Source organism: Ovis aries, chromosome 1, assembly GCF_016772045.2.
Source record: "Ovis aries strain OAR_USU_Benz2616 breed Rambouillet chromosome 1, ARS-UI_Ramb_v3.0, whole genome shotgun sequence".
Taxonomy (NCBI): domain Eukaryota; kingdom Metazoa; phylum Chordata; class Mammalia; order Artiodactyla; family Bovidae; genus Ovis; species Ovis aries.
In genome coordinates this window covers 132,107,776-132,251,954 of record NC_056054.1, presented here as the reverse complement: position 1 = coordinate 132,251,954, position 144,179 = coordinate 132,107,776, and the positions used below count along the sequence as shown (strand labels likewise).

Below are 144,179 nucleotides of genomic sequence, written 5' to 3'. Positions count from 1 at the left end.
TCCCTTGCAAACAAAGGAGCATTCCTTTCTTGTGATAAAGAAGAAATAGAGGGCTTTGTACAGACTCTGCAGTAGACTAGGATTTTACTCCCCTTTGCTATATGATAACATGTATGCACCTGCGCTGTGCTGAAAAGGCTTATTCATGCAGTCTGGAATTCTGCTTAGGGGGCTTTTATAATAAACGGCAATTAATTTTTTGTCCAGTTCTGTTCCTCCGGCCAGAGTGTGCGTGTCGTCTGTCTCTTGTGTGTGTCTTGTTCTGTGTCATTTCACTCGTAATTTCCAACATCTGGCGCCCAACGTGGGGCTCGAGTGAAACCAAAAGGGTGAGTAACCCTGGGGGGATTTTAAATCCATAGCAGGGGAACTTTCGGGAAAATTATGGGGAATTCCTCACCCTAGCAGAGGGGAGCTTTCAAAAAAAATCATGGGAATTCCTCATCATTATTACGGGCACAATACATGAAGTTAGTCCAAGGACTTCTCCACTCCATAGGCGTTAAAGCCTCGACTCGTTGGTTGAGTGGGCTCTTTCGCTTGGTGGAGCAATATTGTCATTGGTTTCAATATCAAACTAAGTTACAGTTAAACTTGAAGGAATGGAAAATAATTCAAAAGGAATTGAGAAAGCAACATCAGAAGGGTAATGTGATCCCTTTGAAGTTATGGACTTTGTGTAGTGCTCTAACACAGGCTTTGACCTTGCTCTCTACTAATAATGAAACTAAATCTAATGCTTCAGGGAGGGGAGAAATAATTTATGAGGATGTGTCAGATGTTGGTGGGGCTTCTGCATCACCTGAAGGCAGGGATACAAATGAGCCTCCTCCTGTAAATGGTGAAACATCTGATAGTTCAGAATCAGATTTGGAGGCTTCTTCAGTTTTGTCAGAGGAGGGCAAAGAGATTAAAGAAATGACCCATCTATTCCAGGAATGGTGGAAATCACGTAAGGAGGAGAAAAAATCTACACCTTCTGCTCCTCCTTGTGCTTCTCTTTTCCCCACTGTGGTTAATCGGCCCGATGTGGGCAGGGAACATTGTCGGTTCTCCTTTCCTTTGTCTATGCTTCATGATGATGACTTGTCTGCTCCCCCTGGTGGGTTTATCGATCCTCCACAATTGTTTCCCATCCAGAGACAGCAGGATGGCAATGCGATAAATGTTCAATATGCTCCTTTGGAATATAAATTTTTTAAAGATCTTAAAGCTGCAGTAGCACAGTACGGTCCTCAATCTCCCTTTGTTTTGGCTATGCTGGAATCATTGGGAAAAGGCAAATTAATCATTCAGTTAGATTGGGAATCTATTGCCCAAGCTGTCTTGGAGGGCTCTCAATGGTTGCAACTTCGTAGCTGGTGGGAAGAAGAAGCTAGAAAGCAGGCTCGGATTAATGAGGGACAGAATCCCCCTGGTCCTCTTGAGGACAAGCTAATGGGAGAGGGCCAATATCAGCTTTAAGAGAACAGGCTCAATACTCTGATCAGGACTTACAACAAGTCTGCCAGGTCTTTTTATGAGCATGGCGCCGTGTGGTGCCTACTGGCCACGCCCAGCCCTCCTTCGTTAAAACGATGCAAGGCCCCAATGAGCCGTATACTGATTTTTTTAGCAAGATTGAGGGTAGCTGTGGAATGGGCTATAGGGAGGGATGAGATTTCAGAGATATTATTACAAACTTTAGCATTTGAAAATGCAAATCCTGAATGCAAGCATATACTGGGACCTTTAAAGGGACAGGGTGCACCTATAGCTGAATATATCAGAGCCTGCTCAGGAATAGGAGGGACTGAGCATCAGGCTAATGTCTTTGCTACAGCCTTGGCCAAAATTATGAGACCACCAAAGGTAGGTAACTGCTTTCATTGTGGAAAACCTGGTCGTATGAAAAGAGAGTGTTGGAAATTAAAAGCTGATCAAGGTGTATTTCCTAAAGACAGATCTCTTGCTGGGAAGAATAAGACTCCTCCTGGACTTTGCCATTGGTGAGGGAAGGGGTTTCATTGGACTAATGAATGCAGATGTAAAACAGACAAAATGGGCAACCTGATACCGGGAAACTATCCTGCGGGCCTAAGTCCTTGGGGCCCAGGAACAATACCGGGGACTTCTCCTCCTTGCCCTCCTCCCATCCCATCTGCCTCAACCCTATTCCCTTCCAACAACCGTTACGAGTCGATGCCCCGTTAAAAGGACCTCAGATGATGATTTCAGGCTTACAGTCTGCTACTTCAGGGAGTGCTGCTGATGATTTGCCACTAGCTGATAATGTTCTTTTGTCACCAGGGGGAGGCATTTATAAATTAAAAACAAATGTATTTTGACCACTGCTTAAAGGCACTTTTGGCGTGATATTAGTCCTTAGCAGCGCGGCTTTGAGAGATTTAACCATAATTCCTGGGGTAATAGACTCTTATTATGTTGGGGAAATTTTAATTATGGTCTCTACTTCTACCACACTTTCATTGTTAGCTGGGGAATGTATTGCTCAAATACTTCTCCTACCTTATCACCCCTTTTTGGCTCTTCCTAATGAACGAACAGGAGGATTTGGAAGTACTGGGCGACATATATTTTGGGAAATGCTTATCAAAGATTCCCACCCTGTTCTCTCCTTGATTATACAGGGAAACAACTTTGAAGGACTAGTAGACACAGGGGCGGATGTTTCAGTCATTTCTTCTCAACAATGGCCCTGAGATTGGGAAAAAGGAAAAAGCCCTTTAATGCTGATGGGATTGGGCTCCATTGCAGATGTCTGGAAGAGTACCCATCCCTTACAATGTCAATTCCATAATGGAAGATCAGTGTTTGTTACCTTTTATATTGTAAATATACCTATTAATATATGGGGAAGAGATCTTCTCTCTCCTTTGGGGGCTTCTGTAACCATTCCATCGGAAAACTAGTAGCCACTGCTCAAATTCCTCAAGCACTCCCATTAAAATGGTTAACTAATACTCCAAAATGGGTTGAGCAGTGGCCATTACCACAAATGAAGCTCGAGGCATTAGAACAATTAGTACAAGAACAACTCCAACTTGGTCATATAGAGCCCTCTACCTCACCCTGGAATTCTCCTGTTTTTGTTATAAAAAGAAATCTGGAAAATGGAGAATGTTAACTGATTTACAAGGAGTTAATAAATGTATTGAACCTATGGGAGCCTTGCAGTTTGGGACTCCCCTCTCCAGCTCTTATTCCTCAGAATTGGTCCTTAATGGTGTTAGATCTTAAAGACTGGTTTGTTTGTTTTGTTTTGTTTCGTTTTTTTTACCATTCCCCTACAATTGCAAGATAGAGATAAATTTGCTTTTACAGTTCCTGTTCTTAATCATGCTCAGCCTGTTAAGTATTATCAATGGACAGTCTTACCACAAGGAATGATAAATAGTCCTACCTTATGCCAAGAGTTTGTAGCTTGCTCTTTACAATCCCTCCGTCAAGAATACTCCAATTATATTCTATATCATTATATGGATGATCTCCTATTGGCAGCTCCTAGTATTGCTGAACGTGACGAATTCTTTTTAAAAGTACAGGAGGCTTTAAGACTATACAATTTGCAAATAGCCCTGGAAAAAAATCAAAAGGACTTTCTTATTTCGTATTTAGGGACAATATTGGAACAACATAGAATTAGGCCCCAAAAGTTGCAAATTAGAAGAGACCATCTCAAAATCTTAAGTGATTTTCAAAAGTTATTGGGAGATATTAATTGGCTATGCCCGGTACTTGGGATTCCTACTTATCAATTGTGACATTTGTTTTCTACTTTAGAAGGAGATATAGCTCTGGATAGCCCCCAGACCTTAACCCCATTGGCTTTACAGGAACTTCAATTTGTTGAGCAATGACTAAATGACGGCTTTTTGACTGACTTACATGCATCTCAACTTATTTCTTTTATAATATTTCATACCCTTTATTTCCCATCTGGTGTAATTGCTCAAGAAAGAGGATTAATAGAATGGGTTTTCTTACCTAACAGTTTTTCCAAAAAATTGACTATATATATGGATAAATTAGTCTTCCTTATACAGAAGGGTCACCATCGTATTTTACAATTATCAGGATGTGAACCACAGAAGATTGTTACTCAGTTAACAACTGCTCAAATATCTCGATGTTTACAATTTAATGAAAACTGGCAAATTTCTCTTGCCTCATATCCTGGTTCGCTTTCTAATCATTATCCATCATCTAAATTGATTGATTTTCTCCGGACTAACACTATGATATCTCATTCCCCAATTTCAGATGTTCCAGCTAAGGGAACCACTATTTTTACAGATCCAAATAAAAATACTGCTGGATATTGGACCCCCCAAAATTCCAAGGTTCTCCCCCACTCATTTTCTTCTGTACAGCCTGCTGAATTGTGGGCTATCTATTTAGTTTTGCAAGATTTTCCCCAACTTCCTATTAACATTTTTTCAGATTCTTGATATGCTGTTCTTTCTTGCCTACAGCTTCCCCGTGTCTCCCTTCCATTGACTCTTAAAACAGCTTTTGATAAATTGTTTTACCAAGTACAACAATTGCTCTTGCAGCGTTCAGAGTTAATTTTCTTTACTCACATCCGTGCACATTCTGCCCTTCCTGGACCCTTATCATCCGGAAATGCTACAATTGATGCCTTACTTTATCCTATAGGAGCAGCAAAACAAGAACATCTCTTACAACATACTAACTCCAAAGGGTTACAAAACTCTCATGCTATGACTTGAAAACAAGCTCAAAATATTGTTCATTCTTGTTCCATATGTGCACCCTTTGCTTTGCCATTTACCCCACCAGGTGTCAACATAAGAGGACTACAAGCAAATCAGATATGGCAAACGGATGTAATTTACATTTCTTCCTTCGGACAACAAAAATGTGTGCATCATACTATAGATACTTGCACACATTTTCAATGGGCCACTGCATTACATTCTGAAAAGGCTGACGCTGTTATTACTCATTTGTTATCTTGTTTTGCAGTTATGGGATTACCAATTGAATTGAAAACTGATAATGCACCTGCTTACCAATCCGCAAAATTAGCTCACTTTTTATCTCAATACCATATAACTCATATTTTTGGTATTCCTTATAATAGTCAAGGGCAAGCTATCATTGAAAGAGCTAATTGTACCTTGCATGATTATCTTGAAAAAATAAAAAAGGGAGAACAAGAGAGATTTATGGAATTTAGGGAATAGAGCAACTGTCTCATCATAAACCACAATATAATATTAGTAATTTGACCATTGCAGTGGAAGGTATTCCTTTATGTAAAGGGGGACACCCCTTTTGTCTGTCCACCAAGGAACATTCTCATCATTCTTACAATACATGGGGGGTAAAATATAATAATTACCATTTTGCTACTTTTACTGTGCTTGTTTCCACCAGGGGGCTTAGCACCTCGACAGAACTGATAGATATTCATAATGGAAAACACATGTCACTATGTCCTGTTAGATTTTTTGTTCCTTGTCTAGAATATTTGGAGTGGGAACGTTGCCGAGGTCATCGACCCTTTAAAGTCATGAATTATTCTGGGGCCATCATTGTAGATTGGAGTCCAGATCATGGGCAATTCTTAGAAAAATGGTCAAGTAAATCTTTTAGGTGGCATTGTGCAAATAGCACTTTGAATGGCAATGGTAATGAAACAGTTAAATGGCAGCAATTTGCACTTGTCCCTCCTCAATTACAATTGCAAGGATATCCGCACATTCAAGGAGATATTTGGAAACTATGCGCAGTTTCTGGTAATCTCACTATCTGGTCAGGAAACTATGCTTTGGACAGTGGTGACTCTTCGGGTCCATTCCATGTTAATTCACATGTTAATAAATCTTATTCTGCAATAGCATGTGTAAAATATCCTTTTGCATTGTTATATGGGAATTGGACCTGGAAGGATACTGTGGGGTCTGTGTCATGTGACTATTATAATCTAACTCAATGTGTAAATCAGTCTTGGTGGGAAGAATTTGAAAGACAAGCCTATAATTCCAATTTCTCGCTAGTAATTGTTAAGGCTTGGACAGAAGTATGGTTACCTATAAATGTGACTCAGCCGTGCTCAGATTCTTTTGCTGTTTCTCATCTAGTAACCGCTGTACAGACTTTGCTACACCGATCTCGACGTATGCTTGGTGCGGTCATTGCTTCGATTCTAGCAGTTGCGTCAGTAACTGCAACAGCAGCAGTGGCAGGTCTTGCATTACACCAAGGAATTCAAACAGCTGATTTTATTTGGGACTGGCATAAAGACTCTCATTTGTTATGGCGACAACAGCGAGATTTGGATGCCCAACCTGCTACCAACATGCTCAATCTTCAACACACCGTTTTCTGGCTTGGAGATCAATTGGCTGTTTTATCTACACGAAGTGTGTTGAAATGTGATTGGAATTCTTCTCAGTTTTGTATAACACCTGTACCATTTAACATGAGTGAAGGATGGGATAAAGTAAAACGATCCTTGACTGGGCATCAAAATCTCACTACGGAGATTATGGACCTGGAACGACAAATTTTGTCTACTTTTAGCAGGACTTTACCTGACATTACAGAGTCTGATTTGCTGAAAAGTCTTCAAGAGGGAATGAATAACTTAAATCCATTAGGGCATGTATCCTCACTAATTGGGACTACTTTTGGGAACACTGTGTTTATATTACTTTTATGTTGTGTTGCTTTTCTAGTCTTCCGGCGATGGCGGAAAGGGAAACAACTAAAGCACGAAGCAGAGAAGATCCAGACCATGCTACAATTTATAAAAGCAAATGAAAAAGGGGGAGATGAAGGGTTAATAGGGTAGCAGAGATGTGCCTGCAAACGGGCCTCTCTGCTAGGGCTGGACGTCCTTGCAAACGAGGCGTTCTGCCAAAGAGTCTGGACACAGCCTTGAGTTTGATGGTCCCTTGCAAACAAGGGAGCATTCCCTTCTTGCGATAAAGAAGGAATAGAGGGCTTTGTACAGACTCTGCAGTAGACTAGGATTTTACTCCCCTTTACTATACGATAATATGTATGCACCTGCACTGTGCTGAAAAGGCTTATTCATGCAGTCTGGAATTCTGCTTAGAGGGCTTTTATAATAAACAGCAATTAGTTTTTTGTCCAGTTCTGTTCCTCTGGCCAGAGTGTGCGTGTCGTCTGTCTCTTGTGTGTGTCTTGTTCTGTGTCATTTCACTCGTAATCTCCAACAGTTGACAGTGGTTATCAGGTGATTTTCTTCAAGGGAATAGAGAGTATTAGCAATCTTGCCCAATTCCTACTCAGTTTCAAGTAGGGATATTTTTATGATGAAAAGTCAGTTTTGTGCTCTGACTAGTGAATGAAATAAAAAAGATCTATACATAATCTATGGGAGGTGAGAGGAAAGTGAGAAAGAAAAGAAATTACTGTCTCCTATTGATAGGCAGGAATACTGTCCCACTGGAGACCATGTTAACCACACAGTACAAAATAGAACTTATTAATAGCATGTTTGGATAATGCAGGAAGAAATTTGTTTGAAATTTAATTTTACTGGTCAGCAGGAAGAGATTAAGTTTGAGGGCTGACCAACTACTTACAGGGTCTTCTTATCCATCATCACTGCCACAGTGAAATTCAAGTAAGAAGTGGGTTGCTGGTCATGTTTCTAATGATTAAAAGAAATTAATATTATAAAATTTTCTAATATTTAGAGCATAGATCCAGGATGGTAGATCTTGGCACTTGACAACAAATTAATAGATAGCAGACCATAAGGCTTTTCCAATGAAGATTTAGTGATGTTTGTAGTTGAAAGTCCTTAATAAGAATAAGATTTCCAGACATTTACCATGACACTGTCTGTCCAAGTCAACCTTTGAAAAGAATTCTCTTGACTCATTCTGATACTTTTTAGACATAGTGGCAATGATATCAAACCAAGATGACAGTGGAATGCTGTGGACAAAAAGCAAATTGGCATGTTTAGAGTAATGAATAGAGATAGATTTCCTGATAGGGATATGGAAAGAATGATGCGAATTTCATTGGTATTTAGGATGTAAATTGGATCAGAGTTTATAATGGACTCTATAAAAAAAGGAAAAATATAAAATGAGTTATGACTGTGCGTATTCTGATTTGAAGGTATTTACCAAAACTAGACACACTGTAAAAAAGACCAGGGGTGGCCATTTTATTTGTTCACTCTTTTTCTCCCTTGGAATGAAATTAATGAAGTTGTGAATTTCAATTTGGGCATGTTGAGCCTGAAATGACTTGGACATATCCAAGCCAACATCTTATAAAATCTGTTGAATATTCTGACCTGAAGTTCAAAAAGGTGAATAGAAAGGAGAATGTGGGTGGCAGAAATATAGCATGGTGGAAGAGTTTTTTTTTTTTTTTTTTTTTAAGGCAATAAGAAAGGCTCACTTGAGAAGAAGGTAAATATCAAACAAGAACATGAATAATTATTAGGTGAGAAGATAGGATGTGATGGGAAAAAAGGCCTGTACTCAGAAAACTGTAAGATGCTGATGAAAGAAATTAAAGATGACACCAACAGATGGGAAGATATATACTGTGCTCTTAGATTGGAAAAATAAGCATTGTTAAAATGATCATACTACATAAGGCAATCTATATATTAAATGCAATCACTATCAAATTATCCAAGGCATTTTTCATAGAATTGGAACAAAATTTGTATGGAAACATAAAGACCCATAATTGTTCATAACAATCTTGAGAAGGAAGAGTGGAATTGGAGAAATCATGCTATCAGACAGCTCTTTACTGAAAATCTACATTAATCACAATATGGTCCTGGCACAGGAACAGACACATATATTGATGGAATAGGATACAGAACCCAGAAATACACCCACATGCTTATGGTCACTAATCTATGGCAAAGGAAACATGAATATACAATGGAGAAGAGACAGTCTCTTCAATAAGTGGTGCTGAAAACTGGACAGTTTCATGGAAAAGAATGAAATTAGGATATGCTCTAACACTATGTTAAAAAATAAACTCAAAATAGATGAAAAACCTAAATGTAAGATTGGAGGCTATAAAATTCCTAGAGTAAAACATAGGTGTTTGTGCACACACACACACACACGTGTGTGTGTGTGTGTGTGTGTGTGTGTGCTGAGTCATGTCCAACTCTTTGTAGCCTCCTGGACTGTAGCCCACCAGGCTCCTATGTACATGGAATTTTCCAGATAAGAATACTGGAATGGGTTGCCATTTCCTACCCCACGGGATCTTCACCACTCAGGGATCAAATCCATATCTCCTGCTTGGCAGGGAGTTTCTTTACCACCAAGACAGCTGGGAAGTCCAAAAACATACATGGGATACTCTTTGATATAAATGCAGCAATATTTTTTTAGATTCCTCTCCTGACTTGCTGCTGCTGCTGCTAAGTCACGTCAGTTGTGTCCAACTCTGTGCGACCCCATAGACGGAAGCCCACCAGACTCCTCTGTCCCTGGGATTCTCCAGGCAAGAACACTGGAGTGGGTTGCCATTTCCTTCTCCAATGCATGGAAGTGACAAGTGAAAGTGAAGTCGCTCAGTCGTGTCTGACTCTTAGCGACCCAATGGACTGTAGCCTATGACGCTCCTCCATCCATGGGCTTTCCAAGGCAAGAGTTACTGGAGTGGGGTGCCATTGCCTTCTCTGTCCCCTGGCTTAGGGTAATGGAAATAAAAATAGACAAATGGGACTTAATACAACTTAAGAGTTTTTGCACAACAAAGAAAACTGTAAACAAAATTAAAAAACAACTTAAGGACCAGGAGAAAATATTTGAAAATGATGTCACCAACAAAGGATTAATTTCCAAAGAATAAAAATAACTCATACAGCTCAATATCAAAAAGCCAAACAACCCAATTAAGATATGTACAAAATAGCTAAATAGAAATTTCTCCAAAGACATACAGAGGGCTAATAAGCACATGGAAAGATGCTCAATAAAACTAATAATTAGAGCAATGTAAATTAAAACTGCAATGGGGTATCACCTTCAACAGTTAGAATTTCATCATTAAAATGTCTACCAATAATAAATATTGGAGATGGTGTGGAGAGAAATGAACCCTCCTACAGCATTAGTAGGAATGTAAATTCATGAAGCCCCTATGGAATAGAATATGGAAATGACTTTTGCAAATTTAAGATAGAACTACCAAATGATCCAGAAATCCTACTCCTGGGCGAATATATGGAGAAAGCTCTAAGAAGGTAAGTACACCCCACTATTTGTAGCAACACTATTACAAAAGTCAGGACACAGAGGCAATCTAAATGTCCATCAACAGAAGACTGGATAAAGAAGATGTGATATATGCATACAATGGAAAGTCAACTCAGCAAAAAAATGAAATAATGCCGTTTGTAGCAACATGAATGGATCTAGAATCATCATATTAAGTGAAATAAGTCAGACAAAGACAAATATCATATAACATTACTTATATGTGGGAATTATAAAAATAACACAAGTGAACTTATTTGCAAGGTCAAGAAAGATTCACAAACACAGAAAACAAACCTGTGGTTATGATTTTGGATAGTGGAGGTGGTGTTCAAGATAAATTAGGAGTTCATAACTAACAAACACATTGTACTATATATAAAATAGATACGCAATCCCACTGCTGGGCATACACACCAAGGAAACCAGAATTGAAAGAGACACATGTACCCCAATGTTCATCGCAGCACTGTTTATAATAGCCAGGACATGGAAACAACCTAGATGTCCATCAGCAGATGAATGGATAAGAAAGCTGTGGTACATATACACAATGGAGTATTACTCAGCCATTAAAAAGAATTCATTTGAATCAGTTCTGATGAGATGGATGAAACTGGAGCCGATTATACAGAGTGAAGTAAGCCAGAAAGAAAAACACCAATACAGTATACTAACACATATATATGGAATTTAGAAAGATGGCAATGACGACCCTGTATGCAAGACAGCAAAAAAGATGCAGATGTGTATAATGGACTTTTGGCCTCCGAGGGAGAGGGAGAGGATGGGATGATTTGGGAGAATGGCATTCTAACATGTATACTATCATGTAAGAATCGAATCGCCAGTCTATGTCTGACGCAGGATACAGCATGCTTGGGGCTGGTGCATGGGGATGACCCACAGAGATGTTATGGGGAGGGAGGTGGAAGGGGGGGTTCATGTTTGGGAACACATGTAAGAATTAAAGATTTTAAAATTAAAAAAAAATAGATAAACAACAGGGAACTATGTTCATTATCTTTTAATAACCTAAAAATGAAAAAGATCTGAAAAAGAATAGATATATAAATGAATCACTTTATTGTACATCTGAAACCAACACAACATTGTAAATTAACTACACTTAAACTTAGTTGAAAAAGATAAAGAGGATGAAAAAGCTGGCTTTTGATGGAACCAGTATATAACAGCCTTAAAAGCAGGCATTGAATTTTGATTAGCTATGATTGTTACAGTCAGTTTAAAAAATCTTGAGTCCTTGAATGCAGGGACTTGATGTTGTTCAAGTTGATTCCAGTGAAAAATTCGCATAGGAGAAATTGGAAAAAAATTGAAGACATGGAAGTTGGGAGTCATGCAGAATATGTAGAAGTGTCTATTATAAAATTTCATGTAAAAAGTAACAAAATCGTGAAATAGAATGCAAAAGGTTAAGCAGGAGATACATAGCAACAGTTGTAACTGGACATGGAACAACGGACTGGTTCCAAATTGATAAAGTAATACATCAAGGCTGTATATTGCCACCCTGCTTATTTAATTTATATGCAGAGTACATCATGAGGAATGCTGGACTGGAGGAAACACAAGCTGGAATCAAGATTGCCAGGAGAAATATCAATAACCTCAGATATGCAGATGACACCACCCTTATGGCAGAAAGTGAAGAGGAACTAAAAAGCCTCTTGATGAAGGTGAAAGAGGAGAGTGAAAAACCTGACTTTAAGCTCAAATTCAAAAAATGAAGATTATGGCATCTAGTCCCATCAGTTCATGGCAAATAGATGGGGAAACAATGGAAACACTGAGACACTTTATTTTCTTGGGCTCCAAAATCACTGCACATGGTGACTACAGTCATGAAATTAAAAGACACTTGCTCCTTGGAAGAAAAGCTATGACAAACCCAGACAGCACATTAAAAAGCAGAGATACCACTTTGCTGACAAAGCTCTGTATAGTCAAAGCTATAGTTTTTCCAGTAGTCATGTATGGATGTGAGAGTTGAACTAAAAAGAAACTGAGCACTGAGGAATTGATGCTTTTGAAGTGTGGTGTTGGAGAAGACTCTTAGGAGTACCTTGAACTGCAAGGAGATGAAACCAGTCAATCTTAAAGGAAATTGATCCTGAATATTCATTGGAAGGACTAATGCTGAAGCTGAAACTCCAATACTTTGGCCACCTGATGAGAAGAACTGACTGAAAGATTGAAGACAGGAGGGGAAGGGGGATGACAAGGGATGAGATGGTAATCACCGACTCAATGAACATGAGTTTGAGCAAGCTCCAGGAGTTGGTGATGGATAGGGAGGCCTGGTGTGCTGCAGTCCTTGGGGTCTCAAGAGTCTGACAGGACTGAATGACTTAACTGAACTGAACTGAGGCAGGAGATGGTTATGAACTTCATTCTTCTGTTGTTTTTGCATAATTTATTTAAAAATTTTCTATTCAGGTTTTTGGAATCAGATATCCTAGGGTTATTGTTTTGTTTTCCTGTTGAGTCTGCCTGCAGAGGGATCCAGATGGGAAGATACTCTCATTAAGAAGCTTGTTGAACCATTTGTCTAACTAGAAGGCTATTTTCTGTGTCTCTAAGTAATGGTAATTACTTTGAACTTTATTTCTGAAAGAAGGAGTGAAAAAATTTATGCTACAGTCTGAAAGAAAAATATTTGCAGTGGTAGGATAGCTTTGCTTTGCTTCATTTTGGGTCTCTCTCCATCAATTGAGTAACACTAACCAATTGAAAAAAAATTAAGGTGTTTTTCTTACAAAAATGAAAATAGTGGGAGTGTTCATCAACATTCCCTCCTTCTAGCTAAACGTGTTTTTTTGTTTGCTTTTAATCCATTCAGTTTTTTCTCATGCATTATGTATTATAAACAAATTGGAACAGAAAAACAATACTATTTTAAAACAACTTACATTTTGAAAATTAATCTAAAAAACAATTTTTATTCTACTTTGTGCCATGTTGAGCTTTCTTTTTGTTTATCTCTTAAATATTTGGTTTTAGAACTTTCATACAAGAAAATTAGAATATACTATACTATGTTTACTTGCAATTATACTCACAATTTTTCACAGCTGTGGAAAATTCTTCAAGAGATGTGAATACCAGACCACCTTACCTGCCTCCTGAGAAATCTGTATGCAGGTCAAGAAGCAACAGTTAGAACTGGACACGGAACAACAGACTGGTTCCAAATAGGAAAAGGAGTACTTCAAGGCTGTGTATTGTCACCCTGCTTATTTAACTTATAAACAGGGTTACTACTGTTCAGTCGCTCAGTCATATCCAACTCTGTGACTCCATGGACTGCAGCACACCAGGCTTCCCTATTCTTCTGTTGACTCAGATGATAAAGAATCTGCCTGAAATTCAAGAGACCTGGGTTCAGTCCCTGAGTTGGGAAGATCCCCTGGAGAAGGAAATGGAAACCCACTTCAGTATTCTTGCCAAGAGAATTTCATGGACTGAGGAGCCTGGGGGGCTACAGTCCCTGGGGTCATCGAGAGTTGGGCACAATTAACACTTTCACTTTTTTCAAAGCAGAATTTGCAAGATTAAATGATAAATTTAAATTCATTTTTTCTCATATCATTTAAACAAAGTCAATTAAATGAAATATTAAAAACCAATGAATCAAAGAGTGGCATAAAATAGTAAATAGAAAATAATTAGCTAATAAAGTAAGATGGCAATGGAGAAGTCATAAAATGACAGTATCAGAACCAGAACATTAATGAGAACTGACATTGAATGATAGACATGCCAAATACAACAGCAGCTATGACTGAATGCATATTCCAAAGACTGATTCCAATGACAATATCTCCAGAGTTCAAGGAATTTTCCCAGTGCTGACTTAGTATCATTGAGAAAAATAAGTATCTTTAAAATTATGCTACTCTAGTAAATAAGCTTATATATATATAGACAATGATAAATTTGAGCTTCTTCAATTTTAGTTATCTGTTGTTTAAAAATGATCATGATTTAATTTTCTAAAGAGAAATGATTAAAATGCATACACACCATGCATTAGGAGTTCCATGTGCCTCTTCACACCTTAAAGCAAGAGAAAAATCTAGCATGTTGTGAAGGTTAGGTCAAATATGAGATGGAAAGAGTAAAATAAATAGCTAATATGATTCCTGTATCTATCAAACAAACACAGAATTGGTAGAATGTGTGTGTGTGTGGTGTGCATAAAGACATTTATTTCAAGGACTGATCTTGGCTTACACAAATGTAGAGTCTGGTTAAGGAAGTCTGAAATCCACAGGGCAGGTTGGCAGACTGTTTACCCTCAGATAAGATTTTATGTTGGGGTCCACAGGTACGGTTTCTTCTTCCTCAGGGAAAAGCTATTTTTCTAAGTTCTTTTGATTGATTATATAAAGTGCACTCAAAGTATGGAGGCTAATCTCCTTTAATGGAAATAAACTAATGATAGATATCAGTCACATCTACAAAATACCTTCACAGCAACACCTAGGTTAACAACAATTTTGTTAGTGTTGAATAATTAAATGCTTCAGTCCTAGCCAAGTGGACACATAATAATTACAATTTCCAACACTCACCTGTTTCCAGAAGCATTTCTTCTTAATAGTGGTAAGTTTTTAAATCAAACCTTTTGGGGAAGTATTGTCTAAGTCTTAGCAGTTAGTTCCTCTTCTTTGAATAGTCCTTGTGCAAACATAAATATGAAAAGAAATAGAGTGAAAAAGAAGAAAACATTAGACTACTTCTATTTGACTTCTAGACTTGCTATAAATAAAGACAGTGTGGTACTGGTGCAAGAATATACAACTACATCAATGCTACTGAATAGAGAGTCCAGAAATAGACCTCTATAAATACAGTCAACTAATCTTTGACAAGAAGCAAAGACAATAAAATGAAACAAAGATAATCTCTTTAATAAATAGTGCAGAAACAACTGGGCATCCACCTGCAGAAAAATGAATGACTTTACATGCTTCAAAAAATGAATGCAAAATGAATCCTATATATAAATGTAAAAATGCAAAACTATAAACTCCTAGAAGACAGCACTGGAGAAATTGCAGATGACCTTGAGCATGACAATGTCTTTTTAAATACCAAAGATGGGAACAAAGAAAGAAATAATTGATAAGCTGAAATTTATTAATATTAAAATTTCTTCTTTGCAAAGCTCAATGTCACAGACTGGGAGAAAAATATTTGCAAAAATCACACTGATGATGGACTGTTATCCAAAATAAAGAAACATTAAAACTCAAAAATAAGAAAAAAAAAAACTGATTGAAAAATGATCCAAAGACCTTAACAAATATGTTAAGAAAAAGATATACAGATGGCAAACAAGCATGTGAAAAAATGTTCCACATCATAAGTTCTCAGGAAAATGAAAATTAAAACCCCAATAAGATACAACTGTGTAACTGCTAGAATGGCACAAATCTGAACATTGACACCATCAGATGTGGGGAGAATAGAGAGCAGGAGATGCTCACAGTTATTGCTGGTGGGAAAGTAAAATAGCATGGTCACGTTGGAGAATATCCTGATGTTTTATTACAGAACTAAATGTACCCTTACTGTATGATCTAGCAATCATACTCTGGTATTTATGTAAAACGTTAGAAACTTAAGTCCCCATATTGATTTTTATAGCAGTTTTATTCATGACTGCCAAAACTTGAAAGCAACTAAGTTGTCCTTCAGTTAGGTGAATGGTAAACTCGACTGTGGAATATCCAAACAATGGAACATTATTCATTACAAAAAATAAGCTATCAAGCCATGGAAATATATGAAAGAAACTTCAATGTGTTAATATGTTGCTGAGTGAAAGAAGCTAATCTGAAATGTCTACATATTGTATGATTCCAACTATGTATCATTCTGGAAATGGAAAAACAAATTATGAACACAATGAAAAGTTCAGTGGTTGCCAAAAGTGATTTTGGCAGGCAGCAGGGAGGAAGAATGAATAGACAGAGCATAAAGGATTTTGAGGGCAGTGAAAATACTCTATATGATATTACAATGATGGATATAAGTCATTATACATTTTTCCAACTTCAAGGTTTGAACCCTAAGGTTAACTGTGGACTGGTTGATTATGATTCGTTTATACAGTTTCATCTTTAAGGCAAATGCGCCATTCTGGTGAGTGATTTTTTTTTTCAATTGATAAATAATTGACATAAACATTATGTAAATTTAAGATGTACCTCATGTTAATTTGGTATATTTACATACTGCAGTATAATTGCCACCATAGAGTTAGCTAACATCTCTGCTGCTGCTGCTAAGTCACTTCAATCATGTCTGACTGTGTGCAACCTCATAGATGGCAGCCTGCCAGGCTCCTCTGTCCCTAGGATTCTCCAGACAAGAATACTGGAGTAGGTTGCCATTTCCTTCTCCAACCTAATACCTCTAGTATGTCACATAATTATCTTTTTTCTGTGTGGTGAGAACAATTAGAATCTAGTCTCTTAGCAACTTGGAAAATTATAATACTGTATTGTTGGCTATAATTGCTATGCTGTACATAGGTTTGCACTGTAAACATTTCCCCAATTTCCCTATTTTTGTGCCCTGAAACCATCATTTTAATTTTTCTCTATATATACATATACACACACACACACACACACACACACACACACACAATAATATATGTATCTATAGGTTCACAACATATATATATATATATATATTTGTTGTTGTTGTTGTTGTTGTTGTTAACAACAAAACTAAGAGGAAAGTACAATTTCCCATAAACCTCCTATGCCTTGTATAGGGGCTTTAACCCCTATACAATATATAGGGGTTATACATGTTATAACCTTCAATTAAGTTTATAACATGTATAACTTTCCTGTATTATCCCCTTCAATTTCATAGTAACAAATATTTTCATTATGTAACATCGTGCTGTTGTCCAATCACTAAGTTGTGTCTGATTCTTTGCAAGCCCATGGACTTCAGCATGCCAGGCTTCCCTGTCCTTCACTGTCGCCTGGAGCCTGCTTAAGTTCCTGTCCATTGAGTCAGTGATGCCATCATGTAACATCATGAAATCACCAAGTGTTATGATTTTTTATGGTATATATCTCTTTCAGTTCTTCTTCTTCTTATTATTATTATTCCACACTATGGTATGGAGGTAAGGTCTGTAATCTGTGTTCTATGAAGTCTTGAAATTTCCTGCTGCCTCTGCATTCTGCCCAGGTGGCAGAACCAGCAGCTGTATTGGAGAATGTACACTCACATATTAAAAAGCATCAGCTAGCATCCTTCTCGTGATGCCCTTGGGTACCTCTTGGCTGAGAAAAATTGTGAAAGTAATGAGCCTTTTTTTTTAACTTCTGAAAAGTTAAACTTTTAATGGTACTTATGTTACCTTCTACTCAGTCTGTTAAAAAAATACTTTTTTTTCCCTGCCTAATAACATAGCTAAAGCTGTGGTCATTCCCCATTCTCAGACTACTTTCACACTCTACTTCACCAGCAGAGTAGTTTCCCTTGATAACTCTTTCAGGTATTGCCCTTTTATAAATTAATTAAAAACAAATAAACAAAAGAGGGAAGGAAAGACAAAGAAACTTTGATGTGAAGACATTCAGCATTTTTTTTTAATTTTTAACACAGATCATCACTGATGCTTCCCAGATATCAGTCAAAGTATAAAAGTATTTATTCCTCATTTCCAGAATGACACCCTGCCAGGGTCCAGCCCCGGTGGATCCAGGGAATTCAAAGGGTGGACGGCGTTGGCATGGAAAGACTTGTTTATTTATTAATATAAGATTAGATTAAGAAACTATAGTGTAGTAGGAAGATTAATTGGAGGAAGAGGGCTGAATAGCTTGGTTTACGCGGAAGACCAATAAAATTCCAGATAAGGAATTTGCACCATCTACGTTGGGCCACCGGCGCCCGCTTGAATATCTAAGGGTGCCTCACCTTAAGCTCCCTTTCGCATGGGTCTTAACAGCCAGGGCAAGTAACTAGACTTGGCGGGCCTCTGCGCCCCAAATTAAAGTAAAGACCAGAGGGAGGGAAAGGGAGAGAAGAAGAGAGACAGAGACATGACACGGGGGGAGCCAGATTCCCAAGAAACCAGGCCAAGAGAGACTAGTCCGAGAAACTGGTCCCCTCGTTTATTGTTCAGAAGGCCTTTTATACTTTTGATAAAATATGGAGAAAAAATTATGTAGCGTTCGCAGCCCAGACTCTTTCTATACATCATTTTGTATACAAAAGGTCTCAGGTGATTTACATTATCTTCTGGCCAAGAGGCTTGTTAATACTTTTTGGCTCTCTTCCTTAATGAATGTTAATTTTGTTTCCCCTGAAGTGTTTTTCTTTAATCTACATCTCCTTAAAGCGTTAAAGTTACATCTCTATAGAACAAAGGCACAGTGGGTTATAACAAACAAGGTACTTAACTCAAAGATCTAATATTGCTAATACAAGGTCTACTACTTGTTTTTCTATATACCAACTATATCTAAAAATAAAGGATATGAAAATTCAGCAGCAAGCATTGACTCAACAAATGAAACTTTTAATCAGTCTTATTCTAAAGATTTTGACTCCTCGGAAGCTCCTACATTCCTAGGATGTTTAAGCTTCCTGTGCCTCCTGCGGTCAGGAGGCCTCAAACAATCACATGCGCAGCTGTAAGAGTCCTGCAGGCAGGCTAGAAAGCCATCAGAGGGGTTTTTGGATTGAAACACTCTTTCAAATGCATAAGACTAGAGCCCTGAATTGACTTTTTCCAGAAAATGTCAGAAGAGTGGAAAAGCAGAGCACAAAAACGGGCAGATTTTTGTTGGGGTACATGCTTAGGAATTTCCAGAGGGGCCCCTGAAGTCTGAGCACGCCTTGCGTATGTCAACTTCCTTCCTCATGACCTTGTCACGGGCAAGATTCCTCACACTGGCTTCCGGCAACACCCCTTCCCTGGCACATGTTTAAAACAGGCAAATTTGGCCTTGGAATATGGAATGAAGCAGGGCATAGGCTAACAGAGTTTTGCCAACAGAACACACTGGTCATAGCAAACACCCTCTTCCAACAACGCAAGAGAAGACTCTACACATGGACATCACCAGATGGTCAACAGTGAAATCAGATGGATTATATTCTTTGCAGCCAAAAATGGAGAAGCTCTATACAGTCAGCAAAAACAAGACCAAGAGCTGACTGTGGCTCAAATCATGAGCTCCTTATTGCCAAATTCAGACTTAAATTGAAGAAAGCAGGGAAAACCATGAGAACATTCAGGTATGACCTAAACCAAATCCCTTATGATTACACAGTAGAAGTAAGAAATAGATTTAAGGGACTCGATCTGATAGATAAACTGCCTGATGAACTATGGATTGAGGTTCGTGACATTGTACAGGAGACAGGGAGCAAGACCATCCCCATGGGAAAAAAAATGCAAAAAAGCAAAATGGCTGTCTGCGGAGGCCTTACAAACAGCTGTGAAAACAAGAGAAGTCAAAAGCAAAGGAGAAAAGGAAAGAAATAAGTATCTGAATGCAGAGCTCCAAAGAATAGCAAGAAGAGGTAAGAAAGCCTTCTTCAGTGATCAATGCAAAGAAATAGAGGAAAACAACAGAATGGGAAAGACTAGAGATCTCTTCAAGAAAATTAGAGATACCAAGGGAACATTTCATGCAAAGATGGGCTCAATAAAGGACAGAAGTGGTATGGACCTAACAGAAGCAGAAGCTATAAAAAAGAGGTGGCAAGAATACACAGAAAAACTGTAAAAAAAAAAAAAAAAAAAAAGATCTTCATGACCAAGATAATCACAATGGTGTGATCACTCACCTAGAGCCAGACATCCTGGAATGTGAAGTCAAATGGGCCTTAGGAAGCATCATTATGAACAAAGCTAGTGGAGGTGATGGAATTCCAGTTGAGCTATTTCAAATCTTGGGAGATGATGCTGTGAAAGAAAGATGATGCTGCACTCAATAAGCCAGCAAATTTGGAAAACTCAGCAGCGGCCACAGGACAGGAAAAGGTCAGTTTTCATTCCAATCCCAAAGAAACGCAATGCCAAAGAAAACTCAGACTACCCCACAATTGCACTCATCTCACACGCTAGTAAAGTGATGCTTAAAATTCTCCAAGCCAGGCTTCAGCAATACGTGAACCATGAACTTCCAGATGATCAAGCTGGTTTTAGAAAAGGCAGAGGAACCAGAGATCAAATTGCCAACATCCGCTGGATCATCGAAAAAGCAAGAGAGTTCCAGAAAAACATCTATTTGTGCTTTATTGACTATGCCAAAGCCTTTGACTATGTGGATCACAATAAACTGTGGAAAATTCTGAAAGAGATGGGAATACCAAACCACCTGACCTGCCTCTGGAGAAACCTATATGCAGGTCAGGAAGCAACAGTCAGAACTGGGCATGGATAAACAGACTGCTTCCAAATAGGAAAAGGAGTACGTCAAGGTTGTGTATCGTCACTGTTTATTTAATTTATATGCAGAGTACATCATGAGAAATTCTGGACTGGAAGAAACAAGCTGGAATCAAAGGTTGCCGGGAGAAATATCAATAACCTCAGATATGCAGATGACACCACCCTTAAGGCAGAAAGTGAAAGTGAAGAGGAACTAACTAGCCTCTTAATGAAAGTGAGAGAGGAGAGTGAAAAAATTGGCTTAAAGCTCAACATTCAGAAAACGAAGATCATGGCATCCAGCCCCATCACTTCATGGGAAATAGATGGGGAAATAGCGGAAACAGTGTCAAACTTTATATTGGGGGGCTCCAAAATCACTGCAGATGGTGATCACAGCCATGAAATTAAAATATGCTTGCTCTTTGGAAGGAAAGTTATGACCAATTTAGCATATTGAAAAGCAGAGACATTACCAACAAAGATCTGTCTAGTCAAGGCTATGGTTTTTCCAGTGGTCCTGTTGGATGTGAGAGTTGGACTGTGAAGAAAGCTAAGTGCTGAAGAATTGATGCTTTTGAACTGTGGTGTTGGAGAAGACTCTTGAGATTTGCAAGTAGATTCAACCAGTCCTTTCTGAAGGAGATCAGTCCTGGGTGTTCTTTGGAAGGAATTATGCTAAAGCTGAAACTCCAGTACTTTGTCCACCTCATGCGAAGAGTTGACTCATTGGAAAAGACTCTGATGCTGGAAGGGATTGGGGGCAGGAGGAAAAGGGGACGATAGATGATGGACGGATGGATGGCATCACCGACTCGATGGACGTGAGTTTGGGTGAACTGCGAAAGTTGATGATTGTCAGGGAGGCTTGGCGTGCTGCGATTCATGGGGTCGCAGAGAGTCGGACACAACTGAGCGACTGAACTGAACTGATGATAAGAAGAACTGAAAATGGTTGATACATTCAAAGTTTCTACAGCATGACTCTAGTAATGTAAGAACTGTTTTATTGTCAACTATACAAACTGTTTAAGGGGTGGGCACTCAAGACAAATAAAGTGGCTCACTTCCCTCCTCCCCACCTTTTGGAGATCATATGGAGACCATAGGATCCGGATCCATTAGTCACCTGAAAAATCTTGAGAGTTTTTTTGATATTCAGAATGTTTAAAGTACAAGCGTGAGCAAAACTGTGAGTGACCGTTGGCAAGACTCTTCTAAAATATTTTGAAGTATCTATCAGTTTAGTCGAGTTGAGTCATTCAGTCGTTTCTGACTCTTTGCAACCCCATGGACTTCAGCACACCACATCTCCCTGTCCATCACCAACTCCCAGAGTCTACTCAAATTTATGTCCATTGAGTCGATGGTGCCATCCAACCATCTCATCCTTTGTAGTCCCCTTCTCCTCCTGTCTTTAATCTTTCCCAGCATCAGGATCTTTTCAAATGAGTCAGTTCTTTGCATCAGGTGGCCAAAGGATTGGAGTTTCAGCTTCAGCATCAGTGCTTCCAATGAATATTCAGGAATGATTTCCTTTCTTCTCCAACACCACAGTTCAAAAGCATCAGTTCTTTAGCACTCAGCCTTTATGGTCCAAAAATCACATCCATACATGACTACTGGAAAAATGGTAGCTTTGACTGTACTGACCTTTGTGGGCAAAGTGATGTCTCTGCTTTTTAATATTATGCTATCTAGGTTTGTCATAGCTTTTCTTCCAAGGACAGAGCATTTTTTTGTTTGTTTGTTTCATGGCTGCATTCACCATTCATAGTGATTTTGGAGCTCAGGAAAATACAGTATTTCACTGTTTACATGGTTTTCCCATCTATTTGTCATGAAGTGAAGGGACGGGAGGCCGTGATCTTAGGGTTTAGAATACTGAGTTTCAAGCCAGCTTTTTCACTCTCCTCTTTCACCTTCATCAAGAGGCTCTTTAGTTCTTCTTCACTTTCTGCCATTAGGGTGGTGTCATTTGCATATCTGAGATTATTGATATATCTCCTGGAAATCTTGATTCCAGCTTGAGCTTCATTCAGCCTGGTATTTCACATAATATAATCTGCATATAATTTAAATAAGCAAGGTGACAATATACAGCCTTGATGTAGTCCTTCCCCAATTTTGAACCAGTCCATTGTTCCATGTCTAGTTCTATTGATTCTTGTCCTGCATCAGATTTCCTAGGAGGCAGGTAAGACGGTCTGGTATTCACATCTCTTTAAGCATTTCCCACAGTTTGTTGTGATCCACACAGGCAAAGGCTCTAGCATAGTCAAGGAAGAAAAAGTAGGTGTTTTTCTGGAATTCTCTTGCTTTTTCTATGATCCAACAAATGTTGGCAATTTGGTCTCTGATTCCTCTGCCTTTTCTAATTCCAGCCTGTAAATCTGGAAGTTCTTGGTTCATGTACTGTTGAAGTCTAGCTTGGAGGATTTTGAGCATGACCTTGCTAGCACATGAAATGAGTGCAATTGTGTAGTAGTTTGAACATTCTTTGTCATTGCCTTTCTTTGGGATTGGAATGAAAACTGACCTTTCCCAGTCTTTTGGCTGCTTCTGAGTTTTCCAGTTTTGCTGGCATATTGAGTGCAGCACTTTAATAGCATCATCTTATAGGATTTGAAATTGCTCAGCTGGAATTCATCACCTCCACTAGCTTTGTTTGTAGTAATGCTTCTTAAGATTCACTGGACTTCACACTCCAGGATAAAGTACAGTAAAAATGTTACTTTCTAGTTTTAACAAAATTCAGTTGTCAATTTGTGAAAATTAAGTGCTATGGATGAAAATGAAGAGAAAAGACCTGAGAATATAATTACCAGCCAGAAGCAATTTTCTAAAATGAGAAAGGCATCAATTAATTTTCCCACTACCTATTAGTTAAGGTGTCTAAATTCTCAGGGCTGTAGTTTTTCTGTATATAAAGGGGAATATTCTCTTACAGCAATTCTGCAAGTATTAGGATCAATATATGTGAAATGCTTGGCATATAATTCTTAGGCTCTCTGGCATGAATGTTAAAGGTTCTTTTTAATATTTTTAATAATTTTTTGCTCTTGGGCAGAATTAATTTCTCTCTTGGGTAAGCTACTGTTATAGAAAATCTAATAGAAAAAAGCAATAACCTATAAAGCACTTATGAGACTGAAGCTCTTGATGTAAAATAGAGAGGTTTAAGCTCTATATTTTAACATGGTTTTCATATTATTTCAAATTCTTGAGCGATTATGTAGGTGCAAAAGTAATTGCAGTCTTGCATTGTTGAAATTTACCTTTCCATATTGGGATATATTCTTAAACGTGGTCACCACTCTAATGCACATTTCTCACTTTATGTTTTTTGCTAATGATTTGTTGTTTACTGTATCGGGTTTTGTTGTTGTTGTTGTTGTTGTTGTTGTTGTTAATTTTCAGTTCAGTTCAGTTCAGTCACTCAATTGTGTCTGACTCTTTGTGACCCCATGGACTGCAGCATGCCAGGCCTCCCATCACCAACTTCTCTATGACAACACCAGACCGCAGGTCACAAAACAAATGCTTCAAAGTTGAGTGAACTGGACTCTAAACTTTTGTCTCATTTTAGACTAGGGAAATACTGTTAGACACAAAGCCAGTTTGAGAGATTTTCTTATTTGAGTTCAAAATGGGTCATGAAGCAGTAGAGACAACTCCCAACTGCACAACAAATTTGGCCCAGAAACTGCTAATGAATGTACAGTACTGTGTTGGTTCAAGAAGTTTTGCAAAGGAGGCAAGAGGCTTGAAGAAGAGGATCATAGTGGTCAGCCATCAGAAGTGGCAACGACAGATTGAGAGCCATCATCGAAGCTGAGCCTCTTAAAACTACATAAGAAGGTGCCAAAGAACTCAGTGTTGACCATTCTATGGTCATTCAGAATTTGAAGTAAATTGGAAAGGTGAAAAAGCTCAATAAATAGGTGCCTCATGAGCTAAATGAATTTTTTTAATCATCATTTTAAAGTGTCATCTTCTCTTATTCTATGCCACAACAATGAACCATTTCTTGATCAGATTGTGATGAAAAGTGAATTTTATATGACCCACAACTGGTGATGATCAGCTCAGTGGTTGGACTGAGAAGAGTCTCCAAAGCACTTCCCCAAATCAAACTTGCACCAAAAAAGGTCATGGTCACTAGTGGTCTGCTGCCAGTCTGATCCACTATAGCTTTCTGAATCATTGTAAAATCATAACATCTGAGAAGCCTGCTCAGCAAATCTATGAGAGGCACTGAAAACTGCAATGCCTGCAGCTGGCATTGGTCAACAGAAAGGACCCAGTTCCTCTCAATGACAGCATCAGACTGCAGGTCAAACAACAAATGCTTCAAAATTGAATGAATTGGGCTACAAACTTTTGTCTCATTTGCCACACTCACCTGGCCTCTAGCCAACTAACTGCCACTTCAAACATCTGGGCAACTTTTGCAGGCAAAACGATTCCATAACCAGCAGGAGGCAGAGGCTGCTTTCCAAGAGTTCATAAAATCCTGAAACATGGATTTTTATGTTATAGGAATAAATAAACATGTTTCTTATTGGCAAAAATGTGTTGATTGCAAAGGTTCCTATTTTGATTAGCAAGGCTGTGGTTAAGCCTAGTTATAATGATTTAAAATTCACAGTTTGAAACTTCAATATTATGTGTGATAATGTTGAAGTTTTCTAAGAATATTTAAAGCAACTTGTGCAAAACAATTTTTGTGAATGGTATAGCAAAGAATAAGTTTAATGATATAATTCCATACAATTATTACTATTTTAAAAAATAAGCTGGAATTATTTTAAAGGAGAAAAATACCATATTAATTTACACACATATATAGATAGATATTTAGGTAGATGATAGATAGATGGATAGATCAATAACAAACTGTTCATCTGTGTGTGTTCCATAGTGGTAAGTATAAGATACGCAGAATATGCAAACTAGGCCAGATTGGATTAGTGAAGTTAATGAGGGAAATCAGTGAGTTAAACAACTTTACAGTTTTTCATGATGCTACATTTTATAGCTTTGCTAGGTACAAGCTATTCTTCCCTACTTACATGGTTGCAAACCTTTTTATATGACCAAATTTTAACCTGTGGTTTTAAATTAGACATTGCTATGAATTATACAAATTTCCCAGTCAAATGTCTAAGAGTTACAGATGTAATGAAAACAACGTTTAAAAATTAAGAATGGTGGTTTTTGTGTTGTTTTATCAGTTTGCAACAAACACTTAGGATTTATCTGGATTCAAATTTTAGTTATATTAATAACCTTTCTTCTTGTTATATGGAGTCATAATATTACAGGGTGTTTGGGGATTTAAGAAAATAAAAATTCCAACAAATAATACATGGCCATTATAGTAAGTATGCATTTTATAATTATGTTAATTTCAAGACCAATACATTTTATATTTTAGTTGAGGATAAAATAAGATTTGGAGTCTCTTTAAATGCAATGCAAGAGTCCCAGGTTCAATTCCTGGGTTGGGAAGATCCCTTGAAGAAGGGAATTGATACCCACTCAAATATTCTTACCTGAAGAAGTCCAGGGACAGAGAAGCCTGGCAGGCCACAGTCCCTGGGTTTGCAAAGAGTCAGATATGACTGAGCAACTAACACTTTCACTAACAATTCACTAACAAGAAATGAAACACTTAGGGGTTCTCAAGTCAATAAAATAATGTCATGGAAAAAGTTATAAAATGACATCATTAGGTAAAACTTCTAAAACCAATCATCATAAAATGGCATTTTATTTTTCTGTTCAGTTTAATTCAACAATTATTTATTGAGAGAGTAATGTGTACCTAGCTTTGCTCTATAGTATCCCACAAGTGCAGAGTAAGAAGACGGAAAAATTTTGCCTCTGTTAACTATAGAGTTAGTAGAAATGCAATATTTGAACATTGAATCAGTAATCTTGCAGCAATGTCTATACATATTAAGTTATAGTCTCACCTCTAGCTATATATATACATATACATATATATAAACAAAAGCTGAGAAGGGCCTTTCATAATACTTGACTCCAAATATATGTGCCCTGAGTAGTCATCAAGATGAAAGAATAATATCTATTACAAACATCTGAATAGGGCTTATGATGAAGCTGGAACTCATCCTAATTTTGAAGAGTGGTCAACTTAGGAAAAACAAAGAGGACATCATCTGAAGAACAAACACAAAACCATGAGAAAATCTAGAGATGCACAAATGGAAACTGTGTACAGATTAATATAAAGAAATAGACAACTGAATAAGAGAAAACAGGCTTTCAAAAATACTGTCATAGGAGATGAGATAAGGTTATGCAACTGTGAATGATCACATGTACTGTGAATATTATTTGTAGAAGGAAATGGCAGCCCACTCCCGTATTCTTGCCGGGAAAATCCCATGAACGGCAGAGCCTGGTAGGCTACCGTCCATGGGGTCACAAAGAGTCGGACACGATTGAGTAACTTCACTTTTTCACTTCTGAAGAAAATGTAAATCTTTATGAGTTTTTGAGGAAAGGTGTATCTGTTTCTGCACTATACTGTAAGTTTGAGTCAAATATGCAATAAACATGTCACTTCACATTGGCTAATATACTGAAACATTGCATGCCTTAAATTCATTATACAGTTATGAAGATAAGGGGAGTCTCTGTATTCCCACTAGGCTACTGTCCACCAGATGACTGTCTAAGGACACATGGGACAGTAGCTGGCAGTGAGTCACCTGTATTCTGCCTCACTAAAATAATGGTCTGTAGAAAATGTTTAAAAGACTATCATAAAGATTTGGCCATTTTCCTAGTCATGCTTCTATTAACCTGAAATCAGCCCATGTTTATTTTGTGGGTTTAATTATAAAAGCCTATGGTTAACACAGACTTTTTACTATATTTTTTTTTTCTTTAAAGTCTAGGGTAACATGTGTTGGCTAAATTAGGCTAATATTTTAAAGAGCAATTTCTCTAACTCAATTATCTCAAAAGCACAAGTATTGATGAATGACTTATAATACAAGGAACATTTTTTGAACTTTCATGTATTATCATCCCTAAATTTATTTTACACTAATTAGAACCCAACCTCTCTTGTTATTGTATTAATTGAAAATCAATTTGCTAATCACTAAACATCACAAGAGCATAGCAGGAATAATACAGATCACCTCTGCCTTCTACCGTCAGACTTGGTTTATATCTTAGACTCTGTCAGGACTTTTACATTGAGACTCAAGGACAAGAATGCAGTAGACCTCTTCAACATGGCAAGAAAGCTGCCATCAGGAAAGACAGAACGGTGAGCATCATTTGCTGTCACATGAAGTCGCTTCTTGAGAAGTAACACCAGACCCTTTAGCTTGCTTTTGATTTTTTTTTCTTCCATGAGAAATCTCTGTACCGCAGGTGGTAGGACTCACACATCTCCTACTTTCTGTTAAATGTGTGTGTTTTCTTTTTTCTTTTTTTTTCCTCTATGCTGACTTAGGAAAGGAAGACATGTTGCATGAATGTTTACTCCAGAAATCAATTTATCTTTGAAAAAGTGCAGCAATACAAAATTCTCATAATATTTCCAAAATACTGAAGCTACAGCAAGAAAGTAAAAATCCCAATAAAATATCCATGTGAATGTCATGAGCTAAACTTATTCCTGCTCATGAAAACAATATCTCAAGTGAATACAGTAGCATTTGTTTGTTAATATTGTTACTATCTCAATATCAAACAAAAGTTCAAGGATTTTTAACTTCATGATATATCCACCCACATTTTTAGATCATTAAGTCAAATATGTTATTCATTTATTCTTAATACAGATGAACAAAATAAGGCACAGAGGACATATGTATCATCTCTATAAGTGATAAATTCCTTCAATGCCTATTTCATATTAAGTAGATTTACTAAGAACAATTTATTTCAAAATAATTCTGACCTGAAACTATTCAGTCCATTAAATCTATCTTATTCACTTATGAAATATTCATGCCCTTTCAGTGTGCTATTTTCTAAAATTATTTTAGTTAAAGTTTCTCAAGACTGATACAGTTGTTTTTCCTGAATATAACCTACAAGGATTTTTTCTTGGAGAAACAGTTTATGAAAATAGAGTTGTAGAAAAAAATAAGGTTTAAGGGAATGTTGATAAGTTAATTTTCTCAAACTACTATTAAGTGTGGTAAGAGACATGGTTTTAAAGGATTATAATAGTCATTTATGAGGACTGGAAATATTGCTCTTTAGAACTTTATTGACAGCATATACATTAAAAGGTAAAAAAAATAAATATGTGAAGTGATTGCTGTGTTAATTAATTGATGGTGGGAATTACTTGATGGTGGGAGTTCATTAAATGTGTGCTTAGTCACTCACACATGTTCTGACTCTTTGCAGTCCCATGGACTGAAGCCCTCTAAGCTCCTCTGTCCATGGCATTTTCCAGGCAAGAATATTGAAGTTGGGTTGTCATTTCCAACTCTAGGGGTCTTCCGGACCCAGGAATTGAACTGTGTCTCTTGGATCTCCTGTATTGGCAGTAGACTGATTACCACTAGAGTCACCTGGGAAGTCCTCTTACAATAAAAATGTGCATAAATTATCACATTGTCTGCTTTACATTTATTTAAATTTTATTTGTCAATAATACTTTAGCAGAAGGAAACATTGAAATTTAAAGGAACAAGACAACAAAATGAGCAAATGTAGGAAGCCTCTCATACTGTCTGCTTTCTCAATGATTCTATATCTTCAATTCTGTGTGGCATTTTTTGATTACATAAGTGGAAAAATTTGGGAGTATATTAGTCACATTTATCCAGAAAAACAGTGCCAGTGGAGGAGATAAAGAGACAGTGAAAGAGATAGATTATGGAAACTGAGAATTCCCTCCATCTCCTGTCTGCAGACTAGAGATCTAGGAAAGCCAGTTGTTGTTCAGTGGCTCAGTCATGTCTGACTCTTTGTGACCCCATGGACTGCAGCATGCCAGGCTTCCCTGTTCTTCACCATTTCCTGGACTTTGCTCAAACTCAAATCCAGTGAGTTAGTGATGCCATCCAACCATCTTGTTGTCTGTCATCCCCTTTTCCCTCTGCCTTCAATCTTTCTCAGCATCAGAGTCTTTTCTATTGAGTCCACTCTTCACAACAGGTGGTCAAAGTATTGGAACTTCAGCTTCAGCATCAGTCCTTCCAATGAATATTCAAGGACTGATTTCCTTTATAATCAACTGATTTGATCTCCCTGCTGTCCAAGGGACTCTCAACAATCTTCTCCAACACCACAGTTCAAAACCATCAATTTTTGGGTGCCCAGATATCTTTATGGTCCAACTCTCACCTCCATCCATGACTAATGGAAAAAAAAAAAAAAGAAACATAGCTTTGACTAGACAGATCTTTGTTGGCAAAGTAATGTCTCTGCTTTTTAATACACTGTCTGGGCTTGTCATAGTTTTTCTTCCAAGGAGCAAGCATCTTTAAATCTCATGGCTGCAGTCACCATCTGCAGTGATTTTGGAGCCCAAGAAAATAAAATCTCTTACTGTTTCCATTGTTTTCCCATCTATTTGTCATGAAGTGATGGGACTAGATGCATGATCTTAGTTTTTTTTAATGTTGGGGTTTTTTTAATTTTAATTTTTACTTTATTTTACTTTACAATACTGTATTGGTTTTGCCATACATTGACATGAATCCACCACGGGTGTACATGCGTTCCCAAACATGAACCCCCCCCCCACCTCCCTCCCCACAACATCCCTCTGGGTCATCCCCGTGCACCAGCCCCAAGTATGCTGTATCCTGCATCGGACGTAGACTGGCGATTCAATTCTTACATGATAGTATACATGTTTCCATGCCATTCTCCCAAATCATCCCACCCTCTCCCTCTCCCTCTGAGGCCAAAAGTCCACTATACACATCTGTGTCTTTTTTGCTGTCTTGCATACAGGGTCATCATTGCCATCTTTCTAAATTCCATATATATATATGTGTGTTAGTACACTGTATTGGTGTTTTTTCTTTCTGGCTCACTTCACTCTGTATAATTGGCTCCAGTTTCATCCATCTCATCAGAACTGATTCAAATGTTTTCTTTTTAATGGCTGAGTAATACTCCATTGTGTATACGTACCACAGCTTTCTTATCCATTCATCTGCTGATGGACATCTAGGTTGTTTCCATGTCCTGGCTATTATAAACAGTGCTGCAATGAACACTGGGGTACAGGTGTCTCTTTCAGTTCTGGTTTCCTCGGTGTATATGCCCAGCAGTGAGATTGCTGGGTCATATGGCAGTTCTATTTGCAATTTTTTAAGGAATCTCCACACTGTTTTCCATAGTGGTTGTACTAGTTTGCATTCCCACCAACAGTGTAGGAGAGTTCCCTTTTTTCCACACTCTCTCCAGCATTTATTGCTTTCAGATTTTTGGATCACAGGCATTCTGACTGGTGGTGAAGTGGTACCTCATTGTGGTTTTGATTTGTATTTCTCTAATAATGAGTGATGTTGAGCATCTTTTCTTGTGTTTGTTAGCCATCCATATGTCTTCTTTGGAGAAATGTCTATTTAGTTCTTTGGCCCATTTTTTGATTGGGTCATTTATTTTTCTGGAATTGAGTTGCATAAGTTGCTTGTATATTTTTGAGATTAGTTGTTTGTCAGTTGTTTCATTTGCTATTATTTTCTCCCATTCAGAAGGCTGTCTTTAAGCCAACATTTTAGTAGTGTAATTGAAAACATCAAACAGCCAGAGATCTAATGGTTTAAATTCCAGCCAGAGTGTGAGGTCCTAAGACTCAAGAGAACCACAGCCAACTGAACACTGATATTCCAGCTCAATAATCAATCAGAAAACAAATTTAACCTTCACCTGCCTTTTTGTTTGATTCAGGCCCTCAACTGGATTGGATGATGCAATCCATTAAGGGAGTGCAATCTGCTTTACTCATTCTATACATCCAAATTCTAATCTCTTCTAAAAACGTACTCAAGACTCACCTGGAAATAATGTTTCATCAGCTGTTTGGGCATTTTGTGGCTCAGTCAAGTTGATACATAAAATAAACCATCACAAAGAGAGACTGGAAAAATAATGCAACCATCAGCAGAAGCTTATCTGTATTAATTTGAGGAAGTGTTTCTTCTCAGTATCAAATTCTGCATTGCTCTCTGTGTAGTATTACATTATATCTATGTCACTTGCCCTCTTACTTGGTTTTATTTTTCCATTAGTTCATATCACTCACTGACAAATCATGAATGTATATGTTAATGTCTTTCCCTTTCCCCACTCATAAGAGAATGTAAAACCTGAAAGCAGAGAGTTTCCTTTTTCACCAGTGTCTCGAGAATCTGAAATAGCCATGGTGCACAGTACAGGCTCAGTTAATATCTATTGAATGAGTGAATGTTCATTTATCAAATGAATTAATAAATTATTATAAAATTATCATTTGTATCATATTCTTCCATTATTGAAATTTCAGTTTCCTATTTTTTCCTAGAAAATAAATATGCTTATGTATTGGCACTGTTCTGATTTTTGTGTCTACACATTAAATGGAAAATTTCAAGAACAAAGAATAAAGTGACTCAGTAGAGGCTTACAGCCAAACATTAGTGGAGAATGTAACAAAATTAAAATCTGTAGCATAAAATTGTGTGAGATTATCTAGGTGTTTGGCAACTTCTATCTTACTATTTACATATCAAGTATCCTCTAGATCAGGATGTAATTTGCTTGTGGCAGCTCAAGGTTGCACTTTCTGAAGGCATAAACTCTTTTGCTCTCCCTCTCTGACTTAAACAAAAAAGCACAAAGTGAGAGTTGCAAATTAAATTTTATCTGGGGCAAAATGAGGACTGCAGCCCAGGAGACAGCATTTCAGATAGCTCTAAAATACTGCTCAAAAGAGCTGATGGGTATACCCGGATACATAAGAGTTTTCCAACAAAGGGCATGTAGTTGAAACATAAAAAAATTGCTGTTAATTAAAGAAAACCAAATATCTCAAGCTAAGGAATTAGTGCCTTTCTATATATGGGAATATGCAAGAGTATGAGCTCACTGAAACCATTTCTTTGATATGGACCTCAATTGTCTGAGGCTAGTATCCTGTGTTTTCACACCCTGAGTTTCCTCAGGGCTCACCATAGGGAGTTTCTGCAGTCTGATGGTTGCTAGATGGCTTTTCCTTTCTAAGTTTCCTCAGGGTTCACTGGCTCATATGGAGGGCTGTAATTGCTGATAACTGTGACATTCTTATTTATTTATATGGAAGGACATAGTTCATTCCTCATCTTTTTGCACTTGATGTTGTGTGCAAAAGATACAGGGGAGAAAAGTATTATTGTTGCCTCATAACTTGAGTCATCCAGCACATCCTCTGTGGAATTTTGAAGACAAGAGGGAAAAGGGAAATTCAACTCTTTTTTATCTTCATTAGTTGTACAAAGCAGTAGCGATCAGAAGGAAGACATGTCCTGATTCAGAATTAAACAGAGTATACACACATAATGAGAAGAGCTGACTCACTGGAAAAGATCCTGATGCTGGGAAAGACTGAAGAAAAAAGAAGAAGGTGACAGAGGATGACATGGTTGGATACCATCACAGACAAAGGACATGAATTTGAGCAAACTCCAGGAGATAGTGAATGGTAGGGAAGCCTGGCATGCTGCAGTCCAAGGGGTTGCAAAGAGTTGGACACAACTTAGTGACTCAACAACAACAACAATACACTGGTGGTCCATGGGGTAGCAAAGAGTCAAACATGATGAAGCAGCAGATCATGCATGCACACACTATCCTAAATGGGCACTAGGTTTCTATAGCATGAGCTGAGCAATTAAGGGCGATATAAAATGTAAGAACTGAAAGTCTTACAAAGGCAAACTAATTTTAGAACACATCTTCTAAAGTTATTAGGTTCATTCTCCACATGTGCTACACGTCAGCAAAGTCTGTAATTGCTAAATATCTCTCTATGGATGCTTAATTTCAGCTTGCTGAAAGACAATAGACTGTGTCCAGAGGTATATACAAACTAGTTGTGAAAGTCAAGGTGGTGAGATCAGATGAATAGAGTGGGTGGGCAAAGACAACATTCTTTCAGTCCAAATGCTGAAAAGAGTTATTTCTGTCTAAGCCCCCTTTGTTTGGAAAGGATTGAAAAGCTGTGCTCCTACTTTATTATTATTGCAGCCTTTGCCTCTGCTTCCAGAGTTGGCAGATTCTGCTGGTTTCAAGTGTGATTCAGCCAAAGTTGCTTCTATTCCTTTTATTGTGCTTTGGCTTACTGAAAACTCTATGGGCAACAGCCCAAAAGTACACATAGACCTTACCAGTGGTGCCAAGTTCCCTTAAATGCCTATCCCTGAATGTTTTTACCCTGCTCTAGTATGAATAACTGAGCTTTAAGGTACAGTTCCAAGAAAACCTAGTTCCAATCTAAAAGGCTGGTTCATTTAATGGATGATGAGTATCCTTATCTTAACTTTTTGTTTGCAATGTTTCATTGGAGTTTTATTTCTCCTATCATGTTCTCTATATATAATATAGATATGCACTTAGAAGTTGCTGGATAACTGACTCCAAAATTACATAATGATAGACCACAGAAGTAGATAGTGTTGACAAGCAAAAAGCCTAATTCTACCTCCTAGACTTTATACAAGGCTCCACAGATATATTTACCTTATGTTTGCTTTATTGAAATATCTTGTTTCAGTAGAAAATGGTTTAATGTGATTCTAATTTCCACTATCTTTCAAAGTCTCTGCTGTTTGGAAAGTCATCTACATCTTTCCAGTGACCTGATCATTAGCTTCATGTTTAAACCCCTAACCCCACTGTAAGATTTCTGCAATTTTCTTTTGTCTATTCTCTCTCTAAATATGACCTACCAAAATAACATTTCCTCAGTTGCAAAATGTGCCCTAAGCTTTTTTTACTATTAAAAATTTCTTGTTTTTGTGATTTCCATGATTTCAAATATAAGCTAAAATAGCTTATATTTAGCTATTTTATTATATTTATTAAGCTATTTATAAGCTATAAATAGCTTATTTTTACAGAATAGTCATTTCTGTCACAGAAGTACTCCTATGCATTCTTAATTGTGAGGCAAAGGATTTTATTTGCAGCTGGAATGTAAACAAATTGGATTTCATCATCTCTGTTGGAGCTTCCAGTTGGTTCTCAATGCTTATAAGTTTTTACCTCTTATAATTTATTGCCTTCTCAGGTACAGTTGTTGTTCAGTCCCTAAGTCAGGTCACTCATGGTTTCCCCATGAACTGCAACTTACAGGATCTTCTGTCCACCAGTATATCATGGAGTTTGCTTAAATTCATATTTAGTGAGTCAGTGACGCTATCTAAACATTTTATCCTCTGAAACTTCTTTTTTCTTTTGCCTTCAATCTTTCAGGTCCCCCTCCCCAATAAGTCAGCTCTTCACATCAGGTGGCAAAAGTATTGGAGCTTCAGTAGCAGTCCATCCAACGAATATTTTGGGTTGATTTCCTTTAGGACTGACTGGCTTGATCTCCTTGCAGACTCTCAAGAGTCTTCTCTAGCACCACAATTCAAAGGCATTAATTCTTCAGGGATCAGCCTTCTTTATGGTACAACTCTCACATCCATACATGATGACTGGAAAAACCATAACTTTGACTATATGAACCTGTGTCAGCAAACTGTTGCCTCTACACTGTCTAGTTTTGTCATATCTTTCCTTCAAAGGAGCAAGCATCTTTTAATTTTATGGCTGCTAGTCACCATCCACAGTGATTTGGCAGCCCAATAAAATAAAATCTGTCACTGTTTCCACTTTTTCTCCTTCTTCTTGCCATAAAGTGATGGGACCAGATGCCAGAACTTAGTTGTTTTAATGCTGAGTTTCAACCCACCTTTTTCACTCTCCTCTTTCACCCTCATCAAGAGGCTTTTTAGTTCCTTTTCACTTTCTGATACTAAAATACTATCATTTTCCTATATGAGGTTGTTTACATTTCTCCAACCAATCTTGATTCCAGCTTATGCTTCACCCAACCTGGCATTTCACATGATGTACACTGCACCAAAATTAAATAAGCAGGGTGACATTAAACAGCCTTGACATACTCCTTCCCCAATTTTGAAACAGTCAGTTGTTCCATGTCCAGTTCGAACTGTTACATTTTTACTTACATACAGGTTTCTCAAGAGGCAGGTCAAGTGGTTTGGTATTCCCATCTCTTTAAGAATATTCCACAGTTTGTCATGATCCATGCTGTCAAAGGCTTTAGCATAGTCAATGAAGCAGAAGTAGATGTTTTCCTAGAATTTCCTTGCTTTTTCTTTGATCCAATGAATGTTGCAATTTCATCTCTGGTTGCTCTGCCTTTTCTAAATACAGCCCATACATCTGGAAGTTCTCAGTTCATATGCTGCTGAAGCCTAGCTTGAAGGATTTTGAACATTACATTGCTAGAATGTGAAATGAGTGCAATTGTGCAGTAGTTAATATATTCTTTGGCATTGCCTTTCTTTTGGATTGGAATGAAAACTGACATTTTACAGTCCTGTGGTCACTGATGAGTTTTCCAAATTTGCTGACATATTGAGTGCAGCACTTTCACAGCATCATCTTTTAGGATTTTAAATAGCTCAGTTGGAATTCCATCTCCTCCAGTAGTTTTGATCATAGTAGTGGTTACTGTGCAATATTATTCTTTACAGCATCAGACTTTATTTTCACTATTAGACACATCCACAAGTGAGCCCACTTCCCCTCTGGCCCAGCCACTTCATTCATTCTGAAGCTATTAGTAATTGCCCTCCACATTTTCCCAGTAGCACAATGAACACCTTCCAACCTGGAGGTGGGGGTTATCTTTCAGTGTCATATCTTTTTGCCTTTTCACACTGTCCATGGGGTTCTCTAGGCAAGAATACTGGAGTGGATTGACTTGACTTCACACTCCAGGATGTCTGTCTAGGTCTATATCTTTCTTGTATAGTTTTGTGTATTATTACCCCCTCTTCACAATCTCATCTGTTTCTCTTATGTCCTTACCATTTCTGGCTTTATTGTGCCCACATTTGCATGAAATGGTCCCTTGATATATCCAATTTTCTTGAACAGATCTCTAGTCTTTCCCATTCTATCGTTTTCCTCTATTTCTTTGCATTGTTCGTTTAAGAAGTGTTTCTTACTTTTCCTATCTATTCTCTCAGTTCGGTATACATTTCCCTTTCTCCCCTGCCTTTCACTTCATGTTTTCCTTCAGCTATTTGTAAAACCTCCTCAGACAACTACTTTGTCTTCTTTCATTTTCTTTTTCTTTGAGATGATTTTGGTCACTGTCTCCTGTGCAATGTTATGAACATCCATCCATAGTTCTTCAGGCACTCTTTCTATCAGGTCTAATCCCTTGAATATATTTATCACATCCACCATATACTCATAAGAGATTTGAGTTATGTCATACTTGAATGGCCTAGTGGTTTTTCCTACTTTCTTCAATTTAAGTATGAATTTAACAATAATGTAAGCATGATCTGAGCCACAGTCATCTCCAGGGCTTTTTTATGCTGTTTCTATAGAGTTTCTCCATCTTTGGCTGCAAAGAACATAAATAATCTGATTTCGGTGTTGATCATCTGATGATATTCACATGCGAAGTCTCTTGTATTTTGGAAGAGGGTGTTTTCTCTGAGCAGTGTTATTTTCACAAAACTCTGTTAACCTTTGCCCTGCTTCCTTTTGCACACCAATACAAATTTGCCTGTTAGTTTGGGGATCTCTTGACCTCCTAATTTGGCATTCCAAATCCCTATGATGAAAATGACATCCTCTTTGCTATTAGTTCTAGAAGGTGTTGTAGATCTTCATAGAACCATTTAACTTCAGCTTCTTCAGCATCAGTATTTGCGGCTTAGACTTGTATTACTCTGGTGTCGAATAGTTTACCTCGGAAAAGTGAAGTCAGTCAGTCATGTCTGACTTTTTGAGACCCCATGGACTGTGGCTACCAGGCTTCTCCATCCATGGGATTTTCCAGACAAGAGTATCAGAATGGGTTGCCATTTCCTTCTCCAGGGGATCTTCCTGACCCAGGGATCACACCCAGGTCTCCTGCATTGCAGCCAGAAGCTTTACCCTCTGAGCCACAGCTCAGAAACAAACACACATTATTCTGAGATTTTTGAGACTGCACCCAAGTACTGAATTTTGGATTCTTTTGTTGACTGTGAGAGCTACTTCATTTCTTCCCAGGAAATCTTGCCTACAGTAGTAGATATAATGCTCATCTGAATTAAATTTGCCCATTCCCATCCCATTAGTTCACTGATTCCCAAGATGTAGATGTTCATCTTGCCATGTCCTGTTTGACCACATGCAATTTACCTTGATTCATGGACCTAACATTCCAGGTTCCCATGCAATATTATTCTTTACAGCATCAGACTTTATTTTCACCATTAGACACATCCACAAGTGAGCCCATTTCCACTCTGGCCCAGCCACTTCATTCATTCTGAAGCTATTAGTAATTGCCCTCCACATTTCCCCAGTAACACATTGGACACCTTCCAATCTGGAGGTGGGGGTTATTTTTCAGTGTCAGTTATTTTTGCCTTTTCAAACTGTCCATAGGGTTCTCTAGGCAAGAATACTGCAGTGGATTGACATTTCCTCTTCCAGAGGACCACATTTTGTCAGAATTCTTCACTGTGACCTGTCCATTTTGGGCGGCCCTGCATAGCATGGCTCATAGATTCACCAAATTATGCAAACCCTTTTGCCATGACAAGGCTGTGATCCACAAAGGCAGTCAAACTCATATCTTCTGCATTGGTAGGCAAATTCTTTACCATTGAGCCACCTGGGAAGCCCTCTTCCTAGTATGCAATTGGATAAATATATTTATTTCTCTCCATTTAAAATAAATCACCTAACCCCCATTTTGTCTCAGTACTTGCTCTAGGCATTAAGAGAAACAAATAAATAAAATATACTAGTGCACTTCATGGAACCTAAAATCTAATGGGAAAATATAAAAACAGAACAAGAGAGATCCAGGGCTTGGAAAGAGTAAGAGTGAAATCTTGAAGTAGGAATTAACATGGAATTCTCAAGGAATATTGAAATCAACATCAGTGACTTTGATGGAGAGAAAAGTAAATTTTTATACTTTTCTTTACTAGTTAACATTATATTTATGTTGAGTGCATCAGTTACTGAATTATTTTTCTCAGGGAATTTTTTTTCTAAATTAATATTTCAGCCTTACAACTTATGTAAGGCTTACCCTTTAAATGAACAAGTTTGGGGGGAAAATAGTATCAAATGTGAAAATTGTTGTGGAAGGATTTTAACACCATGTTGTGATATGAAAATAATTAAAAGTAGGATTTCCTAAAAACTACTATACTCACTTCCATTCTCTCTCAAATATAAATACTTATTTCAAAATTCATTTCAGTAAGATTTCATTCTTGAACTTTGTTCAGCTTTACCAAATATGTCCGATTAACATTCCTGGAAGTTCACAAGTAGAGTGCAGTTGTTAGGGTTGCATTTAGAAGAATCTAACAATCTCTGGGAGTCCCAGACAGTTACACTACTGGCTTTCTCTCACTCATGCTACATGGGCACTCAGTCTTCATTTCCACAATGTTAGCAACTACAACTGCATACAGATTTCTCAGGAGTCAGTTCAGGTGGTCGGATATTCCCATCTCGTTAAGAATTTTCCACATTTGTTGCAATCCACACAGTCAAAGGCTTTGGCATAGTCAATAAAGCAGAGGTAGATGTTTTTCTGGAACTCTCTTGCTTTTCTGATGATCCAGCAGATGTTGGCAATTTGACCTCTGGTTCCTCTGCCTGTTCTAAATCCAGCTTGAACATCTGGAAGTTCATGGTTCACCTATTGTTGAAGCCTGGCTTGGAAAATTTTTAGCATTACTTTCCTAGCATGTGAGATGAGGGCAATTATGCAGTAGTTTGAACATTCTTTGGCATTGCCTTTCTTTGGAATTGAAATGAAAATTCATCTTTTACAGTCCTGTGGCCACTGCTGAGTTTTTCAAATTTGCTGGCATATTGAGTGCAGCATTTTCACAGCATCATCATTCAGGATTTGAAACAACTCAACTGAAATCCCATCACCTTCATTAGCTTTGTTCATAGTGATGTTTCCTAAGGCCCACTTGACTTCACATTCCAGGATGTCTACCTCTAGATGAGTGATCACACCATTGTGATTATCTGGGTTGTGAAGATTTTTTTTTATATAGTTCTTCTGTGTATTCTTGCCACCTCTTCATAATGTCTTCTGCTTCTGTTAGGTCCATAGCATTTCTGTCCTTTATTGTGTCCATCTTTGCATGAACTGTTCCCTTGGTATCTCAATTTTTCTTGAAGAGATCTCTAGTCTTTTCCATTCTATTGTTTTCCTCTATTTCTTTGCATTGATCACTGATGAAGGCTTTCTTATCTGTGGCAAATAGATGAGGAAACAATGAAAGACTTTATTTTGGGGGCTCAAAATCACTGCAGATGGTGACTGCAGCTTTAAAATTAAAAGACCCTTTCTCCTAGGAAGAAAAGTTATGATCAACCTAGACAGCTTATTGAAAAACATAGACATTACTTTGCCAACAAAGTTCCACCTAATCACAGTTATGGTTTTTCCAGTAGTCATGTATCGATATGAGAGTTGGACTATAAAGAAAGCTGAATGCCAAAAATTGATGCTTTTGAACTGTGATGTTGGAGAAGCCTCTTGAGAGTTCCTTGGACTGCAAGGATATCCAACCAGTCCATCCTAAAGGAGATCAGTCCTGAATACTCATTGGAAGGACTGATGCTGAAGCTGAAACTTCAATACTTTGGCCACCTGATGTGAAGAACTGACTCACTGGAAAAGACCCTGATGCTGGGAAAGATTGAGAGCAGGGGATGACAGAGGATGAGATGGTTGGATGGCATCACCAACTCAATGGACATTTGTTTGACTAAACTCCAGGGGTTGGTTCTGGACAGGGGTCTCAAAGAGTCAGACACAACTAAGCGATTGAAGTGGAATGAGCAACTACACCTCAAAAATTTCACGTAGAATTATACTTAAACAGCTTCAGATATTCATAGGTACTTTTATATTATAGACCAATGATTATACAGTTCTATTAATACCCTGTAATTTATTTCCAAGAGAAGCTCATGGCTCAATGGTAAAGAATCTGCCTACCAATGAAGGCTAACCACTCTAGTATTCTGGCCTGGAGAATTCCATGGACTGTTTATTCCATGGGGTTGCAAAGAGTTGGACACTACTGAGTGACTTTTACACACACACACACACACACACACACACACACCCCAATGCAGGAGATGTGGGTTTGATTCCTGGGTCAGGAAGATCCCCTGGAGAAGGAAACAGCAACCCACTCCAGTATTCTTGCCTGGAAAATCCTATGGACAGAGGAGCCTGAAAGGTTCACAGGGTTGCAAAAGAGTCAGACACCACTGAGCAGCTAAACAACACAATTACTTCCAATTTATTTTTATTCATTTATTTCAGTCATATAAAAATATTATAATATTCTCTTCTTTAAAAAAAAAGTTTCATTACTTATTTTGATCTTACCCATATGGCAAAAAGTTTTTCAGAAATTTTCGACAATTTTTGCTATATTTTCAAATGATCTGTCAAAATGATAAGAGTTTTGATAGCACTTTTATAAATAGCACTATGACATATTAAAGTTGAGGTTGTAGTTTCATTTAAAATAAATGGTGTGCTTTAAAAGCCATACTTTCTCTTTTAAAGCAATTCATTTTTACATTCAATCTGGGATCTTTTCAGTTAATAATTCTTCTGTATTTAAACTTTTTTTAGTTTTAAAGTATTTTTATTTGTAATTTGAGAAATAATAAATTTGAAGCTTGATATTTTTATTTGAGTCAATGTCACTGGTATTGCTTAGCTTTCTAGGTTATTTTAATAGTAGAGAATTCATACATAGGAGCTATGCGTGATCATTAATTAAATCCAAAATTCTCATTAAGAAATTCTAGTTCACAATAACTTTATTAAATGTTTATCAGATTAGTTTTCTACATATATTCATTTGTATATTTATTATAATTTATTGTTAGGCATTTCTTTAGCCACCTCCACATATTTAAAATTTTTACCCAGATTTTAAAAGTCAGCTTTATTGAGACATAATTTTAATACACTATAAATTTTTGGTAAGTTTTGACTGTAAATGTCAGTATATGCATATATTTGTTAGCAACTAGCAGAAAATTTCCATCACTCTCCAAATCTCACTTCCTTCCCTTTTAACTGACAATCCTTATAATTTTTACTCCATTTTAAAATAAGTTATTTTAATATAAAAAAATCTTTTGCTTCTTTTCTTTTTAATTCATCATGTACATAACCCTTAAGCTATTAATAAATAATATATACATGCAACTTCAATGAATCTCTAAGACAAGCCTATGAGATAAATACTGTAGATAGTTACACTCTGCAAAAGTAGAGACTGAGGTTTAAAAATGTTAAATTTCCCCAAGGCCCTAGAGCTGTTTTACAAATAGTGGGATACAAACACTGTTCTCTGTGATTCTAAAAACTGATCTGGTAGCAGCTACATGATATTACCTTTATTAAAAGTAATATAAGTAGAGTAAACATAAGTCCAGTTTTGCTTCATATCTGTTATTGTGGATTAATTTTTACAGTGCCCATTTATGGATACTTGCAAAAAAATCCTGCTTGTTTGGTAAATTGTGTGATCACCCTATTTATAATAGGCATTATTGACTGACATGATTTATACTGCGTATGTGAAACCTAGGGAGACATTTATAGAGTTGAAGGAGATGAAGTCTGTAATGTCATTTACTGATGCTTCACTGATTTTTATAACTTTGACTTTTAGAGAAAAATGACATATTGCTGACACTTACCAGAGATTTGTTAGTATTCAGCAATTTGTTACCTAGCAATTCCAATTCTTCTGCTTGGTGCCAGATGAGACAGATGCTTAAGGACAGAGATTAAATGAAGGAGTGAACATTGTTGACCATTCAACACTTTGCTTCCTCAGCTTTGACTGAGAAATACAATCATTAAAAATTTTAACAGGAACCTATAATAGAGCGGCTTTGGGGGAGATGGAAATGTGAATCAAAAAGTATGATGAGAGCAGAAGAAGATAAATAGAAATAGTATAAAAGAGAGGTGAATAGCCAACTAAGTTTTAATCATGCCAGATCTATACTTCAAAAGAGAGAGATAAAGAGTATTGGACATAAAAACAATCCATTCCTTCATTTCAGTCATTCTGAACAGATATAATGGAATATTTAGTATTATTCTATGCAAATGTGAACAGGATGGTGAAAATAATGTAGAAAATATTCCCAGCATAAAGGTCACTGTGTTATCAAAAGATGTCCAAATTATTTTATCTGTGATGTGCAGAAAAACACTGGAGTTTTAACTGAAGGAAGTATGGAATGACATGCTAGTAACTGATAAATAGTTCAGAGACAGTCATGGAGTAAATCAGATAAAACTGCCTATTTTGAGGTCTCTGTAATGCTGTTTCTTTTGCTTGGGAGTCTTCCTCCAGTTATACATACGGTTTTCTTTATCTCAGTCACTGAAAAGTCACCTGCTTAGTGAGGACTTCCACAGTTACCCTACTTAAGTCGCTCAATCCTGTATGCATACGCATACACACACAACACTTTCTAGCCTCCTCTCTGTATTTGCCACTTACACCACCATTCCACCTGTTACAATATATATTTTTCTCATTTTTTATCTTCATGATCTTGATTCTACTAAAACCTGAAGGTCATGAAAGGGAGGATTTATATTTATTTTGTTCACTACTAACCACAAAAACACAGATCAGTACCTGGTAGGGTTTAGTAGATTTCAGTCTCATGCATAAAGAATGAAAGAAGAAATAGTTCTACTTCAGTCCAGATAGTTTTACAAAGTCATGGGGAAAAAACTGGAGGGTAGCATGTTAGTTCAGTTCAGATCAGTCTCTCAGTCATGTCCAACACTTTGCGACCCCATGAACCACAGCATGTAAGGCCTCCCTGTCCACTACCAACTCCCAGACCCTACCCAAACTCATGTCCATTGAGTCAGTGATGCCATCCAACCATCTCATCCTCTGTCGTCCCCTTCTCCCCCTGCCCTCAATCTTTCCCAGCATCAGGATCTTTTCCAATGAGTCAGCTCCTAACATCAGATGGCCAAAGTACTAGAGTTTCAGCTTCAATATCAGTCCTTCCTATGAACACCCAGGACTGATCTTCTTTAGGATGGACTGGTTGGATGTCCTTGCTGTTCAAGGGACTCTCAAGAGTCTTCTCCAACACCACAGTTCAAAAGCATCAATTCTTTGGCATTCAGCTTTCTTTATAGTCCAACTCTCACATCCATACATGACTACTAGAAAAACCATAGCCTTGACTAGAGGGACCTTTGTTGGCAAATAGCATCTTAGGATCATCACATAAAACATTGGTACTGAAATCTGTCTTTTTATGAGTTAGTAGTTGCTCAGACTATGACTACAACATTCCTGAAGTGACTAGATGAACTGATCATAATGCCTTTAAGACTCACAGATTGGATGAGAGGTTGAATTTCAATTTGGTTTTCTTTAATATAGAGAAACTCTGATGACATAGGGAAGGTATAAAAAGCACTACAAATTATGATAATAAAATAAAGAATGTCTGTCCCATTTTATCTTGGAGCTTGCTAGTTTTCTGCTATTGTATCTAACCCTAAAGGCTTGCTTGTATGAAATCTGAAAGAAAATGATTGAACCAACAGGAAGGGTGAAGAATGTCTGGACTCTGGGAATGAGGGTGGAGGACACTAATTATGCAGGAGGAGCAGTAGTGCATGGAGCTTGTTGTGCATTTTTTAGTAAAACAGGTACAGTTTGGAACACAAACATTTGTACTAGATGGGGGAAAAAAGTATTGTTTTATATGTCTTTATTTCTTTAACAGTTTTATATACACAAAATCATTTTTTTTAAAATATGACTCTAAAATGTAACTGACTCCGTGAAATAGTTTGAGAAAATGAAATAATTGAAGCTCAACAGCACAACTTGAAACAGCAAAGACCTGCCCATTTTGTTGTGTCAAATTCTCTTGATAAAATCAGTCAGTTCAATCTCTCAGTCATGTCCAACTCTTTGCAACCCTATGGACTGCAGCATCCCAGGCTTCTCTGTCCATCACCATCTCCCAGAGCTTGCTCAAACACATGCCCATTGAGTCTACAATGCCATCCAGCCAAATCATCCTCTGTCGTCCCCTTCTTTTCCTGCCTTCAAAATTTCCCCGTGTCAGGGTCTTTTTCAGTGATTCAGTTCTTCTCATCAGGTGGCCAAAATATTGGAGTTTCAGCATCAGCCCTTCCAATGACTATTCAGGACTGATTTCCTTTCAGTTTGATCTATTTGTAGTCCAAGGGACTCTCAAGAGTCTTCTTCACACTACAGCACAAAAGCATCAAGTCTATGGTGCTCATTTTTCTTTATATTCCAACTTTTACATCCATACATGACTACTGGAAAAACCATAGCTTTGAAAAGACAGATCTTTGTTGGCAAAAACATGCCTCTTCTTTTTAATATATTGTCTAGGTTGGTCATGGCTTTTCTTCCAAAAAGCAAGCGTCTTTTAATTTCCTGGCTACATTCACCATCTGCAGTGATGTTGGAGTCCAAGAAAATAAAGTCTTGATTGTTTTCATTGCTTCCCCATCTATTTGCCATGAAGTGATGGGATTGGATGCCATGATCTTAGTTTTTTCAATGTTGAGTTTTAACTCAACATTTTTCACTCTGATCTTTCACTTTCTTCTGGAGGTTCTTCAGTTCCTTTTAAATTTCTGCCATACAGATCTGTGTATCTGAGGTTACTGACATTTCTCCTGGCAATCTTGATTTCAGCTTGTGTTTCAACCAGCCTAGCACTTCATATGATGTACTCAGCATGTACGTTAAATAAACAGGGTGACAATAGACAGCCTTGACATACTCCTTTCCCAATTTAGAACCAGTCCATGTTCCATGTCTGGTTCTAATTGTTGCTTCTTGAACTGCATACAGATTTCTCAGGAAGCAGGTCAGGTGGTCTGGTATTCCCATCTCTTGAATTTTCCTCGTGATTCATGAAAGGCTTTGGTGTAATCAACAAAGCAGAGGTAGATGTTTTTCTGGAATTCTCTTGAGTTTTCTATGATCAAACGGATGTTAGAAATTTGATCTCTGGTTCTTCTGCCTTTTCTATATCCAGCTTGAACATCTGAAAGTTCATGGTTCACTTACCGTTGAAGCCTGGCTTGGAAAATTTTTAACATTACTTTGCTAGTGTGTGAGATGAGTGCAATTGTGGGGCAGTTTGAACATTCTGTGACATTGCCTTTCTTCGGGATTGGAATGAAAACTGACCTTTTCCAGTCTTGTGACCACTGCTGAGTTTTCATATTTGCTGGCATATTGACTGCAGCATTTTCACAGCATCATCGTTTAGGATTTGAAATAGCTCAACTGGATTTCCATCACCTCCACTAGCTTTGCTTGTAGTGATTCTTCCTAAGGCCCACTTGACTTCACATTCAAGGATACTTGATTCTAGGTTAGTGATCACACCATCATGATTATCTAGGTCATGAGGACATTTTTTTGTATAGTTCTTCTGTATATTCTTGCTATCTCTTCTTAATATCTTCTGCTTCTGTCAGGTCCATACCATTTCTGTCCTTTATTGTGCCCATCTTTGCATGAAATGTTCCCTTGGTATCTTTAATTTTCTTGAATAGGTCTCTACTCTTTCCCATTCTATTTTTTCCTCTTTTTTTTTTTTTGCATTGATCACTAAGGAAGACTTTCTTATCTGTCCTTCCTATGCTTAAGAACTCTGCAATCAAATGGGTATATCTTTCCTTTTTTCCTTTGTCTTTTGCTTCTCTTCATTTCCCAGCTATTTGTAAAGCCTCCTCAGACAGCCATTTTGCCTTTTTGCATTTCTTTTTCTTGGAAATAGTCTTTATCACTGCCTCTTATGCAATGTCATGAATCTACATTCATAGTTTTTTCAGGCTGTCTGTCAGATATAACCCCTTGAATCTATTTGTCACTTTCATTGTATAAGCGTAAGGGATTTGATTTAGGTCATGCCTAAATGGTTTAGTTTTCCCTACTTTCTTCAATTTCAGCCTGAAATTTTCAACAATGAGTTCATGATCTGAGCCACAGTCAGCTCCCGGTCTTGTTTTTGCTGACTGTATAGAACTTCTCCATCTTTGGCTGCAAAGAATATAATCAATCTGACCATCTGGTGATGTCCATGTGTAGAGTCTTCTCTTGTGTTGTTGGAAGAAGGTGTTTGCTATGACCAGTGTGTTCTCTTGGCAAAACCCTGTTAGCCTTTGACCTGCTTTGTTTTGTACTCCAAGGCTAAATTTGTGTGTCACTTCAGGTATCTCTTGACTTCCTACTTTTGCATTCCAGTCCTCTATGATGAAAAGTACATCTTTTCTGAGTGTTAGTTCTAGAAGGCCTTGTAGAATAGCTTGATACAATTGCTTTGCCAATTTACTTGGAATATGTGTAGGGGTTCATTTCCAGTCCATCTTAAGAGAGAACTTTGGGATGTAGCATCTTACAAATCTTCCAGACCATTATTTCTCCTACTTCTGCTTCACCTATACAGATGTTTTGCTCTATGCTTTTCTAAAACACACAGAAGCAAAATGAGTTATATGTCCAACATCTTGAACACGCAGGAAAATAAAACATTAATTGGTTTTTCCATAGCACTATATTATGTTAGGCTCCATTCTTTTTTCATCTAACAGATTATAGGTTTGTCTATGGTTTCCATCCTGGCCAAGAGCAAAACATTCAGTGATTCCTTATAGGAATGTGGGTCTCCTACTCTACATATTTTTGGGGAAGAACAGCCCTTTTGGCAATAAAACAACATTTGTCATTACCCCAAGTTGAATTTTGCTTCCATTCTATTAAATTGAACAAGGAAAGATTGTACATCAGACATGGTAGGTTCTTTAAGAGGAAAACACATTTAATTTTAAGATGAACTTCTTCACTTGAACTTTAATTTCTGACATTTAATAGTCTTGGAGGATAACACTTTGATGATATTTAATAAAATGTACATGTTCAATAATGTGTTGTCACTGCCCTTCATTTAATTTCTAACTACATGGCATGTACTGTGGAGAGTGAAACTTGCATACATAATTTTTAATTCTCACAGCAACTCAGCCAAATAGATATTACAATCTGTTTTATGCAATAAGGTTAATTTGGAGGAGATCAGATAATTAAAGGAAGAAAGATCAGCACTCAAATTGTGTCTTGCTAATTTCATCAGTTAAAACATTTTTATAAGTAGTGCTCTTATATCATATTTAGAGTGAAAATTAGAGACAGCAAAGAAAGAAAAAGTATTATAATAAAGAAACTAGAAGTATAAACATATGTATATGTATACATTTAAATAATTGTTATGTCATGGTTATTAATTAAATGCATAAATTAAAATCTATATTTTTAAATTATGTAGAAATTAAAGGGGAAATTTTCCTAGAAAGAAAATAACTCTTCTGATAAAAGCCACTCATAAAGCCATAAATATTTTACAATTCAGCTCAAATATTTAATTTTGTTTCCAAGTTGAGGTTGCTAGCTGAAATTTCTCTAAATGTCTAAATTAGGGGGAAAAGAATGAACATTACCGGGAATATATTGAAATAGTTTACTAATTTATACTACATTTAAAATGTCAACTGATAAGTATAAATCAAAAATATATCTGAGAACTGCCATAGGCATATAGACACAAATAATTTTATTGTAAATAACTTAAAGGTGAAGAAGAGATGGTATCTGCTGCCACATGTACAGAGATTTGAAGCCATCACTTCTGTTCTCACTTCAGATAAAGACTCAAAAAATTGAAAATCTACAACCCTTCTTAGATCCATTAGAATGTTGAGGTTATGGGTAAACTGCCAACATGAAAAACTGAAGCAAGAGCCAAATACAGAGAATCACAGCGTAGTGTAAGCAGAGGGCTCTGGAACTAACTGACTGGAAGATTTACATAGTAATTAACAAATTGATGGAGGTTCAGTGCGAACTAGAGTTAAAACAATTGAAGCCCTTTTGTGAATTTTACCTCCAGGAGCAGTATCAGATTATCACAGATAAAACCAGAAAAATATGGCTTATGCTCAGGCTGGCAAATGTGAAAAGTAGTCATTTTTTTTTTTTTAACAAGGGGGAAAGTAACCATTTTATTATAAGCTTAGAGTGTTCTGTTTTCCTTAGAAAAAGCTCACGCACCTAACTGTCTGTATCCTGAGAGATAGTCCCATTAGTAGAATTCCTGTTTTTCAGTTTAAAAAGCCAAAATAACTTTATCTACTTATTTATCTAGGTGTGTTTTCAAATCCCTTGGGAAAAAAAGTCATATCTTGAATCACATTTTTTTCTTGTTTTCTAAAACATGATTCTGATGTTTAATGTAAATGCTATGTAATCTGTTGTTTAAGTAAGAAGTGAAAGATATTTGTGAGCAAAAAGTGCAGTCAAATTGCCTTCTTCCTTCCAAATCAAATTCCTCCTTTCCCTAGTTGTATGACCTTGGTCAATCTACTTGACTTGTCTGTGTTGTATTTTCCTCATCTGTACAATATGATGTACAGTGTACATCAGTTTAGTTCAGTGCAGTCACTCAGGCGTGTCCGACTCTTTGCGACCCCATGAATTGTGGCACACCAGCCCTCCCTGTCCATCACCAACTCCCGGAGTCCACCCAAACCCATGTCCATCGAGTCAGTGATGCCATCCAACCATCTCATCCTCTGTCCTCCCCTTCTTCTCCTGCCCTCAATCTTTCCCAGCATCAGGGTCTTTTCAAATGAGTCAGCTCTCCTCATGAAGTGGCCAAAGTATTGGAGTTTCAGCTTCAACATCAGTCCCTCCAATGGACACCCAGGACTGATCTCCTTTAGGATGGACTGGTTGGATCCCCTTGCAGTCCAAGGGACTCTCAGGAGTCTTGTCCAACACCACAGTTCAAAAGCATGAATTCTTCGGCACTCAGCTTTCCTTATAGTCCAACTCTCACATCCATACATGACCACTGGAAAAATCATAGCCTTGACTAGACGGACCTTTGTTGGCAAAGTAATGTCTCTACTTTTTAATGTGCTGTCTAGGTTGGTCATAACTTTCCTTCCAAAGAGCAAATGTCTTTTAATTTCATGGCTGCAATCACCATCCACATTCATTTTGGAGCCCAGAAAAATAAAGTCAGCCACTGTTTCCACTGTTTCCCCATCTATTTCCCATGAAGTGATGGGACCCGATGCCATGATCTTGATTTTCTGACTGTTGAGCTTTAAGCCAACTTTTTCACTCTCCTCTTTCACTTTCATCAAGAGACTCTTTAGTTCCTCTTCACTTTCTGCCATAAGGGTGGTGTCATCTGCATACCTGAGGTTGTTGATATTTCTCCTGGAAATCTTGATTCCAGCTTGTGCTTCCTCCAGCCCAGAGTTTCTCATGATGCACTCTGCATATAAGTTAAATAAGCAGGGTGGCAATATACAGCCTTGACGTACTTACTCATTTTCCTTTTCCCACTTGGAACCGGTGTACATAGCACAGTATAATAGCCTCTACCTTGTAGGGCGTCTGTGAGGATTTGAATGAGCTTTGTATAAGTAGGGTTTCATGCTGCCCCTATTGTTGCCATTGTTGTTTATAATGGGTAACAAGTTGACTCATATTCACATAACCAACAGGAAACTGTCCTCTCCATCCCATGTTAACTACTGGAAATGTTGATTACTTAGTAGCAACATTTGTACAGGAAGTGCTTCAATAGTTTATATCTATTAACATATAATATCTTGCTTTGGGGACATAGACCCACATTGTTTCATGACATTACTACTATCTCATCAAGCAACCAGTTTTGAAGTTATCTTTCTCAGCTAGAGACATTTGCAAATATTATGTATGCTGCTGCTGCTGCTGCTGCTAAGTCACTTCAGTCATGTCCAACTCTGTGCGACCCCATAGACGGCAGCCCACCAGGCTCCTCCGTCCCTGGGATTCTCCAGGCAAGAACACTGAAGTGGGTCACCATTTCCTTCTCCAATGCATTAAAGTGAAAAGTGAAAGGGAAGTTGCTCAGTCGGGTCTGACTCTTTGCGACCCCATGGACCGCAGCCCACCAGGCTCCTCCATTCATGGGATTTTCCAGGCAAGAGTACTGGAGTGAGGTGCCATTGCCTTCTCCAACATATTATGTATACTCATACTCAATTAAACCCCAAATGACTAACACGACCCGTCAGCTTGTCATATTTTTCCACTTAGTATAGCATAGGTGTCCTGTCAGCTTTATGACAAGTTTGTGGCAGAGTTATGCATCCTCTGGGAAGTTTGCTATAACTGCTTAAATCCCTTACACATAAAATCCTAAGAAGTTCTCCAGAAGAAAAAGAAAAACGAAAACAAAATCTTTCACCATTCTGCCTTCTATTCTCTGCTTTATCTTCACGTTTCTGTGAACCTTGATTTAGTATAAATCTGTCATTAATTTTAACATATCAACTCAAGAACACAATTAAAGTCAAATAGAATAATGAGTGTCATTAAAGGAATACAGAGGAGCACATGCAAGAATGCATTCAACCACTCCATATGCTGCGCAGTTACACATACAACACACCCACTAATTTGCACAGATCCAGAACTTGTTATAAAGCAAGGTTTGGTAAATCTTTTCTGCAACAGGCCATAACGTAAACAGGTTATGCTTTATGGGCACTGTAATCTCTGTTATAACTACCCAAATTGTGACATGGAAGTAAACACAGATAGTACTAGAGTGAATAAGAATGAATTTTCTAATAAAATTTTATTCACAGATGCTGAATCTTCATTACATATAATTTTCATATGTACCACATATTATTCTTCCTAAAAATTTTGTGAACTAATTAAAAATACAAAAGCAATTCATAGCTCACAGGCCATACAAAATGTGTGACAAGCTCAATTTGGCCCATAGGTAATTTCCTGATGCTTGATACACAGGAGTCAGAATGTTTTAAGATGAATTATTTAATCTAATGGGGAAGGAAATGGAAACCCACTACAGTGTTCTTGCCTGGAAAATCTCATGAGCAGAGGAGCCTGGTGAGCTACAGTCCATGGGGTCTCAAGAGTCAGACACGACTTAGTGACTAAACAACAACATTTAATCTAAATATTGCAACCACGACCTAAATCAACTAGCAATATAAATATCTCAAGGCATGGATTATAATATCAGCTTTATTTTCATGATTTATTTTGTCAGGTTTCACACTTTGACATCAGAAACAACATATTATAATTTCACAACTGACACTAGTTTGAAAGCCTTGAATGAAGACATAACCTCTGGGAATCTCTGTTTCCAAATATTCAGAGTAGGGCAGATTAATTATATTAGTAGTGCCAAACTATCACCAATGATCAGAATCATCTATGGAGAAACCAAGGCCTACCACTGAGAGATGTGCTTTCACAGAGTGATTTCAACCTACAGACAGGGTTGAAAACTATTGGTTATGATATCCAGATCTCTTCTTGCTCCATAAGTTCAAGTATTTACCTGCTGTATATTTTACATTAGCATAGTACTCAACAGTGATATAGTATGACTTCAGAGAATATAGATGCAAATAATGAGTAGAAAGCCTCTGCAAAACATCTATAACTATTTAATTCCTCTTTCTTTATGGTGACATAAAAGAAAAACATATTTCACTTCTGTTAACTTATTAGTGAAATGAATAGGAAAGAAAGACTGAATAGATTCAATCAGTACAGTTCAGTTCAGTCACTCAGTTATGTCCGAGTCTTTGTGAGCCCATGGACTACAGCACGCCAGGCCTCTCTGTCCATCAACAATTTCTGGAGCTTACTCAAACTCATGTCACTTGAGTCGCTGATGCTATCCAACAGTCTCATCCTCTGTCATCCCCTTTTCCTTCTGCCTTCAATCATTCCCAGCCTCAGGGTCTTTTCTAATGAGTCAGTTTTTCGCATCAGGTGGCCAAAGTATTGCAGTTTCAGCTTCAACATCAGTCCTTCCAATGAATATTCAGGACTGATTTCCTTTAGGATAGACTGGTTGGATCTCCTTGCTGTCCAAGGGACTCTCAAGAGTCTTCTCCGATACCACAGTTCAAAAGCATCAATTCTTCGGTGCTCAGCTTTCTTTATAGTCCATACATGACTACTGGAAAAACCATACCTTTGACTAGATGGACCATTGTTAGCAAACTAATGTCTCTTTTTTTAAATATGGTGTCAGTTTTGTCATAACTTTTCTTCCAAGGAAGAAGCATCTTTTAATTTCATGGCTGCAGTCACCATCTGCAGTGATTTTGGAGCCCCCCAAAAATAACGTCTGTCACTATTTCTACTGTTTCCCCATCTATTTGTCATGAAATAATGGGACCAGATGCCATGGTCTTTAGTTTCAATAGAGACATTGAATATTCTAAGAATAGATTCAATAGAAAATGAATAAGCAAAGCAAAGCAACAACCATACATATTTTAATCTCAATAAGTAAACCATAGAAATCTTGGAGGAGAAAAAAGCAACAACCATCAAAAAAATCTGTGTTTTTCTTAACATTTCTCTGAAACCCTAATTCCTGCACTTTAGAGTTCTTTGTAACTGAATGATTGCAACAACATTTTCTGCTTCCATTATCCCTATTCTAAAGATAGTTTATTCTAAAGATATGCCAAAATGTAATGTACAACATCACAGTATGGATTGCTTCCTTTTAACTTTCTAGCTGTCCACTGTAAATATCTTGTCTCTACTTACCTTCTTGATTCATTGTCAATTGTCAAATTAAAAAAAAATGATCATCAGGAAAATCAGATAATAAAGCAAAGCTTAGCATTTAGACTTCTTATAATAATGGAGAAAAACAGGCACACAAAACACCCACATGCACATACACACACTCCTTAACAGAGCTTCAGTAACGTCACAAGTTTTGGATATTTGGAAAACAAATGTTCAGGACTTTTATGGCAGGAACTGAGTGACCTTAAGATGGATTTTTCAAAGCAGGAAACTTGTTGAATTAGGGGAGAGGTTATAAATTAATGGCTTTGGACAGTGAGAAACTAGTCTTGAAAGGAGTTTTAATAAACATGATATCACTCTTGACTAGTTACTGAATTTGGTTCACAGTCTTGTCTTAAAAATAAACAGGAATAAATGCCTAAAGTTGGTTTGCTTGCTTCCCATATTTTTTTTTTAAACACAGGAATACTCTTAGCACCTGTATTACACTAAGACAGAAAAGTATGCCTGGTTTGACACAATAAGAGAATATATGCTCATATTAATTCTCATTGACTGTGTTTAGGCTAAACCAGAATATAAATCATTATATTCTGGGGATATAGTTAATAGTGTCCAATACCACTGTTTGTTATGACTCTGCAGTAGGTAGAAACACTCCTCATTCCCCCAAAGATGTCTACTTCTTAAATCCCAAAACCTGAGATTATGTTACGTTACATAGAAACATGTAATTTAAAGTTACATATAAATTTAAATTTGTTAATTAGTTGATCTTAAAAATAGGATGTATTCTGGATTATCTAAGTGGGCACAATATAATCTTCAAAATAGAAGCAGAGAGAAGACTTCTAGGATGACAGTGTGAGGAGCTCCAGAACCCTTGCCTGAATGAAACGAGTGACAATTATTTAAAGAAAAAGCCTTCCTGATGAATAACACCATAGATATAGCAACGTTGAGTGAGGGATATAGACATCATTAATATAATTCAGCCCTGAAGTGGGGGAGACCAGTAGTATCCAAAGTTCTTATAATATATTATTTATAATGTCCACTTTGCAAGAACGAAGTATAAAGCATGCAAAAAATCTGGGAAGTAGAGTACATACATTGGAACAAAAGCAGGCTGTGTGTATGAGCATCCAGATGTCACATTTAACAGGAAAAGACTTCAAGGTGATCACTACAAATATGTTCTCATAAATGAAGGGAATCATGAAATAAAAAGTAAAGGAAGATATGATGACAATGTCACATCAAAAATAGAATATCAATAAAGAGATAGAAATTATATAAAAGGAAAAAATTGAAATTTTGAAGCTGATAAGTGTCATAGCTGAAGTGAAGTATACATCAGATGAGCTCAATTATTTATACTTGAGTTGACAGAAGAAATAATCAACAAATTTGAAGATAGACTGATATGGATCGTGCTATCTGAAGAAGAAAGAGAAAAAGAAAGAGAGAGAGAGAAGAAAAATGAACCACCCCCCACCTTAGGGAAATGTGGCACACCCATTAAGTGTATCAACATACCTGTTATGGCAACCATAGAAAACTAATACAGACCAACTGTGATGGTCATTTAGTATGCCAACGTGGATAAGCTATAGTCTCAAGTTAAATTAGGTGTTGCTGTGAAGATATTTTTTAGAAGTAATTATAGCTAATAATCAAGGGACTTTAAGGACAGAAGATTATTCTGGATCATCTGAGTGGGACTGGTTCATTTCATTGCAAACAGAGCTGGGTCTTCTCTGAAGAAGACTTCCAGTCTATGCACGAAAGTTTCAGTCTATCCTTTGTGGAAATCTGACTACAGATTTAGGATTTGCCTAATCAACTCCCACAAACACAATAGCCAATTTCCTATGATCCAGCTCTCAATATACATCTACTGATTCTACTTTTCTTAATCAACTATAATAAATATAGCGACATGTGAAGTGTTCATGGCAGCTCTTTCAACATTTATTTGGGAAAAAAAAATGTTGACTAATCATTTGTTAGAAATCCTCATGGGATAACAACTGCATAACATTTTTGACAATGACTGAGAAATGCCAGTTGACTACAGTGGCCAACTTGTCCTTAATGATAGTGAAAGATTTCATTATTTTTTTCTTAAATTTGAGATTCTCTGGTGCCAACAACTGACCATCCTGAAAGTGCCAAGAATTATTCTCTTTTAATTTGTGAAGATTCTTTTTCCAGTATCCCTTTATCTATCTTAGTGATAGATAGTGAACAGTGAAATCTGACCTGGGCAGATTTTACTTGGTAAGAAGTAAGTATACTAATCAAGTATAAATAATCGAGCTCATCTGATGCATACTTCACTTCAGCTATGACACTTATCAGGGGTAAGTGTCTTCTAGGGGTAAGTCAAGATCTGTTGGGGTATATCTGACCTGATATTCTCCTTTATCAATCTTAAACTATGATCCATCAACAAGTGATATTAAATCTGGATTTCTTTTTATGAGAGTTTCTAATAAATCTGTTCAGAGCAGGCAGTTTTTCAGATAAATGCTGGAAAGTTATGAGTTTTTCATTGTTTAGGAAATGGGAAAAGACTTGAAGATTTAAAGTATTATGAATGAAATTAATGAAGAGAAAAATAATAGGATTTTATAGGATGTGTGTCATATTTTTGAGGGAAAAAAAAGTGTATTTTCAGTGACTAAAAAAGATTATAAAGCACTAAGAGCCATGTAGTTTAGTGAAAGCTTTAAAAAAAGACAGCATTGGGTTTTTACTAATTTAGATTTAGCTGCTATTTCATGGAGGCAAAATGGGGAAATTTCTGGCACTAGTTCAAATGAAAAGCTGTAGTAAGTTATTGATCATTGATAATTTCCATAAAGCCATCATTCTATCAAGTGCTTCTCCAGACAACTCTACCAAAAGGCAGATAGATCTGAAATTATAAGGCAGATTTGAATTTGAGAGTTGTTGGAAGTGCTAATTTTAAGTTGCATAATCTTTAATGCTCTTTTAGTTCCTAAGGAAGAATGTTTACTTTACTATATTTGACTGTGCTAAGTCACTTCAGTCAAATATAGTTTGAGGAGCCCTCCAGGTTCCTTTGTCCATCAGATTATCCAGGCAAGAATACTAGAGTAGGTTGCCATGTCCTCCTCCAGGGGATCTTCTCAACCCACATCTCTTACATCTCCTACCTTGGCAAACAGATTCTTTACCACCAGCACCACCTAAGTCAAATATTGCCATTATAATTGCAGAAAAGTTGGGAATCCATTTTCTACAGGAACCAGTGGGATTCATAAATTGTCTTAATTATCTTTAAGAGTTCAGGAGTGTTTGAATTGTTTTTAATCTGTCAGAAGTGAGATGACGATCTCCTCTGGCTATACCAAGTCCTTCATATAAAAATGTAAAGTTTCCTTTGAAAATTTTAAATCTTTCTGAAGCTCAAACAATAAGACAATAAATATAATCAATGTGCTCATTTAGCCATTCAGTTCAGTTCAGTTCAGTTGCTCAGTTGTGTCCGACTCTTTGCGACACCATGAATCACAGCACGCCAGGCCTCCCTGTCCATCACCAACATAGCAATCAGACATTCACATAAGTATACTTAAGTTCTTGAATAACTTTTTATCTTGGATAAAGAATTGTGTGCAAGGAAATGCCTGAGTAATCCAGATATGTTGATGTTTCCTTGAAAAGGCAAACAAGTATTATGTATTTACCTGAAGGACACTAAAAAAGGTAGAACATAGGTTGACAATTATAATGCAGCCCAAGGGATAAAGAACTATTTACATTTAATACCACAAGAAAGTGTAGTATGACTATTTCAATATGGCCCTGGGATGATTACTATTTCAGCAAGCCCCTTCAGATGAGTTTCTTTGCTGAGACAATATAATTACATAGAAAGGTGCAAGGGATAACCTTCAATTCTGCAAGGCTTTCAAATATTGATTTTCAGTTCAGTCAGTTCAGTCGCTGAGTCGTGTCCGACTCTTTGCAACCCCATGGACTATAGCATGCCAGGCCTCCATGTCCACCACCAACTCCCAGTTTACTCAAACTCGTGTCCACTGAGTAACTGATGCCATCCAACCATCTCATCCTATGTCGTCTCCTTCTCCTTCTGCCTTCAATCTTTCCCAGCATCAGGCTCTTTTCAAATGAGTCAGTTCTTCACATCAGGTTGCCATAGTATTGGAGTTTCAGCTTCAGTCCCTCCAACGAATATTCAGGACTGATTTTCTTTAGGATGGACTTGTTGGATCTCCTTGCAGTCCAAAGGACTCTCAAGAGTCTACTCCAACACCACAGTTCAAAAGCATCAGTTCTTTGGTGCTCAGCTTTCCTTATAGACCAATTCTCATATCTACACATGACTACCAGAAAAACCATACCTTTGATTAAATGGACCTTTGTTGGCAAATTGATGTCTCTGTTTTTTAATATGCTGTCTAGGTTGGTCATAACTTTTCTTCCAAAGAGCAAGTGTCTTTTAATTTCCTATCTGCACTCATCATCTGCAGTGATTTTGGAGCCCCCCGCCAAAAAAAAAAAAAAAAAAAAAGTCTGCCGCTGTTTCCACTGTTTCCCCATCTATTTCCCATGAAGTGATGGGACCGGATGCCATGATCTTCGTTTTCTGAATGTTGAGCTTTAAGTCAACTTTTTCACTCTCCTCTTTCACGTTCATCAAGATGCTTTTTAGTTCTTCACTTTCTGCCATAAGGGTGGTGTCATCTGCGTATCTGAGGTTATTGATGTTTCTCCCAGCAATCTTGATTCCAGCTTGTGCTTCTTCCAGACCAGCATCTCTCATGATGTACTCTGCATATAAGTTAGATAAGCAAGGTGACAATACAGAGCCTTGATGTACTCCTTTCCCTATTTGGAACTAGTCTTCTTTTAGTTTTTCTTTAATTTCTAGTTTTAAGGAGTGCTGTGCAAGCCTGCTTCTACAGTTATTGATGTATCAATTGGTACCTTTGTGGGTTTAGCCCCAATAATTATGTGATTCAGTAGAAATTTGGCTTGCAAAGAGAGATCTTCAGTTTGGGCTTGAAATACACAATGGATATTGTTAAGGCTATGTTCAAAATAGCTATGGCCTGATTATAAATTGAGCTGTCCTTGGAGTTAAAAAAAAAACAAAACAAAACAGTACATTAGAGAGCATTTGATCTGAGAATTCTATTTGCATAGGAAACCTCTTATTAATTAGCAGATGTGATATCACAACATAAAAAAGACTATCCTTCAATTTTAAGGTCTGAAGATAATGATTATAGGATGAGAGGTGAGGGAAACCTGAGAAGTATGAGAGATACCTGTCCTGTAATTAGTTTTTGACCCTGAGGAAGAAGCTGTGCTCAGTTAAAGAGTGCACATAAAATATTGTGGCACCCAAGTCAATCACGCATTTTCAAGTGTTCTGTTTAAATATTTGCATGGAAATTCTCATTGTGAATTTAAGTGTAAAATAGACACTTGGCCGTCCCTTGAACAGTGTTATTAATCTTCAACCTTTCTTTTTTCTTTTTCATTCAGTGTCTTAAATAGTATAAGGCAATTATTTTTCCAATTTCACTCTATCACATCTACACTTCTCTTTATCAAAATCTCCCTCATCTTGATGATTAATAACAGATGTTGAAGCATCTAAGGCCACCAACTCATTCTGTATCTTTTTATGCTTTGGTTCCTAGGCTCTTCAAAATATCTATAGAGGTATTGGAGTTTGGGTAACAGGGCTAATTCTCACTGCTATATATTTTTCACATTATATTCTCATTTTTGGCTTATATTGTTCTCAAAAAGAAGAGTTTAGCTCACATATACTTCAGGATCAACTGCTTAATGGTACCTAAACGTGTTAGAAAATCTATTCCTGAAATTTCAAATGGACTAATTTCTTCTTTACCTGCAAGTACAGATTAGAGTCCAATCTACTTTCTTAGTAAAGACATTGAAGATAGTCTTCGAAATATCTTAAAGAACCTGTGAAGCTTCTAAGAACTTCTCTGATTTTCAATGTAATGAATGGACTGAAGTAGGGAGAAAGATTTTCTCACAACACTGAGATTTTTCTGCCTTGCATTTTGATCCAATTGTTTAAAATTAATATGGACAGGAACTCTGTATCTTCCTAGATCTGCTCTGAATCCTGATGAGAATTTTGTTCTTTGATGTCTAGGCTTTGGAAAGCTCTTTACAAGAATGAAGCTGAGGCTTAAAATTGGTCACAAAGAGCTTGCTCTCATCCAAGAAGGTTTAACTTTAAAAGGTAATTAAAATATGAAGGTTTGCTGTTCAGCAGGGGGAAGAGGAAGTGGGTCAGAAGAAGGGGTCAGAGCAAAGCATAATGGAGGATTATAAGGGTGAAAAAAGGAATAGCGGAATAAGGTCTCTTAGGTCTGAGGTATGATTTCAGGATATAAAAAAGAAAAAAAGTTTTACAATTTTCACTTGAATTGGCTAAAAATCTTTTCAGAGATGATTTTAGAATGTGAATTTCTTTTGTAAGCTTTCCCTTAGCAGCCAAAGAACTCTGAATGTTGGATGTTTGGAAATGCATTCTTCCTTTTGTTCTAATTTTTTTGCAATTGTAATTTACCCTTTAGAATTTAGGTGATTTAGAATATAAATGCATAATTAAGTTATAGAGTTGTTGAACAAATATATTGTCAGGTATTTCTATAGCAAAGATGAGTTTATTCAGGGTCAGCCAACTGCAGTTTAGTGTCTGCAAACATGGAGGGGCCACATGCAAGTCCCTAAAGTGCAAGGGAAGATGATGCTTTCATAGAGGGGAAAAGGAAGTTCTTAGATGAAAACTATCTCAGCGTTCTCCCTCCTACCCATCTTGTTATGTAAATGTGGCTTCAGCAGGCCTTCTTCAGAAGTCATCAGTTTCAGTTCTGAGAAATGTTTGCTTTCTGGTCTCCAGCTAATGTGTAGGTCCAGCTAGCATTCAGCATTTTCTTTAGGTGTGTCACTCAACATTATTCCTTGAAGTTGGGGGCATAAGGGCTTCCCAGGTTGCACTAGTGGTAAATAACCCGCCTGCCAATGCAGAAGAAAAAAGAGACATGGGTTTGATCCCTGGGTTGGGAAGATACCCTGGAGGAGGGCATGGAACCCAATCCTGTATTCTTGCCTGCAGAATTTCATGGTCAGAGGAGTCTGGCGAGCTACAGTTCATGGGCTTTCAAAGAGTCAGACATGACTGAGTGACTAAGCACGTACACATGCTGCAGATATACTGCAAATATTTGTTATTGAATTACTTGTAATGATAGAAGCCTGGAAACATCACTTAAAGTCTATACACAAAGGAAAAATTCAATAAACTCAATGGTAGATGCAGGAAGCTGGTACTTAAATATGGGGAACAGGGGAGAGGGTTTTGGGAGGAGATTTAAGGTGAGATGTAGCTTATTGTCAGTGAAGCTTTTGTTTTTGGAGGTGGATAAATGGGTGCTTTTTACATTACTAAAAATAAATGCAACTGATACATGAAACATGCCTTCCATTCATGTACCAATAGTGAATTTTTGCCATGGACTTACAATGTGATTTATCCAATTCAGAACAATGGAAACTCAAACAAATGAGATAGATGGTAGATAGAGAAATCGATAGTCAAATAGAGATAACTGTGCATATAGATACAACCTCAATTACACATACACATATACTTGTTGTTTGTGTGTGTGTGGATGGGTGTGTGTGTGTGCACTGTGTGTTCAGTCTCCCAGTCATGCCTGACCCTGTAACACTTTGCACTGTAGCATGCTAGGCTCCTATGGAATTTTTCAGGCAAGAATACTAGAGTGGGTAGGAAATACTATAATGGAGCTGGAATAGAAAAATTTTTTAGTATATTTAGAATAGAATCCAAATCATGAAATGCTTAGAGATAAGTTTAACAAAATGCATGTAGGACCACTATAGTAAAAATTATAGAACAAACAGGGAAATACAAAGAAACCTTAAATAAATGGAAATTTGACAGTGTTCAATGACTGGAAGATAACATCATTATGATGTCAGTTGTTCCCAAATTTATCAATAGATGCAACACAATCCCAGCTCAAAAAACAAAAAAAAATTTAAAAATAAAAACTGACAAACTGGTCTTAAAGTTTATATGGGGATTCAAAGTTCTTAGAAAAGTCAACACAATTTTGAAAAGACTACATTTGGAGAAATTACAATAACTGACTTTGATAGTTAAAAGAAAGATAGAGTGATCAAGTCAACACTGTACTGGTTAAAGAATAGACAAAAATAGATCAAAGGTACCAAACAGAGTTTCCAGAAATAAACAAGGCTTATTGGTTTCATAGTTTGTTTGTTTTTCTCAGAGATGTCAAAGCAAATGTACCTTTTAAAAATGATATGAAACAAGTGGACATGGAGAAAAAGAACTTCAACCCTCACCTTATGCCATTGTTGTTTTTCAGTTGTGTCTGACTCAGTTGTGTCTGACTCTTTGAGACTCCATGGACTGTGGCATGCCAGGCTTCCCTGCCCTTCACTATCTCTGGGAGTTTACTCAAACTCATGTCCATTGAGTCAGTGATGCCATCCAACCGTCTCATCCTCTGTCATCCTCTTCTCCTCCTGAGTCCATCTTTTCCAGCATCAATGTCTTTTCCAATGAGTCAGTTATTTGCATCAGGTGGCCAAAGTACAGGAGCCTCAGCTTCAGCATCAGTCCTTCCAATGAATATTCAGGACTGATTTCCTTTAGGATGGACTAGTTGGATATCCTTGCAGTCCAACGGACTCTCAAGACTCTTCACCAACACCACACTTCCAAAGCATCAATTCTTTGGTGCTCAGCCTTCTTAAAGGTCCAACTCTCACATCCATACTTGACTACTGGAAAAACCATAACTTTGACTATATGGACCTTTGTAAGCAAAGTAATGTCTCTGCGATATGGTTGTCTAGGTTTGTCATAGATTTTCTTCCAAGGAGCAAGCGTCTTTTAATATCATGGTTGCAGTCATCATCTGCAGTTATTTTGGAGCCCAAGAAAATGAAGTCTTGACTGTTTTCATTGTTTCCCCATCTATTTGCCATGAAGTGATGGGACCAGATGCCATGATCTTAGTGTTTTGAATGCTGAGTTTTAAGCCAGCTTTTTCCACTCTCCTCTTTCACCTTCAACAAGAGGCTCTTTAGTACTTCACTTTCTGCCATAAGGGTGGTGTCATCTGCATATCTGAGGTTATTGATATTTCTCCCAGAAATCTTGATTCTAGCTTGTGCTTCATCCAGCCCAGCATGTCACATGATGTACTCTGCATGTACGTTAAATAAGCAAGGTGAAAATATACAGCCTTGATATACTCTTTTTCCAATTTGGAAACAGACTGTTGTTCCATGTCCAGTTCTAATTATTGCTTCTTGACCTGCATACAGATTTCTCAGGAGGCAGGTAAGGTGGTCTGGTATTTGCAAATGATACATGCAATAAGGGGTTAGTTAATATCCAAAACGGGGTTTCCCAAGAGGCTCAGTGGTGAAGAATTTGCTTGTCAATGCAGGAAACACAGAAGACGTTGGTTGGATTCTTGGGTTGGAACGTTCCCCTGGTGATGGAAATGGCAATTCGCTTCAATATTCTTGCCTGGGAAATTCCATGGACAGTGTAGTCTGGCAGGCTACAACCCATGGGATCCCAAAGAGTTGGACACAACTCAGAGACTGAGCAGAGTACTCGAAATAGTTTTTGCCTTGACTGACCATCCAGCTAGAAATGCACATGAGGGTAGACTGTGGTTTTGAAAGATAAAATTGTCCAAAGTTCTTGTTGGGAAGAGTGCCCTCAAAGTACTAAGATGGCTGGGATCCCATTTCCTAGAGATTTTTCCTCTAAAGTAAAGAACAATTGTAAAGCAGCTCAAACAGCTTACAGTACAGACAGCTCAATTCCAACAGCTTGCAAGCCAATCCTAGCCAATTCAAACAAAAACGTAAATAAACCTCTTCCCGGAGGAACCAGGTCAAAGGCTTTTTAAGCCAGTTTCCAGGGAATAGCCCTTCAAAGGACTATACCAAAGACTGAACTGGCACAGTTTCATTTGAAGCAATCCATTCCTGAAAGAACTGGGCCAAAGACATTTTCAGCTAGTTTTGGTTGGAACTTGTTGTCTTAATATCAGACAAAGGTGTCAAACAACTACTCATATACAAAACAAGACCTTAGCCAGAAAGACAAAACCTTTAAATAGATCCCAGGCTTCCCTGGTGGTCTATAGATCCCTTGCCAGTGCAAGGGATGCAGGTTCAATCCCCGGTCCAGGAAGACCCCACATGCCACAGAGCAACTAAGCCCATGTGTCACAGCTATTGAAATGCTCTGCAATAAGAGAAGCCACCATAATGAGAAGCCTGCACTGCCACTAGAGAATGGTCCCCACTTGCCACAACTAGAGAAAGCCCATGTGCAGCAACAAAGACCAAGCACAGCCAAAAGTAAAAAAAATAAATAAATCTTTAAAAATATAAATAAATCCCAAATAAATCCTGGAGATCTTCAGATACAAAGAGGTCATGAGTTTGGAACCAGGAGAAAGACATGCCTTCAAATTCAGGGTCAGGGAGCAAAGTGAACCCAAAGGACTCAACTGCCTATACTGCACTCGTCTGTTCCCCAGTCTGAGGGCTTCAGGAGTCTTCTCTGATCTCAGTACAAGCCACCAAAATGCAGACCTGAAACAAATAAACTACCAGGTATTTATCCCAAAAAAATGGGTTTATTTGGAATCAGCAGAGAATTGCAATTTACAGTCCACAACAGTGCTAAGCCAAATGAAATCACTTCACAGCATGGGAAGAATAATACTTTTACAGAGGAGAAAGGAATTTGGGAGGATTATGGTAAATAAAGGGTTCATAAATTTATTGGCCTAGTCCTTTGTTAGCAAAGGAGTCTCCTTTCTGTTGGGCTCTACTATCTTCACAGAGCATGAAAGCACCTCCTTCTGATCTCCTGATTCTATGTAACTGAGATTTCTGTTTACTGTCTATATCTCTAAATGATTGCAGCCATGAAATTAAAAAATTCTTGCTCTTTGGAAGGAAAACTATGACAAATCTGACATCATATTAAAAAGCAAAGACATAACTTTGCTGACAAAGGTCCATATAGTCAAAGCTATGGTTTTTCTAGTAGTCATGTATGGATATGAGAGTTGGACCATAAAGAAGGCTGAATGCCAAAGAATTGATGGTTTTGAACTGTGGTGTTGGAGAAGACTCTTGAGAGTCCCTTGGACTGCCGAAAGATCAAACTAGTCAATCCTAAAGGAAATCAACACTGAATACTCATTGGCAGGGCTGATGTAGAGTCTGAAGCCACAATATTTTGGCCACTTGATGAGAAGTGCCAGCTCATTGGAAAAGAGCCTAATTCTGGGAAAGACTGAAGGCAGGAGAAGCAGCAGACAACAGAGGATGATATGGTTGAGTGCCATCATCAATGCAATGGACATGAGTTTGAGCAAACTGGGAGAAAGAGGACAGGGAAACCTGCTGTATTGCAATCCATGGGGTCACAAAGTGTTGGACATGGCTTAGTAACTGAACAACAATAGCTCTAAATATAATCAATCCTAAAAAGGCAATGGCACCCCACTCCAGTACTCTTGCCTGGAAATTCCCATGGATGGAGGAGCCTGGAAGGCTGCAGTCCATGGGGTCGCTGAGGGTCAGACACAACTGAAGTGACTTAGTAGCAGCAACCTTAAAACAGGGAGGCAGGAGGGTCACAGTAAGAGGAGATGTGATCACAGATGCAGAAGAGAGCCAGAGAGAGCAAGAGATGAAGACAGTATACTGCTGGTTTTGAGGATGAAGGAAGAGACCATAAGTCAAGGTATGTAGACAACCTATGAAAGATGGAAAAGGCAGCAGAAGCTTTCAGAAGAAACTCATCCTGCCAACACCTTGACTTTAACCCAGGGTGACTCATTTTGGACTTTTGACCTCTGCATATGTAAAGTAACAATCATATATCATTACTGTGAAGGCTCAAATGGGACAATCTTAGAGTTAAAAACTTCAAATAGACCCAATGGAGTAGTATTCACCCTAAAACAATGGGTTATCAAACCATGAAAAGATATGATTAAACTCAAATGCACATTGCTATTTGAAAATGCCCAACTGAAAAGACTATATATTTTATGATTCCAACTTTACAGCATTCTGGAAAAGATTAATCTATGGAAATGGTATAATGATCAGCAGTTTCCAGGGGTTGGGAGGAGAGAAATTAACAGGCAGAACAAGGAGGAATTTTAGAACATATAAAATACTCGGTTTGATACTATAATAATGAATGCATGTATTTATGTTTGTCAAAGCCTTCAGAATGTGCAACATCAAGAGTGAACCCTTATGTAAACTGTGGACCACAGTTTATGTTAATGTGTCAATGCAGATATGTCAATCATAACAAATGTCCACTTTGATGGGGAAGATGAGTGAAAAGATGCAGAGTATACTTTGGAATTCTCTGTATTCTGATCTCTTCAACTTATGTCTGGATTTAATATCCTCCTGCAGGAGTTCCCCGTCATTTATATGCATCAGAATCTTGGGAGGAGCTTGGAAAAAATATTCAATACGAATATGAAGGAAGGTCCTACCCAAGAGCAATTGAATCAGAGCCTCCCAGGGAAGGGCCGCAGAGAATTCATGTTGGCTACTGCAGTGTCTTCCTAGTTGTTTTGTCTTTCTTGGAGAACTTTTCTAGGCACAGTAACTTTATATCTTAACATTGCACCTTGAGACTCAGTGCCTTACTTTACCTCAAAATTCCCCTGAATCAGATTCAGACAAATATTTTGTCTACAATCCACATGAATATTGCATACTATGAAGGTTACGTTAGACAGATTCTGTTGAAAAGATTTTCAAGAAGTGGTTTTGCTTATTCCATGGTAAATTAGAAGGGCTTTGAATTGAATCCAAGCAAATTGTATCTTGTGTTTATTCCATATATCTCTGTTTTCATTGGGACCTTCAAAAAACTAAGATGGCCTCTACTTCCCCTTCACAAATGTAGAATAATCTTAAACAAAAATGTGATATCCCCACATGAAAAAATGATTGTGTTTATTTAACTGTCCCTGCAAGTTGACTCACATTGTCCATATCATTAGACTATATGTTTTGTGTATGTTTCAATTTGTAGTTCTCTCTGGTAATATTTGAATACAAATGACCTATATAGGAGGCTTCCCAGATGGCTCAGTGGTAAAGAATCTGCCTGCCAACCTGGACCAGGAAGATCCCCTGCAGGAGGAAATGGCAACCCATTTCAGTATTCCTGCAAGGATAATCCCATGGACAGAGGAGATTAGCAGGCTACAGTCGATGGGATTGCAAAGAGTCAGATACAACTGAGTGATGGAGAACATATACACACACACAATGTATGTGGGAAAAAAATTTTTTTAAAGAGTGGATATGTATATATATGAATACCTGATTCACTTTGCTGTATAGCAAAAAATAATACTATATTGCGAATCAACTATACTCCAATAATTTTTAAATGAAATAATCTGAATTAAGTCTGAAATTAGACAAAATTTGCTACAGGAAAATTATCATATCTCCCTTAATAAGAAGCTACTGATAGATTTTAGAAAGAAAGAAGATAAAAAGCAGGAGCAATTTCAGTCTTAACAGATGTTTTTCAGGTCAGTTGCATATTCAAGTGAACCACTAATTTTGTGACTATATATTCTCCTAACTGACTAATTTTATGAATGAAAAGGGAGCAGACAGTACCAAGCACACTCAGAATTGTCCAAGGTGCACTGGAATGATGGTAACCCTTGCTGTTTGTGACCCAGAGTTAAGAGACAGGGGGCTGAAGGCAGAGGTCAGCTGTACTTTTGTCCTCAACATGTCAAGGTAGAGCTTCCTTCTTCCCTTGCTCAGGTCATAGAATAAAGAGTCCATTCTGGATGCTGGAAGAGGATGGGCAGAAGGAAGCACATAAAGTGGGTCCCAGTAGGAGGGACAGTTATTAGCATGAATCAGGGAATAGAGAATAGTGGTTTTCACTGGAGAACAGTACCTGAGACTAAGAGCAAACAGGGAGTTTGAAGGAATAACCTATGAACTACATGATGGACTGTATGCAGGTGTGAGGCACAAAGGACAGGTCAGGAGGAGTCTTCAAGTGTCTGGTCTGAGCAAGTGAGGGGACATGAGACTATCTACTGACACAGGAGATTCTACATATGATTAATAGTCTAAGACTGGCTCACCCAAGGAGGACTGAAGTCTGTGATTCACTGTGCTTATCCTCAGGACAAGATTCCTCCATGGCAGATAAGAGCTTCGGAGAATCATATCACAAAGAACTCACCTGTATAAATTGTACATCAGTTCTGACAGGCCATTCATGCTTCTGCTTGGGATGCCTTTATCTCCCCAGTCTACTTTATCTCCCCAAAACTCCTACCCCATAACCATCTAAAAATCCTTGCTATTCCATGCCTGATCTCAATAAGAGTATCATTTGGGACCAATACAGAGGTCATACCCACATAGACCTGATGAATCATGATTTGCTTTGTAATAAGACCTCTAAGGGCTTCATATGCCCATTAAAGTGTGAAAAGTACTGTAGATAAATCCCACTTATTCTCAGTACTCAACACAGGGGTTATCTCCTTCAGAGAGCCCCCTATTACCTCCCACCCCACACCCAGTCTACTGCAGGGAGAGTTAGGGTCAGGCATGGTGGCAACAATGAGTAAAAGGTCACATTCATGGGTACTTCTAGTCCATAGGTCCTTCTCTTCCACTGGCTGTGTACTCTGTGGATACATTTGTTATTCATCTTATTCTCCCCATGAGTAGGGTTATGTCAGCTCAACTCAAGTAGGAAATTCATCACAATGGAGTCATCCCTCTGCACTCAAACCCCACTGCACCACCTGCTTTTGGAGTCTCTGTTATGTAGGCCCCAGAAAGGTAGAGCCCTTGATCATGGAGGTCTTCAGGAATGGAAGAAACCCCATGGTGTCCAAATGGATGGACACACCTTCTCCACACTCTTTTGCTATGAAAACCATGCTTTTACTGGTTGTAATACATCTATGCATTGATGACCTTTCTCAGGGTGTCCTTCATTTTATTAGGATTTACTTAGTCCCTAATGACACAAAGTGCTATTAGAAAAGCTCTACGAGCCCTTCTTCATCTGTTTTTTCTGACCTTAAAACCTCCCAAACACAGCCTCATCTGTCTTTCTCCTGCATCTCTGTGACTAACACCCCAGTGCCATTCCCTACAGCTCCATATAGATCCCTATGCAGCCCATCCCTAAGTCCTGCCCTGCATCTCTCCCTCCCCACATTACAATCTCTCTGAAATCAAGTCACATTGTGTCCATATCCTTCAACACTCTCTCTCCAGGTCTACTCTTCCCTATAGTGTCACTAGCTGCAGTAGAGCCCCTAACCTCTGCAGTGGACTTTGTTTCCTACCCACTCCCCACTGTCATTTTTGCCACCTTCCCCTGTGCCAGAAGCCCAGTACTAAGGCCTTTATAGTTCCTGAGCTCTCTGCCAAAAATATCCTGCCTCCCAACCTCCCAGTGTAACTCCTCCTACCTAATAGATGGCAGCATAAACATCACCTCCTGGTGTTACCCTGTGACACCCATCCCCCGCCCCATAGCCCAAGCAAAGCAGATCACAACATCCTTTGTTTCTCTGTTCTTTATTATCTGACCTAGTCCTCACTAAAATGTAGCCTCTGGAATACACAGGTCTCAAACCTGATGATTTTTTTTTTTTTCATGGCTACATCCCAAACACCCAAAAGAGTGCTTGAAAGTGTTAGTCACTCAGTCATATCTGACTCTTTGTGACCCCACGGACTCTGGCCTGCCAGGCTTCTCTGCTCATGGAATTCTCCAGACAAGAACACTGAAGCAGCTTACCAGAGGATCTTCCTGACCCAGGGACTGAACCCAGGTCTATTGCATTGCAGGCAGATTCTCTAACATCTGAGCCACCAGGGAAGTCCATAAAATAGTACTGAAGACGTCTTATAAGCTTCATAGATATTTACTAAATAAATAGATGTGAATGAAGACAAAGCACATATACACATATGCACATGCACATATACTTACACAAGTTTTAGGTGTAAGTGTCTGGTCATTCACCACAATCTTTCAGATTTTTATTTGATCCACTGTGTGCCCAGGGCTGAATCTTCTGCCCTTTGCTACAATAGTAAACCAGAAGGCAGGAGGACAGAAGTTGGGAGCAGTTTTTCCTGTTCTAGTGACAGCTGCCACTGGGCTCAGATGACACCACTTTCCTCTCCTCTTCCAGGATCATGACAGCAAACAGCTTCCATATTGAGAGTACCTGCAGGACTTTCAAGTTCCCGTTATCCACATGGTCTCCAAAGAGGTCAAGCAATCAGATCATCTTCAGTGGGTGTTCAGCCACTGGTGTTAGCTAGTTGACTTTATCATTCAGGATTTGCTCCATTTGTGTGACTGCTCCAGCCTTTCTTTCTCCCTCTCCTTTTCCTGGACTCTCTGCTTCCATTTCACAATTTCTTGGTTGAGCATTTCTGGACTTTCTGGAAAATGAGTATTTTCATTCACATCATTCATTATTTTCTTCTGAAGTTGTTCTCCATTTTTTCCTGCATTTATGGTGGGTTTTCCATCACTCACTTGGGAAAGTTAAGGAATCTGGCTCTTCTGTGCCTTTTCCAGAAAGTCCACAGTGCTCAGAAGAGATGACCTGTTCAGGTTTGTATTCAGTGCCAACAAATGCAAGGTTTGTACCACGAGAGGACTCACATCCATCCTAGGGGGTCCTGAGGGCTTCTTCGGCTTTTGTCATTGGTCTGATATTCTCACTGCATTCTCCACAGACTTCAGTGTGCACAAAATACTTCTTGCCTAGCAACTTAAAATGTGAAGTCTCTTTACTAACAAAACTAGCATCACAATGCATACCAGGATACCCCAGGAAAATGAAGGGAGATTTGGCATTTTTCTCAGGCCTTTGGCAGTCACTAGCAGAGTACCCTCCAGGTGCTCCAAGGATAAGGAAAGTGGATCAGTTGGCAGGTAGTTAGCCCTCCATGGCTGTGTAGGACTCCACAACTCTGCCCCAAAGGGCCCTGGCTCTATGGGTCACAGCTAACCTCTTAGAACCCTGAAGAGTATTCTGTCTCTAAGGTAAACAGGTGCCTGACAACCTGACAGATCACTTCAGCTAGGAGAGTCCAACCAAGTCCTAGAAACAAATTTTCCCTAACTTTCATCTGAAAGTAGAAAGTGATCTCACCAGTTGCTGTTGTTTAGTTGCTAAGTTGATTCCTTGGTGGCTCAGATGGTAAAATGTCTGCCCACAATGAGGAGACCCAGGTTCGACCCCTGGGTTGAGAAGATCCCCTGGAGAAGGAAATGACAACCCACTCCAGTATTCTTGCCTAGAAAATCCCATGGGTGAAGGAGCCTGGTGGGCTACAGTCCATTGTGTTGCAAAGAGTTGCTAAGTCATGACCTACTCTTTTGCAACCCTATGGACTATATGTAGCTCACCAGGCTCCTTTGCTCAAGGAATTTCCCAGGCAAGAATACTGGAGTGGGTTGTCATTTCCTTCTCCAGGGGATCTTCCTCACCCAGTGATCAAATACACATCTCCTGTGTCTCCTGCATTGCAGTCGAATTCTTTACCACTAAGTCATCAGGGAAGCCTTATTTTATACATAGTATCAATGGTGTCTATGTGTCAATCCCAGTCTCCCAATTCATCCCACCCCACTTTTTTCCCCCTTGTGGGAAAGAAATCCAAAAAAGAGGGGATGTATATGTATATGTATATAAAGCTGATTCACTTTGCTGTGCAGCAGAAACTAACAACATTGTAAAGCAACTGTATTCCAATAAAAACTTCTTTAGAAAAATAAAGAGTACAAGCATTGTCAGGTAAACCACATTTAATATCAAAATTTAAGTGGATCCCTAGACTCAGTATTTGGTATACTTGCCCTTATGCCACCAAAGCTACCGGATGAAAGAGCCAAGGGGGGCCCACTGGTCCTCACGATCATGTTGTCATCCCACTTCTGCTCCACAGACTTACCTTTCCCATGTCTTCTCAACAGGGTGTGAGCAGACACAGGAGGCAGAGTGGTGCTTGTGGTTCTTGAGCTGCCTCTTTTTTTTTTACATCGTTAGGGCCTATTTGGAATCGGAATTCACTAAATGCTCCTGGAATGGATGTGTAAACACACAGCACCTCAGGGGTCTGAAAGTTCTACCCAGTCTTCCTCCTAAATGCAAAGTTTGCCAGGTGCTACAGTGGTCATTTCCCACATTCTCACCTTTGGTCCATAAGAAGTCTTTCCACATATCTACAAAAATAGAGAAAGAAAATGAGGAATTATAGGAAGTCAACATACACCTAAATAAACTGAATTCAAATTGGTTTCTATTTTGAGATTATTCAGTTTTCCTATATTTTTTCTGCTTAAAATTTCTTTTATAAAATAATAGCAATAATGAAGGCAGTTTGTAGCTTTCAATTTCTAGTTTGGCAATATGGCAGGTTGAGAACCCAACTTGTAAGACTTCTAGATTTTGGTCATTTGTGGAAATTTTAAGGGTCTATGAAATTCAGTCTGGAAACTTCTAATCAGAGGCTGGCTCTTGAAATCCAGGGCACTTTCTCCATTCTTCCTGGGGTCCTGCTTCTATCTGTTTCTTTGCTATTTTGGTGTGGGGGAGGAGCGTGTAGGTTGTGGAATTTTAGTTTCACTGGCCAGGCATCAAACCCATGTCCCCTGAAGTGGAAGCATGGAGTCTTAACCACTGGACCACCATGGAAGTCTAATAAACATTTTTTTCACTATGTTTCCATGTTCTGAAGTCACAGGTCCACTGATCAGTTCTCCTCTATATTTGAGGACAATGACTTTTCTTGGGGTACCTTGTTCAGCAATTATTTGATGTATAAATTGAGTGAGTAAATGTTTCCAAGTTGAGATGAAAAATCAGTTTGAATGGTGTTTTAAGACTCAAATCCTCATTGCTTGTAATATATAATTATCTAGCCCAGGAACATAGCAAAACCTTCATTTTATGACTGGATCCTGTCTTGTGGATGAGGAATTTGGGAAGAGGGCATGTTCAAGGGTCACAGTCTGACCATAAGGAGATGAGGGGCATAAACAAGATGATGCTGGAGAGTGAGGATGTTGAGACAAAGAAGCCAAGGAAGAGGAGGCTTCAGGAGTTATTTTATCTTTCTTTAATTGTTTGTTTGTCTCAGTCTTAAATCTTGTTTTGTGGAGTGGCAATTTTAGAATTGCCTTGGGAAGCCTCAAGGCACCAGTTGAAATAAGTACTCCATTCAATTCTGAGCAATTTTGAGCAATTTTAGCCAGATTCTTTTTTAAGTAAACTAATTTTGAAATTTCAAAAGGTCTCAATAATGATCATTGATATTCTAAACTGCCTCAATGATATTCTAAATAAGCCCATTTATAAGAAATGAGTATGAGAAAGAACTACAGGTTTTTCTTTTTTCTTCTTTTTTTTAAATAAAATCATGGGAAGTTCCTTAAGAGGATAACCCTCTTAAGGGGATAATGGGGAACCCATTTTATTGGTTTTTTCCTTAAGATTAAAGAACAGTTTTCAAATCCCTAATAGCACAAATGACTCATTGAAAACAGCTTGCAAGCCAAGTCCAGAAAATTCAAAGGAAATTGATTGGTGCCTGAACAGCCTTCAGGGAGTTCAGTCACTCAGTCCTATCTGATTCTTTGCAACCCCATGCACTGTAGCACACGAGGCCTCCCTATCCATCACCAACTCCCAGAGACTACTCAAACTCATGTCCATCGCCTTAGAGACGCCATCCAACCATCTCACCCTCTGTCGTCCCCTTCTCCTGCCCTCAATCTTTCCCAATGAGTCTTCTCCAATGAGTCAGTTCTTCACATCAGGTGGCCAAAGTATTGGAGTTTCGGTTTCAGCATCAGTCCTTCCAATGAATATTCAGGGCTGATTTCCTTTAGGATTAATTGGTTGGATCTCCAAGGGACTCTCAAGAGTCTTTTCCAACACCATAGTTCAAAAGCATCAATTCTTTGGCCCTCAACTTTCTTTATATCCATATGTGACAACTGGAAACACCAGATGGACCTTTGTTGGCAAAGTAATGTCTCTACTTTTTAATATGCTGTCTAGTTTGGTCATATCTTTTCTTCCAAGGAGCAATCATCTTTTAATTTCATGGCTGCAATCACCATCTGCAGTGATTTTGGAGCCCCCCAAAATAAAGCCAGCCACTGTTTCCAGTGTTTCCGCATCTATTTGCCACGAAGTAATGGGACTAGATGCCATGATCTTAGTTTTCTGAATGTTGAGTTTTAAAACAGCTTTTTCACTCTCCTCTTTCACTTTCATCAAGAGGCTCTTTAGTTCTTCTTCCCTTTCTGCCATAAGGGTGCTGTCATCTGCGTATCTGAGTTTATTGATATTTCTCATGGCAATCTTGATTCCAGCTTGCAAGCCAACTCCAGAAAATTAAAAGTGAATAGCCTCACCAAAAGCCTTTTCAGCCAGTTGCCAGATAATAGTCCTTCAAAGACTAGACCAAAGGCAGAACTGACAGTTTCATTTGAAGTAGACTCTTCATAGAGGAACTTGGCCAAATGGCCAGCTTTGGTTGAAACAATCTCAAGATCATGATGAAGTACCAAATGAGTGCTGATATTCAGATTAAGACTTAAACTAGAAATAAGAAAATTTTAAATAGATCCTGAATAAAGCCTGGAGAGCCTCAAATGTAAATAGAGTATGAAATCAGAACTGGAAGAAAGAAGGACCTTCAAACTCCAGGATCAGCAGGGAAATCAATCAAGGACCATGTGCTCAGTTGTGGGACTGCACCTGTTGGCTCACTAGACCTGGAGCCATTAAGACTCACTTCTGGTCCTCTTAGAGGCCCACCAAAATGTTGACCTAAAACAAATAGACTTCTGGATAACTACCCAACGATACTGGATTTATTTAGAATCAGCAGAGAGTTAGAATTTAGGGTCTGCAAACATGGTGAGCCACATGCAAGTTCCAGCATGGCAAGGCAAGGAGAGCTCTTTTATAGAGAGGAAACGGAAGTTTACAGGGAAGGTTGCAGTAACAAAGTCTGTGGCTTTTCATTGACTGAGTCCTTGCCAATAAAAAATAGAATTTTTCTTCTTCCTGCTGGGTTGTCATTGTCACAGGGCATGATAGTGCCCCCTTCTAGTCTCCCAACTCTATTTTTTCCCAAACTTTTTATTTTGTACTGGGATATAGTCCCTCCCCACTCTATCTAATTGAGGTTTTTGTTTATTAATCTTTCACAGCAGAACAGAATCTACCATTAAGAGGAAATGAATAAAAATTTTCCCATTGGGAATTTGGTGCTGATTTCAGTTATTAATTATACAGTAAAATATTACAAAAATGGATAAACAAGGTCTTACTGTATAGCACAAAAATTATGTTCAATATCCTGTAATAAATCTCTATGGAAAAGAATATGAATATATATATATATATATATATATATATATATATTTGAATCACTATGCTGTGCACCAAAAATTAGCATAACATTGTAAATTAGCTATGAAATTGAAAGTGTTAGTTGCTCAGTCATATCAGACTCTATGCAACTCCATGGACTGTAGTCCACCAGGCTCATCAGTCCATGGTATTCTCCAGGCAAGAATACTAGAGTAGGTTGCAATGTCCTCCTCTGGGGGATCTTTCCAACCCAGGGATCTAAACCAGGTCTCCTGTATTGCAGATGGATTCTTTGGTAACCAGGGAAGCAATACTTCAATTTAAAAAGTCTTCTGATATTAGGGTAGTTATTAAACCAAATTCTTTCAATGCCTATCATGTTTAATCTTTCTTAGTTACTATACAGCATTTTATAAAGTTGCTCTGTTTTTTCCTACTATTTCAGAAAAACTATATTTTTGTACATAAATTATAGTTCCACATTGATTTAAAGTGTTTCCCTGGTGGCTCACATGATAAAGACTCTCGCCTGCAGTGTAGGAGAGCTGGGTTTGATACCTGGGTCAGGAGGATCCCCTGGAGGAGGAAATGCCAACCTACTCCCATATCCCCGCCTGGGAAATCCCCTGAAGAAAGGAGCCTGGTGAGCCACAGCCCATGGGGTTGGAAAGTGGGACACAACTGAATGTCCAGTACTAATGATTTTAAAAATATTTGTGCAAAGATTTTTTTTTATGTTATAGATTCCCTTTTTTAAAAATTTAGACCATTTATAATGCTGTGTTTCTAATTTATAACAATGTGAATCATATATTCATATATATACATATATCCCCTCTTGTTTGGATTTCCTTCCAATTTAGGTCACCACAGAAACTGAAGAGAGTTCCCTATGCTATGGGATACCCAGGTGGCACTAGTGGTAAAGGATTTGCCTGCCAATGCTAGAGACATAAGATACACCCTGGGTTGGGAAGCTCCCCTGGAGAATGGCATGGCAACCCACTCCAGTATTCTTGCCTGGAGAATCCCACGGACAGAGGGGCCTGGCAGACTACAGTCCATAGGGCTTCAAAGGGTCAGGCACGACTGAAGCAACTTAATATGCATGCACACCCAGTACTATACAGTAGGTTATCATTGGTTATCTATTCTATCCAAGCACTGTATAGGTGTCAATTGCAGTCTCCCCCTTTCTCCCTTGATAGCCATATGCTTGTTCTCTATAGCTATGTCTCTATTTTTGCTTTGTAAATAAGATCACCTATACCAGTTTTTTTTTTTAAGATTCCACATATATACGGTAATATACAGTATTTGTTTTTCTCTTTCTGACTTAAGTAAGTGCACGTACATATGTAGTCTATGTGCTTAACCTAAAAAACTAAACATTTTAAACCTTCTTTCTCCTCCCCATTTTTAATCCAGTCGGTCACATAATCATCTCTTTGGAAATGACCATCAGATATGTCTTCCCCTCTTTAATCCTGTAAGTCCTTCTCACCCTGAAACTCTCAACGTTATGCTGATCATCATTTATTCTCCATTCCATCCAACCTATTCATAAGGCTACTGCCAGACAAATTTGACTGAACACTCTTTTTGATTAAAATTACTTGCTCAGAAATTTATAAACATTGCTCATTTCCTGTCACACTGTGCAAACATTGTTTTGCATTCTTAACCTTAGTCTTTGCTTCAGAAAAAAAGGATTCCCTGAGCAAACCTTCATACCTATATCTGTACCTTTCAGAGCTGTTCTACTACCTGAAATGTCTTCCTCTTCTAAAATCACTAAATGCTCCTCTTTGTGTGTGTATGAGAGTCTTTACACATATACACTTACATGTTAAATCTATAACTAATACATAAAGTTTCAGAGCCAAAATTTTCGCTATTTTTCTGTTTCAGGGAAAAGTCAGTTCTGACTCCATGTTGGAATTATTTATTAGATTTGCTTTCTGCTGCTTCTGTAATCATAATCATATATAATGGCCTGACTCAGAGAATCCTGTCCTCCTCTTGACCGTTAAGCTGAAGTGACTTTCTTCAGATCTCTATCCACTTGTAGATGGCAGTAAGGAAGACAATAACACATCTCCCTGCTTGAGACTTGCCATTCTAGGAGATATTTACAAGATATCTCCTTTTTACTTTGTTTCCTCCCCTCCTTTCCCTTATCTGATCTGGACAAGAATCTGGCATCCAGACCCCAATAAGATGGCCATTTTGAGATGTTACTCTGCCATCCGCCATAGCTCAGTTGGTAAAGTATCTGCCTGCAATGCAGGAGACCTGGGTTTGCCCCCTGGGTCAGGAAGATCCCAAGGAGAAGTAAATGGCAACCCACTCCAGTATTATTGCCTGGAGAATCCCATGGACAGAAGAGCCTGGCAGGCTACAGTCTATGAGGTCACAAGAGTCAGACGTGACTTAGTCACTAAACAACCACCACGGCAGTCTGCCATTTTTTCAGTCAGCTGGCTCTCTGAAAAAAGTCATATTCCTTGCCTCAACACCTTGTGTCTCGGATTCATTGGCCTGTTGTGCAAGCAAAGCAAACTTGGACTAGGTAACATTTCCATAACAAGTGTGTCTCTTCTATCTCATAAAGTCAAAGGATACAGTTCTTTTTCTGCACTGAAGTTTACTATTATGTCACTGATCAGCCAGGCATCTGAAACTTAGAGGAGGCTTCTGTTTTATTAAAACTGTTTAAATCACCAGCTTATTCCCTAGTTTCTATTATTTTCAACAGCAACTACCAGATCATGACTCCATTTCTATTACAACAGGTTATAAATGTACCACATTAAACTTTGCTTAACAGTTCCCTGATATTTGATTTCATCATGCCCAAAAGGTTTAAGACTGGAGACTTGATTATCATTGTCTTCATTTTCTAGATTAGGAAACAGAAAATCAAGAGGCTGTGGCTTCTTCAAGATCACAGGGCAGATAAGTATTAAAATTAGATCTTGTCAACTCAGATTTATACTTTTTTCCCCCATTAAACAAATCTGACTTCTGCTACTTCATAAACCAACAAATCTGGTTGGTCTGTGTTTATTTTACCTATATTTTGTTAACCTCCTTTAGATGGCTGTCAGTATCTATACTGTATTTCAAATAGGCAAAAAATAGTTCAGTTTTAAAGTGTTTCTATGACAGTGTGTGAGTTCAAATTTTAGCTACTAGAATTACTACTTTGCACACACAGACATACACAAAAGAAAATTATGTGCATGCTAAAACCAAATACAATTTTATTTCCTAATGGGCTGAATAAAGCATGAATATGATAAAGCGTGCCCTGAGGAATAATTATCAGCCTTTCCTCTTTAACAATATCAGGTTCTGCAGCACCAATTGGAATATAGATGAAATTATGTTGACAAGAACACATTTAGAGAAAAGCAATAGTAGCTAGTAAAGCAGACTATTAGATTATATTTTAATAACTTTATAATAGCAATATGATACTGTGAAAAAGCCTAAAATCTCTAATAAAAATAATACATGTCTGATTTAGCAAAGATAAATATAATTTAAATAAAATCAAATGTTATAAAGAGTGCTATAATGTGAATTTATTCTGCTAAAATATATCCTAGAAAGAGGAAACCATGTGAACAATTAAGAAGTTCTTCCAAATTTCAAGTTTAAGAACTGCAATGAGCATGAAAATACACCTATAATACATATATGTAGAAGGTAGGAGCCATCTTAGTTATTATTATCTGTCTTCTATATTGATGTTTGACTTAGGATGTTAATTTGATGTTATAAATTTCAAAATGTAGCTCAAATTGGAAAGGGTGCATGTATGTGTATTTTACTACCTATGATTTTAATATTTAAATTATTTGCTACCTTGGAACTATAGGATCTATAATACTGAGAACTGATAACTCTAAATAAACTGAAAGTTTTAAAATTAAAAAAATTTGTTCAAGTTCATCATACGATTAATTTTGTTTTTAATATATATTAATATATTTTGTGTCTTCATGATCTTGTGTATACATCCAACTGTCTCACTTTGGAGCATACTACTCTAGGGAAGTGACAGTAGTAAGTTGCAAGATTATCCCAGTTTGTCTCTCTCTCCTTTGCCATGTACTTTGCATCATCCTACATGGGATGGTGATATGTATAATTTCCTGACCCCGGGCTTGGCCAAATAGCTTGTTTTGGCCAGTGAAATACTAGCATATGTGAGGTAAGTAGAAGTGTGCAAGAGGCTTAGAATGTCAAGCTTGCTCACTCTTGCCCTTCTGCTATTGCCATTAGGTAGACATACTCTGATCTGCTTGTTGGTCTCAGAAAAAAACATGAAGGACCCACAAAGCAGAGCCCAGCTTGTATCATTCATCCCCTGAGTATGACTGAGGACATCATATATCAGCCAAACCCCAATCTCAAAACTTGAGAGCTATTATAAAAAATGACTGTTGTTTCTAGTGCTGCATTTGGCAGTGGTTTGGCTACATCAGTTCAGTTCAGTTCAGTCGCTCAGTTGTGTCTGACTCTTAGCGACCCCATGAATCGCAGCATGCAAGGCCTCCTTGTCCATCACCATCTCCCAGAGTTCACTCAAACTCACGTCCATTGAGTCGGTGATGCCATACAGCCATCTCATCCTCTGTCGTCCCCTTTTCCCCCTGCCCCCAATCCCTCCCAGCATCAGAATCTTTTCCAATGAGTCAACTCTTCGCATGAGGTGGCCAAAGTACTGGAGTTTCAGCTTTAGCATCATTCCTTTCAAAGAACACCCAGGGCTGATCTCCTTCAGAATGGACTGGTTGGATCTCTTTGCAGTCCAAGGGACTCTCAAGAGTCTTCTCCAACACCACACTTCAAAAGCATCAATTCTTCGGTGCTCAGCTTTCTTCACAGTCCAACTTTCACATCCATACATGACCACTGGAAAATCCATAGCCTTGACTAGACAGACTTTTGTTGGCAAGTGTTGGGCCTGAATATCATATGTAAATTATGTGTGCATGCTCAGTTGCTCAGTCGTGTCCAACTCTTTGCAACCCCATGGACTGCAGGCTGACATACTCCTATGTCCATGGAATTCTCCAGGCAAGAACACAGGAGTGGGTTGCATTTCGTTCTCCAGGGAAATCATAGCTATAGCCAAAGAACACAGTGACAGCATGACCTCCCAGATCAAAATTTCATTATGTAGAAATGAAGAGGAAATGGAGTAGTTGTCTCTGAAAAACAATAACAAAGCTGCTTTGAGAATGTTTTTTGAGTTTCTGCCTCTCAAAAGATTGCAGACCAAAAAAAAAAAAAAAATCATAGTCCAAATGCTAGATTAGTTTTGCCACCGCTCTTTAAATTGCATTACACATTCATATGATTTCTCTCATATGACTGTCCAAAAACATAATATATGATAGGGCAGATATCTTCTACTTTTTCTGAAATATCTGTCCTCTGGTAAGTTATGACCAACCTAGACAGCATATTAAAAAGCAGAGACATCACTTTGTCAACAAAGGTCCATCTAGTCAAGGCTGGTTTTTCCAGTGGTCATGTATGAATGTGAGAGTTGGACTGTAAAGAAAGCTGAGCACCTAAGAATTGATGCTTTTGAACTGTGGTGTTGGAGAAGACTCTTGAGAGTCCCCTGGACTGCAAGAAGATCTAACCAGTCCATCCTAAAGGAGATCAGTCCTGGGTGTTCATTGGTAAGACTGATTTTGAAGCTAAAACTCCACTACTTTGGCCACCTGATGCGAAAAGCTGACTCATTTGAAAAGACTCATGCTGGGAAAGATTGAGGGCAGGAGGAGAAGGGGACGACAGAGGATGAGATGGTTGGATGGCATCACCGACTCAATGGACATGGGTTTGGGTGGACTCAAGGAGTTGGTGACGGACAGGGAGGCCTGGCGTGCCATGGTTCATGGGGTCGCAAAGAGTCAGACACAACTGAGAGACTGAACTAAACTGGTAGAGTCAAAATTTAACCAAGGCTTCTCACCCCTGGTTCCTTCCCCCATTCTTGACCTGCCTCATTATATTTTCACACAATAGAATGTAACTAAGAAAAGCAGAGCAGGAAGTCCAAATGAGACTGACAAATACAAACAACCCTATCACACAGTAGCAGTAGAAAAAAGTTGCATTTCTGAAGATTGGACAAAGTCATCTCATCTGAGACATCAAAAGAATGGGCAAAAGGCAAGTTTCAAGAGCCACTTGGAGTTCATTTTGCAACACAAACCCTGAGGGGCTTCCACGGTGGCTCAGCTGTAAAGAATCTGCCTGCAAAGCAGAAGACACAGGAGATTTGGGTTCTGATTCCTGGCTCCAGAAGATCCCCTGGAGGAGGGCATGGCAACCCACTCCAGTATTCTTGCCTTAGGAATCCCATGAATAGAGGAGTCTGGGAGACTACAATCACAAGGTTGCAAAGAGTCAGACATAACTGAAGTGACTGAGCACGCACACACACATAAACCCTGAGCCTCATCCTGCACTCTATCATAAGCCAAGCTTTTAGTCACCTGTATGCTTTATGATCCTCTGAATGTAATTTATGGTTTTAAAAAAACTGAGATTAAGTAATTAGGGTTCTCTGAGTCAATGTAAAATCATCTGTGATAGCCTTTGTGTTGTTCAGGAAAATCTCATCAATACTCGATTAGAAACTCTGAATTAAGTCTAAAAACCACCAAGTCATGTTTACCTGCAAGAAGGAATCAGTACTAAGGAATTCCTATTTGAAAATCAGTGAATCTCCTTTCCTCTCAGAAACAAGGTCCAGTTGGAACAATTAAAAAGCAAAAATAAGCAAAACCTTCCAAAGAAGTTGTAAGAAGAATAAAATAATTAGGATTTTTAAAACTAATTGAATCCCAAATCAATACATAGATGTCTCTTAATCAAGAAAACAACAATTAATCTTTAAACATAAGAAGAGAAATGAAAAGAAATATAAAAGAGCAAAAAGGAGGAAATATATAAATCAAAGTGTTTCCTCTCCTAGTTAGGCAATCAATTTACCAAACATGTATGAATATACAATAGACTTTATATAATCTTTACAGTACATGTTTTGAAAACAAAATTATCAGTATGTTGAATATTTGTATGTAATATATATATCTTACTGTGAATATAGGCTATTTTATTATTATTAAAGTACAATTATGCTCTCTTACATTTGATTTCTTATCATGCTTTTGCCCAGTTATTGAAAATAGAAGCCTAATGTTCTATTAGCATCAATTGTATATTGACAGGTGTTCTTTAATGTCATTTATATATTCCTGACTGGACTTCCCCAGTGGCTCAGAGGTAATCTGCCAGCAATGCAGGAAATGTAGGACACTCTGGTTTGATCCCTGGTTTGGGAATACCACTTAGAGGAGGAAATGGGAACCCACTTACCATTTTCTTGCCCGGAAAAATCACATGGCAAAGGAGCCTCATGGGCTAGAATCTATGGAGTCACAAAGAGTCAGACACAACCAAGGATTCACTTACTCCCTCATATATTCATGACAACTTGGTTATTGTGAGTGACAGCTATATTGTACTGTCCAGCAATTGCATGACATAACAGGTAATATATGTGTGATATCTATACATATACCTGAAATCAATTTTTCCTCCACAAAAGGAAAAAAAGAAGTCATGAAAGGCAAATTCATTATTTCAAGAACTTTAAAAATTTGGGGGGCCACAAATGACACTGGTTAAATATCCTGTCCCCTCCATGCCATAGTGCCAGCAATCACATTTTGTTAAATTCAAATACAGTTGTCTAACATCTAAATGGTACTTAATTACACTTGTGTCATCCACTTACTGGGGCTTCCCAGGTGGCATTAGTGGTAAAGAACCGACCTGCCAATGTAGAAGACATAAGAGATACAGGTTTAGGTTGGATCCCTGGATCAGGAAGAGCCTCTGGAGGAGGACATAGCAACCCACTCCAGTATTCTTGCTGAAAAATCCCATGGACAGAGGACCCTGGTGGACTGCAGTCCATAGGGTTGTAAAGAGTCAGTCATGACTGAAGCGACTTAGCATGCATGCATGTACTTACCGTATTTGTGTTTGTGTTTAATCATGAAGATCCTCTATTAATATGAGGAAGATTCTGGATAAATCTGGATCCTACCCTAAGAATGTACCCTCAAATAAAGATTTATTATTTTTTATTTTCTAACTTGTTAGCTGCTTCTGATAAAGTCTCCAAATCTGCACTTTAAGTGGGAATTTAACACAGTTCTTGACGCCAATATTATCTATAGTTTGCCTATGATTTCCCATTCTCAGTCATCCAGAAAAGTCCACAATCACAACAGCCCTAAATGTTAGCTATTTACTCACAATGCATGCTGTAACAAATCCCTTCATTAAAATCAAATTTGCCAAATAGCTTCTGATTTTCATACTCAAAAATCACAGATACAAAGATGTTTTATCTTAATTATCTTCAAACTGATCTTTAAGAATCCGCCTCTCTATTCTTGCCTAGGATCAGTCAGCAGGGGAGGGAAGTACACATAACCCTACCAGCTTCCTGCCCTTCATCCCAATGGTTATTTCTGTTATGTGTGTGTGTTTTAACTCAGCTTTATTGAAATATAATTAACATATAACATTGTAGAAGTTTAGTGTGATAATGATATACACATATATTGTGAAATGATTACCATAAGTTAACAAATCCATTGACTCACAAGACTATCTTTGTACTGTGTTGTGAGAACACTTACTCTTAGCAACTTTCCAGTACAGGATACTATATGGCATTGTCTGTTTTAACCAGAGAAGCACAACTTCATTCTCTGACAGAGTTAAGCTTTGCTGAAGAAGGTAATTCATTGTTTAAATAAGTAAATAAGGGAAATGATTGACTTAATTCAAGCCTTAATATTAAATATTTAAAATATTAGACAAGGTGGTTAAAAATATATGACATTTGTCATTGAAAAATCCATTTTAAAGAAGTAACAGTTCTTCAGATGATTGTAAAAGTTCTCTTATTTGAGTTGTCATAATCCTCCACTTTATTTTCTTTTTATTTATCTTATTTGTATTTATTTATTTTTGTGGGCATGCCACAGGGAATGTGGGATCTTGATTCCCTGACCAGGATTGAATATGTGCCCACCTGCAGTGGAAACATGGAGTCCTGATCACTGAACTGCCAAGGAATTCCCTCTACTTCATTTTCTGAGTGAAAATGTAACAGATGCAGACATGAAATTCAGCCAGTTAAAACTGAAATTAAAAAATGTAGGATATTTTGTGTTTTCACAGCTACTCCAGTTATTACTTTCCATTGGACTTTTATTTTAAAATTGTCTCAGTATTAATATGTAGAAATTTTTTAACTCTGTTATAATTAGAGCAAGGCAGAAAAATGGAAATGGAAAAGCTGTGAAGATTAAACTCATTTGATTACAGTGGCAGCCAGGACATATTCAGGAATCAGGTATAAAAATAAAGTTTTGAAAATCAAAGCTCATCTAACATTATTCTCAAGTCATCAAATTCTCACTTCTTTTTTTTTTTTTTTTTTGGATGAAGAGACAAATATCCACTATGGCAGCACAATAGCAAAACCATCTAGATGAGTCTTAGTGTCATCTTTCTAAAGTATGACTCAGTATTCTCACTATTCTGTTTTCCAACTTGCAATGATTTATAGGAAAATTAAAACATAAAGACTCCCTTTTTACTGATGTCATTATGTTCTTTGTTTGCCTATATTCCTGTTCCTCTCTTATTAGAATATAAGCTCCCTAAGATGGTGATTCTACCAGTCTTGGCTAGTTCACCCCTGATATTCCTAGCCTGGCATTTAAGTGCTATTTAAAATACCAGTTGGCTGTCAGAATTACCGAATGACCAACTCTTTGTGACCCCATAAACTGTAGCCCACCAGGCTCCTCTGTCCATAGGGCTTCTCCAGGCAAGACTACTGGAGTGGGTTGCCATGCCCTTCTCCAGGGAATCTTCCTGACTCAGGGATCAAACCCAGGTCTCCTGAATTGCAGGCAGATTCTTTATTATTTGAGCCGTGGGTGTCTCAAAGGCAAACGACTGACTAACTGATTCAGAATTGAAAAGCCAAGTTATAAGATGATTGATTTCTCAAGGAAAATGGAAGCCCGAAAGTCTTAGGTGTATTTTTTAGTTCTTTTTACCAAATAACTTTTGAGCACATGTTTTGCTCATAACCATTCATTCGCAAAACATAGAATCAGAACTACCTGGTGCCAGAAATTCTCTAGGCTCTAAGATTAAATAATTCAATCACAATAAGTAAGACACCTTCTTCCCTTAGGACTGGTTCTCTGTGTGTGTGTTTCATGAGAAATAGCAGTCTATTTGGGGATATAGTGGAAAGTGCTGTAAAGAAAAATCAATTAATTTTCGTAGAGAATGACTCGACCATGCCACAGCCCCTGTCCAGCTATCAAAAAAGTGACATCTCAAAGCTTCATGCAAGGGAAGAGGTTGTCAGGAAAATATTCCAGCTGGTAAAATAGCTAATGACTGAGCCCTGAGACAGGAACAAATGTGAACTAATCTAGGAAGAGAGGAACACTACTAGGGACAGTGAAGAATAAGCATTTGAGAACAAGGTCTGAGTTGCGTCTGGGAAGGGACCAGTGACAGGCCATAGTAAAGAACTTCAAGTTTATTATTCTACATGAACTAAAACACTGTAAATATTTTTAAATAAAAGAATGATATAATAAGAATTGCATTTTTAAAGATAATTTTGTTGCCATATAAATAGTACCCTTAGGGTACAAGAGTGGAAACAGGAAGGAAATATGAAGTCAATGTTTGTTGTGACCAAAACAAAAAGACTAGTAACATACAACTAAGAAGCTTATAATCAAGGTAAAAAACATGCTACTTTGCTCATCCTAGAAATCTTTCACTTAAAAACTAAGAGTGGCCTCCAGGTTTTAAGAAAACTTACCTGTGTTCATCTCTAAGGCCGACACTAGCAGATTGCTATTTAGTTCTCTTTTTAGGAACCACACTAAAGCATTCTTCAGATTTTAATACAAGGAATTTCTATTCTTTAAAGTATAAGAATTTTGCTTATGTTACTTTATTATCTCATGAAAAACTATAGCTTTCCATAGTCCTCATTTCCTCTGTATATTAATGACTCAGATTTCCTTTCCTCTTGGCTGGTCTTTAGCACTTAAAAGAAATTTAATCTAAATCAATATCTTTTTAGCATTTACCTGACATTTTTGCACCGTTATTTAAATTTCTTACTATCCGTCAGTGAACTTTTATGTACTATAAAAAACAAGACTAGTTAAATTTTTACAAATTTTTAAATTTTTACAAAACTAAGCCCTGGATATTTTAAATTTATGTAAAAATTAGCTTCTTATAATTAAGAAGACTAGGCTCTCACATAAAATATAAAGTAGTTGGATTTAAATAGATAAATGTGTAGACAAAGACAAATATTTACAGCTATCTATCTGTTCAAATCTCATTATATTAAATATATTTATATGTGTGTATATTGCATAAGTTCAAATCCCACTATTTTTCACACACACATACACACACTGAGCTTTCCCTAAGGCTCAGCAGTAAAGAATCCACCTTCAATGCAGGAGATGTAGCAGGGGTCATGGGTTCAATCCCTGGGTCTGGAAGAGCCCCTGAAGAAAGAAATGGCAACCCACTCAAATATTCTTGTCTGGATAATCCCATGGACAGAGGAGACTGGCGAGCTATAGTCCATGGAGTCCCCAAAGAGTCAGACACAACTGAACACACACACGCATATATGTGTGTGTGTGTGTGTGTGTGTGTGTGTGTGTGTGTGTATACTTTATACTTTCTCTTATTAGAAAAGTTGTACAACACATGAGTAGTTAAAATAATGACTTACGTAACATTGTTTCAAGTTATGAACTACCGAACTTTAGCTTGCTGCTGCTGCTGCTGCTAAATCGCTTCAGTGTCCAACTCTATGTGGCCCCATAGACGGCAGCCCACCAGGCTCCCCCATCCCTGGGATTCTCCAGGCAAGAACACTGGAGCGGGTTGCCATTTCCTTCTCCAATGCATGAAAGTGAAAAGTGAAAGTGAAGTCCCTCAGTCATGTCCGACTCTTCGCGACCACATGGACTGCAGCCCACCAGGCTCCTCCGTCCATGGGATTTTCCAGGCCAGAGTACTGAAGTGGGGTGCCATTGCCTTCTCCAACTTTAGCTTATTCTGTAATTATTATCTCTTCATAACCCAAAATACTGATTTTAGAGAGATCTACTACCAAATACATAATCCAGGTCTAAGAGTCACCCCAAGAATGCTGTTTCTATAATAACAGAGTCACAATGTTTAAGTATAATCAGACGGTTCATTTCAGTCACTATTAAAGATAATTCCTTTCAAGTAAGGCAGTGAATTTAGTCATTTATCCAAATCAACTTATTAAGAAACATTTAAAAAAAAAATGTACTTGTCCTCAGATTAACTTTCCTACATATTAGTTAAACTGAGGTGTGGGGGGGGGAGTTAAGCCTTCTCTATCACTTGAAATCACAACGGAAGCAGTTGAAACAGTGTACCTTTACAAAAGAATAAAATCTGAGTACAAGTTCTAGAAGCAGTACTGCTCTCCCTGAAGACTTCAAATACCTTTGTATATCTGTCCATGTCTCTATGGTCACAACCAAATTACTTAAATAACTCAGTTCACAGAAAATACTCATGATGATATTGCACACTGTGAATTAAGGAGAAAATTAGCTATATCCACTCCAAATGTTTTCCTTATAGAATTATTTTCTAAATGAGTAAAGCAATATTGTATCTTCTAACCACTGTATGAAAGAAAACTCATGTGTGGCTTCTGGTTGCCTATATGCATAGACAAGTTAAAGAAATATTTTAAGAAATATGTAGATTGCTTATTTGTGAATGAACAGCTTGGAAATATTTCTCATGTTTTACTTCGTGTTGATGATTTGACATAGGATAGACACACCAGTATCTAGTTCAGGAAAAAAAAAAAAATCCAGGAGAAAGGTAGAGGAAAACCTTGCTCAGACCACAAATGAAAATATCCCAAAGCCCTAAATGGTGAAAAGGAAACTTTAGAGAAAAGGCTGGACTTTAAAGATTGCAAATGCCATAAGCTATTAAAACTGTAAAAGATTGCTTCCCAAAACTGTTTATTCCTGAAAGTGAGAGGGGAAATCTTATGGCTATAAGGAAACAGAAAAGAATGGTTTCCAGTGTGTCTTGGGATTTGAGTTTTGCTTTTCACCTGAATTTCTCACAGTAGCAGATGAAAATAGAAGAAAATACAAGAGTGGCTCCAAGATCCACAAGGGAGGAGAAACTGGCAAGCTAGTGAGAAAGATCACAGTCCCGCCAGGAGTTGCTTTTCCTGTTCACCAGGGTTGATCTGGTTGTTCTGATGTGTGACAACTCATCAACCTGCAAACTTGTGAGATTCTGGAGGAAAACTTTCTAACCAAAGAGATGCTCTGTTTTGCGTAGCCCCTTGTAAATATAAAAGTACTACTAAAGCAGAGTGTTATGCTCTTTCTCACAGAAATACAAATATAAAATGGTATGACCTGTCTGGGTTTATTTTTAGAAGCAGTTTTATGAATCAGTTAGTTGCTCAGTCATGGCCAACTCTTTGCAACCCCATGTACTGTAGCTCTCCAGGCTCTTCTGTCTATGGAATTCTCAGGCAAGAACACTGGAGGGTAACTATTCCCTTCTTCAGGGGCTCTTCCTGGCCTAGGATCAAACCCAGGTCTCCTGTATTGCAGGTAGATTCTTTAACACCATGTAACTACTTGGGCATCCCTGGTGGTTCAGATGGTAAAGTCTGCCTGCAATGTAAAAGACCTGAGATTAATCTTCGCATCAGGAAGATCTCCTGGAGAAGGGAATGGTTACCCACTCCAGTATTCTTGCCTGGAGTATTCCCTGAACAGAGGAGCCTGGCGGGTGGGCTACAGTCCATGGGATCAGAAAGAGTCAGACACAAGTGAGTGACTAACATACGTTTTTAAAATGTATCACTATTGTTTTATTTTTACTATTATTATTATTACTACATTTTTGGTGATGAGAGATTGAAGAAAGACTCAAATAACTTATCAAGATGTAGCTTAATATTTTTTTTTCTCTTTTTTCCTTTTGTTCACCTCTCTTCAACAATATTTCTCCAGGATGTCCCTTCTAGGGATATCCTCTGCTATATGTAAAGTTATCCTATATGCTAACTCAGCCAAAATTGACTGGATTATAAGTACTGAATTGAAAATACCCCAGCTGTGCCTTGGAATCTAAGGTTCATGGTTTTTCTCAATGTTCTTCAAATTATCTCCTAGGGCAATTAATAGTCCAAAATGTTCCAAATGAAAGTTTCAGAGGTGGTAGCAATGGCAATGATAGATATGGAGAGGAAAATTCAAAACTATATATTCCATAATAAAATAATAATCACAAAGTACCATCACTCAATATGAATGTAGATTATCTTCTCTTAATTATGTTGATACCACTAGAACAGAAAGCAAACTGCTATCCCACCGATCACTTCTGCAAAACACAGACAGTGAAAAATCATGAAGTCATTTCTCCCTAGTAAATTTAACCCTATTTCACACTGAAAATTATTCAAGTTACTTCAGCCAAGACACAGTCTTGTTCTAATTCTCCTTTTTTTGGTAATAGCATATTCTCTTGAAAATCACACAATATGAACTGCATGTGGTTATTCTTCAAGTCTGGATGTTAGATGACTTGCTATTATTTCTCTCCTTTCCTTGATGAGGAGACGATTTCTGCTGTAATAACTTCGAATTTACTTCTCTGCCTTAGTTTAATTCTTTGTTCATTTAGACTTGTTTTAATTCAAAGTTATGTTTTATACTGCTTTCCAACTTACTAAACCACTGTGCAGGGATAAATATCAATATTTCTTGCTGTAAACCATTACCTGTCACTAGCTTCTTCCACACTAAAAATAGCAATACAAAGAGCCACTTAGCGGATTTCCAAAGCTTATAGCAGAAAGGGTCTAATTTTCACTTGCATTTTTCCAGTTGTATGATATGTATGATATATATGGTACATCTAATGTTATAACAACCTCAATCTATGTGTACAATCCTTAGTACATCAAGAAAACAGTAACACTTGCTTTCTTAAATTTAAAAAAATTTAAGAAATTTCTTGATTTCAAAAAATTTAAGAAATTTCTTAATTTCTAAATTTAAGATCTCTAGTGTTTACACATTGACCACACATCACCACTTTCCTTTTGATCTAATTCAAATTATTTATTAACCATGAGCTACAAAATTCTGCAACTCACTCCTCAGCCTACCAACTTTTATTATCTGTTATTCCTAACTTTTCTATTTTGCATTTTACTACTGTATAATCAGACAGTAAAGAATCTGCCTGCAATACAGGAGACCCAGGTTGAATCCTTGGGTTGGGAAGATCCCCTGGAGAAGAGAATGACTATCCGCTCCAATATTCTTGCTTGGAGAATTCCATGAACAGAGTAAGCTGGTGGGCTACCGTCTATGGGCTCACAAAGAATTGGACATGACTGAGTGACTAATGCACACACAGACTCTCTATAACTGGTTTTTAAATATCCCTTCACTTTTTCAAAGTGCTATTTAAGCTGCATACATTTCAGCATGTATTCTCTAAAAGTTTTTGCTCCATTCTGGTCATTTTAACTCTGTATCTCACATATCTTTCATGATAAAGTTGGAGAAATATATGACTTTGTTTTTCTATGTAAGTTATTTAGCCATTTTCCTAAAGAATGTTCTTTCTTCTTGAAGACTATTCTTAGACTTTCATAGATTTTAAATATGACAATTTTGTGAGTAATATTTTCAAACTAAAATAAATGCATTTTCAGTTTTTGACACTGAACAATTTTCCAAATGTTTGAGGAAGTTTTCTGTCTTCCCATTGACTCTGTATATAAAATATGTTTATACATATTCTAGTGGAGAGTGTTCTACTCAGCATTTAGAAATACATGTTTATTCATTTAAACAATATATTCAAGTGCTCAATGGTATTTATTGTCCAACAACCACAGCCTAATATGACTACTAATAGCTTTATAGGTTGAGAGCAATGAAGTCAGGCATTTTTCTGCATCTAAGAGCTCATGTCATGGGGTGGGGGACAGTTTAGTTCAGGTCAGTCATGCAGTCTTGTCTGACCCTTTGTGACCTCATAGACTGCAGCACGCCAGGCCTGCCTGTCCATCACCAACTCTTGGAGCTTGTTCAAACTCATGTCTAACATGTCAGTGATGCCATCCAACCATCTTGTCCTCTGTCATCCCTTTCTCCTCCTGCCTTCAATCTTTCCCAGCATCAGGGTCTTTTCCAATGAGTCAGTTCTTCTCACCAGGTGGCCAAAGTATTGGAACTTCAGCTTCAGCTTCAGCATCAGTCCATCCAATGTATATTCAGGACTTATTTCCTTTAGGATTGACTGATTTGATCTCCTTGCAGCCCAAGGGGGGACAGTAGGTAGTAAAATTAAAGTAAATAATATGTGTTATGGGCTGAGATATGTCACCCCAAAATATGTATGTTGAAGTTCTAACCCCATAGTGTTTAAGAATGTGACTATATTTGGAAATAAGACCTTTGAAAAGGTGAATAATTTAAAATGAGGCCATAAGTGTTGGTCCTAACTCAGTCTGTCTGGTGTCTTTATAAGATGAGGCAATTGATCAAAACACATTGTGAACCACCAGGGATGTTCATGCACAGAGAAAAAGCTAACTGCAAACCAGGGAACAGGCCTCTAAAGAAACCAACCATGCTGACACCTTGTTTTTGAACTTGTAACCAGCAGAACTATGAGAAAATAACTCTGTTTAAGTCACCCAGTCTGTGGAATTTTGTTATGACAGCTGTAGGGATCTACTTGGAACTCACTTGGGGAAACAATGGAAACAGTAACAGATTTTATTTTCTTGGGCTCCAAAATCACTGCAGATGGTGACTGCAGCCATGAAATTAAAAGCCACTTGCTCCTTGGGACAAAAGCTATGGCAAAACTAGACAGCATATTTAAAAGCACAGACATTACTTTGCTGACAAAGGTCTATCTAGTCAAAGCTATGGTTTTTCCAGTAGTCATGTATGGATGTGAGAGTTGGTCTATAAAGAAAGCTGAGCACCAAAAAATTGATGCTTTTGAGCTGTGGTGTTGGAGAAGACTCTTGAGGGTCCATTGGACTGCAAGGAGATCAAACCAGTCAATCCTAAAGGAAATCAATCCTGAATATTCATTGGAAGGACTGATGCTGAAGCTGAAACTCCAATACTTTGGCCACTTGATGTGAAGAACAAACTCATTTGAAAAGACCCTGATGCTGGGAATGATTGAAGGCTGGAGGAGAAGAGGATGGCAGAGGATGAGAAGGTTGGATGGCATCACTGACTTGATGAACCTGAGTTTGAGCAAGCTCCGGAATGGACAGAGAAGCCTGGTGTGCTGCTGTCCATAGGTTCCAAAGGGTCAACACAAGTAAGTGACTGAACTGAATTGAACTCACTTCAAACTCCATAGGTAGTATGAAGATTATTTTCAGCTGAAGATTTGAGATTCAACAGCAGATGGAGTTTTTTCTCAGAGCTTCAGTTATCAGACCAAAAGCAACAACTTCTCAGAAGTGAAATTGTTATAAATCTCCACTTTGGAGAGTCTACTCCCAGGAGAGAGATCAAGAGACAACCTACCAATGATCCATTCTCTAGGAAAGCTTCATGGTCATGAATAAAATAGAAAGACCACTCACACCTGCATAAACAAACATATTACAAACTTTCTTGTCTTCAATTTTATCTCCTAAAAACCCATTTGTCTTTATGTGTGAGTATGCTCAATTACTCAGTCGTGTTTGCAACCCTTTGGGCTGTAGCCCACCAGGCTCCTCTGTCCATAGGATTTTTCAGGCAAGAATACTGGAGTGGGGTGATATTTCCTCTTCCATGGGATCTTCCCGACCCGGGGATCAGGGATTGAACATGCTTCTCCTGGGTCTTCTACATTGCAGGCAGAGGACTATTTACCTGCTGAGCCATCTGGGAAGCCCATTTGTCTTTTTTTAAATATAAACCTATTTATTTTAATTGGAGGTTAATTACTTTATAATATTGTATTGGTTTTGCCATACATCAACATGTATCCGCCACAGGTATACACATGTTCCTATCCTGAACCCCCTTCCCTCCTCCCTCCATTTACCATCCCTCTGGGTCGAAGAAAAACACCATTTGTCTTTCTAAAGGAACTGATTTGTCTTTTCTATTGAAGCCTTTCCCCCATCACCTCTTCTCTTACTAAATAAGGTACCTAAGCCTCTACATTTAACTGTTTAGCAAGCTACTTATTTCTTTTGTTAGTTTGTATTTGCATACAAGCAAGCTTTTTTTCTCTGTTTCAACTGTCCTTTGTCAGTTTAATTCATAGGTTCACAGGAATTGAAACTGAGAGGGTAGACGAAAAGTTTTTGTTCCCAGTGAAGCCTCACCAAACTATATGACATCAAATAGCCATGCATACTACAAAAAAAAGGAAACAAAGGGATGGATGATATTCAGGACTTTAAAAGCCATAAGAAATATATTTGAAAAGGTTGGTGAGAGATGAATTAAGAGATGATTTGAGGGAGCTGACATTTGACTGCTAACCAAATTAAATAATTTGGGGAAAGATAAAGTGCAAAGTCCCTAAGGTGGGGCAAGCTTGTGTGCTCTGAGATTGAAGAGGCCAGACTGGAAGAAACTGTGGTCTGACACTAAGAAAGTGACAGGTCACATGTCATTATGCTTTGCCAGTGGGGTAAGGAGCTTGGTTTCCATCATCACGCTGAGAAAAGCCACCGAAGGTTATTAAACAATTAAGGCAAGCTGAAATTTACGTTAAAATATTTTAAAAGACACAAAGAGACATTTGTTTACTAAATACTCCCCAAGTAGAATTCCTTTCAAAATGGAATAGCCATCTTTTTTTCAAACTCCCATCTTATTTTTTATATTATACTTTAAACTTTCAAATAGAAATTGAATTAATGAAATTTACTATATTTTATTTATAGTTTCCAAATCTTGTAAATGTTCTCCTTAATCTTTCTACCATGCTATAAGGTGTGCTTTAATTTGATTTTAATTTTATAAGTAAAAATATTACTATGCAAGTGATTATTTTCAAAAGCACATAAAGAATAACTTGCCAAGTAAGGCCTTAAAACCTAGGGCTTTGTTACCTAAATTATGCCTTTTTATTATAATATTTTGGGAAAATTAAGGATCTTTACTGAGATACTCCACAACATGCTTTGGTGAAGATTTTTAAGCTGAAATTAGAAGGCAAGGTCCAAAGGCATAGTTTCTCTATGCAAAGGTACCTCACATTTATAGCACCTTTATTTGTGATCCAATCACAGGACATTATCTGACAGGGTCAACTTGCTCAGACCTACAGAACCAAGAACCTAACAACTGAAAACTCTCTGGGAATTCTTTTGCAATACCTATTCCACAATCGATACCAATGCATTAAGGTATTTCTTATAACTTTATTCTTTAAATAATGAAGATGTATCTAAATGCAAAAACACTTTTTTCTGATTTTCTGAACATTTACTTTTAAAGCAATGAAATGTTCCCAAAATAATTTGATTATTACATCCAAACATTTCCATGGGCCAAGAACATAGAAATATAAACCATTTTCTGTTGATGAGAATATTTTAAATCCCTGACTTCCTCTAATAAAATGTTTTAAATGATAGGATGTAACAGGTTTTTCCCCATGTCTAGAATTATCAGCATTCTATTCCTACATAAAGGCAAGCAAGTCATTAATTATTATCAATAGTGAACTACATTGAGAATCAACAAGCTCCCGATATGCAGTCAACACCACCATTTATACAGAAGACAACCTATAATCAGGACACAGCCATTGCGCAGAGTAGCACAGAGAAAAGTACAGCAGAAATGTGACAGGCTACAAAAAGATTGTGAAGCATTAACTCTTTTCAATTAAGGCCAGTCTACTTACAGCAACAAAGACAAATCTACTTTACTATTTAAGTGATGAGCCTGCCTCGCAACCATTTCCACAGACATCAGTGAGTCCTGAGAATATGTTCCCTGTTGTGTCATGGCAGTGGAAAAATTATTTAAAAGTTAGTTCACCCTCTTGATTTGCAGCCCTCTCCATTACAAAATATCACTTCAAACTGTAAGTTTCGCCTCTAAAGCATATTGTCCATTATATTTTCTTTCCCTGTTTTGATTTTACCTGCATGGTAGATTTGATTTATATTGAAATAGACCTGCAAAATTAGAGAGGACCTAAAGTGTTTGGTTTCTGAACAGTCTTGCAGAAACTCCCTCTTGCTTCTTTTGAATAGTAATGATAACACAAAAGACAAATGAATTCTATATTCCAGTGCAGTGGTTATATTACATTTTATACTATATACACTATACTACATTATGGGGTGTCTTCAGTGGTTCAGCAGGTAAAGAATCCAGCTGCAATGCAGGAGACACAGGAGACCAGGGTTTTATCCCTGGATCAGGAAGATCACCTGGAGGAGGAAATGGCAACCTATTCCAGTATTCTTGCCAGGATAATCCCAAGGACAGAGGAAGCTGATGGGCTACAGTCCATAGGGTCTCAAAGAATCAGGTACTACTGAATGAATGAGCACAGCACAGAATACTATTCTATACTACCCTATATTACCGAGAAGGCAATGGCACCCCACTCCAGTATTCTTGCCTGGAGAATCCCAGAGACGGTGGCGGAGCCTCGTGGGCTGACATCTATGGGGTCGCACAGAGTCGGACATGACTGAAGCGACTTAACAGCAGCACCCTATACTATGTTGTTCAGTTCAGTTCAGTCGCTCAGTCATGTCCAACTCTTTGTGACCCCCATGGACTGCAGCATGCCAGGCTTCCCTGTCCAACACCAACTCCCGGAGTTTACCCAAACTCATATACATTGAGTCGATGATGCCATCCAACCATCTCATCCTCTGTCGTCCCCTTCTCCTCCCATCTTCAATCTTTCCCAGCATCAGGGCCTTTTCCAAGACATCAGCTTTTCGCATCAGGTGACCAAAGTATTGGCGTTTCAGCTTCAGCATCAGTTCTTCCAATGAACACTCAGGTCTGATCTCCTTTAGGATGGACTGGTTGGATCTCCTTGCAGTCCAAGGGACTCTCAAGAGTCTTCTCCAATACAACAGTTCAAAAGCATCAATTCGTTGGTGCTTAGCTTTCTTTATAGTCCAGCTCTCACATCCATGCTGACTACTGGGAAAACCATAGCCTTGATGAGATGGACCGTTGTTGGCAAAGTAATGTATCTGTTTTTTAATACGCTGTCTAGGTTGGTCATAACTTTTCTTTCAAGGAGTAAGCATCTTTTAATTTCATGGCTGCAATCACCATCTGCAGTGATTTTGGAGCCCCCAAAAGTAAAGTCTTACACTGTTTCCACTGTTTCCCCATCTATTTGCCATGAAGTGATGGGACTGGAAACCATGATCTTAGTTTTCTGAATGTTGAACTTTTATACTATGCTGTACTATGATATCTAATGCTAATAAATAGTATTAACCATCTAACCATTTATTTTCCTTTCATTCTTCCTTAAATAGAGCTACACCATTTCTTTTGTCATTTATGTAACAACTATATAATTGTTTCACACCTTTTAGCTATGGAAATTAGCATAGTACTAAACAACACTTAGTTTTAAAAAAGATCCATACTAACTAAATGTTAAAGACTCCTAGATAAGCTCTTTTATGAACTGTGGGATGAAAAGTCAGAAGCAAGTTCTCATAGATCACTGGAAAAAATATAATTATAATACAAAAACTTGCAATAAATGTATAAGCATTCACTTAACAAAATACTAGGAGTAAAACAAATTAAAATTTCAGGAGTCTTTTTCACCTCCACTATTAATAATGTTCTACTGTTATTTCTATTAGCGTTCCCATCAGCGCTACTTCATGTTTGGTGACTCCTTTATTCTGCTTTTTCTAGAAAAACATAACAGCACATATCTATCATATTTTGAAGAGTCAACTATGGGAAAATATAGTGAAATTTTCAATGACTGAAGTTATTTCACCATTCTTTTCACACCTATGAACCTGAAATAGGATCATTCCAGTGCTTCTACTAAAACTATTTTTTCAAACGTCATCCATCACTTTCTCATTAATAAAACCAGTATCTTGGTGATCCATGATATGGGGGTTTGGTGCCAATTGGGCCACAGAGGCCTAGCTGATTCTAGAGACAGTAATGGGAGTTTGGGGCTACCGAGGAGACCCGATTTGTCAGACAAGATATCAAAATCATAGAAATATATACAAAAAGGAGATCCATAAATCTGCATGGAAATCTATGCAAAGCTTTCACTAATTTTTGGTTGATTATAAGTACAAATGCACAGGATAAGACTCCATGAGATGAGGAAAAAAACAAAACTTGAAAATAAAAATCTATCTGGAAATTTGAACTGAATTACTGCTGCTGCTGCTGCTGCTGCTAAGTTGCTTCAGTTGTGTCTGAAGCTGTGCGACCCCATAGACGGCAGCCCACCAGGCTCTCCTGTCCCTGGAATTCTCCAGGCAAGAATACTGGAGTGGGTTGCCATTTCCTTCTCCAATGCATGAAAGTGAAAAGTGAAAGCGAAGTCGCTACTTCACAAAGGATGAAAAATATTCATGTACAAACCAGAGTTGAAAGATCACTTTCTACATCATGGACGTTGAGTAATATCCCCCAAACACTACAGTGTAAGGAAGAGATAATCTAGTTCTAAATCAAGACAACTCTAGAACTGATCTAACATTGCTGAACAACAGAACTGTATTAAGCATGCTAATCTTCAGTTGAAGTTAACCGTCTGTAAGAAACAAACTCATCACTCTATTAGGGAAGACAATAAAATAGAGATACTCAACATTGTAGCACAATGTCTAACAAGCAATGAAACCATTCTGGACATGCAGATAAAAGACCAACAGTCTTTTGACTTCAGGGACCTCAGAGACACTCTACACATTTACTAGCTTAACAATAAAGTGAATAAAGCAAGTTTACCAAAGGCAACTATTGAGTTAAATAAAATTTTCTAGACACAGAATAAACAGGGAAAACAAAGCAAAAACAAAAAGAATCTAAGTTTCTGGAAGCAATGGTCTAAGCAGTAAGACGGATGTGTACAGCTGTTATTACCAGGAACAAACAAGAAAAGTTTCTGCCTGATTGAGGCAGACAGACTTCAGAGCAAAGCCTAGTATGTGCACAAGTAATGAATGATAAGAAGAAGATGAGCAAGTTCTGGGACAAGATGGTTGGGTTGAGAATGTGATGTTGGAGATATGACTGGAAAATAGAAACCTAGACAGGACGAAAGATCATAGATCTTACTCTGTCTAGAAACCACTTGATTTTTGCTTGTGCATGAGTGCTCAGTTGTGTCCTCCTATTTGTGACCCCAGGGATGATAGCCTACCAGGCTCCTCTATCCATGGAAATTTCCGGCAAGAACACTGGAAAAGTTTGCCATTTCCTTCTCCAGAGAATCTTTCTGACCCAGGAATCAAACCCACGTCTCTTGCATTGGCAGGTGGATTCTTTACCACTGAGCTGCCTGGGAAGCCTAGATTGTCTCTCAAATGAAAAATTTGACTAGTTAGCTGCTGCGGCTGCTGCTAAGTCACTTCAGTCATGTCTGACTCTGTGCGACCCCATAGACAGCAGCCCACCAGGCTCCCCTGTCCCTGGGATTCTCCAGGCAAGAACACTGGAGTGGATCGCCATTTCCTTCTCCAATGCATGAAAGTGAAAAGTGAAAGTGAAGTCACTCAGTCGTGTCCAGCTAGTAGTGACCCCATGGACTGCAGCCTACCAGGCTCCTCTGTCCATGGGATTTTCCAGGCAAGAGTACTGGAGTGGGGTGCCATTGCCTTCTCTGGACTAGTTAGCTGGATTACCCTAAATTAAAACTTTCAAAAAATAGATATGTCTTCCTCATCCCTTCATGTTGAAATAAATAACACAAAGTCCTTCACATAGAAAGAGCTATAAAATATGAGTTTAATGGATTTTTTATAACTGATATGATTGGTGAACTATGTTCTATCTTCCAGGGTCGTGTTTCTAAACTGTAGCTGAGAACTGACTACTCCTCAAATGGTTAATATGCATGGACATGATTTGCACCTCAATTTTTAAAACTAAAGTCTTCAGCAAACTACTAACAGAAATGTTATCAGAGATGAATTTCTCTTCTTCTAGCAGAACTTTAGAAAGAAAGAAATATTGGGGAACCAAATATAAGCAGTGTAGACAGCAGAATGTGAATGCCATAATGCTTCTTTCATTCCAGGGGGGGAAAAAAAAAAGCCTCTTATAAAGGAATGCATTTTACAGTCCCTGGAGGGAAGTTTGGCATGAGACATAATTCAATCACTGTAAAATAATTCAAAAAGCAGCTTATTGAATACTAGACAGTGATGAATATTGAGTCAGTGAAGAGTGAAAGTAGCTCAGTTGTGTCTAACTCTACAACCCCATGGGCTATACGGTCCATGGAATTCTCCAGGCCAGAATACTAGAGTGGGTAGCCTTTCCATTCTCCAGGGGATCTTCCCAACCCAGCGATGGATCCCAGGTCTCCTGCATTGCAGTCGGATTCTTTACCAGCTGATCCACAAGGGAAGCCCAAGAATACTGGAGTTGGTAGTGTATCCCTTCTTCAGGGGATCTTCCTGTCACAGGAATTGAACCAGGGTTTCCAGCATTGCAGGCGGATTCTTCACCAACTGAGCTATCAGGGAAGCCCAACGGATATTAAGATAAGCCAAAAGTAACATGGGTTTCTAATCCAGCAGTTCTTGTGAAAGTCAGAAATACAATGTAACTTTGAACAATTTAGATTCTCTGGAAAAAAAAGATCTGTTGTCTTCCTTACAATATGTAAGCATGGGTAATTTTGTTTTATTTGTATTAATCTTCAAATGTTATGTATGTATATATATACATGTATACTACTTCATATGTATAACATTTTAAAATAAAACTTTTTTAAAGGAATAGATATGTCAAATATAAAGATTATTTAGTGGGCAAATGAGTCATATTTGCTTGTTTCTGAAGACTGCTAGGGAGAGATTTCTTACAAAAGTATCCTCAAAAGTTCAAGCTGATGGAAAAATATATATATAAAGGAAATAAATTCAAGTCGTATCTCATGCAGTGTAGAGCAGGTTCGGTATCCAGGTGTGCCAGATGGTGAGAAAGGAGGCAGCCCCTGAGATGCAGGGAGAGAAGATGGGCAACAACCAGTAGACTTCTGAGGTGCCAAGGATATATCTCAGGGTCATTTTCAACAGCAAGGATTCGCAATGCCTGTTGCATATTGCAACCCACATAAATGATTCCACTTTAAGATTTTGCCAAGTAGGGTTCCCTGACCACTCCTTCCCCAGGTAGAGTTAATTGCTCCATCCTGCATCCTCCCATTTCATTTTACATTTTTTCTCTGAGTTTAGAACTTATCAAGTATCAAATTTTTCAGGTCTGAAACCAGTATTTTACATGATTTATTTCATATATATTTTCAAATAGCCATTTTAACTGAATTATAGTTTGTTTACAATGTTGTGTTAATTTCAGATGAACAGCAAAGTGCTTCAGCTATACATACAGATCTGTATCTATGATTTTCAAATTTTTTTTACATTGTAAGTTGCTACAAGACATTGAATATAGTTCCTGTGTTATATAGCAAGACCTTATTTTTTATCTATTTTATAGATAGTGGTGTGTGTGTTAATCTGGAACTCCTAATTTATCCCTGTTCCCCAATGGAAGTATACTATAATTGATGCATGTATGTGTAAAATTTCTCACTGGTTATATTTTAAACAATTAACTGAAGGAATTTTGAGTGGAAAATGGGTATCTAATTAATGTCTCTATGCCCAGTGCCTGAGTCCATGGGGCCATCAGTGCATAAATACCTAGAATGGAATGATCAGTGTAGTCTCCCCATTAATTAACCTTACCTTTATTTTCATGTCCTCTTCTGTATTTTCTTGCTTATCTTTCCTTTCTGGAAAGTTCTTTTGCTTTATCTATCCAAATCTATCTTCTGTAGTGGTTTCTCTCACAATTTGATTCTGAACTAATCATCCCTTTTCTGAAATACCACAGAACCAATAGCATGTGTCTAATCAGACATGTTGAAACTCTAACCAGGAGCAAAACACCATAGACTAGGTGACTTAAACAACTTACCCTTATTTCTCACCATTCTGGAGACAGAAATGTCCAAAACTAATGGGTCGACAGGTTGGGCTCCTGTTGAGAGTCTCTTCCTGGTTTGCCATGCAAAAGCCATCATCTCCCTGTGGTTTCACAGAGTATCTTGGCTCCACCCTCATGACTTCATCTAAACCTAAATACCTCTCAAAGGTCTCACCGAGAAATGACACACACGGTGAGCATTAGTGCTTCAACATATGAATTTTGAGGAGACACAACCATGTAAACTATAACACCGCATGACAGACTATTAGTACAAGTACGGCTAGTGATTAAAGACTGGAGGAGATCTTTCTTCCTTACATACACCTCAGGTCCTGAAATTTGATAAGAACTCTGGTCACATGCTCTCAAGCTTTTTGCTAATCTCAAATCATGATCAACAGCAGAAAGATCATGAACAGATGGTTTGAGTTATCCTAATCCTGTAATTGGGTCAAGATTTCTTCTTATCCTCAATTAACTGATGGCTCTTAAGAAATATTTTATTGTGAAATTTTGTCATGAAGCCCACTCTATGCTGTGCTGTGCTTAGTCACTCAGTCGAGTCCACTCTTTGCAACCTTGTGGACTGTAGCCCACCAGGCTCCTATGTCCATGGGGATTCTCCAGGCAAGAATACTAGAATGGGTTGCCATGCCCTCCTCCAGGGGATCTTCCCAACCCAGGGATCAAACCCAGGTCTCCTGCATTGTAGAAGTATTCTTTACAATTTAAGCCATCAGGGAAGACAAAAGTCCACCCTAAGGCAATCTAATTTCAGTAGTTCTGGAAGTAGTTTCCTTCATCTCCTCTATCTTGCCCATTAAAAAAACAAAGTGTAACAATGGCAAAATATATCCATGTATTAGACACATTACCTTATTTGCTTATTTCAATGCTTATTTCACAAGCCTTAAAATATCACTTTCACTTATTTTCTTGAATTTGTAGAACTATAACTACAATAATTATCAATTTTTAAAGAAAAGTTCAGTTTCAAAACATTTATTGTTCTATACTTGTACTTACAGGCATAGGTGTTTCCAGTAGAAATGTGAAAACATACTTTATAAAAATTACTGTTGATAGGAAAAAGAGCACTCTAAATAGATATCCTTTTCCAGAATGAATTCTAAAATACCCCAAAGTGAAAAACGTGACTGTTTATTGGGCTGCACCTTCAGGTCTACAAGGCCTGTACTTGCCCAGCTTCAAGACTAAAGAGCCCAGAGACAGTGACAGAGACATCAGTGGTTTAATGCATAAGGGTGGAGGGTGGGAACTTATATATCTGCAATAGGGTCCTGAAGTGACACCCGACCATGTGTGGGAGATCAGCAGGCATTTTGTTCTCCCAGGGGAGGGGGAGATTGCTAGTTATAGGGGTAATTGAGGTCAGTTTGGCTCATTGGTTATCAGGGAAACTAGCAGAGAGCCATACTCCTCACCACCCCTTTGACAAGCTATCACGGTGGAGATTTGTTGTTGTTCCTTTGCTCAGTCATGTCCGACCTTTGTGACCCCATAGACTTCAGCAGGCCAGGCTTCCCTGTCCTTCATTACCTCCCAGAGTTTACGCAAACTCATGTCCGTTGAGTGAGTGATGCCATCCACCCATCTGATCCTCTATTTTCTCCTTTTCCTCCTGCTTTCAATCTTTCCCAGCAGCAGAGTCTTTTCCAGTGAGTCAGTTCTTCCCATCAGGTGGCCAAAGTATTGGAGCTTCAGCATCAGTCCTTCCAATGAATATTCAGGACTTATATCCTTTAGAATGGACAGCTTTGATCTCCTTGCAGTCCACAGGATTCTCAAGAGTCCTCCAATACCACAGTTCAAAAGCATCAATTCTTTAGCACTCAGACTTCTTAATGTCTGACTCTCACATCCATACATGAGTGAGTGAGTGAGTGAAGTCGCTCAGTCATCTCCGACTCTTTGCAACCCTATGGACTGTAGCCTACCAGGCTCCTCCCCTATGGGATTCTCCAAGCAAGAGTACGGGAGTGGGCTGCCATTTCCTTCTCCAGGGGATATTCCCGACTCAGGGATCAAACTCTGGTCTCCTGCATTCCAGGCAGACGCTTTAACCTCTGAGCCAATGCTGGGTGCATTGGAAAAACCATAGCCTTGACTATATAAACCTTTGTCAGTAGAGTAATATCTCTGTTTTTTAATACACTGTCTAGGTTTGTCATAGCTTTTATTCCAAGAAGCAAGCATTTTTTAATTTCATGGCTGCAGTCACCATCTACAGTGGGGAGTGTGGAGCCCAAGAAAATAAAGTCTGTCCTGTTTACATTGTTTCCCCATCTATTTGCCATGAAGTGATGGAATCAAATGCCACGATCTTCATTTTCTGAATGTTGAGCTTTAAGGCAGCTTTCTCACTGTCCTCTTTCACTTTCATCAAGAGGCTCTTTACTTTCTGACATACAGATGGTGTCATCTGCATATCTGAGGTTGTTGGTATTTTGCCCAGAAATCTTGATTCCAGCTTTTGCTTCATCCAGCCTGACACTTCTCATGATGTACTCTGCATATAAGTTACATAAGCAAGGTGACAATATATAGCCTTGACATATACCTTTCCCATTTTAGGACAAGTCTGTTGTTCCATGTCCAGTTCTAATCTGCATATAGATTTCTCAGGAGGCAGGTACGGTGGTCTGGTATTCCCATCTCTTAAAGAATTTTCCACAGTTCGTTGTGACCCACATGTTCAAAGGTTTTAATGCAGTCAATGAAGCAGTGAAAGTGAAAGTCACTCAGTTGTGTCCAACCCTTTGCAATCCCATGGACTATACATGGAATTCTCCAGGCCAGAATACTGAAGTGCGTAGCCATTCCCTTCTCCAGGGGATCTTCCTTTCCCAGGGATGAAACCAGTTCTCCCACATTGCAGACAGATTCTTTACCAGCTGAGCCACCAGGAAAGCAAGCATATCTCAGTGGTGGTTTAGTCTTGCAATCGGACCCCATGGACTGTAGCCCAAACCCTCCATAGATCCTCCAGGCAAGAATACTGGAGTAGGTAGCCATTTTCTTCTCCAGTGGATCTTCCCAACCCAGGTCTCCTGCATTGCAGGCAGATTCTTTACCAACTGAGTTACAAAGGAAGCACCAATAGAGCAGAAGTGAATGTTTTTCTGGAATTCTTCTGCTTTTTCAATGATCCAATGGTGGAGATAGTCCTACCTAAAAATTAAAACAGGGACTTCCATGGTAGTCCAGTGGTTAAGACTCTGCACTCCTATTGCAGGGCCCAAGGTTCATTCCCTGGTCAGGGAGCTAGATCCCAGAACAGTGAAATAAAAGAGAACTAAAAAAAAAAAAAAAAAAACTGGAACAGTCATAATCTGGAGCTGAAGCAAATATGATGAAGGGTCAGTCATGTGAGTTTGTGTTAGGTGAAGTAAGCACTGGTTCAGCCAAGGATGTGCCAAGAGCAAGAAAACAGCCAAATTAGGTGGCCTGACTATATACATTGCTTCATCTCAGTAATAGTCTAATAATTTGTAGTCGAAAAATGAGCCCTTCAATTCCCACTAGTTTTGTCCCCAAATCGAGCTCTTGTGTAACATCTGAGGCACTGTGTGGAGTGCAACCCTCTGACCATTTCAAGATGCCATAATTTTTCAGAAAAGAGAAGATCCCTGAACTTAGGTTTTAGCAGATAAATGGCAAAAGCAATCTATTTTAAAGGCTGAAAAACAATCATAATCTTCATGTGCTTTTCTTAACTTTAATGCAGTTTCATCTATATTATGCTGGAAATTTCAGCGAAAAGGGTACATTTTATTAAGTAGAAAATTTTATTTTTTTTATTTTCCCATAATGTTCCTTCTATTACTAACCTCTGATTTTATTAAATCCCACTGTGATATTTTTCCTTCAACAGAGCCTATGAAGAGTACAATTCTTCAGAAATTTCATTAAGGGCAGCCCATGAGCTGCTACCTGACTTATTCCTGCATGAACAGTGTCACTCTCATGACACTCACCCTCCATTATGTCTGAGGAGAAATCAAATTTGTAATATGCCAGGCAGTGAGGAGGGAATTTCTCTTTTTCAAGAGCCTGAAAAACTAAGTACTATGTACACACTTGTGACTTATGCTAGCTTAGCCCCCAGATAAGCTTTTAAAGACTTTTTTAATTGGGACTGCAATTCCATGTAAACACTTTGTGGATAGAAAGTGGAAAGAAAATTGATGCCGATTGTACTCCAATATGAAACTGAGAACTAAAGAATGTATTCACTTCATGTATTCTTGGAAAAAGAACTAGGTTGGCACAGATTTTTGTTTCATGTATTCTTAGCTCCAAACTGTTCAAGTTATATACATTAAATATGTGCAGCTTTCTGTCAACCATATCTCAATAAAGTGGTTTAAAACAATTGGGCTAGTAAAACATTCATATTTTTAGTTGACCTGTGTAGCACTTAAAGCAATTATATTTCCAAAATAAATGTGTGGAACATTTATTTAGGGGTTTTTTAATACAAAATATTTTTTACTGGTAAAATACTGTAATTTTCCCTGTTTTTAAACACCCGATTTATCTTCAATGATCTGAAGTCAAAATTTCTTTAAAACTAAGCTAAGTCCACCTCAATTACTTTTACTACTATTATTTTTAACAGTATTTGATTCATAAAAAGCTAATACAGTTGTCAGTATCAAAACTTGCATGATAATCATGTGCAATGTGGACTCATGTAAAATTTATACTTATTCTACTTTATATTTTTTGACTTTGCCCCTGCGTCCAACACACACACACATACATATACACACAAGCCACAAATAAATACAAACATTTCCAACCCCATTCTTTTCTGCAAAAGTTTGAATATTTCCTTTTTTGGATGAATAAAAGGAAATAATTTGAGACATCAGTGTTCTCTGATAATATTCATGGTTTACAATTGCATTCCACATTTGCACAATGCTATTTCAAAATAAGATAAAGTCACCTTAATAATAAGCTTGTTAAAAGATATGCCACTTTCTGACTCATGAGGAGGAAGACTATTCTGTGTGCAGGCACCATTAAAGAGCAGCAGAATATCTTGGTTGGTGGAATGACTATAAATGAAGCTATAGTTTCCATCTTGCTGTTCTTGTGAAAATTTACAGAAAACCATACCCTCTAATGTTGCTGTTCCATTGCTAAGTCATGTCTGACTCTTTGTGAGCTCATGGACTGCAGCACACCAGGCTTCCCTGTCCTTCATTGTCTCCCAGAGCTTGCTCAGACTCACATCTGTTGAATCAATGATGCCATCCAACCAGCTCATCCTCTATTTCCCCCTTCTCTTCCTGCCCTCAATCTTTCCCAGCATCAGGGTCTTTTCCAAGGAGTCAGCTCTTGGCATCAGGTGGTCAAAGTATTGGAGTTTCACTTTCAGCATCAGTCATTCCAATGGATATTCAGGGTTGATATTTTTTAAGATTGATCTAGGGCTTCCCAGGTGATACCAGTGGTAAAGAATCCGCCTGCCAATGCAGGAGACACAAGAGGTTCAGGTTCAATCCCTGAGTTGGGAAGATGCCCTGAAGAAGGCAATGCCAACCCACTACAGTATTCTTGCTTGGGAAATCCCATGGACAGAGGTGCCTAGCAGGCTACAGGTCATGGGATTGCAAAGAGCCAGACACACCGGAGTGCATGTGCACACATAATGATGACCCAACATAAATGGAGCAAAAATATAAAATACTTCTGAGTGGCAAACCTTGGAAATCCTGAACCCTAGGCAAATATGAGTAGTGGGATTTCTAATTAAGTTGGGAAACATTTTCTTCAGTTATTTGAAGTAAAACTATATGATCAGCGTTGGTAATAATAGGAAAAATTTCAACAATGTCTTATGTATTCATTTGCTAGAGCAGCCATAACAAAACACCACAGACTGGAGGATTTAACAGAAATTTCTTTCCTTATAGTTCTGGAGGCTAGAAATTCAGGATCAAGATATTGACAAGGGTCAGAATCTTCTGAGGCCTCTCTCCAGCTTTGAAAAGACTGCCTTCTTGCTGTGTCCTCGTATGGCTGTCTCTTGTAGCATGGGTGTTCCTAGTGTCTCCTTGTCTGTCCAAATTCCCTCTTCTGTTAAGGACACGACGCGACTAATATCAGATAAGGGCCCCCACCTTAACAGCCTCATTTGATCTTTTCAAAGACCTTACCTCCAAATATAATTATATTCTGAGACTTTCTCTCTCTTCTCTGTCTAGTCAAAGCAGTTAGGCAGGGGCAGAAAATTGAAGGATGTTTCCAAAGATATTAACTAAGAGACCTGGATTTCAATTATAGCAATTCAGGAGAGAAATCAATTGGAAATGGCAAAGTCTTACAATTTCATGGAGTTTATGTGGAGTCAGTTTGTCACTGTTCACGTATTCCAGGAAGGGGATAGCTCACCTCTAGAGGTGACTCAGTGACTCAGGCTCCTTCCCACATGTAACTCTTCAGCACAGGCCTTCCACGGTGGCCCTGGGTACAGTCTCCAATCCACCTAGTCATTTCCGAGAGTGTGCCTCTGCCCTCAACTGCATTTCTATTCTCTATTATTAGTTCCTAAAATAATGGTATGCTTTTACTATCCCTCTTTTTCTGACTCTAAATTTACTTTTCCAAATCCTAGAAGCAGTTGCTCCTGCTCCTGGATGCCTATTATCAATGGTGGAAACACGATGTTGTAAATTGCCAGGCTAACTAACAACAACAACAAATCCCTTTATGTTAATGAGGCATTTATGTCACCTTAGCATAATATCTCATTTTTATCTTCAATAAAAGTAATCAATAATGCATTAAATTTCTTACAACAATCATATTTCAAGCAGTTACCATTTCAAGTATCATTCTGGAACTGCAAAAAGACCTTACTACATATTTTATGGGTACAATCCTCTTAAAGTTTGTCAATCCTTTCAGCTTTTTTGTTCACCAGTAGTGTTGGGGAGCAATAAGTCTTTTACACTTATTCATAAATATAGACTTTCCATCACCAATGAGATGATTTAATTAGAGAATGCCCAGAGTATTTGCCAATAATTATAAGCATCTAAATGACTTCCCAAGTGGCATGGTGGTAAAGAATCTGCCTGCCCATGCAGGGTACACAGGAGACACGGGTTCAATCCCTGGGTTGCAAAGGTCCCTTGGAGAAGGAAATGGCAATGTACTCCAGTATTCTTGCCTGGAGAATTCCATGGACAGAGGAGACTGGCAGGCTATAGTCCATGGGGTTGCAGACATGGGCTCACAGAGTTCAGACACGACTGAGAAAGCACAACAGCAATATAAACATATAAAAGAGAGGCAGACTTTGAATAAACAGTCTTTCACTAAACTAAAGACTACTCTGAGAGACTCAATGATACCAATAAAAGTTCTCAGAAGGAATAAAACACAATCATAAAATACTGGAAGGAAAGAAGAAAAAAGGAAGAATTTTGATCTTATACAGAGTCTCCAACACCCTTGACAGAGAATAGCAACACTTTCATGAAAGTATAAACATTATTGGATATAAGACTTTTGAAATCAGAAAAACATAACCCAAATTCTTCAAATTCTTTTTGTTTAATATAGCAGTAATTTTATCACTGTTTGAATTTGTGGTTTTTATAATGTCTCATTGCATCAGTATCTGAAAACTATCTAACTTGATTTACCTAGCCTAATGATAATTTCTGTTTAATTTAATTTTCTTTAAAGGTGGTGCAGTAGTAAAGAATCACCTGTCAGTGTAAGAGACACAAGAGACACGGGTTCAGTCCCTGGGTTGGGAAGGTCCCCTAGAGTAGGTAATGACAACCTACTCCAGTATTCTTGCTGGGAAAATTCCACGGACGGAGGAACCTGCTGGGCTACAGTTCATGGGATCACAAAGAGTTGGATGGACTGAATGACTGAGCACACAGGCACAGACACAAAAGACAATGACAAAAGCATGATAGTTGAGAAAATATGAATTCATATTTATGAGAGAGAAAGAAGTTTCCACCTTGAGATGGGCCAATTGTTTCTCTAGACGGGAAACAAGAAATTTATAAGATTCGGGGACATGACTTTGAGTAATTTAAGGCAAATGTTTCAAGGTAGACAGCTAGTTAGATTTAGAAAATTCACAAGGTAAGCAGTTTTAGACTTCCTGGACATGGTGAGTGGAATGTCTTGACTAAGTTTTGATGATAATCTATTGTCTTAAAAGGACAGTTCTTTTCCCAGATGTGTATCTTGTGTGCTTGAATAATTTGGTTAACAACAATTTCCTAAAGCAGTAACATTATTTACTGGTTATTAGTCTGATGCTCCAAGATAAGAATTTCCTGTAGTAAATTGTTGCTTTGCTGACAGGTGGTCTTGATTTTTAGTCTCCATCCATGTTGGATGCTTGAATAGTTTCATTCCAAAATTACTTCTTTGCAAACTTCAGCTTCCATTCATGATGATTTCTCCAGTTTTCAGAGGTTTCAAATTTCCAAAGCCAACTTTCTCATCACATACTAGATGTCTCTTTTTTGACAAACACTTCAGAAAAACAAATTTGGTTCTCTGGGCTAGTGACCCATAAATTTCTTACAGTGGTTTAGGTGTTTTGTTTTGTTTTGTTTTTTAATGGTTCCAAATTTGTTTCTTTCTGATATTGCTGTTATCAAGGAGAGAGTTCTAGTACACATATACACATGTATGTATGTGTATGTTTCTAGAGAGTATATGTACGTGTATGTTTCTTAAAATTTTATATTGAAATGGTGCCTTTTCAAATATACTCACTGAAAAATATATGTAATACCCAGAACATAAAACTTTATATTTGCTATTTGATTTGTTTAAAATAACTTGTGTTGGCCAAAAAAAAAAAAAGCTGCTTTCAGCTATCTCATGACAAAGTCCTTGTGTTTTTTAGATTCCAACAGGGGTGAGACAAATCGTTTATATTTATCTGGCTTCTGATATCTTGCTTCAGAAGAAAAAATGCCAAATATGTCTTCCCCTTCAATTCAAGTAATTTTCCTTTTGGATGTATGCCATTGAAAAAAGAAGGTGAATAAAAACAGAATATAGTTGATGAAGGCAGCATATGCTGCAAGTAACCAATTTAGAAGGCATTGAGTGAAATCTAATTTTAAAATGCAAAGTCAAAACAGGAGCTAAGAAAAGAAAGTCATTTTGATTTTTCTATATGCCCAGCAAGTTCATGACTGTGACTTTATTGAATATTTAATGTATCAACCTAATTATTTACTATAGAATATTTTTAGAGCAGCTACAGCATCTAAATTTACACAGCATCTAGTATATGTCAAGAAGACTTAGATGCCACAATGAGCATAAAGTGAAAATGTACCATAAATACCCTTCACCTTGACTAACCTACTCTGAAAGTTTACATCAAATATCTAATGTTTAATTGTAGATCTCTGAGACTTGCTTGTAACAGAAAGGCAAACTTATTAGATTCTTATTAATTAAAAAAATAAAATAGTTTCTCTGGAAAACCTTGTAAAGGTTCTCAGATTAAAATTACTTGCATGTAATTCTTTGCTTTAGATTACTTTAGCATTAATATATTTGGGCTAAAGGCCCTCCACGTGAGGTAATAAATACAGAAGGGAACTCACATGAATGCGTTTATGCGGGAAGATCTTCATCCAAAATCAACACGTTAAATTCATGATCGTTTCATAGTGGAAGAAAATGTGCACATTGCTGAATGTGGCAAAGCCTCACTTACCATCAGATTACCCATACTGGACGGAGATCATAGAAATATAATGAATGCTTCAGAGTCTTTTGCTGGAATTCATACCACACCCAAAACATCATCCAGGCCTCACATTGCACTAAGGGCTTCCTGGGGGCACAGGTGGTAAAGATCCCACCTACAATTGCAAGAAACAAAGGAGACACAGGTTTGATCGCTGAATCAGGAAGATCTCCTGGAGGAGGGCATAACAATCCCCTCTGGTATTCTTGCCTGAGAATCCCACTCACAGAGAAGCCTATGGGCTACAGTCCATGGAGTCGCAGAGTTGGACATGACTGAAGCAACCTGCCTACAAAGTCACTATAATATGTTCACTGAAAAATTGTCCTAAATTTACTTTCCTATCACTTCACACACATTTTTTTCTTTCTCTAGTTAGGTTAAAACATCTTCAAGAGCTGAAATCATTGTCTTCTGTTGCTTGCTTTTCCTCTATCAGTTCAGTTCAGTTCAGTCTCTCAGTCGTGTCCGACTCTTTGCGACCCCATGAATTGCAGCACGCCAGGCCTCCCTGTCCATTACCAACTCCCGAGGTTCACTCAGATTCATGTCCATCGAGTTAGTGATGCCATGTAGCCATCTAATCCTCTGTCGTCCACTTCTCCTCATGCCCCAATCCCTCCCAGCATCAGAGTCTTTTCAAATGAGTCAGCTCTTCTCATGAGGTGGCCAAAGTACTGGAGTTTCAGCTTCAGTATCATTCCTTCCAAAGAAAGCCCAGGGCTGATCTCCTTCAGAATGGACTGGTTGGATCTCCTTGCAGTCCAAGGGACTCTCAAGAGTCTTCTCCAACACCACAGTTCAAAAGCATCAGTTCTTCGGTGCTCAGCCTTCTTCACAGTCCAACTCTCACATCCATACATGACCACAGGAAAAACCATAGCCTTAACTAGACAGACCTTAGTTGGCAAAGTAATGTCTCTGCTTTTGAATATGCCATCTAGGTTGGTCATAACTTTCCTTAGGAGCAATTTAAACTGTTCTTTTTTTTTTTTTTTTTTTGCAAAATTCCAAACTGCAGCCTTGTTTATTCTTTGAATATATGCTTCTGGAAAGTGATATAGGATCATTTACCTTGCCTCCTGCATCATCACATTCTCATTTTCTTTCTCCCTTTTACCTCATGACCCAACTGCCTGTGACACTTAAAACCTCTGCTAACTGCCAGGAAATTAAGGAGTCTTACTCACAGGATGCTTCAAACCCTGTAGTGTTTTTGTTTCATTTTTTGTTTGTTCCACTTTATTTTATCTCATAAACATTGAGTAGATTTAAAATAATAGAAAGTTGATTTGATATTTTTTAGTTTTGTTCTGTTGTTCCTTCAAATTACAGATGTCCATTTTCTTCTACTATCCCTACTGGGACACTGCTTACTTTTAGATATAATGATACCTGGGAGGGAGAGTTACAGTTGTCCCTTGGTATCTTCAGGGAGTTGATTCCCAGAAATCCCACAGATACCAAAATCCACAGAGCTCAGGTCCCTTATGGTTTTCCCAGTGGTAAAGACTCTGCCTACCAAATGCAAGAGACCCAGGAGATGTGAGATCAACCCCTAGGTCAGGAAGATCTCCTGGGAAAGGAAATGGCAACTCACTGTGGTAATCTTGCTTGGGAAACCCCATGTACAGAAGGAGCCTGGTGAGCCACAGTCCATGGGGTCACAAAGAATCCAACCTGACTGCAGCATTGTTAGGGGAAGATTATCTGTAGATCATGGAGACTTTTTCATTGATTAGTTTCTCCTCTATCTCTCATTTATACATGCTCATTGACTTGTTTCTCCTCTGTTTCTCATTTGCAGAAATATTTTTCATTTTTAAACCCCAAATTCTCGGTGTATGTGTGATAGTTAATTTTGTGTCAACTTAACCAGGTAATGGTGCCCAGTTGCTAATCAAATACCAGTCTAGCTACTGCTTTGAAGGTAATTTTTACTATAATTAACATTTAAATCAGTAGACTTTGACTAAAAACATATTATTCTCCATAATATAGTGAGCCTCATCCAATTAGTTGAAAGCCTTAAGAGCAGACTGGAGGCTACCTGAAGGAAAAGAATTATTGTCCTTAAGATTACAACATAGAAATTCTGCTTGAGTTTCTAGCCAGGCAGGAATATATACAGAAAGAGACAGAGATAAAGATAGAGATTTATCTCTCTCTCTATATATATATATATGTCTAGATAGATGGGTATATATACATAGATATTTGGTTATTTTCCTTGGTAAACTCTCACAAATACACTGTGTACTTATTTTGATGTATGTGTGTATACAAAATAATAATAATTAGCCAGCTAGCTAGACAGATGATAGGTAGAACCTGCTATAAAAATATGTGTGGTACAACTTTATTTATTTATTTATTTATTTATTATTTTATTTTTAACTGCAACATATTTTTAATTAGAGGACTTTTATTCTATAACTATGCCAGCTAACAGAGCATTTACTGTAGGTCTTTGGTTGACTTTCTTTTTTTTTTTTTTCTTTTTTTTTTTTTAATTTTTTTTTTTTAGTTTTTTATTTTTTAAATTTTATTTTTATTTATTTATTTATTTATTTATTTTATTTTTTTTTAGTTTTTTATTTTTTAAATTTTATTTTTTTTATTTATTTATTTATTTATTTTTATTTTTTTTTTTAAAATTTCTTTTAATTTTACATTCTTTCCCTTCATTACAAACATGAACCTCCTCCCACCTCCCTCCCCATATTCATCTGGGTCATCCCCATGCACCAGCCCCAAGCATGCTGCATCCTGTCATACATAGATTGGATTCAATTCATATGATAGTATACATGTTAGAATGTCATTCTCCCAAATCCCACCCTCTCCCTCTCCCTCTGAGTCCAAAAGTCCGTTATACACATCTGTGTCTCTTTCCCTGTCTTGCACACAGGGTCGTCATTGCCATCTTCCTAAATTCCATATAATGTATAATCTGTATTGGTGTTTTTCTTTCTGGCTTACTTCACTCTGTATAATCGGCTCCAGTTTCATCCATCTCATCAGAACTGATTCAAATGAATTCTTTTTAACGGCTGAGTAATACTCCATTGTGTATATGTACCACAGCTTTCTTATCCATTCACTGCTGATGGACATCTAGGTTGTTTCCATTTCCTGGCTATTATAAACAGTGCATTAGGTTGTGTTCTACAAGGTCTTGTGGTCCAAGAAGTTCAATTGCTTCTTCAAAAATTACTTTCATAAAACTTATAACTTCCTTTTGAATGGTTTCAACTGAATGTTTCATTCTGTGTTTTCCATTGCCCATGTCTCATTTTCAGATTCTTTGCCCCATGATGTACTCTTTCTTGTCATGGATTATCCAGGTCAAGATATAATGGATTGCCATTCACCCCATTCCTGTCCATTTTGTTCCTGATTACTGAATGGATTTTCCATTTCTCCTTTTACCACTTCTGCCTTGATCATGTACTTTACATTGCATCTTCTTTCAATTTTGCTTTTTACTATCACTGTTTTCCACATCAGTACATACACAATGATCATCCTTTTTGAATTATTTTTTAACTATTTCTGAATTTATTTCTAGATGTTTATAATACATATTAACAAACAATGCCTCATCCTCATTCATATATTAGCTTCTTTTAACTATACTTATATTAAAATATACTTTATGTTTCTAATATTTTTTTCAAAATTAAAATACATTCATAGTTGAAATTCTATCTTTAACATTGTAAATCCTGGTACCATTTGGATATTTTAAAAGATACATTACTGTTTATACAAGTTTTATTACAAAATATAATATGGTACCATGGTTATTATAAATTTCAACAGTTTTGAAAGGAATATTTAAAAGTACAACTGTTATACTGGGTTGAACAGAAAGATCTTTTTAAGTAGTTCACAAGATGAATAGATACTGTTTTGAAGTTAGTAAAGCACAATTAGAAAATATTGTGAATAAACTTTTGACTGAATTAGGTGTTATAATGAAAGTTAACCTAAAGGATGGACTATTAGAATTTATTTTGAGAAAATATAGACATGTCAAAAACTGCATTGACAATATAGCTCTTTGAAGACAAATATTTATGGCAAAATGAAAAAAAAACATAAGAGAGAAACACTGTATTTACTTGATTGATTCCTAAAATTTTAAGAAGGTTTTATTTTGGTTTTGATTCAGCACTTAACCATTCTCCCATGTCTCTTCTATCTCTCTTCTCTTGGTAACCAGAGCTTCTGTCAATTTTCTTCTAGAATTTCTTCAATTCATCACAACTGAGATGACTAAAATTTTGTCTGACAGTGACTATGTTTCATGGCAATTTTATTTTATAGGTTGTGCAATTATCTAAGATGAAAGGCTTTGCCTTTATCAGACATTTTAGCCAAGAGAAAGATCCATGGGGAAGGAACAAAACTTCTATTTTCCTCAAATCCCTTCAACTCAGACCTTATATTCTCTCAAATCTATCCAGTTCTTATATTTCAACCTCTTCTATATCAGCTCTCTTTCTCCTTACTAACTCATCATCCTAAGTTTATACTGTCTTCCATTCTACCTAAATCCCTCTTCTAAATATCTTTAGAAAGAACTTTACTTACAAAAATTAATTTAGTTTATAATAAACTTTAGAATATAAATTTTAACTTCTTAGAATCAAAATTTACAAAAATGACATAACTTTGGGGACTATCTTTTGTTAAATGCATAAGAAAAATTCCAATTAAAAAAAAGGCAACTGAACAATTTTAAAAAATCTATGAAAATGAACCAGTTAAAAACAGGCAAATCATTTGAACAGATGTTTCTCTAAAAAAGTATGCAAATGACCAGTAAGTCTATGAAAAGATATAGACATCATTAATGAAATAAAAAATAAAATATAAAAAAAACTGTTGCTCTAAAAATATAAATGGCTTTGTACATTGTTAATAGAACTGTACCAAAAATTAAAAATGATAGGTTTTGTTAAAAATATGCAAAAATGTCCTAGTTATACCAACTTGAACATATGTCATAATACTATGAGCAAAAAATGGAAATAAGGCAAATGTCCATCACTACTAAATGGGATAAAAATAAAATGTACTATGTCCACATAACGAAAAATTGTTTAGATTCATGAAATGTTATTTAGATAATAAAAAATAAAGCATTGATATATTCATAATACAACATGGGCAAACCTTGGAAACATTATGCTAACTAAAAGTCAGACACAATGACTCATATTGGACTCCTTCTAATCAATTCAATCCATAAAACAAAACAGAAGTTATGGATAGGGGAGATGAGACAGAATGATTGGCAATGGATAGCAATAGTTTTTTTAAGGGTTTATAAAAATGTTCTGGAATTTGGATAATGGTTATGGCTGCACAATCTTCTAATTACACTAAAAAAAAAACCCACTGACTGTACAGTTGTTTACTATAATTCTCAAATAAAACTAATTATAAAAGTATAGATATACCTCAGCTTAATAGTACTTTCCAGATTTGTATGTTTATTTTTGATTTGTAATCATTTTAAAATACCTTCTCTCTTACTAGAATGTAATATTCTTGCATGCAGAAACCTCAAGTCTTTTAGTGTCTTAATGCCAAGTGTCTCATACATAGCTGTTTGTCAGAACTAAATAAATAGCTATATTAATAAATATAATTGTTCATAGCAAATAAAGCTGATATGGACCCATAAAGTATGTGTAAATTGAAAAGTTCAAGAGCACTATATGTTAAGCCATAATATATAAGATTTGCTGTGTCAATCGAGTAGTACAGCATCATTCCACCTCCCCACCTGATGTCAACCTATTAAATAAGAATAAGCAATTCTCTTCAACGCACAATAAATCTTTGATTTCAAATTATTTTACTTGACCAAATAGAATTGAAACACGTAATCACAGGCTTCTGAAATGGATATTCTTTTCAAGAAGTGAACAAAAGTCTAAGAGTTACTAGTAAACAAAAGTCCGTTATATACATCTGTGTCTCTTTCCCTGTCAGATATCTCCTAAATCATTAACACTGTGGTAATCTCTTGGCTTACTTCACTCTGTATAATCGGCTCCAGTTTCATCCATCTCATCAGAACCAAATGAATTTCTTTTAACCGCTGAGTAATACTCCATTGTGTATATGTACCATGTCAGATTTTCTTATCATTCATCTGCTGATGGACATCTAGGTTGTTTCCATGTCCTGGCTATTATAAACAGTGCTGCGATGAACATTGGGGTACATGTGTCTCTTTCAATTTTTTTCAGGATGCCCAGCATTGGGGTGTATGTGTCTAGTTAATTCTTTTCAATTTTTAAAGGTTGTTCCCCATTGCTGTCTCCAGCTGTTGCATTAAGGTTTTCATTTCCCCATTTCTTGTAGTTTGTCCAGCATTCTGGTTAAGGCCTCATATTCTGCAGTTGAAGTGATGTCCAGGTTTTGATTTGCATTTCTCTAATAATGAGTGATGTTGAGCATCTTTTCATGTGTTTGTTAGCCATCCGTATGTCTTCTTCAGAGGGAGAGGGAGAGGGTGGGATGATTTGGGAGAATGACATTCTAACATGTATACAATGGATTTGATCGCCAGTCTATGTCTGACGCAGGATGCATATGCTTTGGCTGGTGCATGGGGTATGACCCAGATGCAGATGCTTGGGGGCTGGTTTGGGGACCCAGAAATTGTGAAGGGAAAGGTATGTTTTTAAAATTAAAAAAAAAAAAATATATACAATGGAGAAAAGACAATCTCTTTAACACCCGATGCTGGGAAACTGGTCAAACACCAGTAAAAGAATGAAACTAGAACACTTTCTAACATACACCTAAATAAACTCAAAATGGATTAAAGAACTAAATGTACGACAAGAAACTATAAAACTCTTAGAGGAAAACATAGGCAGAAGACTCTATGACACAAATCACAGCAAGATCCTCTATGATACACCTCCCAGAGTAATGAAAATAAAAACAAAAAATAAACAAATGGAACATAATTAAAACTTAAAAACTTTTGAACAATGAAGGAAACTATAAGCAAGGTGAAAAAAGCAGCCTTTAGAATGTGAGAAAATAATTCCAGAAGAAGCAACTGATAAATAATTAATTTCTAATATATGTAAGCAACTCATGCATGCAGCTCAATATCAGAAAAACAAATGTCTCAATCAAAAAATAGAATAAATGGGAGTAGCCCTCAGAGTCACCAGAAAAATCTCAAATGCAGTACTTCGGTGCAATCTCAAAAATGACAGAATGATCTCGGTTTGTTTCCAAGGTAAACCATTCAATATCACAGTAATCCAAGTTTATGCCCCAACCACTAATGCCGGAGAAGGTGAAGCTGAACAGTTCTATGAAGACCTACAAGACTCTCTAGAACTAACACTCAAAAAAGATATCCTTTTCATCACAAGAGACTGGACTGCAAAAGTAGGAAGTCAAGGGATACCTGGAGTAACAGGCAATTTTGGTTCTGGAGTACAAAATGAAGCAGGGCACAGGCTAACAGAGTTTTGCAAAGAGAATGCAATGGCCAAAGCAAACACCCTTTTCCAACAACACAAGACTCTACATATGGACATCACCAGATGGTCAACAGCAAAATCATTCCAATTATATTCTTTGCAGCTAAAGATGGAGAAGCTCTATAGAGTCGGCTAAAACAAGACTCGGAGTTGACTGTGGCTCAAATGATGAACTCCTTACTCCCAAATTCAGACTTAAATTGAATAAAGTAGGGAAAACCATTAGACCATTCAGTTCAGTTCAGTTCAGTCACTCGGTCGTGTCCGACTCTTTGCGGCCTCATGGATCGCGGCATGCCGGGCCTCCCTGTCCATCGCCAACTCCCGGAGTTCGCTCAGACTCACGTCCATGGAGTCAGTGATGCCATCCGGCCATCTCGTCCTCTGTTGTCCCCTTCTCCTCGGGCCACCAGTCCCTCCCAGCATCAGAGTCTTTTCCAATGAGTCGACTCTTCCCGTGGGGTGGCCAAGGTACTGGAGTTTCAGCTTTAGCATCATTCCTTCCAAAGAAATCCCAGGGCAGATCTCCTTTGGAATGGACTGGTTGGATCTCCTTGCAGTCCAGGGGACACTCGGGAGTGTTTTCCAACACCACAGTTCAAAAGCATCAATTCTTCGGCGCTCAGCCTTCTTCATGAACTTCCAGATGTTCAAGCTGGTTTTAGAAAAGGTAGAGGAACCTGAGATCAAATTGCCAACATCCGAAAGCAAGAGAGTTCCAGATAATCATCTACTTCTGTTTTACTGACTATGCCAAAGCCTTTGACTGTGTGGATCACAATAAACTGTGGAAAATTCTGAAAGAGATGTGAATACCAGACCACCTAACCTGCCTCTTAAGAAATCTGTATGCAGGCCAGGAAGCAACAGTTAGAACTGGACATGGAACAACAAACTGGTTCTAAATAGGAAAAGGAGTATGCATAGGCTGTATACTGTCACCCTGTTTATTTAACGTATATGCAGAGTACGTCATGAGAAATGCTGGACTGGATGAAGCACAAGCTGGAAACAAGATTTCCAGGAGGAATATCAATAACCTCAGATATGCAGATGACACTACCCTTATGGCAGAGAGTGAAGAAGAACTAAAGAGCCTCTTGTTGAAAGTGAAAGAAGAGAGTGAAAAAGTTGGCTTAAGACTGAACATTCAGAAAACTAAGACCATGGCATCCAGTCTCATCACTCTGCAAATAGATGGGGAATCAGTGGAAACAGTGACACCTTATTTTGGGGGGTTTCAAAAATCACTAGAGATGGTGAATGAAGCCATGAAATTAAAAGACGCTTACTCCTTGGAAGAAAAGTTATGACCAACCTAGACAGCATGTTAAAAAGCAGAGACATTACTTTGCCAGCAAAGGTCTGTCTAGTCAAGGCTCTGGTCTTTCCAGTAGTCATGTATGGATGTGAGAGTTGGACCTTAAAGAAAGTTGAGTGTCGAAGAATGGATGGTTTTGAACTGTGGTGTTGGAGAAGACTCTTGAGAGTCCTTTGGACTAAAAGGAGATCCGGCCAGACCATCCTGAAGGAAATCAGTCCTAAATATTCATCGGAAGGACTGATGTTGAAGCTGAGGCTCGAATACTTTGGCCACCTGATGCAAAGAGTGGACTCACTGGAAAGACCTTGATGCTGGGAAAGATTGAAGGTGGGAGGAGAGGGGGACAACGGAGGATGAGATGGTTGGATGGCATCGCTGACTCGGTGGACGTGAGTTTGGGTGGACTCCGGGGGTTGGTTATGGACGGGGAGGCCTGGCATGCTGCGGTCCATGGGGTCCCAGAGTTGGACACAACTTGGTGACTGAACTGAAATATTTTTTTATTTTTGTACTACCAGTATGCAATAAAATGCCCTGTAAACAAATGTTTGTTAACACACTCAGTGAATAAGTGAATGTTAAAGATTTGTCTGAGACTTTGTAGCAAGGCCATAATAGTCTGAAAACAGCAATAAATAAAAATTTATACTGTCAATTATCAATTTGAAAAAAAAAAAAAATAAGAGTTACTAGTAAACAATGATCATGAAAATAAAATGAATATAATAAATGCAAAAGAAGCAAAATTATATCATATCTTTTAAACTTGAAACATGAAAACATAAATAAAAAGATGCTGATTGAAAAATGGCAAATATGAGTGCCTTGTTTGTTAGTTTACATTCGCTGGGAGAAAACCTATACTAGCTGTGTTTTGAGAAAAAGCATGTGTAATATGCACATTGCCATTATTTTGTAAGCTGGAAGCATCCATTTGTGTTACTTAGAAGATTCTGGCATGATGTGAAAAATTATACAAGGAGATAGTTTCTGAAGATTTATTGGGAAGAGAACCAACAAGGAAAGTAAAAATGTGAATCTCCTTACCACCAAGACGTGAACCAAGTGAAGCTGTCTGGACTAGACTGAAAATGAGAAAACAAGTCAAGAAAAGAATCAACACTTTTTTTGTTGTCTTCATTAGGCTGCCTCCCATCTCTCTACATACTCTAGGAATATTCTGCAGATGCAAATTGAACTTCAGGAGAAGCACAAGAACCTAAGACAGAAAAATATAGTCTAGGTACAAGAAATGTGTCTGTATCCACAAGAGAGAAGGTCCTTACTGGAGTCCTGGAGGATTTTATGACAAGTTGTCAAGCCTTGGAAGACAGTTGAGGCTAATTAGAACATTTTCCACATTTGCAACTGTTGAAGTAAGCAAAGGACACTTAAAAGGCACAGCATTCTTCACTGATGAACTTTCAAGCCATCCCAGGACAAGTATGCATTCCTGTAAGGTGAGTGCAGAGAAAAAGAGAGTGAGCCGGGCAGTCAGGCAAGAAAAGGGAAATTTATTAGAGGGGAAAGAGAGGGTGACAGGCCCTTAAGGAGAACCAGTGTCTTCCCTTTCTGACGAGTCTTTCTAATATCTCACCAATGAAAAATTCTCTGAAGGGATGGTTATGTAGCCGGAGGTCTGGAATCTGGTGGTCTCGCAGGTTTGAGAAGATAGGCACCGGTGAGGTAATAGGATGCCATTTGGGCAATTTGGTCAGTCTCACAGATCACTGTGATTATATGCTTTGTTTGCATTGGCAACATAACAAGCCATCTTATCAATAAGGTCCCATGTGGGCCCTATCAATTCCCACCCCCCAAATTTGTGAAGGCTAATATCAACTCTCCCCAAAGGAACTGATGGAAAAAAAAAAAAAAAAAAGATCCTGGGTTCTTGGTATTAAGAATAGTGCTGCTGAGGAACCAGCTTGTCAAGCATCTAGAATTACGTGTTTTTCTGACTTTTTGAAACAATTTTAAACAAAGAATTTCAAAAAGTAATATAGCACAACAGTAACATGAAAAGATATTTGACATCATTAAAAATATGCTTTCTCAGCTTCGTATGGCATTATTGTTGTTGTTCAGTCACAAATCATTGCAACCCTGAGGACTGCAGCACTCTAGACTTCCCCGTCCATGGAATTTCCCAGGCAAGAATCCTAGAATGTGTTGCCATTTCCTTCCTCATCATGTGGCATGTATTCCTTTTCATTATAATATTCTGTATTCAGCCTTATATAACTGCCAAATCTGTGAGGGAGCAAAATAATGCTGCCTGGTTCTAAATGGTCTTTATGTCTCACATGCTAAAATTCTGGGAAGTTCATAAGTTAGTTGTTTTTACCGGTGATAGCACGTGTTTTCCTCAAGAACAAGACAGTCTCCATCATCAGAGGATTTTCAATCTAGTGGTGATGATAGAATACACACATAAAAAAAATTAACATTATTAATAACAAGTCTTTTGGTAGTATATATCCTTAATAGGATGCAATGAAAAAGGCACTTCACCCCTGAATTCCCCTTCTCAAAAATCTCTTAAAACTGCCAAAACCATCAGAAACAAGGAACATCTGTGAAACCTTCGCAGCTAAGAGAAACCTAAAGAGACCTGACAACTAAATATCATGTGGGATTCTACATAAAATCCTGGAACAGAAATGGATAGTAAGTAAAAGCTAAGGTAATCTGAATAAAGCATGAGTTTTAGTTAACAGGTGGCTTCCCAGGTAGCTGAAACAGAAAAGAATCTTTCTGCAATAGAGGAGATCCAGGTTCAATTCTGGGTCAGTAAGACCCCTGGAGAAGGAAATAGCAACCCACTCCAGTATTCTTATCTGGAGAATCCCATGAACAGAGGGGCCTGGTGGGCTACAGTCCATGGGGTCACAAAGAGTAGGACATGACTGGATATGACTGACCACTAACACTTTCAATTTTTTAAGTCAATAATGTATCAACATCAGTTTATTCATTCAAATGTAACATAAAATGTTAACAAAAGGTAAAACTGGGCATGGGGTAATGGGAACTCTGCACTACCTTCAAAACTTTCTTGTAAATCTAAGACAGTCTAACATAAAAAGTTATAAACATAAATCGAAGGTACACATACATTCTATAAATAAAAATCAAACCCGTAAATCTGTGTAGCCTTCATTTTAGACTTGTGTTAACCAGTTTCTAGAAGGGGTTGCTCTTACTTAAAATTCATCTTTTAAATTGGCTCTATGAGCCAATCCACTTTTTGTGAAGCATATGGTATTCTCTTAAGATTTCTCAGCATCCCCAGGCAGCTTAAGTACATACAGGAATTTACAACTGCAAGAATCCTCTTCTAATGAATTATTGATCTTGTTTTGTTTTCTCTCTTGTGACTATTTTCTTCTCTTCTTTCTTCTAATGTATTTGCATATTCCTCCCATGCACACATACCACTAAGACCAGGAAGTCATAAATCCTTCTTTAACCCCAAAAGCCCAGCAGCTGCTAGAGAGTGGGGCTTCGATAAAAGCATTGTTTGTGTTATTTGTTTGAATACCTGCCTCCTGAGAAATCTGTATGCAGGTCAAGCAGCAACAGTTAGAACCAGATCTGGTTCCATCTCTTCATGGCAAATAAATGGGGAAAAAATAGAAACAGTGACAGACTTTATTCTCTTGGGCTCCAAAATCACTGCAGATGGTGACTGCAGCTATGAAATTAAAATACACTTGCTCCTTGGAAAAAAAGTTGTGACAAACCTAGACAGCATATTAAAAAGCAGAGATATTACTTTACTGACAATGGCCCATCTAGTCAAAGCTACGGTTTTTCCAGTAGTCATTTATGGATGTGAGAGTTGGACTTTAAGAAAGCTGAGCACTGAAGAATTTGAACTCTGGTTTTGGAGAAGACTCTTGAGAGTCCTTGGACTGCAAGGAGATACAACCATTCAACAGTACATGAACCAACTACTTCCAAATGTTCAAGGTGAATTTAAAAAAGGCAGGGGAGGGAGGTGGGAGGGGGGGTCATGTTTGGGAATGCATGTAAGAATTAAAGATTTTAAAATTTAAAAAAAATAAATAAATAAAATTAAAAAAAAAAAAGGCAGGGGAACCAGATATCAAATTGCCAACATCTGTTGGATCATCAAAAAAGCAAGAGAATTCCAGAAAAATATCTGCTTCTGCTTTAACAACTATACCAAAGGCTTTGATTGTGTGGATCACAACAAACTGTAGGAAATTCTTTAAAAAACGAAATACCAGACCACCTTACCTGCCAGTCAATCCTAAAAGAAATCAGTCCTGAATTGGAATAACTGATGCCAAGTTCTAATACTTTGGCCACCTGACATGGAAAACTGACTCATTGGAAAAGACTCTGAAGCTGGGAAAGATTGAAGGCAGGAGGAGAAGTGGGTGACAGAGAATGAGATATTGGATGACATCACAACTCAATGGACATGAGTTTGAGCAAGATCCAGGTATTGGTGATGGACAAGGAAGCCTGTCGTGCTGCAGTCCACTGGGTCACAAAAAGTTGGACACAACTGAGTGACTGAACTGAACTGAGTACATCACATGCTAGGAAGTGATTGCTAGTTCTTTTACTTTTATTTATTATTTTTTGATGAGAGTATTCCTTTGGACAGTGATACTTGCTAGCACAAAGAGAAATTTAATTTCCACTTACATAATTGTTAATTACTCATGGATGAATTCCTTAATGTGGAGAATTAGGGACTCAGATTCTTTTCCTTTTGTAGCTCCTCTATTCTTTAAAGGCTTTTCTGTCATCTGCAGCCAGGCATTAAAAAAAGCAGATCTTTTGTGTTTGGAAGCATAACTTCTTCCTAGAAGCATTGGCATAAAAATGGCACCATCTATTTTATGCATGTTCCATTGGCTGGAACTCAGTCATATGACTACAAAAACCAGGAAATGGCTGTCTGTGGCAATACACATTAATGACTAGCTCTACCACTTGAGAATTGTGAGAATGAATAAACATTTAACAGTGTATAAATAATGATTTAAACTTTTGATGCTTTAAGCTAATATTACTGCAAAATTAAATAGTATACAATAGAGTAAGCCTTTATCTATATATGTTAAATTAAAATGTTCATGTTCAGAATAGAGACTAATAATAATGTGTCTTTAATATTCAGGGAAGCAGTGGGGCAATATATTCTCCCATATGTTACTTTACCATTGAAATTCCTCAAAGAAAAGATAGGTTATGAAGAAATACATGTAGTTACTGCAACAGAGTGAAAACGTAAAGTGAAAGAAATACTTTTGTTTCTATGTATCTAGGTAGACGAGGTAATTCTTAGTGTTTTAGAAAACTTGAAGAAAATTTTCCCTGGTTACTAATGAAATATCTTCACTTGTTTAACTGTGAATAAACATATTTCTGCCATGAAAAAAGATTGATATTATCAAGTGCTCTACAGTTCAAGATTAGTAACTAATTAATTAGTTTTTACACTTGCCCTGACTTTTGTTTAAATAAGAATCATCTGTAAGCCAACACAAAATTCAATTGAGTTCTGGGTTTTCTTTTCAGTAATTTAATCAATTTCTACACTGCTTTTCTAGGTTAGACATTGCGTTATTTACTGATGATAGATGTCTTATTAGCAAGATAACCAAAGACAGTCTAGCGTTTTCACTATGTGCTCAATTCAATGCACAAAACAATCCTACTGAATAAGTGCTATTACCTCCATTTTACAGCAAGAGACTTGGAGAGTTGTCCTAAGCAACTTCCCCAAGGTCTTATAGTTTGTATTGGTGGAGCTGGTACCCAAACCCAGGTCACTGGTCCATCCTTACAGTGCATATGACTGCAACTGAATTCCATTTGAAATGGGCTGTTCCTGAAAATTCAGTGGACTGTAAGACTGTTTTCCATGATCTAGTCTACCTTGTATAATTTTAAAAGTATATTTCTTATTGTAATGTTCAAAAATCTTGTTCATTATATATGTAGTCTCACTTCCAATTTCTAATAACACTGTATGTTTTCCTAGGAGGGAAGTATTGTTGTTTTTTAAAAAAATTTTAAAGTGGGTGTTGCCTTTTCAAATAATAAGTAAACAGTGCCATCTTCTGTTTATGTTGTCATCAGCAACTGAAATAAAATCTTGAAAGACTAGGTTAATCTAGAGCAATGACAGGAAGTAAGGATTCTGGAGACCTTACAATCTTAACTATTTGTACTGCATCTTTGAACGCTTGCTAAGAGGCTAATGCTGGGAAAGACTGAGGGCAGGAGAAGGGGGTAACGGAGGATGAGGTGGTTGGATGGCATCAGCAACTCAATGGACATGCGTTTTAGCAAACTCCAAGAGATAATGAAGGACAGAGAAGCCTGGCATGCTGCATTCCATGGGGTTGCAAAGAGTCTGGCACGACTTAATGACTGAACAACAACAATAGCAAAACAGGTTAATTGTTTGAAAGTCATCTCAGGGAAGATTCATGTTAAAAACTGTTCCGTGTGATTAATTTTCTGAAACTTTTGAATATGCATTCAAACAATGGAAGAACGAAGAAGGAAGTAAGGAGACAAGTGACAGTGACGGAAACAGGTGGCAAGTGGTTATGATGCTTTGAAGTTAACATAGTCAAGGGAACAAAGCAAGCAATTATCTTATTTTTTCTACCATTTGTTTACACGTTCTCCTCCAAACCTGCCTTTAGAGTAACATGCCTTGACCTTGAAGAGTGTCTTTTGTCCAAAAGTAAGAAATAAAAATAGAAATGAAATTATATACAAAGCCCTTAAGATTAAATAGCAGAAAAAAATATTTTTCTTTTTGTATATAAAACAATAAAACAGTAATCAAAACTGACTCAGAGGGAACAACTTATATAAAGGTGAAAATCTTATAGGGCTGAACATTCAGCCAAGAAAACACTTTTTTTGCAAATCTATGCGATTTTGGAAAACGTATTTTTACTGTCACCATACTTACTACCCACCCCCCACACACAAAACAGACTCTATAAGTTCTTATCAAAACTTTTGTATGCGTATGTGTGTATGTGTGCTCAGTCTCATCCCGCACTTTGAGACCCCATGGAATGCAGCCTGCCAGGCTCCTCTGTCCATGGGATTCTCCAGGCAGGAATACTGGAGTGGGTTGCCATGCACTTCTCCAGGGGATCTTCCCCACCCAGGGATGGAACCCACGTCTCCTGAGTCTCCTGCATTGGCAGGTGGATTTTTGAGCCCCCTGGGAAGTTCTCTTCTTTTCACAATGCTTATCTCTCATGTTTCTAGATTAGGTTTAATTTGTGTAAGCGGTAATCACTTTCAGAAATATGCATGATGTTAATCATATAAAGTGCATACAATACAACGGTCTTTTAAAGAATGTAAACACATGGTGGGAACCCCCAGGGGAAGTAAATTGTTGAAGTTCTCCTAGTCTGGGAGCTCCAGACAGTGGCAAATCAAGAGTGTGAATGAAATGCAGATTGAATCCACATCTGAAAAGTGTGACTTTTGTGAGGATGCTGCTCCCTAAAATAATTCTACAAATTCAGAGGCATTTTACTCATGTGTGGGTAAAATATAATGTGTAATTGGAAAGTTTTTCACATTGGACTGGGGAAAACAGTTGTTTCATTTTTTGCAAATAATTTCTTTCTATTTGTGTTTATCTATGTTTTCAGCCTTTTTACTAAAATGAAATAAAGTGAGTTTTCTTATATAATGGGATACTTATCATTCTAACAATAGTTTCTTTAGGGTTTTTCCAAATCCCCACACATTCCAATTCACTTTAATTTGGATTTTATGTGACGTAGTGTGTTCAGTGCTGGATAAAGGTGGTTGAACTTGGACTTTTAGTGAAATTATTAAGATAGTTTAATATCATGTCTCCAAGAAGGCTGGATATATAAGAGTTGAAAGGCTACCATATTTGAAAAGAATCTTCCATCCATTTCTGAGTATTTCATGTAAGGATCTTTAAGCTACCACTAGGTTCCTCTAATCGGAGAAGGCGGGTGGCACCCCACTCCAGTACTCTTGCCTAGAAAATCTCATGGACGGAGGAGCCTAGTAAGCTGCAGTCCATGGGGTCGCTAAGAGTCGGACACGACTGAGCCACTTCCCTTTCATTTTTCACTTTCATGCATTGGAGAAGGAAATGGCAACCCACTCCAGTGTTCTTGCCTGGAGAATCCCAGGGACAGGGGAGCCTGATGGGCTGCCATCTATGGGGTCGCACAGAGTCGGACACGACTGAAGTGACTTAGCAGCAGGTTCCTCTAATAGCTCATTCTATTCCATGTTAACCACAGTTATCATACTTTGATTTATATTGCACACCTTTAGAAAATCTAGAATTCCACACTAATTTGCCAGTCAACACAAAAATGTACCTTCCTAGATTGGCATATCTATTGCTAGAGCATCATTAATGTCAGCCTTTCATAATTTTCTGTTTACAGGGTAGTCATTATGTGATATCATGGACATGATGTGTTGACATAAGAAGTGATTTCCCTGATCTGAAAATGCGTATGTTACAAAACTATTGTTCTCTCTACTTTCAAAAAGACATCCTCTAAGTATATATAATACCGATCATTATGAGAATCTCAACATCATTGCCTCCCTCTAGCTGTAGGTGAGCATAAGTCTGCTGGGCAAGAGTAAAGGCGAGGGGATCTCCCCTGGTAGTCCAGTGGCTAAGTCTCGGTGTTCCCAATGCAGGGATCTGGGTATGATCCCTGTTCAGGGAACTAGATCCCACTCGCTCAACTAAGAATCCACATACTGCAATTATAAAGAGATTCGGTATGCTGCAACTAAGACCCAGTGCAGCCAAACAAAAAAGTAAATAAAAATAATTATTAATAAAAAAGAGTGAAGGCAAGGAGATCAAGGTGAACCATGAGGGATTCACTGATGCCAATACTACAGTCTCCTTGCCCAGATGCCCAGGAGAAAAATTCTGCCATTGGGTACTTGATCACAACTCCCAGGCCATGGTGCTGGGAGACGGAAGAAGCCAAAGTTAATATGACAACATGATTGATTAATTGTACCAACTTCAGTGTAAACCAATGCAAGAAACACTAGGCTCTCAAATACACAACATTTCTGTATAGAAACCAAATTTTCACTCTCATGAACTCATCTTGTTCATGGCACTGACCTGTCCAGATACTTCTCAGGACTTTCTCCAGATGACAGCCCATTAGTTTGGCATAGCCTCTGCCTACTGCTTATTCAATTTACATTTGCTTTTCTCGTTTAGTGTAATCATCTTAAGGTGAGGGTTCTATCTCCAGAAAAGCTAGGAATTACTATTGGGACAGCTTAAGTCTTTGATGACATTATAGCTTTATTATGTTAATTTCCTTTGTGTTCTTAACTGTGCTTTCTTCTATGGTCAAAAGAATAACAATGAAACTTTTCCATAAATCTGCTTTATTTTCTGTTTCCTTTCTCTCTCCCTCCCTCTCTTTCTCTCTCTCTCTCTAATTTTCTTTTTCTCTACTTTCTGCTTGTTATATCTCTTTCTCTTCATTACATCAGTAGCTGACATAATTTCTCCTAAGTTTTCTAATTAACTAACCTCATTTCATTTCTAATTAACTTTGATGACTTTCCCTCTTCCTACAGAATATGTTCCCCCTCAAACACATACAGGCCATTTAAATATTGACTATATCAGTTGTAGGGTTGTGGAATTTTTTTTTTTTTAATTTCTAAGGTATTCTTCCTCACTGAAATCCAAAAAAAGTGCAAGATAATAACATAGAAACAAAAGAAATATCACTAATACCTAGTATGAAACAGCTGAATAGACAAATAGGTCAAAACATATAAGTGATTTGGTGGATCATAAGTGTGGGAAATACACAATTAAATTGTTATTAACATTTTAAAGTACATAGCTTTGACTCTTTCTTATCTATCTGCCTTTTTCTTATTTATATCACTTTGACTATATATTTAAAAGCAAAGTCCCTTTGTCTGCCTTGAACCCTTTCTCAGGCCACTAACCAGTGGTTCATCTCAATCCAGTTATTTACACTTTTCTAAATTATTTGTAATTTTCTAAATTTATAGTTTTCTAAATGATTGCTTATTTATGCTAAAAACTCTATTAGGTAATGATGTATATATGTAATCCTGTCAACAGCCTGTGAAATATTACATTTCTTTATTAATAAATAGAAAATACTCCAGTTCACTATAGTCCAGAGGTCAAGTTACTTCCCTATTTCGTTGCAAAGTGAGCATGGCATATTTGAGATTCAAGATCAGGTATATCAGCCTGATTTTCATCTTCTTTGAAAGTGAGTATAAGTGGCTCAGTCCTGTCTGACTCTTTGTGGTCTCATAGAAGCTTGCCAGGCTCTTCTATCCATGGACTTTTCCAGACAAGAATACTGAAGTGAGTTGACATTTCTTCCTTCAAGAGATCTTCCTGACCCAAGAATCAAAATACATTTGACTCAGATCATTTTCTTTATTACCTTAAAATTATTTGAATGAAATGTATTAAATTTCCTTTTCAGTAATATTTTTCTTTAAACTATTCTCTTTTTTTCAATAAACATAGCTAATCTAAGAGCACTTGCAATCTTTTGACAGAAATCAATAGCTTATATTTTCCATTAATCCCTGCATTGACTAAAGTTTTAAAAGTAATGAATTCAGAATTTATTTCAATTACATAGTCTTGATACAAATGCTGGTAGGAGAAGCCCAGTGGCTCACAGAAGATATAATAGCCAAGTTTAACATTCACCTGTCTTTTTATCCTGATTTATCATAAAATGCTGTGCTGTGGCTTGCTCAGTCACTCAGAGTTATCTTCGACTTTTTGTGACCTATAAACTGTAGCCCATCAGGCTCCTCTGTCCATGGGATTCTCCAGGCAATAATACTGAAGTGGGCTGTCATGCCCTCCTCCAGGAAATCTTCCTGACCTAGGAATCGAACCCATATCTCTGGCATCTCCTGCATTGCAGGCAGGTTCTTACCCACTGAGCCTCGTGATGCCCTCATCATAAAATACTTATATACAATTAAGTTGATGTATATAAATTGAATTACTATCTCATGTAAGTTATTTGTGTATTAGTTTACTAAGACTGCCATTATGGGTGACTTAACACAATTTTTTTTTCACAGTTCTGGAGACTGAAAGGCCAAAATTAAGGTGTCTGGTTTCTCATGAGGAATCCTGCATGGCTTTTGCATGGCCACCCTCTTGCTGCATTTCTCTGCACACATGTCCCTAGTGTCTCTTTGTGTCCAAATCCCCTCTTCCTGTAAAGGCATCAGTCAGACTGAATTCAGGTCCACCCATATGATCTCATTTGACCGTAATTACCTCTTTCCAGGTTCTATTTCAAATATAATCATATATGGACGTACTGGGATATGAATTGTGTAGGGACATAATTCAGCCCCTACTGTTTGTGTAACTGGAAAATGATAGCATAGAATGCTAAGTTTCTATTTATGTAAAACAAGAAAATGTTACTGGAGTCCTTGAAGAGTTCAAAGAAGGAGATAAAAATTGATTTGTATCTTAAACTGTTGGTCAAGTTTGGAGTAAACAATAGAAGATGAGTTATTTTCTCATGTCAGGAAATATTTCAAGTACAAAGGCAACTCAAATGGAATATAAGAGCCGTGGTTACTATGGCAATGAACAAAAGTGTTCCGAAGCCAGGAAGGCTGGAATGAAGGATGGCAGGAAACAGACCTTGACAATTACATGTGCATCACATGATAAACTTAATATTTCAGAGTTTTGATCAGAGTGAAATGACCATTAGATTTAGCAAAATGCTTCAGAGAGTTTCGTTAATTCGGGAAATATAGCTCAAATGATAAACAGAATATTTATAAGAACTGAAGATAATCACTTCAAAAGAAAATAGCTTGAAACTAAGTGAAGAAATTTTAATAGTATCAGTACAAACACAACCAAAATCTATTGAGAAGGTGTCACCATCAGCTCCTTAGAATACTTAAGAATGTGTTGTTCAACAAGGGCTATGGAGAGGTGGTAAAGAAAGCCTTCTAATGTTACGCCTCACACCTGTTTGAATGGCTTTTATCAAAAAAAGACAAGAAATACAGGATGCTTGGGGCTGGTGCACTGGGATGACCCAGAGGGATGGTACGGGGAGGGAGGTGGGAGGGGGATTCAGGATTGGGAACACGTGTACACTCATGGCAGATTCATGCTGATGTATGGCAAAACCAATACAATATTGTAAAGTAATTAGCTTCCAATTAAAATAAAATTTTTAAAAAAGAAAGACAAAAAATAACAAGTATTGGTGAGGATGTGAAGAAAAGATGACTCTTGTGAACTAATGGGAATGTAAATTGATGAGCCCACTATGGAAAACGAATTTGAAATAGAACTAGAATATTATCCAACAAGTCTACTTCTGGATATTTATCCAAGGGAGGAAAAGCACTGTTTCAAAAGGACATATGCACCATCATGTTCACTGTAGAATTATTTACAATAGCCAAGATATGGAAATAGTCTAATGGTATATATATGATATATACATTATATATATATAATGAAATACTACTCAGCCATAAAGAGAATGGAATATCTTGCCATTTTTGACAATACTGATGGAACTTGAAGTTATTATGCTATGTTAAATAAGTTAGAGAGAGACAAATACCATATGATTTCACTTATACATGGAATTTAAAAGGCAAAATAACAAAACTCATAGATCTAAAGAACAGACTGGTGGTTCCCGGAGGGAGGAAAACAGGGGAGTGGGCAAAATGGTTGAAGAGGTACAAATTTCCAGTTGTAAAATAAATAGCATCATGGGGATGGAATGTACAGCATGGAAATTATAGTTGATATTATTGTAGAACATCTTTACAAGTTACCAAGAGAGCAAGTCTTAAAAGTTCCCAACACAAGAGAAAATATTTGCAACTTTTTATGGTGTCAAATGGTAACTAGACTTATTGTGGATCATTTCCCAGTGTATATAAATATTGGTAATTGTACACCTGTAACTAAATGTAATGCTGTATGTCAACCATTGCTATTGTTGTTTAGTTGCTAAGTCATGTTCAACTCTTTGCCATCCTATGGGCTGTAGCCAACCAGGCTCTCCTGTCCATATTTACCAGCAAATATACTGGAGAAAGTTGCCATTTTCTCCTCCAGGGAATCTCCTCAAACCAGGGACCAAATCCACATCTTCTGTGCCTCCTGCATTGGCAGGCAGATTCTTTACTACTGAGCCACCTAGGAAACCATATGTTCAGTTCAGTTCAGTCGCTCAGTCGTGTTCGACTTTTGCGACCCCATGAATCGCAGCACACCAGGCCTCCCTGTCCATCACCAACTCCCGGAGTTCACTCAGACTCAGGTCCATCGAGTTGGTGATGCCATCTAGCCATCTCATCTTCTGTCATCCCCTTTTCCTCCTGCCCTCAATCCCTCCCAGCATCAGAGTCTTTTCCAGTGAGTCAACTCTTCACATGATGTGGCCAAAGTACTGGAGTTTCAGCTTTAGCATCATTCCTTCCAAAGAAATCCCAGGACTCTCAAGAGTCTTCTCCAACACCACAGTTCAAAACTATCAATTCTTTGGCACTCAGCTTTCTTCACAGTCCAACTCTCACATCCATACATGACCACTGGAAAAACCATAGCCTTGACTAGACGGACCTTTGCTGGCAAAGTAATGTCTCTGCTTTTGAATATACTATCTAGGTTGGTCATAACTTTCCTTCCAAGGAGTAAGCGTCTTTTATTTCATGGCTGCAGTCACCATCTGCAGTGATTTTGAAGCCCCAAAAATAAACTCTGACACTGTTTCCACTGTTTCCCCATCTATTTCCTATGAAGTGATGGGACTAGATGCCATGATCTTAATTTTCTGAATGTTGAGCTTTAAGCCAACTTTTTCACTCTCCTCTTTCACTTTCATCAAGAGGCTTTTTAGCTCCTCTTCCCTTTCTGCCATAAAGGTGGTGTCATCTGCATATCTGAGGTTATTGATATTTCTCCCGGCAATCTTGATTCCAGCTTGTGCTTCTTCCAGCCTAGCGTTTCTCTTGATATACTCTGCATAGAAGTTAAATAAGCAGCGTGACAAAATACAGCCTTGACGTACTCCTTTTCCTATTTGGAACCAGTCTGTTGTTCTATGTCCAGTTCTAACTGTTGCTTCCTGACCTACATACAAATTTCTCAAGAAGCAGGTCAGGTTAACCATACCTCAATTTTTTAAAAAAAGGAGTTTCAGGTGTTTGAACTGTCAAGTCTTCAGGTAGATGTGTGCAGGACATCAAAATAATTCTATGGTTCAGAATTAAATCACTGACTCTTCAATCCCTTGGTCCTTGCATTTCTCTCTAGCTACAGCAGTATCTTTTTTTTTTGAAACTTTTTCTACATTTTTGCAAAGGAAGCAGATTCATTTGGGGGTCTGCTTCAAAGATTTAATTGTTCTAATTTAGAGATTCTCAGCTAGTGAAAGATAGACACTGATAGAGCTGTGAGTGGGGAGAACATCCAATTATATAAGGAAATCCTCACATGTATTTCACATGAATCATCATTTATAGAATGAATAGTTTATCTCAAGATTTTATAAAAGAACTTGATATTCAGAAGCAGAGTCATGGCCCTTTCAGGGCTAGGAGGTTTATTTAAATAAAAATTTCAAAAATTCATGAAATATTCTCAAGTCATCTTTAATAGAATCTTAAAATCAATATTTAAATAGAGGTCCATATAGTCAAAACTACGGTTTTTCCAGTAGTCATGTACAGATGTGAGAGTTGAACCATAAATAAGGCTGAGCACCAAAGAACTGATGGTTTTGAACTGTGGTGCTGAAGAAGACTCTTGAGAGTCCCTTGGACTGCAAGGAGATCAAACCAGTCAATCCTAAAGGAAATTAGTCCTGAATATTCATTGGTAGGACTGATGCTGAAGCTGAAGTTCCAATCCTTTTGTCACCTGATTTGAAGAGCTGACTCATGGTAAAAGGCCCTGATGCTGGGAAAGACTGAGGGCAGGAAGAGAAGGGGGTGACAGAAGATGAGATAGTTGAATGGTATCACTGACGCAATGGACATGAGTCTGAGCAAACTCAGGGAGATAATGAAGGACAGGGAAGCCTGGTGTGCTGCAGTTCATGGAGTCACAAAGAGTCGGACATGACTCAGCAATGGAACAACAAAATACAATTTATGCAGAAACAGTGAGAACTAGTATTATATTTGGAGCATTATTAAGAATTCTTTAAAGAGTAAAATCTCTTAGCATGTTTGGCTTTAAAGTGTAAGATTAAAAAATTATATGCTATCTTTAAAAACCTGATAGTTTACACATAAAAATATTGCTAAAAAAGACAGTGTCGTAGTGCAAACATATTACTGACAAGAATATTTTCCTATCTGGAGGAAAGAATTAATGTGATATACTTCACACATATTTACTTCATATTTTGGAGTGTCTTTAAATTTTAAAAATATGGCAATTAGAGGTTTCCCCCTTTAGCAGAGAAAGAAAATCACATATTTTAAAATAATTTTTAGGGGAATAAATCCCATTTAGTGACAGGAATATAGCTGATATTCATTTCAGTTCAGTTCAGTTCAGTCTCTCAGTCGTGTCTGACTCTTTGGGACTCCATGAATCACAGCACAGCTGGCCTCCCTGTCCATCACCATCTCCCGAAGTTCCCTCAAACTGACATCCATCGAGTCAGTGATGCCATTCAGCCATCTCATCCTCTGTCGTCCCTTTTCCTCCTGCTCCCAGTCCCTCCCAGCATCCGAGTCTTTTCCAATGAGTCAACTCTTCACATGATGTGGACAAAGTACTGGAATTTCAGCTTTAGCATCATTCCTTCCAAAGAACACCCAGGACTGATCTCCTTCAGAATGGACTGGTTGGATCTCATTGCAGTCCAAGGGACTCTCAAGAGTCTTCTCCAACACCAAAGTTCAAAAGCATCAATTCTTCGGCACTCAGCTTTCTTCACAGTCCAACTCTCGCATCCATACATGACCACTGGAAAAACCATAGCTGATATTAGCAAGGTGCAATTAGAATAGTGAAAGCAATTCACAAATAATGTCACATAAAGATGGACACTGCATTACAAAATTCAAAGAAATGTGAATTACAGAAATGAGAAACTAAAGTCATCAGTTTCATAGGGATGTGAATAGTTTTCTTATGACTATAAGAAAATGTATTAAAGTTTTATGCCATAGAACCCAGGAAACAGTTTGTTAACTCAGGGGTTGATTGGATATAGCTTTAGTCTTAGAAAATAATCCTCATGACAAAAGCAGATAAGAGATGCTGGCAGCCAGAAGCTATGTTTTAGCACAGTGAAGAGTGTATGAGCATCTAAACAGAAAATAGGACAGAGCCAGTGGTGTGGAAGAGATGGATATACTTGACCAGAGAAAGTAGCATGATGGTTATGAATGATAATCCAAAATGTGGGCCAGGAAAGTACTGGAGACAACTTTGCAATTTCTAACTGAGATGACTAAGCAAATGATGAGGCTATGCTTCCCTGGTGGCTCAGAGGTTAAAGCATTTGCCTGCAAGGCGGGAGACCCGGGTTGAATCCCTGGGTCGGGAAGATCCCCTGGAGATGGAAATGGCAACCCACTCCAGTATTCTTGCCTGGAAAATCCCATGGACGGAGGAGCCTGGTAGGTTACAGTCCACGGGGTCGCAAAGAGTCGGACACGACTGAGCAACTTCACTCACTCAGGAAAGAAACACCATACAAAGGGCAAGTCACCTTGCAGGATTGAGAAGAAGAAAGAATGCAAAGTGAGTGAGAATTTGCTCATTGTGAGCCTACAATTCTGGCTCTAATCTTGATGGAAAAGTCTAGAAGACAGAATATGAATAGATTCAGTTGCCATGCCCTTTTACAATCAGATAGGCTTGTGCTCAGCACCATCTATACATTTTTTTTTCTGATCTTGTTGGCATAGCTTATTTGATAACTCCCTCAATTCTGTACCTAATCTCTTGCTTTTCACTTCCACAGGAGTAAAATATAAGTACAAAAATACACATTTAGATAAGAGATTGACTTTCAAATTAATACATTTGGTTTTTATTTTCTCACTGAAAAAATGCACTCTTATAAATGGAATAGTTGTGAGTATCTATTCATAGTTGTGCATTTATCCTGCAATATTTAGACCAGAAAAGAAAAAAAAAAAAAAACCCAGTGGAAGAAAATGGAAATGATCCAAGGTATTAGCATCCTGTTGAAATAAAAGTAAAACTTGGAAGTTTGTCCCTACCTACCAGAACACTTTTATGTCACAGGTGGATGAGTGCTTGAGTAGCTTTATTATTTAATGTCATTTTAGAAGTAAAAGGGAATGTGGGGGGCTTTGGCCTGAGAGAGTCACCTAGAAAGAGATCGTTTAAAAGAGAGATTTGATTATGGGAAACCAGTGGGTGTTCACTCTCCTATCTTGTCGTGATCTTTGTGCAAATACAGCTCACTCTCTATGGATACTGACTGAAATTGTTCCAGGGTTTCCGAGGAATAAGGAGCATTTTATTACTTAGGCTTTCAGGCTGCCTTGAGCTTTGCCTGAGGCTGTTCAGAAGAGATCTTCAACAGAGAAGACCTGCAAAGCAAGCATGAAGTGCCCAGTGGAACCTCAGGAAAAGGATTCATTTAAATATCTCTGAAAGGAAATTTCCAAAATCTTGGAAATGGAACTCTGTCTTAAATAGCTTGTAACTGACTGCTTATAGCAAGTCTCCATGATATCCTATCTTCAGAGCAGCATCAAAAGGGGTCATGGGAGCAGCAGCAGTATCCGTCTGAGCATAGCAGCCTTCTGGGAAGATGTTTGCCCTCCTGATAGAGTTATTTGTCTAGGGTTGAGGAGTCATTTTTAAAATTCCTATGGGGATGTTTTTTTCACTCACTGAAAAGAGACATTATTGGAATCACAGAAACTGATTTTTTCCTGTTTATGTGGAATCAAGTATATCCAAAAATATCCATCTGATAGCCTGTGAAGTGTGACTTGATGAAGCTTTGGGGGTCTTCACTTTATGTTTGATACAATATTTTGAACAGAGGAAAGAGGGGAAATAGGACCAGGCATCTTGCCCCATTAGATAGCATTCAGTAGCCCCTACAGCTGATTAATTCACTGTCAAAACTCTACAGGGAGAAAGGACTGAAGACGCCTGAATCAAAAAAGAATCACACAGAATGTGACAGATGGGATAAACAAGTTGAGGGAGATGGTAGAAATGATGATATTTTTTCTCTACTAATAACAACACTGGTGAATTTGCCGGTCTCAGTATGAAAATGATCATTTTTCTTCCATCCTTATTTCAGTCAGTAACCACCCCATCAACCAAAAAGCCTCAGAGTTTTTGCTACAAATTTTGGTGACATATTGACCTTCAGCTCCTCCTACTGAGATGCACAATTTTACTGAGAAAATTGACTTTCTCATGATGAAAACGCAGTAAAAGCAAAAAAAAAAAAAAAGAGAGAGAGAGAGAAAATGGATTTTCTCACCTGAAGGAATATCAGCATGACAGTGGAGGCCTTTGTCTTATTTGTGAAACTCATCACTCCATTCTGAGTGATCATGCCCACAAGACTGAAAATTATGGCCAAGTCCTTTTAATTTATGAAAAGTGAAGTTGCTCAGTTGTGTCAGACTCTTTGTGACCCCATGGACTGTAGAGTTCCAGGATCCTCCCTCCATGGGATTTTCCAGGCAAGAATACTGGAGTGGGTAGCCATTTCCTTCTCCAGGGATCTTCCCAACCCAGGGATCAAACCTGGGTCTCCCACATTGCAAGCAGACTCCTTACAATTTGAGCCACCAAGTAAGTATGAAAAGAGTAATATTCATTTTTTAATGTTGCTTTTTCACATGAACTAAATTTAAAGTAGTATGATTTTTAATTTCTAAATTTATTATTTTTGTTTTTTCCTTGATTTAAAAATTGTGTGTTCCTAAAGTGTATTACATGCATAGTTTAGTAATTAAAGGGCTTTGAAATGCTGACATCAGAGCAGAAGTAATTTCTGCATGTATGGGAAGTGTTAATATCTGTAAAATTTTAAAAGGAGTATAACTCAAGATTTTATATTTCTTGACATTTAGGTTTTCTAAAAAAACTTGTAATGGATGAGACTTTAGGTATTAGATGTGAAAAACAGAAAAAGACTCTAACTCTAGAAATTTAAGACTAGAGAATAAAATTGTAAAATAAATGGCTCTGAGTTATAAATGTCTAACTCTAGATTTTCAATTTAGCTGAACAAGGAGTTTTGCTTTAATATTTTAAATAATATTAAAATACTGAGCTGACACTTATTTGATCTTGTTCTAGGTGTATGTTTCCCAGTTAAAAGAAAAAACAAAACAGACTTTACCTTGACTCCCATTTGTAGCATCCTATTTCTGCAATAAATCAGAGTTCTTGGTGAGTTTTTCATGTCTCCTCTTTCTGATTTTACAGTTACTCCTCAAGTCAGTGTTAATTTCTACTTATTCCATACCATCAAAATTACTTTGATGAAATTCCAAAGTTCTCTGTGATGTTCATTCCAATGAATGAGTAGAAAGAGCATCATTCATTTAATCCTCATCTTTCTTGATCTTCAGCAGTATTTGACACAGTTAATACTCGTTAGGGGAAAATCTCCTTTATTTTTCATTCTAGAAGAAATTAAAATACCCTCTGGTTTTGCTCTTGTGATTCAAATCCTTTAACATCACCAATAAGAACTTACATTTTACCTCTATCATATCTCTGGGTTCACTTTGCATCTAACAGTATCCTTTCTCACCATGGTCCAGGCAGATCTGCTTCTTTCTGTTCTAGAATTCATTAAGCATTTTCCCAACTTAGGTTCTTCATATATATACACACTAAATTTGAATGCTCTTCATGACACTGTCCAAGTGACTAATTCTTTATCATCTTTAAAATTCAACTTAAATGACAGGAAAGGAAGACCTTTCCTTAATTCCAATTCAAACTTAGGTGCCATCCTTTTGTTACATCTACTCATAGATCTTCTTGGTATCACTAGTGAATAGAGTTTAATTCATATTTGAATCCCCAGGACACACCCTATTACATAGTAGGCTCTCAGTAAATATTTATTGCATAAATTAAGTATAGGTAGTCTCAACTTTTAAGGAACTTTGAATTGAATTAAAGTTTATTATAGTAGATCCTTTATTAGGAAAATATAACTTGCTTTCTGAGTCTTACTTAGAATAAAATCCTAAGTGAAACCTAAAAAAATGGAAATGATCAGTTAAGCAAGAGGAGTAAGTAGAAATAGTCTCTCAAGTAGATGCAAATAAATATACAAAATGCCAATAAAGAACGGAATGTATAAACAACACGATGAAGCCTTGGGCACATCACTGTTCTGTGTGTAATAAAGAGTGTCACAAACGACCACCTATCTTTAGCATTCTCAGTTGGATATGCCAACACATAGTGACAATAATCATATTTTTACTTTACTTAAGTACCTTCAAAATATTTTAGTGAATCATTATGAGTATTATATAAGTAAATTGCCAGTGCAGGAGACACAAGAGACATAGGTTTGATCCCTGGGGTTGAAAAGAACCCCTGGAGTAGAAAATGGCAACCTGCTCCAGTATTCTTGGAATATTCCATAGACAAAGGAGCCTGGTGGGCTATAGTTCATGGGGTTGCAAAGAGCCAGACAATTGAGAGACTGAGCACAGCACATAAAATGTATTGGACACAGGGTTTGGTGTATTGCATTAATTATCTTGTTTATGCTCACCAGAACACAGAGTGGTAAATAATGCCATTATCTCTACTTTAGGGAGCATAAGAACTTAATTAATGTGCTATTTCATTTTATTAATTATTTTTATTTATTTGACTATACCAGGTCTAAATTGTGGCATGCAGGCTCTAGTTCCCTGACCAGGGATCAAACCCAGGCCTCCTGCATTCAGAGCACAGAGTCTTGGCCACTGGAATATCAGGGAAGTTCCAATTAATATGTTTAAAATCACAGAGGGTGTAAAAATCAGAACCTGAATTTAGACCTGGGGTTGTCACATTCTAAGTCTCATACTCTCAGCCACTATCTCATGCTGTCTCTCATGATTCCTTTACACAGAAAGATCCCAAGTCTCAATGACTGACATCAAAATATAGACCTATCAGAGCCATGCAAACAAGAGTGGACTGGCCAGGGTCTTTGGTCAGGAATTCTGGAGAGGTAAGAATAAAGAAGTGAAAGTTAGATTCTTCAGGAATCCAGCAAGCTTTTAACTATCCCTGTCTACTTAAAAGAAGTTCTTATTCAGGTAAGACGTTCTCAGAGTGTGGTCCTAGGACCATTACCATCTCCTTAAACTTGTTCAGAATGCAAATCCCCAAGCTTCATCTCAGGCACACAGACTCAGAAACTCTGAGAGTATTTCAATCAGCCCTCTGGGGCAGTCTGAGTTAGGCTAACACTTGAGAATCACAACTTCAGGTCATTTGGGTCTTGGGTCTTCTAGATTGCTAAACATAGGGGCATGGCCTCCACAAGTGGGCAGAGTGAGACAGCACACACTAAAACGCTCGGTTATATCCGACTCTGTGCAACCCTAGGGACTGTAGCCCACGAGACTCCTCTGCCCATGGGATTCTCCAGGCAAGACACTGGAGGAGATTTCTGCGCCCTCTTCCAGGGGAATCTTCCTGACCCAGGGATTGAACTGGCGTCTCTTTTGTCTCCTGCAGGTTCTTTACCACTAGTGCCACCTGAGAAGCCCAGAGTGAGATTAGCATAAAGAATACCCACTTCAGGCCTTCCATTTCGTGTTTACAGGGTATGAGAAAATCAAGAATTTGCAAATTGCAAAGGAAGCATTATTCATCTGTTCAGTGGTGATTCAGAGCACTGAATTTCCACTATTCCCTCTGGCTATTTACACTATTTGAACTATGACTCCACTTACAAACAAGTGAATGTTTGGGATGAGGAGGCTGGAGAGGATGAGCGTAGACTAATGGAATGATGAAGTGTGGCTGCAGTGCTGAGCCTCCAGGAACTCACAAACAGATGGTGAGAGGGTAGGAAAAACAGAACAGGCAGGGAGCACAAAAGAGCAAAGGTGTTTGTCATGTGGAGAAAAAAATGTGAAATTAGCATCAAAGTCCCTGAGCTCTAATCTCAGCTCAACTGTTTTCAATTTATGTTAATATGAGCAACTAATTTAACTAAATGCCTATATATTTAAACTGCAAAAATACTTCTACCTAATAAAGTTTTATTGTGAAAATACAATGAGGTAATGACTGCCATCTCTTTGAAAACTATATAAAGTTCTGTCAGTCATTAATTTGACAGAAATTATTATTTAATGCATTCTACACTTATTAGCAACAATAATTGCTTCCAAGTAATCCTTCCACTTCAATTAACAATGTAAGTCTGTGGACTTGTATAAACCAATCAATCCTAAAGAAAATCAACTCTGAATACTCATTGGAAGGACTGATGCTGAAGCTAAAGCTCCAATACTTTGGCCACCTGATGCAAAGAGCCAACTCATTGCAAAATATCCTGATGCGGGGAAAGACTGAAGACAAAAGGAGAAGAGGGCATCAGAGGATGAGATGGTTGGATGGCATCATGGACTCAGTGGACTTGAGTCTGAGCAAACTCTGGGAGATAGTGAAGGACAAGGAAGCCTGGCATGCTACAGTTCATGGGGCTGCAGAGTTGGACATGACTGAGCAACTGAACAACAAAGCTTATTTACCTCTTATGAATTTAATAGAAATGTTTTTCCTCTGTAAGTGACAGAACCTCAACTCAAACATAGGGATGGCTTATACATAGGGATGTCATTGACTCAGATCACTGGAGGTTTAGAGATTCCTTCCATTGAGAGAGGGACTCAAACATGATGCCATGGCTCTGTCCTCTTTGCCCAGTTCAGGTCATCTCTGCTTCTCTTTTCACGTCAACTTCATACATTTCTGCTTCAGATAGGCTTTTTTTTGTCCTTATCAACAAGAAATATGTCATCACCAAACCCCCATATTCTATCCTTTGCACCAAAATGATCCAAAGTGAAGATAGCTTTTCTAAGATTCCCAGTGAAAAATGCAGAGGAAGATTTTAATTGGCCTAGCTAGGTCCTCACACCGACTTATTAGGCAATCATTCTTCTGTGGAGAGCAGAGGTATATTGAATGGTCCTGGATCTCTTTCTAATCCTGTTGCAGGGGAGAATAAGGTAGAGAATTTGACATTTCAACAGGCCCACAAATGGGAAATATTCCAAAGATCCAGATAAAGAAAGATGAAGAATTGCCTGCCACTGACTAAATTTTGGACTTCCCTGGTGGTCAGACGGTAAAGCGTCTGTCTACAATGCGGGAGACCTGGGTACGATCCCTGGGTCGGGAAGATCCGCTGGAGAAGGAAATGGCAATCCACTCTAGTACTATTGCCTGGAAAATCCCATGGACAGAGGAGCCTGATAGGTTACAGTCCATGGGTTCGCAAACTGTCAGACAAGACTGAGCGACTACACTTTATCTGGAATTGCTGAAAATAACCAAATAAATGCATGAGAAAAAAACAAAGCATGAAGCTAACAGTAATGGAATCAGAAAATGGAAATGGGAAACTTGGATTAGATACAGCAAATTTTGGTTGACTTTGGTAGTCAAGCACTTCCATCCCATTCCATTTTGCTATGAAGCACTGGACATGCCGAGGCACAAGGAAAAAAC

General features: G+C 37.8%; 1 pseudogene; it reads right to left on the bottom strand.

Moving 5' to 3' along the window:
• LOC101118920 (EMI domain-containing protein 1-like) overlaps positions 1–1,527 on the bottom strand; it is a 9,587-nt pseudogene extending 8,060 nt beyond the window's left edge.
• Positions 1,528–144,179: the final 142,652 nt, after the last annotated feature.